This window comes from Lithobates pipiens, unplaced genomic scaffold (assembly GCF_037356315.1).
Source record: "Lithobates pipiens isolate NorthernLeopardFrog02 unplaced genomic scaffold, aLitPip1_a1.2 Scaffold_16, whole genome shotgun sequence".
Classification (NCBI taxonomy): domain Eukaryota; kingdom Metazoa; phylum Chordata; class Amphibia; order Anura; family Ranidae; genus Lithobates; species Lithobates pipiens.
Genome location: NW_027507748.1, coordinates 532409516 through 532553694, shown reverse-complemented (window position 1 = coordinate 532553694; position 144179 = coordinate 532409516).

Genomic DNA, 144179 nt, shown 5'->3' with positions numbered 1-144179 from the left:
TAAGAAGTAGATCTTGGCATCTCACTATGAAGAAAAAGTGTTTGTTATGGGCAAAGTAGCATAGAGACTGGTCTTTGGAGCAATGGAAGAACAATAGTCTCAGACGAAACCCAGTTTTATGTTCATGGATACAGGTCAAACTTTGTTCAGCGCTTGCCTGGAGAACCTCTTTGAACTGACCACATCCAGCAAGCCCCTAAACACCCACCTAAAGTCATTTTTTGGGGGCACTTTACTGCTTATGGACCAGAAACACATCACCCCATTGAAGGCATGATAGACAATAATAAGTATTTAGGTGTTCTGATGGCAAAACTGACCCCGATACTAAAGAGGTGATTTCCCGATAAAGATGGAGTGTTCCAGCAAGACCTAGCTCCCTGTCACAATTCCAAGTTAAATAAGGACTTTATTTCCCAACAAAAATTAAACTTAAACCTGATAGAAAACCTGTGGGCCATTGTGAACACTCGCATAAGAAAGATAGATTGTAGAACAATTAAAATTATAGAAAGTTTCTGTTCCAAGTATGGTTAGGGAATCCTGAAGTGAAGGATTCATGTGAAAAATGAGTGGCATCAATGCCTAAGAGGGTAAGGGAGGTAATTAAATCTAAGGGGAGGTCATATCAATTACTGACAGATAGTAAAAAAAAAAAAGTTTTGTAAACCTGAAAATGATCTCATTGTAATATCTTGTTTGTCCCAACTAATTTGCACAGTATTGTAATCATACAGATTATGGTGGGAAGAGACTAAAGCTTAGTATAGGCATACCCCACTTTTAAGTACACAATGGGGTTTATTTACTAAAGCTGGAAAATGCTAAATCAGACTCCCCTCTGCATAGAAACCAATGAGCTACTAACCCCAGCTTGTTCAATTAAGCTTTGGTAATAAAACCTGGAAACTCATTGGTTTCTATGCAGAAGTGAGCCTGAGTTTGCACTTTCCAGCTTTAGTAAATAAACCCCATTGTGTACTTAAAAGTGGGGTATGCCTGTACATACTATCAGGTTGAATGAAAAAAAACCTGACAGCACCAACGATCAGTCGTCTGCTGGTTTTCCAGCATGCTCGTCCAACAGAAGCTGGCCATCAGACTGGCTGCCATATACATTGTTCGATTGCCAGATGATTTTTTTTTTAACCCGCCGATGTCCCCTGACATTCGGACCATGTGTACTAGGCATAAAGGAAAAAGAACTCCAACCAAATCAGTTAGTAGCATGGTAGAGCATTATTAGAACAGAAGGTATTGACATCTCTCACATAACCCAAAAATAAAAAGATTATTTCTCATTTCAAGACAGTGGGCAGAGCCATGTAAATAATTCCTTTACATTCCAAGGGCCAGATGCATAACCGTAATTTTAATGGTTATGACTTGAATTTTTCAACCTTCTATGAGCACCATTATTAACCTGGTTATAGACACGTCAGTTTTCAGGCACTCTCCACTTTCGACTAGTGTTTGATTTAGAAAATTGCCATGTTTGTGGACACCATTAGGTATAAAGTGTTTAGTTGGATCGTTTTATGGGTGCCTTTAGATCAATACTGATGAAAACATTTGAGAACGTTCTGTGCATTCTCCCATCATTAGTATCATTATCATTGTCCCCCAGCTTTCTCTGTGGACTAAAGTACACCTCCCCGTGTTAGGCTACATTCACACCGGCTATTTAGGCCGGTGCAGCTAGCACCTAGCTGGCTGTGGGCGGCTAGGTGCATTCGCCAACCCCGGTCTCCATAATGACCTGTCTCCAGTGGCCCCAGGTACTCGTGTCTCCCTAGTGAAGGGGGCCAGGGGCCACACAGACACTCACAGCCACAGCAGGAATCAGAAGATTCCTATCACTACATTTCCCCGGTGTGAATGTAGCTTATGGAGGACAGAAAGGGGAGGTGTTCTGTCATCATGACATATTTCCTTTTCTGTGGTCACAACTTCCCCATAGAGACATTACAGCGAGTGAGTGTTGTCACCACAGGACAGGGAGTGTGTTACTGGCAGGATCACAAGGTAAAAAAAATAAAAATATATATCGTATGATACAGCCGCCACTTTCAAAGACAGATAAACCGCTACAGATTACTTTTTTATGCTTGGGTCTAGATACACTTTAAGATAGATGAGTTATTTTAAAGAAATCATTTTAACGAAAGAAGTGTTATTTTATTACTATCTGAAAACCCTCTATTTCCTGCTCTCCTCAATAAACAACTATTGGAACCCATGTATCCGCAGCCTGAAGCTAGTGTTATTATAGAGAGTGATAATCTGTGTGCTAATCTTTGCAAATTTACTTTTACATTGACTTTATCTGTAAAATAACATTAGTCATAGTAAAAACACAACTACTTACACAGTAGGCTAAATAAAGCATGCTATAGTCCTCTGCGACTTGAGCTCTTAGAGATATGAGCTATGAAAGAAAATAACAGCCGAATAAGAGGAAAACAATTTCCCCGTACCACTTCTTCTGGGGGGCCCCGCTGGCAAGGTACATTCCCTGGGCTGGTATGGATCAGGAGGGGGTGCACCATCTTATGGATTTTGGGGCATCCCCACACTTTTTCAGGTTTCCCTCTAAACATTCTACCAGGTCATTATCCAGGATAAGAGTCTGGTATGGATTTTGGGGGGTAAGGGGGCGCCATGTGTATGTATGTATATATGTGTGTGTGTGTGTGTGTGTGTGTGTGTGTAATATATATATAATCGTCAAGAATCATTATCACAATTTCCCCCCCCCCCCCATTGCGATCTTGACAAAAGTGTTTCCCGATTCTCCTATGCAAAGAATTCTCTCTGCTTGTCTGACTTGTCAAGGAATAGACTTTTGTAAATGAGGAAAGTTTAACCACTTAAACCTTTTTCTGACATTTGTTGGTTTCAAGTTAAAATCATTTTTTTTTTTTTGCTAGAAAGTTACTTAGAACCCCCAAACATTATATATATATATTTTTAGTAGAGACCCTAGAGAATAAAATGGTGACTGTTGTAATATTTTATGTCACACACTGTGTTTGCGTAGCAGTCTTTCAAATGCAATTTATTTTGAAAAAATTACTTAAATTAATTATTAAAATTGAGCTTTTGTCTGCAGCGCTTGAAAGAAAACCTTATTGGTTTCTACGGGCAACAGTCTGATATTTTTGAAGTTTTCCAGAGTGAGGCTGGATTCACACCTAGGCATTTTTATTGCTTTTTGCGTTTTGCAGATTTGCACTACAGTCCATTTACCATAGTTTCCTATGGAACATGTTCTGTTGTGTAAATCTGCAAAATGCAAAAAGCACTAAAAATGCATATGTGTGAATCCAGCGTTAGGCCTGATTCACACCTAATGAAGGTTGCAGTTTGCAGGTTGCATTTTCCAATACATGTTTTTTTTATCCATTGAAGTCTATAGAACCAAAAACCAGAAAAAAGTCCCTGGCCTTTTCCATAAAATGCATAGATGTGAACTACATCCATAGGAAACCATGATAAATGGACTGTAGTGTGTTTCTGCAAAACTGAAAATGCACTAAAAAATGCATAGGTGTGAACAAAGCCTAACTTTACATTTAGTTATATACTGATCCTGTGACAGCACTGTAAAGAAAGCTTGTGCTAGGAGAAATCTATAAGGTACCAATGGTGTTTATTTACTAAAGGCAACTCCACTTTGCACTACACTGCACTTGGAAGTGCCATTGCTATAGATCCGAGGGGGACATGCAAGGAAAATAAAAAACAGCATTTTTTGCTTGTACATGATTGTACCCCTCTCTGCCAATCCCTCCACTAGCTTCCACTCACCCAACGAATAAAAGTCAAACTACTAACAATAATTTACAAAGCCATCCATAACTCTGCCCGTGGTTACATCACTAACCTAGTCCCAAAATACCAACCAAGACGCTCTCTTCGCTCATCCCAAGACCTCCTGCTCTCTAGCTCCCTTGTCACCTCCTCCCATGCTCGCCTCCAGGATTTCTCCAGAGCTTCTCCCATCCTTTGGAACTCCCTACCCCAATCTGTCCGACTGTCCCCTAATCTATCCATCTTTAGGCTATCCCTGAAAACCCTTCTTTTTAAAGAAGCCTATCCTGCTTCTAACACTGCTTTACTTCCTCCATCAGCTCATCACCTACAGCTATTAACTTTTGTATCAATTGACCCCCCTTTTTAGATTGTAAGCTCTAACGAGCAGGGCCCTCTGATTCCTCTTGTACCAAATTGTAATGTAGCTGTAATGTCTGCCCTCATGTTGTAAAGTGCTGCGCAAACTGTTGGCGCTATATAAATCCTGTATAATAATAATGATAAAATCAGCAGAGCTTCCCCTCATTTCAGATCTTCCCCTCAGATCTAAAGCGACTGCCCCTCCAAGTGCACTTGTAGTGCAAAGTGGATTTGCCTTTAGTAGATCAACCCCATTGTCTTTCGTTTGCAAATGCTAGTTGCTTTTTCAAGTCATTGATCTACAATAAACATGCAACAATTGACTTTGCATTGAAGCTGAAAATTCATATTCTATGCTTTTCGTTCAGGCCAATGACTCGGAGTACTTAATGGTGGTAGTAAGGTCACGTCTGACATTTTTACCTACAGATAACCTTATTATAAAACGTACTTGTAGGTAAAAATAATATCTCCTAAACATGCACTGTTTAGGAGACGGAACAGCAACCCATGTGCTCAGAAGCAATGGCACATCGCGCTGTTCATTCAGAGGTTTGTGCTGTAAACTGACTCCTGTGCGAATGCGTGGGAGTGATGTCACTGTGGCTTGCCCAGTCAGACAACCGGAGCCCATGAACCCGGAAGGAAGACCGGGTGAAGATGGATGCCCTGTCGGTGCGCCGCTGGAGGGCTTTGTTTTAACCACTTCAATACCGGGCCTATTCTGCCACTCCTCTCCTACATGTAAAAATCATATTTTTATTGCTAGAAAATTACTCAGAACCCCCAAACATTATATATGTTTTTTTTTTTAGCAGACACCCTAGGGGATAAAATGGCGGTCATTGCAACTTTTTATCTCGCACGGTATTTGCGCAATCATTTTTAAAACGCCCTTTTTATGGAAAAAAAAAACTGTTTCATGAATTAAAAAATAACAAAACAGTAAATTTAGCACAATTTTTTTGTATAATGTGAAAGATGATGTTACGCCAAATAAATAGATACCTAACATGTCACGCTTTAAGATTGCGCATGCTCATGGAATGGCGCCAAACTTCAGTACTTAAAAATCTCCATAGGCGACACTTGAATTTTTTTTAAAGGTTACCAGTTTAGAGCTACATTGGAGGTCTAGTGCTAGAATTGTTGCATATGCTCTAACACATGTGGCGATACCTCACATGTGTGGTTTGAACGGCGTTTACATATGTGGGCGGGACTTGCGTGTGTGTTTGCTTCTGAGCGCGAGCTACCGGGGACAGGGCGTTTTTAATTTTTTTATTGTTATTTTAACATTTTTTTTTTTTTACATTGAATTTTTTTTTATCACTTTTATTCCTATTACAAGGAATGTAAACATCCATTGTAATATGAATCTATTGTGTCAGGTCCTCTTTATAGAGAGATGCGGGGTCAATAAGACACCACATCTCTCCTCAGGGCTGTAAAGCATGAGATCGGAAAAAATAATAATTCACCGATCTCATGCTGACATCCGCAGTTGCGGCTTTGTTTAGATGCAGGGTCCGGGCATGATGTCATAACGGGCCTCTGACAATCATAGAGATGACTGGTGAAATCTCTATGGTTGTCATCCGGTGGCGTCCGATTCTTTCTCCGGGCCCCCCATTGGCACAGGAGAGCTCAGGGGAAGCACCGGATGGCAGCGATGCCGCTATGATCATTCTTATCGTGCACAGAATCGCCGCCTGCAAACAATGGTATCTGAATGATGCCTGTAGCTGTAGGCATCATTCAGATATCCCTGCACAAAGTCAAGGATGTCATATGACGGCGTGCGGTATTAAAGTGGTTAAGACAAGTCTCTTATAATGTGCTAGTATTTATTTAGTGCATTTATTATTATTTTTACTACGGTAGGAGCCTGCAAAGCATTGCATTTGCCATCAGCAGATTGTCAGTGTAGCTGTCTGCTTGTACATCATATGAGCAGACAGTCACACACTGACAAGAAGAAACAATGAACTACCTAGAGCACTCAACAACAGTGCCCTGGTAGTACATTAGGAGCCGCCAGCCACAAAGGGTGTCAGTACTTGTAGTTCTCCCACTCACAGGACTGACCGCAAGATCAGGGAGATGATCTCTGTCACTAGAGGTAGTGGGTTGGGGAGAGACTGCAGAACTGGGAGCATGTTACACGTTCCACCCTAAAAACAGTTGGAACATGTAACATGTTCCCAAAGGTGAACTTATCCTTTACATCATTGGATCACCATGATAGCCAAGCAGCTGGCATTTCCAGAAAGATCAGCAGTGTCAGAACTTAAAGTAGAACTTAATTTGCTCTATCCACTTAACACCCTTGCACTGCTCTCCTATCCCCCCGATATCCTTTTTTCTTTTTTGGGTGACATCTCCCGGTGCTTCCAGGAGTCTTGCCTAGGTGAGAATGATGTCCCCGTCACCTGCAGCCTCCTGGGAAACCCATGCTACAGCTCTCAGGAATTGCTGTACTTCACATGGGCCAGCAAGGCAATGCTTAATTCGCAAGCCTTGTAAGTATTCTAAGGGCAAGTTCACACCATAGAAACGCAGTTCAGATGCTTTTCTGCATGTGTGTTTTTGATGCGTTGCGGTGCATTTTTTCCACTTTTTTTTTCCTTCACCTTAAATAAGGACATTTCTGTTCCGGTGCATTTTTCTGTGTTCCAGTATAGTTCAGTGCAGAAAAAAAATGCAGCATGTTCTACTTTTTTTTTCCCTGGAACTAACCGCACTGGTATGAACTAGAGCTGCACGATTCTGGCTGAAATGAGAATCACGATTTTTTTGCTTAGAAGATAGATCACGATTCTCACGATTCTCGCTGCATTTTCGTTTTTTTATTTTTATTCATTGAAGTGTATTTTTTCCCCAAAAATTGCGTTTGAAAGACCACAGGGCAACTGCAGTGTGACATAAAACATTGCAGCAATTGCTATTTTATTCCCTAGGGTCTCTGCTAAAATATAAATAATGTTTGAGAGTTCCAAGTAATTTTCTACCAAAAAATATTGATTTTAACTTAAGAAAAAAAAAGTGTCAGAAAAAGATTTAGACTTTTAAGTGGTTAAACTTCCTGCATTTACACGTTGTTGAAAACTTGGCAGACTGCCTGGATTTTTTCTTTACAAACAGAAGTTTATCTCTTTGATCTTAGGCCCCTTTCACACGTGCGGACCGTATGTCCATATTTCATCCATCCATTTTCAGATGAAATACGGACATACATGCATCCCTATGAGATAGCGGGTGTCTGCGGATAAACATCCGCAGACACCCGCTATGGTCCGTCTCCGCTATGGTCCGATTCTGCAGACGGAGGAAAATCCTATTTTTCTATCTGTCTGCAGAGTGGATCGGATGAACACGACAGACGGTCCATGTTCATCCGATCCCCCATAGAGGAGAGCGGAGATCTGACTGGGTGGTCCCTGCACGGTGTGCAGGGACCGCCCTGTCATCCGGCGGCTCAGCGGTGATCAATGGAGCGATCCGCGCTGAGCAAGTGGATGTTCACGGGGCAGATCATCACGGATCCATCCCGTGTGAAAGGGGCCTAAGAAGGAAGCTTAGTTACAATGTTTCATATTAAAAACTTGGCAGACTGCTCAGATATTTTCTTTTGATAGCTAAGTGAGCAGATAAGTCTCTCCACTTGTTATATGAAAGAATCGTCAAACTCTGCAATAGAGATTGTCAGAGGGGTTGAATCGAGATTGCGATTTTTTTAAAGATTAATTGTGCAGCTCTAGTGTGAACTATGTCATTGAAAACCATATAACCTACCTTCCATGTGCGTTTGATGCAGAAAAAAAACTAAATAAAAAAAATGCACTTGACTGCATGTGGTGTGAACCGACCCTGAAGCTTTACGTCCAGCCACTACATATATGCGTCGCTGTCTGTCTCTGGGGCTCACTTCATCAGTGATCTCAGAACCATGACCAAGCTTTCCCAGACAGTTCACATGTAGGACCGGCTCCCAATGATATTAGCATGGTGAAGCCAATCACAGTGCTGTAAGACTGGGACCCCATACCATCTGTCTCGGGCATCAGAGCCCAGCATGGGCTGGTGTAAAGGGATTGATATTTTGCCTCTGTATGGAAAATCCTTAAATTTAGAGATGCACCGAAATTTCAGCCGTGGAAACATTTCAGCCGAAAATGGTGTTATCAGCATTCGGCAAAAAGGTGCCGATAATGCCATTGAAAATGCACTGCAATTTTACCACGAATTTGCAGCGATTTTGCCGCGATTGCACTGCAAATTTGCGAAGATTTTATCGTGAATTTGCGATTTTGGGCCAATTTTACCATGATTTAGGGTTGGCTTGCACTGGTGCGATGTCCGACGTGGAATGTGATTTGCACTACAAATCACATGCAATCTTTGTGCAATGCGATTTCAGCTATACAGACAGTGTGGCTGAATTTGCATTGCATTCGGACCAGACTCGCACAGGACCCTTTTTTTTTTGGTCCGCAGTAGAATCGGGTCACATTGGTGTTTACACCCATGCGATACGATTCCTGTCGAAATTTGCAGTTCGCACTGCGATATGCAAACTTTCAAATGACACTCCCAGCAGTTTGCCTAGGGCAGTGTGAACTGCTGACGGGAGACATGCGATGCGGGAATCCACAGTGGATTCGCAGGGTTCCCGCATCGCTGCAGTGTGAACTGATCCGAACTGTGCCTATGGTGTGTTTTTTTTTTTTTTTTTACATAGGTCATGTGACTCAAAAACCACATCAAAAATATAACATGGGTGCGTTTAGTGATGCGTTTTCAATGCAATTGAACTGAAGTGCATTTTTTTTTTTAAATGACCAAAAATGCACCAAGCTGGATTTTTAACTCCACAATGGAAGCCCAACAGACCAGTGTGAAGACATACATAGAATTTAAAGGGATACATTTTTCTTGAGCTTTTCTTGCGCTCAAGCTGCCAATAATGGGCGACAATATATTCATTTAAATTGTTGATATTAAAAAGTCAAATATAATACAATTATATATAAAAATATAAATATAAAAAAAAAAAACTGTCATTTTTGGAACCAAAATTTCCATTTGGTGCATCTCTACTTTAAATTGATGTGTAGATGTGGGGCCTGCTTGATACATTTCCTGTTTTTGGTGACACACACACACATTAATATATATACATATGTATATATATATATATATATATATATATACATATGTATATATATATATATATATATATATATATATATACACATACATACATACATACACACACACATACATAATAAATATAAATATATATATATATATATATATATATATATATATATATATATATGTACTGTAATTGTGTTGTCCCCCCCCTTATACTTTGTAAAGCGTTGCGTAAACTGTTGGCGATATATAAATCGTGTATAATAATTATATATATATATATATATATATATATATACACACTACACTGGGATAAGGCACCACATGCTGTATACCATGCATGGTCTGATGTAGACTTGTGGCAGTACAAATGCCAGCATGCCTTGTCTTCATATACCTGGGGATTCTGATACTGTATGACAGGCACCTATACAATGAGATGATGTGTACATCCTGTGTAGTAGCTAGATCCTGGTTGCTATTGGTGACAGCAGACGCTCCTGCAGACAGGGACATGGGTGACACACTGCATACAAAGATGTTCCCTGTGATGATGGCAGACGACCCCTTCCCCCCCTCTCTCCTCACCAGGGTCTTGGCCACGTTGCCTCTCTGAGTGATGTTCTTGCTGTGCTTCTCATTAGCCATCCGGATCCTCTGCTTGGCCACCATGGTCGGGCGGAGAGGCACACGGCGGATCCCCGGTACACTAAGCAACCACCATGAAGCGCTCACACAGCCGGCTGTCAAGAGGCGTCATGACGTCACCAGCACCTGTGTCTGCTGTCCCTCCATCCCTCCTTAGTACATGCTGGAGGGGAGCACAGACAGGGGGAAGTGACGTGTAGAGGAGGGGGGACTCCTCACTGTCTGCTTCTGCAGGGGTCTCTTATTAAACAGCTCCACACCTGTCATAGGAGAACACGCATCCCCTGCATCCCTTTATTCTCTGCATTCTACACATCAGCACAACACTTAGGAGGGGTGAAGGCAGGTCCACCCAGGGTGACCACATTTCCAAACTTCAGGGACCCCCCCTTCCCAAAAAACAGATGACTTTTGATACCTTTTTTTTTTGCCATTTTTTTATTGGGGGGGGGGGGGGGGTCACATCTTCAGCGCTGGGGGGTTCATGCTGGGACCTGTAGTCCTTCACATTTGGGGGTGTCACCCCCCCCCCCCAAAAGTCTAGCACCAACAAACATGCCACATTTATTTTTTTAATACAAACGTTTTAATTGGAGAGTTGAAAAAAAATGATACAAAACGAAAAAAAAAAAAAAGAACAGATGAGGGATGCAACCCAGAATGGTAGACAGATGGTCTGCGCATTTCAAAGATTGCTGATATACTGAGATTTTCACACACAACCACCTCTAGGGTTTATAGAGAATGGTCCAAAAAAAAAGAGAAAATAGTGAGGCAGTTGTGTGGACAAAAATTCCTTGCCATTGGGGGAGATTTACTAAAACTAGTGCGCTCAGAATCGGGTGCAGCTGTGCATGGTAGCCAATCAGCTCCCAACTTCTGCTTGTTCAATTAAGCTTTGATAATAAAACCTGGGAGCTGATTGGTTTCTATGCAGAGCTGCACCAGATTTTGCACGCTCCAGTTTTAGTAAATAACCCGCATTGTGTGTCTCTCTGCTGCCATAAAGAACCTGCCTGCTCACAGTTTAGTTCTGCTTCAGACTTATACCAGGAGTTCGGCTTTATTGCTGTCAGACTCCAATAATTCAAGTCAATACAAGTGTGACCGTGACTATAAAGCCTCACTCAGACAGGCACTGACACTTGTAGCCTGTGAATGAGTGCCTTGATTATGCATCTCTCTAGGCCTCAAGACAAGGTTCAGCATGCAGGTAGACCATTCAAGTCTATAGGGACGCAGCAGCTTCACAGTCACAATCACTCATCCCAGCCAGTGAGAATTCCCAAAGCACATGGTCTGTAATCCCGCTTTAATCAAACAGTCAGCGGACAACATGGATTGCTCATTAGGGACCAGTTCTAAGTATGCTCATCTAAAGGGATGTTGGGGAAGTCCATTCTCTTGTAGCTCCATCTTTCTATGCCTTTTTGCCTTCTCTTGCAGCCCAGCAGTACACTTCTTATCCCGGGGTCTTTCGGGGGGGCTGAATGTGGTTGGACATTCGGTCACAGAGAAGCTATTTTGGGGCAATGATATCCAAACATAAGTAAATGCTTGCAAATGGAAAGCAAGCTGTTGGTTTCCATAGCAATGGTACTCACTGGGAAGCACGCCATAAATGATAGATATGTGGGGTGCTGTGATTGGATGGTGCATGTCATCAGGGATGCTGTAATAGATGGGTTGGATTTGTGCTGGTCGTCGCTTTGGAACTTAAGGGATTTTTGTTCTTTTTTTAAGTGTCTAGGTGCATGCTGCTTTCATCTGGCATTAGTAGCTGTTAACAAAACAGAACATGCTTGTAAGCTTCTAGCAATTTCAAGGCTAACAATAAGGTCAAAGGTACTAATCTGCTTGGGCTAGGTTTGAGGTGTGGGTAGGGTTGCCACCTGTTCGGGATTCACCCGGACAGTTCAGGTTTGGAATCATGCGTCCAGGTTTCAGACTGTCTGAGACCCGGACACATTATTCAGACTGGACTAAGTCTCCCCCCTTTTCTCTCCTGCCGCTAAGTGAGTACGCTAAGGTAAATCAGGGTTCTCAGAGCACTCATTACATCAGAGCTCCTCCTTACATCAGAGTCCTTTTTGTATACCAGAGCATCCCTCATGTTAGAGTACCCCTTATAGTGAAAGGGAACTCTGCGAGTTCAGATGTAAAAGGGGGAACTCTGTGGACTCTGGTGTAAAAGGGGGGACTCTGTGGACTCTGGTGTAAAAGGGGGGACTCTGTGGACTCTGGTGTAAAAGGGGGGACTCTGTGGACTCTGGTGTAAAAGGGGGGACTCTGTGGACTCTTGTGTAAAAGGGGGGACTCTGTGGACTCTGGTGTAAAAGGGGACTCTTTTGATTAACTTCATATGATTAGAAATGTTATTTAATAGCAACATCTATGCATAGTTTATCTATGCATACTATGAAAAAAAATTGCTGTGCGATGCTGAAGTGTTTGGGTTTGCCTTAAAGAAAAGGTGGCAACCCTAGGTGTGGGGTCACCACTACCATGGTTCCAGATGTGTGGTCCTGGCGAATGTATGTGCAGATTGCCCGGGACAATTTCAGCCATTATGCACTGCATTGCCTTAGCACTATGGTTAGTAGACATGGGTGCCGTCAAAACATTAGTTTTGTTCCGTACGAAAAAAAAAATTGTATTTTGTAATTTGTGTACGAAATTCAATATGAATTTTGTTAGATTCGTAAAGTTTTCGTTAAAATAATGAAAGTTCGTTATGATGAATTTATCATTGTGAGGGGTTCCCACCATCCCTGTGCTGTGCTGACTTCCTCTGATTTGTGAACAAAACACCAGTCATGTTTCTGTTAATTTGGATCCGAAATTCGTTAACTAAATTTCGTATTTTGTATGAAATTCATAAGCATAGAAATTCCCATAGGGTTCCCACCATCCTTGTGCTGAGTTCCCGGGTCTGTACACCTGCTGTGTGTCCATTATGAGGGGTTCCCACCATCCTTGTGCTGAATTCCCGGGTCTGTACACCTGCTGTGTGTCCATTATGAGGGGTTCCCACCATCCTTGTGCTGAATTCCCGGGTCTGTACACCTGCTGTGTGTCCATTATGAGGGGTTCCCACCATCCTTGTGCTGAATTCCCGGGTCTGTACACCTGCTGTGTGTCCATTATGAGGGGTTCCCACCATCCTTGTGCTGAATTCCCGGGTCTGTACACCTGCTGTGTGTCCATTATGAGGGGTTCCCACCATCCCTGTGCTGAATTCCCAGGTCTGTACACCTGCTGTGTCCATTATGATGGGTTCATTTTGTTTATTGAAAATCTTACAAACAACAACCTATATACAATAAAACCATAATAAATAAATCAAACATATTTACAAAATAATTGAATATGACTATACAAAACAAGAACATAATAAATGGTGCAAACCAAAATGCGTACAACATAATCCCTACGGGAGAGCCAGACTAAGGAACATTACCGTCACCATGCATGGAGCCTTTTATAAAAACGGAGTGGGAACTGCCATTAGGGTAGTTGAGGCAGACGCTTCTTAGCCTGACTACTCCCTCTGCCTGGAGAACCAGCGCGCTTCGTTGCACCCTGGCACTCATCATCCACGGAGGACACTGAACGAGTCACACTCATCATCATCCGACAGGACCTTAAACTTATTTTCTAAATGCAAAACATTAGGACTTAAGGTAACTGCACCTCTTTTTTTTCCCTTCCTTTTGCCCCTCTTCCTTTTATCCTCCAACCACTCCATATCATCCTTGGACAAAACAGAGCCAACAGCCTCCCCACACCTATCCTCCCCTTACCTACCACCAGGCCAGCCTCTTCACCAACCTCCCCACTCCTCTGCACTCCATGACCCGTAACAGAGACCCTGCAGCATCGGGGGAGGGGGACTGGCACCGCACTTGATGCGCCTGCCTCAGCACCTCTTGCTGCCTCTGCAATTTTAGAAGACACAGAAGGATTGGACACATTCTCGGCAACTGAAACTTTACATACAGACTGGGAAGACACGGGCACACTGGGTACACGCACAGACTGGGGAGACACAGACACATTGGGTATTGGTACAGACTGGGGAGACACAGACACATTGGGTATTGGCACAGACTGGGGAGACACAGACACATTGGGTATTGGCGCAGACCCAGATGGACTCACAGGCTCTCCAGCTGCTGAGCTCTGAGCATCCTCCATGTCCAGACGAAAGAACTCTCTCATAAGCTTCGGCTTGTTGTGCATTGCCTCAGGACACTGACTGTAAGGATGTCCCACCGCATTGCACAGATTACACCTGATGATATTACAGTCCTTTGCCAAATGTCCTATACCCTGACACAGAGAGCACTTCATCACTGGACAGGAGGATGCAAGATGCCCTTTATCTCCACACTTGTTGCAGAGCTTTGGCTGGCCTGGATAGAAGATGGTCAGCCTGTCCCTCCCCAGGAAAGCTGAGGATGGCAGATGCTGGACAACATTGTCAATGACCTTTAATTTTAGCTGCACAGACCATCCCCCTGTCCATATTCCCCGATCGTCCAAAATCTTTCTTAGGGGGCTCAGGGCGTCCCCATACCTCTTCAACCATACAGTTAAATCCCCTTGTGGTATGGATTCATTGCTCACAAGAATTGTCACCATTTTAATGAGGGGCTGGCGTGATATAAGCTTGGGGGTGAGCCCTTTCCAGGCCTCTACACACCCTGTTCATACTTTTTCCAAAATATGTCCAAAGACTGTGGACGGATAAAGGACAAATCATATTCATAGGAACCTGCCTGACTGATCAGGGCGAAGATATCTGCAGGATTTTATCCACCAGTGTCCTCCTATGTGGGGGGTTTCCATCGCCTTCCCATTTCAACTGGACAACATGCCTCCTTTTAAACAGGGAGGAAGATAGAACGTCCCCATGCTCCTTCCCTGCTTGTTCCCCCTTCCCAGAACCTGTGGCAGCAACACCAGCATAAGTTTTTCTTCCACCACCAGCATTTGCAGTCTTGTCCTTAGACACATTCAAATCTGCTGGCAGAGTCTGAATTAGCTGGGATAGCAGTCTTCTGATTAGCAGAGACAGGACCCACCCCCTCCCCCGAACACTCTGCTTCAATCCTGGGATCCATGACAGGCTTGGCTGCTGTAGACTCCTGGAGATTTGTAGTACTACTGCTCCCAGCATCTCCTCCACCATTCACAGGAACAGCCGCTATGGCTGTCTCTGTATTGTCCATGGACCTCTCTGCAGACTGAAGCTGACAGTTATTAGCAGATGTTATTGCTTGCTGTATATTGTCTATGGGTCTGGGCTGACTTTCTGTAGCACTAAAACCCTCAGCAGGCCCATTGTCATTAAAGTTCACACCATCCTGCACACACTGTATCTGCACCTGCTCTCTCCACAGGTCTTGGAACAGTGTCCATCTTCTCCTCACCATCCTGGTGCATTAGGACTGGACTCCAGTTTATTGATGAAATCCAGCATTCCAGAACCTTCAACCTCCTGCTCAGATGTTCCACATTGCTGGGGAGGGAAGGGGACAGAGGCCTCCTCCATTGAGGGCTCAGCAGATGTCTGAGGTGTTGAAGAGCTGGGCTCATCCTCTGGGCCCACTTTCTCACTCTCTGCTGACTCCGACTGTACCTGCATTGCCTCACTGGTTGGGTCACCTTCCATGCAGGAAGCGGCTCCTCTCCTCATGCGATTAAATCGCTCCTCATTCCTATACTTTTCTTTAAATATGCCACTGTTCTCCTTCAGAGAGCTCACCAGCTCCTTCTGCTTCTTAACAGCTTGCTCCAAGTCCTTCAACTCAGGCCTCAGAGCCAGCCTCTTCTTGCTGTACAATTTGGCACAAACTTGTTTTTTCTTCCGAAATTCAGTCATCAAAATCAACAATTTCTCCTCTTCTTTCTCAATCTGCTTCAGCTTTCCAACAATCCTCTGTCTAAAGGCAGGCAGGGACTCATTACTCCTTTGGCCAGGCCAAGAATCTTCCACAGGCCTAGCCAGGGTCCTCCACAGGATCCAGCATCCCTCCTGGGGCAGAGAAGCAACTCCAGCCCCTGGTCTTTGGAAGAAAAGGAACTATCAACCTCACACCTCGCTGTCAAGGAGTGGAATGGCAGTTTCCCACCATCCCTGTGCTGAGTTCTTGGGTCTATACACCTGCTGTGTGTCCATTATGAGGGGTTCCCACCATCCCGGTGCTAAATTCCCAGGTCTGTACACCTGCTGTGTGTCCATTATGAGGGGTTCCCACCATCCCTGTGCTGAATTCCTGGGTCCGTACACCTGCTGTGTGTCCATTATGAGGGGTTCCCACCATCCCTGTGCTAAATTCCCAGGTCTGTACACCTGCTGTGTGTCCATTATGAGGGGTTCCCACCATCCCTGTGCTAAATTCCCAGGTCTGTACACCTGCTGTGTGTCCATTATGAGGGGTTCCCACCATCCCTGTGCTGAATTCCTGGGTCCGTACACCTGCTGTGTGTCCATTATGAGGGGTTCCCACCATCCCTGTGCTGAATTCTGGGTCCGTACACCTGCTGTGTGTCCATTATAAGGGGTTCCCACCATCCCTGTGCTGAATTCCCGGGTCTGTACACCTGCTGTGTCCATTATGATGGGTTCCCACCATCCCTGAATTCCCGAGTCTGTACACCTGCTGTGTGTCCATTATGAGGGGTTCCCACCATCCTTGTGCTAAATTCCCAGGTCTGTACACCTGCTGTGTGTTCATTATGAGGGGTTCCCACCATCCTTGTGCTAAATTCCCAGGTCTGTACACCTGCTGTGTGTCCATTATGAGGGGTTCCCACCATCCCTGTGCTGAATTCCTGGGTCCGTACACCTGCTGTGTGTCCATTATGATGGGTTCTCACCATCCCTGTGCTGAATTCTCGGGTCTGTACACCTGCTGTGTGTCCATTATGAGGGGTTCCCACCATCCCTGTGCTGTGCTGACTTCCTCTGATTAGTGAACAAAACACCACTTATGTTTCTGTTAATTTGGAAGCCGGAATTCTGAAATTCGTTAACGAAATTTCGTATTTCGTATGAAATTCGTAAGCATAGAAATTCCCATAGGGTTCCCACCATCCCTGTGCTGACTTCCTGGGGTTTTAACTTTTAGGTTCATTAACAATTACGAATTTTCATTATGATGAATTTATCATTATGAGGGATTCCCACCATCCCTGTGCTGTGCTGACTTCCTGGGTTTTTAACTTTTATGTTTGTTAACTTTTCGTTAATTACGAATTTTCGTTATGAATTTGGATCCGAAATTCCTAAACAAAATTTCATATTTCGTACAGAATTCGTATGAATAAAAATTCGTATTTCTGATTCGTACGAATTTACGGAAATTCATACGAATTTTCCTTTTCGTACAAAACTAATCGCACATGTCTAATGGTTAGCAGGCTTAGAATGGCCCATAAGTGGGCATTTCATTAAGCCAGCCCCCTCAGTATAAAACAGGGGGCACAGGACAGTCATCAGGGCTGATTTATTAAAGACAAATAGACTGTGCACATTGTAAGTGCATTTTCTCCAAGAGCTTAGCAAATGAGGGGAAGCTCTACCGACTTTGTTCATCCAATCATGTGCAAGCAAACATGCTGATTTTTTATTTATTTTTTTACTTTCCCTGCATGTGGTTGGGTATTCTTTGCAAATTGAAGCTTCATCTCTTTTATTACAGTCTATTGCCTTTAGTAAATCCAATATATCAGTGTATTGGAATCTGTTGCAGAGAAAGATAACAAACTGCATAGGAAGAGATTATGGTCAGTTAGGAAACTGTAACTCTGATTGCTGTTTTAAGTTAAAGATACGGTTCACCTTTGGGACCATGTTTCATGTTCAACCCATATTTTGACACAAAACAATATTTTGCCCAAATAACTTTTTATTGCAATTTTCAAAAGGAAAAATACAGTTACCCAACCCCCACTTTTAAACTGCTCCCCTTCTCCACTTAGATGAGCCATGGGGTGCTTCTCTTTGCAGCGTCCTTTTTTTTAAATATAGCACAGCTGTGTGTGACTCTGCCACAGATCCGCAGGGATCTGTGAGTGGGGAAAACTACAAATCCCATCTGCCACCACTGCGACCATAGCTCCCAACTGTCCATGATTTCAAGTACCCCACCTGACCTACAGCCATACAAGTTTTCATTTCCCGAAAATTTCAGGAAAAGTCAGGAGATTTTGGCAAAAGTTTGACCTTTTCAGAAACTGCATTGGAGTCCATGGGGAGGGTAAAATAATGTTTTTTTTAATGTTTTTAATTCAATAGCTTCTGAAGATCATGGAAACTCCTTTTAAGTAGCCTAGATCTGTTCCCATGCTAAAAAATAAACCTTTGTCCACCTCATTATTCTAGGGTTTTTTTCACAGAAAAAAAAAAACAACAAACAGTGATGAAAGTAAAAATAAAACATAAAGTGACACGTCACAAATAATGAGAAAATGCAAAAAAACTGAAAAAGACAGCTAAACTAGACTAAATACAACAAAAACAAACCTCTAAATAAAGAAAAATAAAAGAGTAGAAAAAAAGTATTTTTGTTATGAAATATGTATATGTTTATGTGAAATGAGCCGAACTTTCAATTTTATGATAGGTTAAATAAAAAATAGATATGCATCAGGTCATTCTAAAACTGCCTGCCGCTGGCCAGTTTTACTCTGCTGTATCTTCTGTAGCATGTTCATTCTTTGTAGTAAAACCTCAGCCTGTGCTCTTTCAACAGGTCCTGCTGCAGGGAAATTTTACACCGCCATTGTGCCATTTACAGTATTTTAGGGCTCGTGCACACTAAAAGAAAATTGGGCGAATATTTTCGTTCAAAGAATTTTTGAGGGGGTCAATTAAAATTTTATGAAAAAGCATGTCTAAAAAAATAAATAAAAAAAAAGCTACCTTAAAACATCCTTAGTTTCACAAGGAAATTGATCAGATTGGGATGCTGCCACTATATGTAAGCCAAACTAACTATAAAAGAAACAAAATGTATGCCATAGCCAAATATGCTCTGCCAGTGTATAATGTTTCTATATTTATAAGGTATCTCCCAATATGTAATTTAAAGTGGTTCTAAAGTCAAAAAGTTTTCGTTTACCTTAATACATTCTATGTATTAGGCTTGATTTACACTAATGCGTTTTTTGATGTATTTTGCAGGGAAATTTTTTAACATGAGTTCCCATGTAACATGTTCACAACAATGCATTTTAGTGCCTCTGCATTTTTGGAAAGGGTCGGGGACTTTTTTCCTGCAAAATGCAGCATTTTGCATGTAATAGAATTCAGTGGGCCCGCATCCAAAACGCTAGTACCGTGATCTTGCCACAATTTGCGTTTTGTGTTTTTGTATTTCTTTTTTTACACTGTATATAGCTGGTTGCTAAGGAGGGGGCTGGGAAGGCGACCGTGGCGTCCTTAGCAACCTATGAGTCATCAGCTGTCAGCTGACTTCATGCTGAATGTAAAAAAAAAAATGCCGGCAAAAAAAAAAAGCGGGCCTCTTCCCGACAACCCTTGCCCGGTGGTTTCGGGGTCTGTGGGCGGGGGCTTATCGGAATCTGGAGATCCTGGCCCCCACCTATGTGAATGAGTTTGGGGTACATTGTACCCCTACCCATTCACCTGGAAAAAAAGTAGCGTAGTGTTAAAAAATACAGTAGATAGTCTTTTATTAAAAATCTTCTTCATCTTCTTTTCCGCTTCTTCCTCCATCTTCTCCCGCATCTTCATCCTCTGATGTTCTCCTTCTTCCCCTGATTCTTCTTCCGCTCTTCTTCTGTCTTCTTTGTCCGGTGCTCTTCTTCCTCTACCATCGCCGCTGCTCCGCCGGATTAAGTCATCCGGAGGTCATGCCCCTTGTGACGTCACAGGCTCATCATGCCCCGGGCTATCGCGTCATAAGGGGGCGGTGTCACCAGATGACATGACCCGGTGACCCCGCCCCATGCCTATATAGCTCATTGGGCACGGCGCACACTGCATTACAGCGGGAGACAGCAACGAGTCAAAATCGGAAGAATAGAAGAGGGGAGAAGACGACGAAGACCGGAAAGAGCTAGCAAAAGAGTGGGCAAAAGAGCAGAAGAACCCAGCAGAAGGCACCGGACAGCGGGAGAAGAACCGGAGAGTGCGGAGAAGAGAGTGGAGAAGTCGGAAGAGACCCCCAAAGCTGCATAATAAAAGACTTTTCAAAAACTGTCTACTGTATTTTTTAACATTACACAATATTTTTTCCAGGTGAATGGGTAAGGGTACAATGTAACCCATACTCATTCAAATGGGGGGCCGGGATCTGGGGGCCCCCTTGTTAAAGGGGGCTTCCAGATTCTGATAAGCCCCCAGCCCGCAACCACCAGGCAAGGGTTGTTGGGAAGAGGCTCTTGTCCCCATCAACATGGGGGCAAGGTGCTTTGGGGTGGGGGGCACAGAGCCCCCCCTGCCCCAAAGCACCCACCCCCCATGTTGAGGGCATGCGGTGTGGTATGGTTCAGGAGGGGGAGGCGCTCGCTTGTCCCCTTCCTTTCCTGACCTGCCGGGCTACATGCTCGGATAAGGGTCTGGTATGGGTTTTGGGGGGCCCCCCACGCCATTTTTTTAAAATATTTTGGCGTGGGGTCTGAAGTCATACTAGACCCAAGGGCCCGTTTTTTCTGTCGTTTTTTTTTAGCCAGCAATTCTTTTCTTTTACATTCAGCGGGAAGCCCGCTGACAACTGATAACTCATTGGTTGTTAAGGACGCAGTGACCGGCTTCCTGGCCCCCTCCTTAGCAACCAGCTATATACAGTGTAAAAAGAAAATGCAAATCGCTGTAAAAATGCGTGTCCTCAATCTACCCTTTGTCAGATGTGTGGGAGTGAGGTGGGTACGTTCTTTCACTTAATCTGGTCATGTCCTAAAATACAAGGCCTGTGGGCGCAAGTTATAACATTCCTGCACGATCACATGGGCTCTCCGGTCACATTGGACCCGAAACAATGCCTACTCGGGGTACTTCCAGATACTATAGACAAATACGCTAAGACGTTCCTGCATGAGACCTTGTTTTCGGTGCGGAAGGTCATTGCCCGGAGGTGGATGCGGCCCGCACCCCCCGGGCTGGCGGAGTGGAAGGCGGAGGTCAATAATAATTTACCATATAAAAAGGTTGTGTATATTAACAGGGGATGCCCGGCCAAATATGACAAAATATGGGATCGTTGGTTACAAGACTTGTACGTAAGGCACTTTGAATCTATGTTGCCAGTTAGATGGTTTGCTCCTAACTGTGTGTTCTGGTTTGGGTCTGGCTGACCCACATGGTCGGGACCAGCTACCACTCTCTCCCTGGTTTTTGTTCCCTCTTACAAATGTTTGTTATTCATGACACCGGTTTTGAACCGGCTGTACTCTAGTTACTGTACACCCTTCTGATACCAATGACACCTTGGCTGTATGTAATAATTTGTATGCACTTTTTCTTGTTTTAATAAACTTGGTTATGCAAAAAAAAAAATGTGTGTCCAAAAACGTGGCTAGCACCGCAAAAACACTGCAGAAACGCTCAAAAGCAACATTCATAGATGTGAACCGAGCCTTAAGGTAGAAAACGCTCCAGTTGCTGTTCCCCCCAAATACATTAATCCAGCACTGTGCCCATCTGCAGTTATTTTCTCCCCTCTCTCTGCTCTAACAAGCTAGGCTGAAGTCGGGATATTTTGGCAAAATTTTGGCACTTTCTGAAACTGCATTGCAGTCCATGGGGAGGGTGAAATAAAGTTTTTATTTACTTTTTTAAAGGGGGAGGAGTGAAATGAGTGGAACTTTTGATTTTATGTGAAGTTCTCTACTACAATAATCACAAGCAGGGGCGTTGCTATGTCTACAAAAGATCTGGGGCTAGAGCATATAGCAGTGAAGTAAAGAAAGTCATATGCTATTATATATATATTATCATTACATCAGGGTCCCCAGTAGGGATGAGCTTCGAGTCGAACTCATGTTCCACTCGAACATTGCCTGTTCGCTTGTTCGGCGAACACTGAACAATTTGGGGTGTTCGCGGCAAATTCGAAAAGCCGCGGAACACCCTGTACAAGTCTATGGGAGAAATCTAAAGTACTCATTTTAAAGGCTAATATGCAAGTTATTGTCCTAGGTTGTCCTGGGTCCTGCCCCAGGGGACATGTATCAATGCAAAAAAAAGTTTTAAGAAAGGCAGATTTTTCGGGAGCAGTGATTTTAATAATGCTTAAAGTGAAACAATAAAAGTGTAATATTCCTTTAAATGTCGTACCTGGGGGGTGTGTATAGTATGCCTGTAAAGGGGCACATGTTCCCTGTGCTTAGAACTGTCCCTGCACAAAGTGTAATTTCTGCAGGAAAAAAAGTCATTTAAAAGCACTCGTGGCTATCATGAATTGTCGGCTCCCCGTAATACAGAGAACAGTCATTGAAAGTCATTGATAAAAAAAAAAAAGCATGGGGTTCCCCCAAATTCAATTACCAGGCCCTTCAGGTCTGGTATGGATATTAAGGGAACCCCGCGTCAAATAGAAAAAAAAAATTATGTGGGGTTCCCCCCAAATGTCCATGCCAGACCTGAAGGGTCTGGTATGGATTATAAGGGGAACTCCACACCAAATTAAAAAAAAAATGGCGTGGAGTTCCCCCTAAAAATCCACACCAGACCCTTTATCCGAGCACGCAACCTGGCAGGCCGCAGGAAAAGAGGGGGGACGAGAAAACGCCCCCCCTCCTGAACCGTACCAGGTCACATGCCCTCAACATTGGGAGGATGCTTTGGGGGTCTGTGACCCCTCAAAGCACCTTGTCCCTATGTTGATTAGGACAAGGGCCTCATCCCCACAACCCTGGCCAGTGGTTGTGGGGGATCTGCGGGCAGGGGGCTTATCAGAATCTGGAAGCCCCCTTTAACAAGGGGACCCCCAGATCCCGGCCTCCCCATTTGAAATGGTAAGGGGATACAAAAGTACCCCTACCATTTCACAAAGAAAGTGTAAAAGAATGTTAAAAAAGACACACACACTGTTGCAAAAGTCCTTTATTAAAAATAAAACAAATTTAAAAAAGATTCCAGTGATGTAATCCACTCTTGCTATCCAGCGACAGATGATCATCTCTCCGGGGTCCAGCGATGGCTGATCTGATCCAGTGACGGGTGATCTCTCCCTCCAGCGCAGCACATCCATTCTCTGTCTCCACTGGCGGAGACACTGCGGGGATCCCAGCAGCCTGACATTTCTTATGTGAGGAGGGCAGGGCCACCCGTCACCTGACCTCGCCCCCTCTGACGCAAGTGGGAAAGCCTGGTTTCCCTAATGACGTGTGGGTGACCCTGCCCCCCTCTGATGTAACGCAGGTTTCCGTTATACTCGTCGCTGGATCAAATCAGCCATCGCTGGACCCCGGAGAGATGATCATCTGTCGCTGGATAGCAAGAGTGGATTACCACCGCTGGAATCTTTTATACATTTTTTTGATTTTTAATAAAGAACTTTTGCAACGGTGTCTGTGTCTTTTTTAACATCCTTTTACACTTTCTTTGTGAAATGGTAGGGGTACTTTTGTACCCCCTTATCATTTCAAACAGGGGGGGCTGGGATCTGGGAGTCCCCTTGTATTGCTGTATATTGGGTTGAATTTTGTTCCTTTCCCTGTATATAGGACAGAATTCCAAATAAAGCCAGTTGACAATTTGCATAGCATGAAGGATTTTATAATTCATTTAGATCAGGGCGCACTCTCTGCTCCCCTAGCCAACCCTTTTTTGAAGCCTATTAGACCCTCCCACCCCCCCCCATAGGAATCCATGCGTCCGGCATCCTAAAAGGGGCCAGGTGCATGGTTCGGGAGGCAGGGATAAGGGGGGCGGCGCCCGTGCGCCCACAATGCACGGGCTGCCACTGGGACAAATTGAGGTCAAATGATTTGATACAGTAATGTAATCCAATAAGATTACGATGTATTGTGTATGTGTTGTGTTTATACTTTTTGAAATTTCTGCCGGTTCCACCTCCATGCATCACAATGCTAGCAGGTAATGGAGCCGAAACACACAGGGCATCAGGCGAAAGATCTGGACGCCAGATCCAGCAGGAGTACATTGTGGGATCATAGGAACAAGGTAAGTATCCTCTTCCAGGATCCTACGTTGCAATCCCCAGTGTGGCTTTGGGGTTACTGCTAATGGTACTGAAATTTTACCCAAGCCACACTTGGGAATTCTGCCAGGGAGGTTAATGTCACAAGCTCCAAATGTACGCGATTGATCACAATTAGGGTTGCGTCAATACCGAGTATTTTAACGAGTACTCGTACTCTTGAAAATGCTCCCATACCTGAAACCTTTGTGGTGCAATTTGAGCCCATACAAAATGAATGGGCTTAAATCGCACTGTAAAGATTGCATGCGATTTAAACAGGAATGCAGCAGAATTCCTGTGCGAATTGCATGCGGTTTTCCACACCGCACCTGTGTGAACCCAGGATTGTCATTGATTTCAGCCTGGGTTCACACTGGAGCAGTGCAGAAAATCGCATGAGATTTGGACAGGAATCGCACCACATTCCTGTTCAATGATAAAATCGGTGCAACCCTAATCAAAATACTTATATAATTTACTTTGTAAGTAAGTTATATGTGGTAATATACTGCATCATCGGTAATATGGTAGTAATGCACGCACGTTAATGCTTACGATTTTGCATGGTGCCACAAAGAGCAAGTGTGAATGAATCCTAAAGAGGAGCCTGTGTAGGGTAGTGGTAATGCTGTGGAATGTAAGGCTGCATCCAGCTCTGATTGTTGTCCCGGTGTCTTGTAAAATAGTGTCCTCCATCAGATGCTGTCCCCTGCGTACTGCGCATGCGCAGTACACAGGAACACACATTCCGAAAATTTTATCTATCCCCACTATCCAAATGGACATAGAGTTAGAATAAAAAAGAGCCGAGCGGAGCGAGGCCGAGCCCGAAGCGTGGCGAGCGAAGCTCGCCCGCGAGGGGCCCTCTAAAATTCACTACCCTATGTCCGCTTGGATAGTGGGGCTACCTCCTCCACTCACGGCGCAGGCGCCGTTCAACTTCGGAGTTTTTCCGAAGCTTCGGCTGCTCCGTACTGCGCATGCGCAGTACGGAGCGGACAGCATTTGATGGGCGGACTGTATTAGGCAGAACACCGGCAATGAGGTTCCTTAACGTATAATCACAGAGCAGGGACCATGTTGAGGGAGGTTATAGTTGTTGGTGTAGTAAGCAACAAGTTAAAAGGATAGTCAAAGTATGAAAAAGAGAAAAAAAATCAAGGTGAAGACAGGGAGGCATTGATAAGGTAATAGAGTATCAGGGTAAGGAGTGGGGAGGTGGGTCGAGGGAATGAATCCTTGCCAGCAGGCAGTACCATAGGGGCCATTCATGGGGATGATCCACTTCAAAGGTCTAATATCAAAGTATTTAGGAAGGTAGTGTTTTACCCATGGGATCCAGGTCTGCTTAAACGTTGCAGGCTTTGATTTGCCGCAGTGGACAGAAAGGTAAGAAGGTGGAATTGTGAGTTTGTGCATTCTAATGGTTCCAGGTTCAACTGAGCTTCTCTGGGTGATTTTCATATACCCTTACCCTGTATGGTTTACGCTAATTGATACACGCTTGTCCTGACTTTGGGACATTTCCGCCCTGTATGCAAGAGAGTGTTTCATCCAAAGTGGGATGGGATCATACACCATCGCTTAAGCAGTTTGTAGATAGATTCTATGGCCAATGCATTTATGGAGCAGTGGGCTATGGTCTGCCATATCTGTTTCCAGTCCTCCTGGATCATACTAGTCCTTAAGTCTCTCTCCCATTTAGCTACAAAAGGGAGATGGTTGGATGCCTGACCTTCCAAGATTGAGACTAGTGATGGACGAACTTCCGACGGGACGTTTCGCGAACGCGAAACGCGAACGGGCACAAACGTTCGCGAAAACGACCGTTCGCCGCGGGCTCCATTGACTTCAATGGGAGGCGAATTTCGCAAACCTTTAGGTCGAATTTGCGGCCACGGGGTAATTATTAGGGGGTAGCACGTAGTCCCACCACCTGGACAATAGCATAATACATGTATGAGGTGAATTTGGGATCGATAACTACAAGCATTTTTTTTTTATTTGGGAAATTGTTCTGACAATTCAGGACTATGGAGCTAATGAAGGCAATGGAGGAGAGGGAAGGTCAGGGACCAGGGTAGGCAAACAAGAGGGTGCAGGAGATACAGAGCACTGACAGCAGCACCGTAATACAGAGCACTGACATCAGCACCGTGACATACAGCGCTGACAGCAGCTCCGTGACATACAGCGCTGACAGCAGCTCCGTGACATACAGCGCTGACAGCAGCTCCGTGACATACAGCGCTGACAGCAGCTCCGTGACATACAGCGCTGACAGCAGCTCCGTGACATACAGCGCTGACAGCAGCTCCGTGACATACAGCGCTGACAGCAGCTCCGTGACATACAGCGCTGACAGCAGCTCCGTGACATACAGCGCTGACAGCAGCACCGTGACATACAGCGCTGACAGCAGCTCCGTGACATACAGCGCTGACAGCAGCTCCGTGACATACAGCGCTGACAGCAGCTCCGTGACATACAGCACTGACAGCAGCTCCGTGACATACAGCGCTGACAGCAGCTCCGTGACATACAGCGCTGACAGCAGCACCGTGACATACAGCGCTGACAGCAGCTCCGTGACATACAGCGCTGACAGCAGCTCCGTGACATACAGCGCTGACAGCAGCTCCGTGACATACAGCGCTGACAGCAGCTCCGTGACATACAGCGCTGACAGCAGCTCCGTGACATACAGCGCTGACAGCAGCTCCGTGACATACAGCGCTGACAGCAGCTCCGTGACATACAGCGCTGACAGCAGCTCCGTGACATACAGCGCTGACAGCAGCTCCGTGACATACAGCGCTGACAGCAGCTCCGTGACATACAGCGCTGACAGCAGCTCCGTGACATACAGCGCTGACAGCAGCACCGTAAGCAGCCCCAGGAGGAAGTCAGCACAGCACAGGGATGGTGTGATCCCCTCATAATAAGAACCCCCAGGAGGAAGTCAGCACAGCACAGGGATGGTGTGATCCCCTCATAATAAGAACACCCAGGAGGAAGTCAGCACAGCACAGGGATGGTGGGAACCCCTCATAATAAGCAGCCCCAGTAGAAATATGACACCGCTCAACCTCTTCAAAGAGGAGGGTAGGGGCATATAGTACGGTGTGCTTTTTTGGGTCAGGGAAGTGAGCCAAATGAATTAAGAAGGTCTGTGTGCTTGATTCCAAAAATTGTTTATAGACATATACATGGTCTACTGATCACATGTGTTGAATTCCTCCGAGATCCATGCCTCATTCATTTTTAGAAATGTGAGGTAGTTAACACTGTGGTGAGCTAGGCGAGTACGCTTATCGGTCACAATCCCCCCTGCTGCGCTGAACGTCCTTTCGGACAGGACACTGGATGAGGGGCAAGCCAACAGTTCGATTGCAAATTGGGCAAGCTCTGGCCAGAGGTCAAGCCTGCCCACCCAGTAGTCTAGGGGTTCATCACTCCTCAGAGCGTCCACATCGGCCGTTAACCCAATGTAGTCGGACACCTGACGGTCTAGGCGTTCCCTGATGCTGGATCCGGATGACACCTGTCGATGGGTCGGCTGAAAGAATGACCTCATATCCGAAGTCACCAACACATCTTCAAACCGGCCTCTTCTTGCAGGCGCTGTTGGATTGGTACCCGCAAATCCTTCTCTGGGAGTGGGAATTGCTCCTCTGCCAGCGCACGCAAAAGCAGAATGCAGCATTTCTCGAAGCAAGGCCTGGAAGTGCTGCATTCTGACAGCCCTCTGCGACGGCGGTAACATTTCCGCCATTTTGTGTTTGTACCGGGGGTCTAAGTACGTTGCCACCCAGTACTGGTCCTTGACCCTCATGCTTTTTATACGGGGGTCCCTATTAAAACACTGGAGCATGAAGGCCCCCATTTGCACTAAAGTGGAAGCGGTGTGGTGGCCTGGCTCCTGCTCATCATCCAGGATAATGTCGTCCTCTTCATTCTCCTCTCCCCATCCTCGCACAACAGGGATCCCAGAAAGGTTTAAAGCATGCTCTTCTTGCTCCTGCTCATCCGCCCCGGCACCATCCTCCTCTGACTCCTCATCAGACTCCTGTTGTTGACTTGTCTCAGATAGAGTAGCCCCCCCTGGGAATTCATCCAGCATTGCGACTTCCTCATCTTCCCGCTCCTGCTCCTCCACAGCCTGATCAATGACACGACGCAATGCACGCTCCAGAAAGAAGGCATAAGGTACCATGTCACTGATGGCGCCATGGCTGCGACTGACCAGTTTGGTGATCTCCTCAAATGGCCGCAGAAGTCTGCATGTGTCGCGCATGAGCAGCCACTGGCGCGGTGAAAAAAAACCCAGCTCCCCAGAACCGTTTCTTTCGCAGAGTTCATACAGGTAGACGTTAACTGCACGTTTCTGCTGGAGCAGCCTATCAAGCATATAGAAGGTTGAGTTCCATCGCGTCGGGCAATCGCAAATAAGACGTCTGACCGGCAGATGGTGTCGCCGCTGAATGTCAGCAAGGCGAGCCATGGCCGTGTAAGATCTTCTGAAATGGGCCGAGATTTTCCTTGCCTGCCGCAAGATGTCCTGGACCCCAGGGTATTTGACAAGGAATCGCTGCACGACCAAGTTTAAGACGTGTGCCATGCACGGCACGTGCGTGATTTTGCCCTGTTTCAATGCGCTAAGCAGATTGGCACCGTTGTCACACACCACTTTACCAACTGTCAAATTGAGCGGTGTTAGCCACTCATCTGCCTGTGAACGCAAAGCTGAAAGGAGTGCCGGGCCAGTGTGGCTCTTTGCTTCCAGGCACAACAGACGCAGCACGGCATGGCAACGTCTCACCTGGCATGTGGAATAGGTTCTGGGGAGCTTGGGCGGTGCAGTGGAAGAGACGCTAGCAGCGGAAAAGGAGGAGGCAGCTGAGGAGGAGAGGGAGGAGGATGGAGTAGGAGGAGGAGAAGAAGAGTCAGGCCTGCATGCAATCCGTGGCGGTAAAACCAAATCTACACGGGTGCCACGGGTTACATGCTTGACGGCCGTCAGAAGGTTCACCCAGTGGGCAGTAAAACTGATATACCTTCCCTGCCCGTGTTTGCTAGACCACGTGTCTGTGGTCAGATGTATCTTGGCACCGACACTGTGTGCCAGAGATACATTCACTTGCCGCTGAACATGGCCATATAGCTCTGGGATGCCCTTCTCTGAGAAATACTTCCTTCCTGGGACCTTCCATTGTGGTGTTCCAATGGCCACAAATTTGCGAAAGGCCTCCGAGTCCACCAGTTTATATGGCAGTAGTTGGCGGGCTATGAGTTCTGACAAGCCAGCCGCCAACCGTTGGGCAAGAGGGTTATCCGGCGTCATCATTTTTTTACGCTCAAACATTAGGCCCACGGAAGCCTGCCTTTTTGCAGAAAAATGTGAGCTTGGCGTGATGGAAGGTGGAGTGGAGGACAATTGTGAGGAGAGAGGAGAAGGAGAAGTAGAAGACGAGGCTGGACGGTGAGAGCCTGCAGTGTGGCTTTGTGTGTTCCGTTGCTCCCACTGGGCTCGGTGATGGCTGCTCATGTGCCTTCTTAAGGCGGTCGTCCCTAGGTGAGTATTGGGCTTACCGCGACTAACGCGTTGACTGCAAAGATTGCAGATGGCAACGCTATTGTCAGCAGCGGACACGTTAAAAAAAGCCCACACTGCGGAGCCATGTGCCGGTGTCCTGGGAGCGCCAGATGTGACCGTACATGGTCGATGACTCGCTCCTGATACATTTGCAGTCTGCTTTGTCCCTGCTGTGCAATGTAAGTCATTGCTGCTTCTCCTCCCTATCTGCTGGTCCATATCTCCCTCTGAACTCCCCTCCTCTTCCTCTCTTGTGGGCACCCACGTGACATCACTAGACACGTCATCATCAACGTCACCTTCCCCACCGCTATAAGTAGAGTAGGCAGCAACACCGGGGACCAACCTCCTCCTTGGGCTGATCTGGGTACTGGCGTCAGACTGCTGAGTAGCGCTTGTTGCTACCTCCTCTTCCTGATCCAATACCAAGAGTGGCTGCGCATCAGAAATGTCCTCTTGATATGGATCGGAAAATAATTCCAGTGACTCAAGCGGAAGGTATGTGGTGGTGGTGGTGGTGGTCGTGTTGTTGGTGGTAGTGTCTTTGGGGGTGCACATAGCAGAGAGTGAAGAAGAGGGTGCAGATCGAGAGGATGAGGAGGGTGCAGAAGAGTAAGGCTGAGCGAGCCACTCAACCAAGTCTGGTGCATCCTTTAAAGTAATTGAACGCACCTTCTGCAACTTCCCACTTTGGCTCAAGCCTGTTGCTCCTGCCCTACCCCTACCACCCCTGCGGAAGGGCCTGCCTCTTCCTCTGCATGTCATTTTTTAAATGACCCTGTGACAAAACTCTTAGTCCCTATACCGCTGAAGGACTGCTGCAGTATAGGTGAGCGGTCAGCAGTGGTGCACGTCAACCCTATCTATTGTGGACCTATAGCGGTCCTTACAGAACAGCAGACTGTACCGCACTCAAGCCTATGTACCGTAGCACCCTATACCAAGTTACCAGTCCTTATAAGAACTTTTGTGGACCAAGCAGGTTGTGTGTTAGTGATTAGCAGACTGTACGTCAGTCCCTATACCAATGAAGGACTGCTGCAGTATAGGGCAGCGGTCAGCAGTAGTGCACGGCAACCCTATGTATTGTGGACCGATAGCGGTCCTTACAGAACAGCAGACTGTAACGCACTCAGGCCTATGTACCGTAGCACCCTATACCAAGTTACCAGTCCTTATAAGAACTTTTGTGGACCAAGCAGGTTGTGTGTTAGTGATTAGCAGACTGTACGTCAGTCCCTATACCAATGAAGGACTGCTGCAGTATAGGGCAGCGGTCAGCAGTAGTGCACGGCAACCCTATGTATTGTGGACCGATAGCGGTCCTTACAGAACAGCAGACTGTACTGCACTCAGGCCTATGTACCGTAGCACCCTATACCAAGTTACCAGTCCTTATAAGAACTTTTGTGGAACAAGCAGGTTGTGTGTTAGTGATTAGCAGACTGTACGTCAGTCCCTATACCGCTGAAGGACTGCTGCAGTATAGGTGAGCGGTCAGCAGTGGTGCACGTCAACCCTATCTATTGTGGACCGATAGCGGTCCTTACAGAACAGCAGACTGTAACGCACTCAGGCCTATGTACCGTAGCACCCTATACCAAGTTACCAGTCCTTATAAGAACTTTTGTGGACCAAGCAGGTTGTGTGTTAGTGATTAGCAGACTGTACGTCAGTCCCTATACCAATGAAGGACTGCTGCAGTATAGGGCAGCGGTCAGCAGTAGTGCACGGCAACCCTATGTATTGTGGACCGATAGCGGTCCTTACAGAACAGCAGACTGTACTGCACTCAGGCCTATGTACCGTAGCACCCTATACCAAGTTACCAGTCCTTATAAGAACTTTTGTGGAACAAGCAGGTTGTGTGTTAGTGATTAGCAGACTGTACGTCAGTCCCTATACCGCTGAAGGACTGCTGCAGTATAGGTGAGCGGTCAGCAGTGGTGCACGTCAACCCTATCTATTGTGGACCGATAGCGGTCCTTACAGAACAGCAGACTGTAACGCACTCAGGCCTATGTACCGTAGCACCCTATACCAAGTTACCAGTCCTTATAAGAACTTTTGTGGACCAAGCAGGTTGTGTGTTAGTGATTAGCAGACTGTACGTCAGTCCCTATACCAATGAAGGACTGCTGCAGTATAGGGCAGCGGTCAGCAGTAGTGCACGGCAACCCTATGTATTGTGGACCGATAGCGGTCCTTACAGAACAGCAGACTGTAACGCACTCAGGCCTATGTACCGTAGCACCCTATACCAAGTTACCAGTCCTTATAAGAACTTTTGTGGACCAAGCAGGTTGTGTGTTAGTGATTAGCAGACTGTACGTCAGTCCCTATACCAATGAAGGACTGCTGCAGTATAGGGCAGCGGTCAGCAGTAGTGCACGGCAACCCTATGTATTGTGGACCGATAGCGGTCCTTACAGAACAGCAGACTGTAACGCACTCAGGCCTATGTACCGTAGCACCCTATACCAAGTTACCAGTCCTTATAAGAACTTTTGTGGACCAAGCAGGTTGTGTATTAGTGTTTAGCAGACTGTACGTCAGTCCCTATACCGCTGAAGGACTGCTGCAGTATAGGGCAGCGGTCAGCAGTAGTGCACGGCAACCCTATGTATTGTGGACCGATAGCGGTCCTTACAGAACAGCAGACTGTACTGCACTCAGGCCTATGTACCGTAGCACCCTATACCAAGTTACCAGTCCTTATAAGAACTTTTGTGGAACAAGCAGGTTGTGTGTTAGTGATTAGCAGACTGTACGTCAGTCCCTATACCGCTGAAGGACTGCTGCAGTATAGGTGAGCGGTCAGCAGTGGTGCACGTCAACCCTATCTATTGTGGACCGATAGCGGTCCTTACAGAACAGCAGACTGTAACGCACTCAGGCCTATGTACCGTAGCACCCTATACCAAGTTACCAGTCCTTATAAGAACTTTTGTGGACCAAGCAGGTTGTGTGTTAGTGATTAGCAGACTGTACGTCAGTCCCTATACCAATGAAGGACTGCTGCAGTATAGGGCAGCGGTCAGCAGTAGTGCACGGCAACCCTATGTATTGTGGACCGATAGCGGTCCTTACAGAACAGCAGACTGTAACGCACTCAGGCCTATGTACCGTAGCACCCTATACCAAGTTACCAGTCCTTATAAGAACTTTTGTGGACCAAGCAGGTTGTGTGTTAGTGATTAGCAGACTGTACGTCAGTCCCTATACCAATGAAGGACTGCTGCAGTATAGGGCAGCGGTCAGCAGTAGTGCACGGCAACCCTATGTATTGTGGACCGATAGCGGTCCTTACAGAACAGCAGACTGTAACGCACTCAGGCCTATGTACCGTAGCACCCTATACCAAGTTACCAGTCCTTATAAGAACTTTTGTGGACCAAGCAGGTTGTGTGTTAGTGATTAGCAGACTGTACGTCAGTCCCTATACCAATGAAGGACTGCTGCAGTATAGGGCAGCGGTCAGCAGTAGTGCACGGCAACCCTATGTATTGTGGACCGATAGCGGTCCTTACAGAACAGCAGACTGTACTGCACTCAGGCCTATGTACCGTAGCACCCTATACCAAGTTACCAGTCCTTATAAGAACTTTTGTGGACCAAGCAGGTTGTGTGTTAGTGATTAGCAGACTGTACGTCAGTCCCTATACCAATGAAGGACTGCTGCAGTATAGGGCAGCGGTCAGCAGTAGTGCACGGCAACCCTATGTATTGTGGACCGATAGCGGTCCTTACAGAACAGCAGACTGTACTGCACTCAGGCCTATGTACCGTAGCACCCTATACCAAGTTACCAGTCCTTATAAGAACTTTTGTGGACCAAGCAGGTTGTGTGTTAGTGATTAGCAGACTGTACGTCAGTCCCTATACCAATGAAGGACTGCTGCAGTATAGGGCAGCGGTCAGCAGTAGTGCACGGCAACCCTATGTATTGTGGACCGATAGCGGTCCTTACAGAACAGCAGACTGTAACGCACTCAGGCCTATGTACCGTAGCACCCTATACCAAGTTACCAGTCCTTATAAGAACTTTTGTGGAACAAGCAGGTTGTGTGTTAGTGATTAGCAGACTGTACGTCAGTCCCTATACCGCTGAAGGACTGCTGCAGTATAGGTGAGCGGTCAGCAGTGGTGCACGTCAACCCTATCTATTGTGGACCGATAGTGGTCCTTACAGAACAGCAGACTGTACCGCACTCAAGCCTATGTACCGTAGCACCCTATACCAAGTTACCAGTCCTTATAAAAACTTTTGTGGACCAAGCAGGTTGTGTATTAGTGTTTAGCAGACTGTACGTCAGTCCCTATACCGCTGAAGGACTGCTGCAGTATAGGGCAGCGGTCAGCAGTAGTGCACGGCAACCCTATGTATTGTGGACCGATAGCGGTCCTTACAGAACAGCAGACTGTAACGCACTCAGGCCTATGTACCGTAGCACCCTATACCAAGTTACCAGTCCTTATAAGAACTTTTGTGGACCAAGCAGGTTGTGTGTTAGTGATTAGCAGACTGTACGTCAGTCCCTATACCAATGAAGGACTGCTGCAGTATAGGGCAGCGGTCAGCAGTAGTGCACGGCAACCCTATGTATTGTGGACCGATAGCGGTCCTTACAGAACAGCAGACTGTAACGCACTCAGGCCTATGTACCGTAGCACCCTATACCAAGTTACCAGTCCTTATAAGAACTTTTGTGGACCAAGCAGGTTGTGTGTTAGTGATTAGCAGACTGTACGTCAGTCCCTATACCAATGAAGGACTGCTGCAGTATAGGGCAGCGGTCAGCAGTAGTGCACGGCAACCCTATGTATTGTGGACCGATAGCGGTCCTTACAGAACAGCAGACTGTACTGCACTCAGGCCTATGTACCGTAGCACCCTATACCAAGTTACCAGTCCTTATAAGAACTTTTGTGGACCAAGCAGGTTGTGTATTAGTGTTTAGCAGACTGTGCGTCAGTCCCTATACCGCTGAAGGACTGCTGCAGTATAGGGCAGCGGTCAGCAGTAGTGCACGGCAACCCTATGTATTGTGGACCGATAGCGGTCCTTACAGAACAGCAGACTGTACCGCACCCAAGCCTATGTACCGTAGCACCCTAGACAGACCAAGTTACCAGTCCTGATAAAGAGCTTTGTGGAACAAGTGAGTTGTGAATGATTAGCAGACTGCAGCAGAAGGGCAGCAGTCAAGTATAATATTCTTTCTATATTTGGAAGAAAGAATATTATACGTGTACAAGCCTATTACCGTACCACTGATACCAGTCCTGAAAAGAACCTTTGTGGAACTAATAGTAACAGCAAGTCTTTAAAATTATCCTCACTGCCTGACACACTGCTTCCTGCCTGTCCCTATACAAATTGGCAAAAAAGAGTAGGCTGGAACGATTAGCTGGAACAGCTCTTTTGTGGACCTGATAGTAACAGCTAATGATGATGATGATGATGATGATGAAGAAAGACTAATCTGGCTGAGCTGTCCCTAAAATAGCAGCATACAGCGCTCTGTCCCTTTATCTAAACTGACAAAAGAAACTCAGGCTGCTGACCTAACACCTATACCAGTCCTGAAAAGAACTTTTGTGTACCAAATAGCTAGCGTTTTCTCTGTCCCTACTCCACACAGGATCCTTTCCCTACAGTGACAGAAGAAAGAATGTAAAATGGCCACCGGATCGGGTGTATTTATAGGTTAGGGGGAATGTCCAAGTGTCCATGAGCTGTCATGTCTCAATTGGTTGTCCTGTAACACATGATAAACGTGTCACGAAAGGTTAAAGTTCTTGTATACATTAAACACGTAAGTCCGCCGGGGCGAACGACGGAAAAAGGCGTTCGAACCCGCGGACGGCGAAAGTCGGAAATTCGCCGCGAAACGACCGCCGGGCGAACCGTTCGGCCATCACTAATTGAGACATAGATATTTCCTTAGTTCCTTGGTATGTGGGTTAATGTAAGCATATACACCTAAACTATGTCAATGCCTGGAGGGAAGAAGATTTTTCGATTGCCTGGGCGACAACATTTTTTGATCTGGAGGTACCTGAACATTTCCTGTGCTGGTGCTTTACATGGATTTTGTATGGATGGGACACTAAGAACTCATGTGAAAGAGATTTTTTACCCTTTTTAGGCAGTCTGTAAGATCTGTATTTCCCATAGGAAACAATTAAATCCTGTGTACATTCTGTCAGTGTAGGTAATAGGAGAGTGAAAATTCTGACTGGTTGCTATGGGTAACACAGTCTGCCTGAGGCAGGTCATTTTAACATGTAGAGTCTAGTATTTGCTTTTTTAACTTGCTAAAATGGGTAATGTATTTGTTGTTCAGTAAGTATTATAAATAGTGGAGATATTTATTTCCTTTTCATTCTGTAACATACTTTATATGTATATCACTCCATAAATAAATGCAAGAAAGAAATGGAATCTTGTCCTGTCTGTTCACACACTGTGAGAACAGACTTCTGTTGATGTCCTTTTTGATTTATGGAACTTGTGCCTCAAGATCTGGATCACTGTTAACGTTTGTTGTGTTACCTAAGTATCATTCTTTTCAATAGGTTACAAAACTACTTTGTGGGGAACCATTGTCTCCTCTGAAGTGGGACAGATACATTTCTCATGCCGACCTTCAGTGTGAAAGAGAACCAGAAAAGTGGGCACTATCCATTTACAGAGTTAAAGGCGCAAAACCTGACTCTTGAATCATTGATAAGGCGGGTTTCTTAGCAACCGCATTCAGCTAACAGTGATAATGGCAATATAAACTCAGCCACTTAGCCTGACTGTTCTGTGAAAACCTTGGCAGACCATAGTACTTGAATATTTTATATCTCTTGTTGTTGTCAGAACTACTTTCAGATTCTAAATATGGTGATGTTTGATCCACTTAATGAAAAACGACTTGTTGTTCATTTCTGAAATTATATACTGTATAATAAAAGTGAATATTGCTCAGAATATACATGAACAGCAAAAAAAAACAAAAAACGATATACTGTATAATAAAAGTGAATATTGCTCGGAATATACATGAACAGCAAAAAAAAAAAAAAAAAGATTTTAATTCATGTTTTGATAAATATTGTTTAATGAGGAGATTTTAGGTGGATTCCTCCCCTTGACCTCTCTTAGCTCTTGTGAAATGGGGATACCAACAAAGAAACTTTGGCATCTTGGTTCACATGTGTACTCACTCATGACAAGCATTTAAACAGAATCTCACAATCGTGTTGTGCAGTGGGCATGGCTTCAGATAGGTGCAAAAAACATGAAGGGTAAGTGTTTCACAAGAGGTATATGATAGGGCTGCTGTAGAGGGTTTATGCAAATTCACCAGCTATAACTCTTTCTCTACTGTCATAGGTTTGTAAGGCCCTCCACTATTACAGCATTAGTCTCTCATAGATGCCAAGCCCAGGTTTGCTTGGACAGTCCCACATCTTGGTCCTCTGTTCTGATTATACAGTGTTCTGGAATCACAGCAACTCCTTTATAAGAAAACTGTATTAACTGAGGTTAGCATGACTGTGAGTGAATGGCCCCCATATTTGTAGGGGCAGGAACGCCAAGAAAGTAGGCCTGATCAGTAATAGTAAAATAATACATATCAGGAACGTAGTCAAAACAGAAGCCAGGGATAGGAAGCCAAAATGAGCAATCAGATGAGCCAGAATCAGGGAGCCAAGAATCAGCGCTTTCAGAAGCCTAAGATCAAGAACCAGAGGAAACATCAGCCAGGCAAAGTCAAACAGGAACACAGCAGAAAGACACACTGGATATGTTGACCAAGGCGACGGCACCAATGGAATGAGCAAGGAAGTTTAAATAGCCAAAAGGGGCCGGCTGTAGGCTGGACTGACAGCTGAGCAGCCTGAGACCCGAGAAGAGAGCTGATAAAAGCCCAGCCCCGACAGGGCCATGGGTGGAGGTCAAACAGGATTACTTGGAAAGTGGGTGTAGTCTGGACAGGAATTTCAAGTATAGGCCCTTGGCAAGGGTGAAAGTGTCCCAGGGGCTTAGACTAATATGTTAGCAAGTAGGGTTTGTGTCCATTTTTCTTCTAGATTCTTATCATTGGCACAATACAGACACTCTTGGTCACATGTCATTACACTGTAAGCAGTAATCCAAATCACATTCTGACAATAACAGCTTGCTAGCTATCAAGAACCCAGCCACAGGTGATATATATTTGTCACAGTGGCTTTTCAGTGATGTCAGGGCACCAGAACAAACAGTAGAACAAAGTGCTTCTGAAAATGTGCATCTGCCTTTTCTTACAAATGTCTTTCCACTCAACATGCTCATTTGAGGGTGGATTCCTGCAAACCAGAGGAGTACTGCTAAACCTGCCCACCACATACAGTACATCCTAGCCTATATTTATTGTGAAAGAAGAATGCAGAAATTAAAATGGAGATTTAGTTTCCCCCGTAAGTTTCAGCCTTACATAGAGATCACATGTTCAAAGTAATAATAAAAAGTTTAGTAGTTTGGGAGTGATAATGGGTGTGCATTTGCTACATTGCAAAAGTTCTGTAGTAATGGGGTTAGTGGGTATCTCAGTGTTTGGCTTCCCTCTTCCTCTCAACCCTGTTAGGTTAGGTCCTTTGGTAATTTTCGTATGTTTAGGACACCTAGGCCTGATTACAAAAGCTACTTGCTTGAAGGTCTGTAGGGGGGATTCTTTGACTGAGTGCCAGTCCATGAAGTGTAGGCTCCTTGACCACATCACCTTCTGATCTAAGGAAAGTGCAAGGGGTATAGCTAGCATAGGTATAGGGATCAGTAAGATTAAATTACTTGAAAATATTTGATTTGTGTTGTGATAATGTTTATTTTGGTTGCACAAGGCACTCACTGCTGTGCAGTGTGGAGCCATTCATTTAGAAGGAAAGGGTGATAAGAGTCCAAAAAATTCTAAAAACTTTCTTTCAATTGGACAACCACAAATGGTCTCTACATGCAGAGGGTTTTCAGGCACTGATGCTCTAATGGATCATTGGAAATGCAGTAGGACCTGTGCATTTGTCAACCTTGGGTTTCTATGAAGACTCTGAACAGAAGTTGTGCAGGTAGTGGCAGTGATGCCTTATTGGCCAATTAGGACATGGTTCCCCTTGCTAACACAGTTCAGCTTCCGGAACCCAGTGCACCTTCTCCTCAGGCCAGACTTTCTGTCACTGGGTGCAATTCTATATCCATGTCCAGCACAGTTGCTTCTGACGGTCTGGTTCTTGAGAATGGAGGTCCTCGGCTGCTCCTCCAGAGTCATCTCCACTCTTGAATACTAGGAGTATGAACCCAAAAAAGTTTATGGGAGAATCTGGTCAAAGATTGTTCAATACATGTCTGCTGCTGACAGACCATGTAGTGATCTAGAAGTTCTAAATATTCTAGGCTTCCTCCAGTCGGATTTAAATCTGGCTCTATCGGTCAGCTCCCTCATAGTTCAAGTGTCAGCTTTTTCGGCCTTCACAGGTGTATCCCGGTCTAGGCATCTTTTCCTGTCCAACAATTCTTCAAGGGAGCAGCTAGTCTCAGACCTCAGAGTAAACAGAGGTTTTCCAAATGGAGTCTCTCGCGCGTTCTCAACTCCCCCTTGGGAATTTAAGCTGAGTGTTCTAGGGCTGTCTCTGTTAAAGGTCTCTTGGTCAAGTTTGCCTTTTTCCTGGCTATCACATCAGCATAAAAAGCCACAGAGATTGATTCAATGGCCATGGCGAACTTTCTTAACCTTCTTTCCAGTTCGAGCGGTACTGTTACCTATGCTTGACTCAATTCCCAAAACTACATTAGTCTTTCATGGGAGCCAAGAAATTGTTCAGCCAACCTTTAGAGTTTTAACTTGTGTCCTTTAGATGTGTGAGAGGGCACGCTGTTGCTTATTGGTTAAGTGCATGTCTAGTAAACAGGGAATCTTGAGTTGACTTCCAGCAGTGCCTTCCTTCAGTTCTAGGAATCCCTCAGATATTGTGATGTTATATCTGCAACGCTACAACTTTCTTCAGACTTCAGAACGCCTGCTAATTTTTTGGCCAGAAAGGACAGAGGAACGTTCCTCATCTAGGATGATTGTGGCACGGATTGCCTTGTCCATTCAACAGCCTCACAGAGCCAAGGGCTTGACTCCTTTGGAGGTAGTGTCTGCTCACTTGATCAGGAGTGGGTCTACATCTTGGGCAGCTTCACAGCATGTGGTTCCCAAAGTAGTCTGTAGTGCAGCCTTGTGGTCCTCAATCAATATGTTTATGGCTCATTATTGTGTAGTCTGCTTCCTTATGCTCTGTTTATTTTGGCTTGCAGGTCCTGTCTGCTGATGGTACAAATAAAAGTCTTTGGGATAGCATTGCCCGCCCATTGGGTGTATGGCGAGTTAGTTCCCAGATGTATGCTGCCATGGAGTCTTTCAGGAAAATGAAAAATTCCCTATCAAATATTTACCGTAATTTTCCTTTCCTGATGGACTCCATGGCAGCAGGAGTTCCCCCCAGTGTATTCGGTAGGCTAGTTACGGAATGTGGCCCCTGGCTCAGATCAAAGACTTATGGGAATGGGGTCTTATAGGGGAGGGGTGGAGGCGGGGGTTAACCCATATATATTCTGCCATGGAGTCCCTCAGGAAAGGAAAATTACGGTAAGCATTTGATAGGAAATTTTCAGTTTTATGTGAAAAAAGTATAAAAATGTAATTTGAGTAGAGTGTTGCATGACCACGCAATTTCCAGTTAAAGCAGTGCAGTGCTGAATAGCAAAAAATGCCCCAGTCATGAATGGTGTAAAATCTTCGGGAGCGCAAGTGGGTAATAAATCCATTATATGTTTGGGATCTTAGCAAATATTTTTTTGTTTCAATAAGTTTTTGTTTCAAGGTTTATAAACATAGATAAGAGCAATTGGCTTAGTTCCCATCAAAGAAAGCATGTACAGTACATAAAGACAAGTTCTAGTGGGATTACAACCCGTAGGTAGAGGCACCATATCAATGGTTCAGGTTTACATTGCTTTCCTACAACAAGATAAAAGAAAAATACTTAGGCTCGGTTCACACCAGACGCGGCACGACTTGCCGCGCCGCGACCTGACAAGTCGCCCCCGTTCTGTACTACGGAACCGTTCTAGTAGGAGCGACTCGAGTCGCTCCGACTTAGAAAAAAGGTTCCTGTACTACTTTTGCGGCGACCTCAGGCGACTTGCATTGACTTCTATACAGAAGTCATTTTGCAAGTTGCCGCTGAGGTCGCGGCAGGTCGCGGCGCGGCAAGTCGTGCCGCGTCTGGTGTGAACCGAGCCTTACAACACCTCTACATAGTATTATGATAATAATTTTAAAAAACAAAGAATCAATAAAAAATGAAAAAGAGAGAGGTCTAAGAAAGTGTGGTATATAGCAGGGCAGGGAAGACATCAATTGGAGCAAATATGTTTTAAACAGTTCAGGGTTTAATAAGTTGGACACTTTTATTGTTAGAAAAATCGTGAATCAATATAATGAAAAACACATATATAATTGCCTTATAATTGATTTTAACTTTAAGGAAATGGGACATTTCAAACATCAATTTCTGAACACTTTCTCCCCCCTTCCCCTCCCTCCACCGCTGTATACTCATACAGTTCTGGTCCACTGTATTTTGCTGCATTGTTACCAGTGACCAATGCATCTTCCATTTCCCACGTGAACAGTACGCTAACATCGGAGTAACAGGCTCGGTCTGCACATGCTGTACACACCTAGTGCCATGACTAAGTCACAATTACATGTGAGTGCAACCTTTTTATACTTGATTTTAACCATCAATAAATATACTACACTATGAAGCCCTTTTAATTATGTCTCCTGTGGAGTCAATTCACTTATCCTAGCCATACCCTGAGGATTCCCTCAGGGTATGGCTAGGATAAGTGAATTAGGGTACCGAGGGACAGTAGGAACATGAGTGCCTGTAGGTGTTGCAGCAAAGGATGTACACCCTGGCAGGCTGGCAGAACATCAGTAACAGTAGCTGTGCATGAGATCCAGCCGAAGTTAAAGGGAAACTCAACTCAGGCTGCGGGTTCCAGATGCAAGGCTTGTCAGAGATCTCAGCAGGCTTGAGACAAGAACTCACTGTGATGAGCAGAGCCGATACAGATGACAGCATCTGTAGATGATAGGTACTTGAAACAGATGTGAGAGCAGAGCTGGTAACAGCAGAGTGGTCACAGGGAAAGCCGAGGTCAGCAGCAAGCGGGCAGCAAAGTACCGAGTCATAAGACAGAGAGGTGGTCAAGAAGGTCAGGAACTGGCAACCGAGCAGAAGCAGGATCCAAATTCAGGTCAGAGGCAAGCCGGGTCAGCAACAAGGGAACAAGCGGAGTAATAACAGGACACAGGTAACAGCTGAAAGACTAGTCAGCATTGGCGCATGAGCAGAATCCCCCTTAAATAGTGCGTCTGGTGCTAACATGCATTGAGTGGGCTCCTGGGCCTGTGCACCGGTGCTCATTCCTGTGTGCATGTGCACACCTAGTCACCATTCTGCCGAGAATTCTGCGTGCATTCTGCTGCGCATTTCTGTTAACCAAACACCCGGTAGTCATTCTGACATCTTTGGAATTATTTCGATATCTCCAATTTCCCACTTATGGTTTTGAAACACATGGACTTGCGATTAACTCTCATTTCATTTGAACATACTGTAACAGTGTGAGGCCCTGCCACTGTATAATGTTGGGTAAAACAACACAGAGTTTTCAAGAATACAGTTTGAGGGGCTCCAGAATGTCAGTTCTTAGAGAAGAAAGGTGGATTTTCATCTTTCATTAGGTTTTGTAATTCTAGTTTCTAGTTAAATCAAAGTTTGGAACTCAGAGACTTTGAAATGCTTTGGGAGGGAAGAAGTCTCTAATCCTGTATCCAGGTCTTGTCAGAAATCAGCAGGTTGGGTGTGCAGGTGTTCACAGCCCATAAAATCTAGGACCTTGCAATAGTTTGGGGCTCTACTTGATAGACAGGAGGTCACTCCCAGGAGTCAGAGAAACTGCATGGGGCAGCCAGAGCGTGTATGTCTGCACAGTGCAAGTGCGGTAGGTGACAGAGCAGCAAGAAGCTGGAAAAGAGCAGAGGTACAGAGTTTGTACAAGATCACTGAGGTGCTGTGTTAGATGGTCTGGATGACGAAGGCAAAAGAACTGAGCAGCAGTTTTGCTAGAGATAGCCAGGAGACTGAACCTGATTTAGGTTCGTGTTGATGGTGGAATCCCTTGTGTGGGAAACTGATTTGCTCTGTGAAACTTTTCTGGCCAGATCCTGAGGCCTACCCCGGGGACATCTGGCTACTAGGCTGTCTGAGGGGCTATCCAGAAGCAAGAAAGCAGCGTAGGGTTGGGACTGCGGCTTGCAGTCCAACCAGAAGTGATGGTTTAGAACCTGTCATGGTCGAAGGTAGAGGGCAAGCTGTCACCACTAAGGGGCCATCCACCTTATCAGGGACCTCTGTGAGTAGCTGAAGCAAGTACCAGAGCAGTATTATTATTATTATTATTATTATTATTATTATTATTATACAGGATTTATATTGCACCAACAGTTTACACAGTTTACACAGTTTACACTTTACAACATGAGGGCAGACAGTACACTTATAATACAAATCAATATCAGAGGGCCCTGCTCGTTTTATGCCAGATGTAAGGGGACGCACACCTTCCAAAAAGTGAAATTTTTGTCTCATCAGTCCACAGAATATTTGCCTGAAAGTCTTGGGGATAGTCAAGATGTTTTTTGGTAAATGTGAGATGAGCCTTTGTGTTAATTTTGGTCAGCAGTGGCTTTGGCCTTGGAACTCTCCCATGGATGCCATTTTTGCCCAGTCTCTTTCTTATTGTTGAATCATGAACACTGATCTTACCTGAGGCAAGTGAGGCCTGCAGTTCTTTAGATGTTGTTCTGGGTTCTTTTATGACCTCCTGAATGAAAAGTTCTCATGCTCTTGGAGTCATTTTTGTAGGCCGGCCACTCCTGGGAAGGTTCACTACTGTTCTAAGTTATCTCCATTTGTGGATAATGGCTCTCCCCATGGTTCTCTTAGAAATGGCTTTGAAACCCTTCCTAGACCGACACATGTACATTCAGTGGCGGCTGGTGCTCAAAATTTTTGGGGGGCCCAAACGAACTGAAAATTACTGAAAAAAAAACATCGATTGCAGCCATTGTGCCATTCAATGTAGCCACTGTGCCCATCAAATGCAGCCACTGTGGCCATCAATTGCTTACTTTTTCACATAGGGCCATACAGGTTTGAACAGCTGTTTTCCCTTAATAAATGAAATAATGCTTTAAAAACTGCATCTTGGATTTACTCGGGTTATCTTTGTGTAATATTAAAATTTGTTTGATGATCTGAATCATTTAAGTGTGAGAAATATGCAAAAAAATAAAAAAACAGGAAGGGGGCAAATGCATTTTCACAGCACTGTATTTCGCAGTGATCCATTGTCTAAAGGCTTACCGTGCCTGATTTATAAATCTGGTTCAGGGAGAGATAAACTCAATCCCCCAGTCTGTATTTCCCAATGTGAAAAAGATTTGGGTGGGCCACCAGAGCCACAGCAATGGACCCAAATCTGGGATACAATCACTCATGGCTCACTAAATTCTTAACTTGTGGAGGTCATCTTCACAGCTGCTAAAAAAAAAACCTTAGTGAGAGCATGGAAGTCTGGAACTCCCACTGTCACGCAGGTGAAACAAAATTTGGCTGCTATCCTACACAACAAATTTTAAAAAACTTTAAAAAGATATAGAACCAGGAATAGCCAATTACTTTGGGGGTAATTTTTATGAAATTTTATGTCAATCTAACATTTTAAAGTTGGCCAATCAGTGTTTTGCCCTGCGCATAGGGACCTGTGCTGATCTCCAACATCCTACCCTGCTTTATTTTTCTGCTGCTTGCTTCTTTGCTTTCTTTAATTCACAAAAATATATATTTGCACTAATTTACCTGTTCTGAGTCTTTTATGTTTGTTGTACATATTTTATCTTTTATTGTCTTAATAATAGTTGGAAGAATGTCCCTGTCCTGGGATAGAGGCTGATCCCATCAATTTATCCAAAAACGTTGGGGGGAACAGGTTATTCTAGTAGTTGTTGGTTCTTCCTATTACCTTTATACCAATAGAGCCCCACCTATCAGGAATGTACAGCCCATATGAGGTACTTGGGTCTAGCAGCTAATTGTTTTGTTATGACTGCATAATATATTCACATCTGTAACTCCTCTTTATATCATACGTCAAGATATGTACATCTGCATGATCAAAGATATGTTGAGTATTTGTAATTGGGCAATATACTACTTATTTAAATGTATTGAAACAGAATGTGCTTTGTTATGCCTGTTAAAAATATATCTGTTGATCCTACCAGAAATCCAGTGAACTCTTATCTTTCTGTGTTCTGTGCCTCTGCTGTACTGAAATCTCAAATAGTGTTATCAGTCCTGCCCAGTTCTTTTCTGTGGATCACAGAACACTTACCAACCATTGTCATTGAGAAATGGAAAGGGGGGTGTTCTACGGTCCTAACACACTTACTGTCCTGGGGAGAAAACTCTGCTCCTCCATAGATACAGTGAAGTGGGTGAATCTTGTCACCTTTGAACAGAAAGTGTTAATTCTATACTTAAGCCTCGTACACACGATCTGATTTTCGGCAGGGAATTGTGTGATGACAGACTGTTGGCCTAAAATCCGACCGTTAGTTGTCCAACTTTCCGCCAACAAATGTTGGATGGCAAGCTAGTAAATTTTCGGCGGAAAACGGCCTGTTGTCAGATTTTCCTATTGTCTGTACACAAGTCAGTCACACAAAAGTCAAAAGTACAAACACGCATGCTCGGAAGCAAGGACGACTCGTAAGCAGTCGGTCTTGTAAACTAGCGTTCGTAATGGACATTTAACAATCGTGATGTGGCAAATTATGAATTGTCAAATTGCAGCACACAATTCTCTTCTTCTTTAATGGAATAATAATGAAGCTGCTTTGCTTGTGATACTGATGGCATTATGGAAAACATATTTGAAAATTCTTTTGTTTTCTAGTGAGATCAAGAATAATATTATTAGGCTTGATTTTTGTTTGTTTTTTGGCCAAGTTACCACAACACTATTATCCTGTAGTTTTTAATATCAAAGATATAACTATGTTGGTGTCCCTTGTTAATTTTAGATTTTATTTAAAAAATGTACTGGCCTACTCCCAAGCTGTCATTTGAAGTAAAACACATAGCCAAGTATTATTCTTTTTATATATTCTTTATTTATACTCAAGGAGGTTACAAGGTTGAATTACATACATCTTCATAGTTACATACATACATTCATTAGTTCCCGGCCCGTCTTACTCTCTGCAAAAATTCTATTTCCCTGATTTTAATAGCTGAGAACCCTTTCTTATTTATCTCTACTGTTATTAAGTATTCCACTTTTCCTCCTTTTATTTTAATATTTTCCCCCAGCCTTCCCCCCTCCCCCCAGAAAAAAAAATAAAAAAAAAAGACAAAAAAAAAAAATAATACAGTTTACGTAGCCTCCCTGGTGGTATGATTCAGTCCAGTTTTAGGTGCTGAAAGCGGTACAATTATTTTGCATGGGAATTTGGCGTTTTATTTTGTAGTCCTGTAATTCTTAGGAATAACACTCCTAAATCTGTTCAAACCAGAGTCTAGCAGACATCCCGGGTATGATAAAGTTTATAATATAATAAAGAATAATAAAAATTATTCAATAATGTAATCAAATCCAAAAACACTGAAAAGGGGACACGTTTTGGTTGCTATGGGCAATCTCCAAATTCCAGGCAGAAAAAACTGTATTTATAATATAAAAGTGCATGCAGGGCACTGCACAGACCACTAGGGACAAAGGGGGTGTGTAATTTTTAATACAGTACTGTAATCTGTAAGATTACAGTGCTGTGTGTGTTTTGTGTCTTTTTACTTTTTTGAATTTGCCGCCGTTCTCCGCTCCCGTGCGCCGTAACGTCGCAGGGAACGGAGCTCGGCGGCATTCGGCACTGTGAATCGAGCGGAGGACAGCTCGATCACACAGCGCGGGGGACATCGCTGGATCCAGGGGACAAGGTAAGTAACTCTCCCTGTGTCCTCCCCTGCATCTAGCGATGCGATCTAGAGTCTGGCTCGGGGTTACCGCTTCTATCAGTAAATTCCTAACCCGAGCCAGACTCGGGATTACCGCTAGGGGGGTTAATCCCACTACATAGTGGTTTCCTTATCTTTCCCTGTTCCCCATCAGTTTCTTTCCCCCCTCTGAAGAGAGAAAAGCATTCCAAACCGTCCATACCCTGGCATATTGCTCACTTCTGTCCTGGGCCGAGTATACTAAATCTTCCACAGCCCCCACCCTCCTAACTTTATTTATCCACATTGCTATTGTGGGTGGCTTAGGATCTTTCCAAGATCGGGCAATACATGCCTTGGCCTCATTAACCATATGACACAATACCGAACTCTTATATTTTCTTATTGGAATATGTGAGAGGTGCAACAGAAAAAAAGCCGGGTCATCCAGTATTCGATATTCGGTAAATTTTTGCACAATTCTGTGCACATCTCTCCAATACTGTTTGATCTTGGGACAGGTCCAAAACCAGCCAAGTATTATTCTACACAATTTTTTTTATTGTGCATTAAAAAAATAAAAAATAGACATGCTATCTGCCAATAGAACTTAACCAAAAAATGCATTCTATGCATCCAAAAATATAGAAAATGTAAGAAATGAAATCATTATTCAACCCAAAAATAAAATAATAATTAGTAAGCGTGGAAGGGGTGAAAATCCCCAGACCGGAGGCCTGGTTGCAGGTCTTGGGGCTGTTATTGCTATTGACCGCCATGTTGTTGTTGTGGGTGGGGTTGCTGTGGTGGGTGGGTTGGCTGCAGAGGTTGTGTATGTGGGCCCACAAAAATCACACAGGTGGGTGGTGGCATAGATCTCGCCCATCGCACCTTCTCCCCTGGTCACTGGCCATTCCCCTTAACCTATTGGCTGTCACCATGCCAAATCACTCATCTGGGTCAGTATAGATGGCAGTAGTGGCCTGGCTGAGGAAGGAAGCGGTGGCCTCGTCCAGATTCCTGCTCTTTCTGGCCCTTTTAGCGGGAGGGCATAGGGGGAGGGATCTGGGACTCTGTCTGGCTGCTGGCCATGGCTTCTCCTGACTGACACTTTCCTGTGTATGAAAATGGGACATGATTTGATTCTTTTGTTAGGGTTTGGTTATCAATCACACACAATTTTGATCTCCTCACTGTTGAAAATTGAATGTGGACAAATAGCAAAGACTATCATTCTGACTCCATCATTTTTCATTCTTGTTCAAATCATTTTTGGACAGTACTGTCTATTTATATGGAAACCACTTTGTTAAGGGAGAAATATTTGAACAATAAAGTCTAGTTATCATCATCGTATTTTTGAATACAAATATGTTCAACAATGCTATACCATGGTCAAGCTGGGCTCCTCCACACCTTCATCCTGTGCAGCAGGACCTGTGTTGACCTCTGGAGCTGTGGCCTCAGCACATGTTGAACGGAGCATAGACAGCGATGGCCTGGGTTCTGTCTGGTCGGTCAAAAACCACAGGCTGTTGTAATACCACAGCCTGGGGACATATCGGTCATTCGCTGCTGCTCCAGATCTCTCGGAGTCCATTACCTTTTTGTGCTTCCTTTTAAAAGCATTCCTCCGGGTTGGAAATTTTGTTCTTGACATAGTTGATGTCTGCCCTGGGGTACAAAGGCTTCACCAACTCAAGCAGTTTCTCCAACGCTGCCTTCCTCAAGATTTTATTGGCGTAATCTCGACTCTTGACCTTGCAGAGACAGGGCAGCTCCCTGTACAGGTCGATGAATTGTGTAAAAAATCAGGCACTGTAAATTTATCCACTACAAAATTTAAAGGATTTGAAAGGAAATTCATGCATTAGATCCATTAAGAACAAAAACATTGTGTGTGTGTGTGTGTGTAGCAGACCCACAGCACACCATAATAGCTAGCTAGCTGATGAAGAGAGATTGTCACCCCATGTAACAAATAAGGTACATTTGCACTATTGTAGCAAGTGGCCCAAATAAAGGCCATTTGAGAACATATTATACAGATAAACACAGACAGTAGTTCAACTGGAATATGAGTTTATGAAGAAAATAAAAATATTATTCAGGATCAGCTCCAGTTTGCTGGCAAGACACTGCTCCTCTACCCACAAAATAATCAAGGCATTTTTGACGTATATCATCCAGCACGGCCAGTTTCTAGAGCCGTCATTATGCCCACAGATGGTCCAGCTGCAGCCTCTTCAGCTGGGCCTGCCACTGCATGGTCCGCACCAGTTGGCTGTGAGGCAAGGTAGCTGCTAGCATTCGTCCGTAAAAATCTATATACAGTATACAGCAGCACAATACCACATGGTTGATTTTGTATAGTGCCAGGTTAATTGGTGTTAAAAACAGCCTGAACCGACTGGAGAGGATGCCAAAGGCATTTTCAACCACCCTTCTGGCAAGAGAGAGCCTGTAATTAAATATTCTCTGCTCTGGGGTGAGGTTCCTCATAGGAAATGGCTTCATAAGATGTTCCCCCAGAGGCCTTCAACATTCTCCTCAGCAGGTGGTAAGTTTAAGGTGCCATTCTGGAGCCGCTTGTAGAACTCTGTCTGCATAATGACTCCTCCATCAGAGTTGCGGCCGTTCTTCCCAACATCAAGAAACAAGAACTCATATGTGGCAGACAATACATCTAGCAGGACTATGTCTGCAAAAGCCCTTATATTTGAAACAATATATGCCAGAGTTGGGTGGTGGGACAATCCGGACATGTTTTCCATCAATAGCACAACTACAGTTGGGAAAATCGCACTGATGATAGACCTGGGCTGCAACGTCCTGCCATTGCTGTGGCTTGGAAGGAAACTGTATTGAAAAAAAGGAAAAATAAATTAATACTTCTGCACATAACATTGCAAGCAGATTTGACACAAACATGCTTGGCCAACATAAGTATAAAACCTAAATGAGTATTTACAGACACAGGTATAAGGTTAACTTATCTGATTCCTCACCCCCTCTGGCGGCCTATTCTAAAAATGTTATGGTGAGGGGGAGGTAATGGTTAGATTGTTTGGACAGGTAACTCTCTCCACCTCCATGAGAGCTGTTTGCATAAATAATGTGTGATACTTTGGCCAGCCCCTCCTTACACTATTGACAGCCCAGTGGACATGTAATAGGTATCATAATCAAAAAATATGAATACACACTGTCCAAATGGCAGCACATTTTGACATTCAGAAATAACCTATCAAGATAATAGGAGACAAAAACTTTGTATGTTACAATTTGAAGGTAATCAGGCAAGCTCTTGCACTACATGCTTTGGTGAATTCATTCAGAAATATGACCACAAAAGAGGGATAGTGTGTATGGGTTTTGCAAAGTCAGCAGATAGAGTATTATAATTGAGTGTTGACTTGACATTTTGGGGGGGGGGGGTTTACAAATTAGTTTGGGCCCCAAAAAATGGCCTCTTGCACTCTGCCTGAATTGGAGGACAACAATAACATTTGGACAAATTTTAGGGGTGTTTAGGGTAAGCACAAAAATGTAGCTAACAAAAAACATTGTTAAGTTACTAGGCTAGGTTTGCATGGGCCCAGGATAGCATGCTGGGGAGGTTAGTGAAGGAAAATATGCATGTAGGCCAAAAAAGGAGCAGAAAAGGCTTACAGCATCCACGAGGACAAAGAAGTCATTCACAGCATATTACAGTAATGTTAGTTATGGAATCAATAAATTAATAATATACATGAGCAAACATTAAGTACATAGAATGGGATGTTAAAGGAAAAAACTTACCTGAATATAGTCCTTCTGCAGGACTTCAATAATGGATGAGCAGGTTTCTGGAATAATGAGTCCCAGACCCTGGGGGGAGATCCCAGTGGTAAACTTGAGGTCCTGGAGACTTCTCCCTGTTGCCAAGTACTGCAAGGTGGCTATGAGCCTTTGCTCAGCAGTCATGGCAAGCCTCATGCATGTATCCTGCTTCTTAATATAGGGGGTCAACAATGCCAAGAGTTGATGAAAGCAGGGGTCCGTCATCCAGAGATAATTCCAAAAATCATCCCAATTATTCTCCTGGAGCTCCTGCAGCAAAGGCAAATTACATAATCGGTCAAGATTAAGCAACCAATTTTTGGTCCAAGAAATCCTCCTCCTCCTGTTTCTGGACTGGATTTGGGTCAAAGCAATAACTCCAAGGCCAATAATAGCACGTTCTCTCCTCCGATTCCCAAACATGGCTGGTTGATGAACGGCCGTTCAGAAACGAACTGAAAAGCACAAACTGAAAAGCGTGAATCAACACTCACCAAACTTCTACTAACACGGAATTAGCAGAAGGAGCCCAAAGGGTGGCCCCTGACAATTGAACTTCCTCTTTAACAGCTCGTAGTACGTCTAGTACATCATTATTTTTGTGTTTGTTGAGCGACAATTGTGTACCGTTTGTATGCAAGACAAGTTCCTGGCACACACCCTTCGGACAAAAGTCTGACTCTTTGTCTGCCGAAAATCTGATCGTGTGTACGAGGCTTTATTCTTCCTGTTGCATATTTCAATTATAAGTTAATGAAAGGACTGAATGATAAATAAAATTTGAGGGCAAAGCTGGGCTGGGAACTTTAAAGTACTCAGTCACAAGAATCTCATACTGTATATGCTTTAACGTCAAAATAATTCAGGATTTTTTGTATTTTCCAATTCCAAGGAAATACATTTATGGTAAATACAAAATCATATTTTTGTACCAATTCATTGAGAGACAAATGATTCAGAGACTATTGGGATGTCCAAAATCAGTCCAACCGAGTGGAAAATGGCAACCAAACACTAACAGGCCCACACAATAACAACAGGACTGAGGAATCAAAAAGATTCCCCTGGCCTTTGTCCACTCAAGGGGTGTTTATGAGGAGGGGGGTATTTGGGTTCCCGGAGGCATCCTGGCTGATGGCCACTTTAGGATGAGGGAGTGGCAAAGCCTGGGCATTCTCAACACAACATAATCAAAAAGATTCTCCTGGTCTTTGTCCAGTCAAGGGGTGTTGATGAGAAGGGGGGTATTGGGGTTCCCTGGAGCATCCTGACTGATGGCCAGAATGAGGGAATCGCAAAGCCTGGTCATTCTCAGCACAACAGCCTGTGTCTCCCCATTGCTGACAGGACAGTACAGCAGGGAGAGGAGAGAGATGACCTCTGATTGGCAGTACTGGCAAGGAGGAAGTACCAGGGACAGTGTAGAACACTGGAGGGGATCAGCAGGACCCATAGCAGGGAAAGAGAAAGGTACCAGTAGACTACAGACAGAGATAAAGGACAGCACACATGTATAAATCATTCTGGAGGTGGTAAGGCAGCCTTATCTGGGTCTCTTTGTTGCTTATTATCACTGCTGCTGACATCTGAAGTTTTGTTATTGCTTATACAAGCTATTGCACTATTTGGGTACAAAGGCCAATGGCATATGTTACTGTGTACACAGTGAGAAGGCTCAAGGTTAAGCCCCTCCCACTGTACAATAATGCCACACCCACAATTTTCTACAGCAGACACAGCCTAATTGTTCTTCTCTGTTTCTGCTCCGTTTGCCCAAGGTTAAACTCCCCATGGAAAAAAAAACAGATGCAATTCAGGGCCAACCAGAGAAAACAAGGTTTTAGAAAGAACCTCCATATGTGTGTCGATGGGATACTTAAACACAAGTGCATCCTCTACGTGGATCATCAGTGCTTTATTAAGGCGTGATACCAATAGATCTGACTCCTCAAATAGGTATAGGGCTGTCAAATGTTTGACATGTGTGAGCAGCCTTTCAGGATTCTCTCAGTCCCTATAAAGGACGTCTGGGACTAGTAGGTGCACAAAAAAGTTCTTGGTAGTCTGGTATAAGCTGCACACTATTCTTCTAATTTCAATGGGGAACCTGTTACAGCAGTTCTGGGATCTGACGTATTACGATACAAGACAGGGAGAATGTAACTCAGGGTACAAGACTAGGCCTTGAATACTCAAATACAGGCTGCTGGTAGCAGGAGGGGTTCAAAATAAGGAGCAGTGTCAGGAATGTATTACCACACAGTAAATGGCAGGAAGAAGAGAGCAGAGCATGCATTTTGAACACTACACTTAAGGAATTAATTCCTCAGTGTTAACCCCTTCCATGGTAAACTGACAAAAAAAATTGGGACAATAATGGTGTCCAATGGTCCTATTCCTTGGTCCACACAGACTACCCACAAAGTGAGTCTTCAGTGATTGGGTCACACCTGATTGTGTCTTGGCTCTGGCTCTCAAAAGTGCTCCACAGCTAACTAAGGCAGGTCACAGATGGTGCAAATTTCTTTCCTGCAACCACAGGAATCCCTCCTGCCGAGCAATTGTCTTCTCCTGATGGGGAGGGGGGGCTGGGGGGGTGTGGGCGGGAGAAACCATTCCCGCCGTGAGAAGACAGTTCAACTTGGTACATTCAGCCTGCCCACTAAAGCTTTGAATCTCGGTCGATTCCCGCTGAACCAGCCTAACACTATACGCTTAAGTTTTAAAAGTGCCACAATGCAGAGTCCAGTACCGAATAGCCCTACAATCATCCAGCCCAGTGGTGTCCAGGTACCGCCTCTAGAGCTAATGCTGAGAATATGCCAATCTGGATAGTAGCATATACCGTACAAACCAGCACAAACAGCAGGTAGAAGAATCTTAATTGAAGAAAAAATTGACTTGAATGCAGAAAAAACAGTAGAGAAAAGGTGCCCACCCTTCTAGGACACTAAAACACTAGTACAAAAATGAGGCATGCTGGGAGTCAGAGAGGTCCTACCAGACTGGTCACTGTTTTATCGTTTTCCAGTGCCCAAATCCTCTTTTAGGCAGCAGTAACATCCACATTTTTGACCTTGAGTAATTTGTAACAGAAGTGAACAGGAATCTTTTCCTCAGTACTTGGAACGTTCTCTGTCTCCTTGGCAGTACTGGAAAAACAAGGATTTGCTGATGTCCTTGACAACCCAGCAACCAGGCACTTTTCAGGATGCCAGCTTGTTGGCCCTCCTCCGAAGAGTTCTCCCCCAGTCGCTTACACGAGCTGCGGTGCCCCTCCAAGCCGAGAGCACACCCAGATGCCTTGAATCCTCCCTCAGTTACTGCACCTCAGACCAGCCGGCTCCGAAACTTGGGAACAGACGGATCCCCACCCCAGACCAGGCGGGTCTATTGGGGTTAGCCAACCGAAGCATGTTGCGGAGCAACACACGCTCCCCTGACCGGGACCCCTCGCCGGGCTACCCCGGTCCAGAATCAGGAACAGGCAGCTATGGCCTCACGAACTAACCCGGAACACGTGTCTTCAACATCTTAAGTACCCTTCCCCAGACTCCTCAGCGGGGCCAGGCGCACCTGCTGATTGGCTCTGGGGAAGTTGATACTTAAAGCGTCCAACCAGGCTTGGTTCTGAGCCTGTCATGTGCACCTAACTGTACACATGACCAGGCAGAACTCTAACACAGTCCAGCCAAACTGATGTCAAAGTTAAACCTCCATTTTTTGTCTGGAATTATTCATGATTTCAAATACTATTTATTATTGTATTTATATACACCACAGCTTTATGTAAAGGTAAAGGTGGGTGCATTAGGATACCTAGCTAACTTCACCTTTGTAAACGTAATGTATATGCAAAGCCACAATCTTCCCAACAGGACACAACCAGCAAAAAAGCAAGGGGTTTTAGCCATTAATTTCCCCACTCCATTCAAAGGGACTTTAAATATACTCTAAATAAGCATTAATCGACCCAGCATTGAATACAGCAGCTTGCAGCATAAAAGATTATTTTTTATATATACTCTTTTATTCATTTCATTGAACGTAGTACTTTTTTGTGGTATTTAGCATGCATAGAAGCTGGATAGAAGCTGGGGGATTGTTAGTTGTGCAATTTAAAGAGTAGCAGGATCATGTAATTTGATGTATAAACAGCTATATGCAATTCATAAGCAACTGAAAGTCATTTTTCAGAAAGTATGGAAAATCAAAAAGTTAAGCACTGTATATGCTGTTTCCTGCCGTAAGAAATGTAAGTATTCTAAAGAAAGCATTTGGTGGGAAAAATGCTGAGGCTGTTATTGCTGTGTTTGAGTTCTGCAAAGTCCTAAGTAGTGATGGACTAACATCTGATGAGACGGTTCGCTAACGCGCGCAAATGTTCGCAAACCACACGTTTGAGGTGGGTCCCATTCATTTTAATGGCAGGCGAACTTGAAAAACCTCCAGGTCATATTTGAAGCCACAAAATACTTACTAGCTGTGCACACATAGTCCCACAACATGGACACTGACATACCAGAAGTATTAAGTGAATCTGCGATCGACAAGCATTCTCTTTTTATGTGCGAAATTTCGTCAATTCAGGAACGCATGAAAGCAATGGAGGAGAGGCAAGGCCAGGCTATGAAGGGGGTGCAGGAGATGATCCTGCTATTGGAAAAGTTGCCATAAATTTTTAATTTTTTTTATAAGTTATATAAATCATTTATACAGTTATAACGTGTATTTTGTTTTTTGTAATATTGCTCGGTTTTAGTGTAATAGCTCGGCCTAAATCAGCCAGAACTGACAGCAGCCGGTAAATACATGTCAAATACATATAGGGTCTATTCACATGTCTGTAAAATGGGTCCGCATCCGTTCCATAATTTAGCGGAACATTTACAGACCCATTGATTTTCAATTCCAGTCTGAAAAAATAGGCATTCATAGCCTGGATAAAGAAGTAAGTGTCGGCCAGTACAGGCCCCAAAAATTAGCCAATGGGCGTTCACCTGACAGCAAAGAACTTTGTATTCTGTGGCTGGAGGTGCATTAGGCATTCACAGGATAAATACGTTTCGGCCATTACAGGCCCCAAAAATTAGGCATTCAACGGACATAAAAGGCCTTTTATGCCGCTGTATTTACCTAAGACAGAGACCATGAATTGTTATGGGTGGCGGTGGATATTTGTGGTCTGTCATGAGGAATTTGAATCATGCATGGTCTACTGGTCACATGTGTTGAATTCCTCCGAGAGCCATGACTCATTCATTTTTAGAAATGTGAGGTAGTCAACACTGTCGTGAGCTAGGCGAGTGCACTTATCGGTCACGATCCCCCCTGCTGCGCTGAACGTCGCTTCGGACAGGACACTGGAGGAGGGGCAAGCCAACAGTTCCATTGCAAATTGTGCAAGCTCTGGTCAAGGTCAAGCCTGCCCACCCAGTAGTCCAGGGGTTCATCACTTCTCAGAGAGTCCACATCGGCCGCTAACCCGATGTAGTCGGACACCTGTCGGTCTAGGCATTCACTGATGATGGATCCGGATGACAGCTGTTGATGGATCGGTTGAAAGAATGATGTCATATCAGAAGTGACAAACACATCTTCAAACCGCCCTCTTCTTGCAAGCGCTGTTGGATTGGTACCCACAACGGTTTCTCTGCGAGGGGAAAGCGCATGCAAAAGCAGAATGCAGCATTTCTCTAAGCAAGGCCAAGAAGTGCTCCATTCTCACAGCCCTCTGTGATGGTGGTAACATTTCTGGCATTTTTTGTTTGTACCGGGGGTCTAAGTACGTTGCCACCCAGTACTGGTCCTTTCCCTTTATGCTTTTTATATGGGGGGTCTCTCTTAAAACACTGGAGCATGAAGGCCTCCATTTGCACTAAATTGGAAGCGGTGTGGTGGCTTGGCTCCTGCTCATCATCCAGGATAATGTCATTCACATTCTGCTCCCCCCATCCACGGACAACAACAGGGATCCCAGAAAGGTTTAAAGCATGCTCTTCTTGCTCCTCCTCATCCGTCCTCTTCAGACCCCTGTTGACTTGTCTCAGATGGAATAGCCCTCCCTGGGAATTCATCCAGTATTGCGACTTCCTCATCTTCCTGCTCCTGCTCCTCAACGGCTTGATCAATGATACGATGCAATGCATGCTCCATAAAGAAGGTGTAAGGTACGATGTCACTGATGGCACCATGGCTGCGACTGACCAGTTTGGTGATCTCATCAAATGGCTGCAGAAGTCTGCATGCGTCGCACATGAGCAGCGACTGGCGCGGTGAAAAAAAAACAAGCTCCAAAGAACCTGTCCTGCTGCAGAGTTCATACAGGTAGTCGTTAACTGTGCGTTTCAGCTTAAAAGGACTTTTGTGGACCTAATAGCTAGTTATTTGTGTCACTACAGTCTGTCTCTGCTCCACACAGCAACCTCTCCCTACACTGACAAAAGACAGAATGTGAAATGGCAGTAAGATCAGGTCTATTTATAAGGTAGGGGGTATGTCTATGTGCTGAAATGTCTCAATTGGCTGTCCTGTACCACATGATGGATGTGTCATGGGTCAAAGTTCTTCACAATGTAAAAGAATATGGTGGCCGCGAATAGCGCCATATGTTCGCCAGTTCGGCAAATAGCGAACACGCAAAGTTCGCTGCAAACCGACAGCAGGGCGAACCGCAAGGCCATCTTTAGTCCTAAGCAATAAAGGTCAGGTCAAAAAAAGTCCTATAAAACTATTTGATTATAGTACAATTTTTTAATAATTTCATTCTCTCATTGAAATCAATGAGATGAAAATAATAATAAGCAGCACAAGGATCCGATTAGTTCATGTGCTGACAAGAAGCATGCTGACCATGGGCATGGAACTTTTTTCAGGGGGGCATCATTTTTTGGTCCCCCATGCTTTGCCCCTTTTTGTCAATGTCATGAAGGGGAGGGTCTTGAGTGGGCAGTGCTGGTGCTGCGCCGATTGGATATACATCTCTCTCTCTCTCTTGCCCCAGTAGGTCATTATTTTAGAATTAAAATGTTTGCCCTCATTCTGATGTGTGCAGTGATATATGTCTAGGGCAAACACCATGTTTCTACCTAGGTGACCTAACACGTGTTTTTTTGTATGTGTGTATGTGGGGTGGGGGGAGGCCTCTAAAAAAATGTATTGTTGTTTATGTGTCTATTTAAACAGTTAAAACTTTTTTAAATTAATTTTTTTCATGACTTTATTGTTATCATATAGGGAACCAATAACCCCTATGTGATAGCATATAGGTGACTAGGTGGCAGGAGGGGCCGAGGGGGTGGCCCATAACAGCGGTTGTGGAAGTGATCAGCCAACATTTGGATTTCTAAAAGTACACACACTAATGTGTGTCAAAAGAACATGTCTGCAGCATATTAAAAATCTGAAGCTCCAACAAGTGGCTGGCGATTCATATTTTAACCCCCCCCCCCCGCCCTCTCATCCTGGCACCGATTAGTCTAATCGGGTCTGCCTGTCAGTTTTTCAGATGGACCCGATTGCGTGCCAGTTTACACCCGCCTACATCCAATCCAACTCAATCTGCCAAAAACAATCTGTCCCCCTCTGTCTGGGCAGATGGGATTGGAGGGCAGTTGGGTGTAAACAGACACAGGCCTGTATACAACTGACCACACTCAGAGTGAGCTGGGTGGGCTCTGCCCAGCAGGGGATCAACACACAGATGCTAAGCTGAGCAAGTGGATAGGAAGCAGATTCTGCCCCTCTGTCCCCATGTAATCTTCTCTGTTTTGCCCCCATATCCCTTCCTGTCCCCATTTTGTTTTTTCCTTGCACTCTGTTCCTATGTTCCCATCTATTCCTCCTCTCTAGAGGGTCCCCATGGTGTATATGTCAGTGGGCTATCTTATGCAAAGCAAAGCAGCAAGATTTACCTTTCATCCCTCCACTCCATGCTGATCCAGCTCATGTGCTTGCTGACTCCTCCCCTAGTGTCACTGGACTCCTCCCCCTTATCTCTTGCCTCCAGTTCAGCAGGGATTGTTGACTCTGTGCTGGACTGGAGGCATTTTTGCTACCGCCAGGGCGGGAATTGTTCAGTGCAGGGCTGGAGCCTGTAGAGAGTGAAGCAGTTGTTCTGTCCTTTTCCTGGGACTCGGAGAGAGGAGGAGCAGTAGCAGCCTGGAGTGGAGAGCAAATGGAAGCTAGTGTGACTTGGAGGCAGTGGCTGATGTTCACAGAATCACGGCATGGTGCTTCATGTCACGGTGTGAGCTTTGTGACCTGTGCTGGGCTGGGTAAAGATGTGAGCGGGGCCGGCGTCAGCATCAGCTTTTCTTCGGGGACCCATGACTTTAGCGCTTTCCCTCTCCTGGTGCCTTAAGGTCACCTTTCCTCCCTATGCTGGCACCCATTCTGAACCTGCACAGGATCAGCCTGGGCCTGGCCCCTGAGTGACACACCTTGCTCTGGGGGGGGCATTAATTAGCCCCCCCTTGCCCTACCTGCGGACGCCTATGATGCTGAAATCATCACTGTACTGCTTATGCTGTTCAATCAAAGGCTGGGGGCTGGTACATGATATCCTGGCTTTAGAGGAAATGGGTTGAATGATGCTGGCCTTCAATCAAACTGGCAGACTGAAGACATCTAGTGCTAGAAAAGAAGTACTACTGCAGGCAGCTCCAGACAAAAGGTGAGTATTGCAGCAACACAGCTGTTTTAGTTTATCTTTTAATGGGCTTTTTTTTCTGGGATTTTTGCTTTTAAACCAAATCTGGGTGAATAATCTTACACATGTTGGCATTGCCATTAGAGTGCTGGCTCACTATAATGTAAACCACAAATGCCATGAGCACAAGCCCCTATACTTTCTGAAATTTCCCTCATGGCTAAACACATTTTTTTGCAAGTAGTTAAAGTAATGTTAGCAAAAGAACTAATTTTGTTGCGCCTAAGAATGATTATACTTCTAAAGGTATCTGTTTAAATTGATTGCCCCGAGAATAAAAAAGGCTTCCGAAGGTATGAGCATTTAATTCACATCAAAGCAAGCATGCATGCAAAGGTACACGCTTAGCATCTTAATGTTTATCTTCCTTTGCAACCTGTTCATACCAGAGAAAGTAAGCTGTCTGCACTTCCACTACATCACAAGGAAGAATTATTTTAATCCTGGATATTATGTCATGACTTTGACAGCCAATTTTAGCACTTCCATCTCTTGCCTTCCCGCAGTACGTACAGGGAAGTGAGCTCAGGATTACTGTACAAGTTAAGCCACTTAGAATACATTTACATTCAAACATTTACTAGAATTTCATTCATGTTGCTGCTAGAAAAGTTCAGCCACATTTTCTGCAATAGTTTGATTCAAAATGTTTTTCTGCTCATTTATAATGAATAGATATGGTATCTCTCGCAACTGAACCAGTGTAAATGTGGAATTTCTATATTTCTTCAGCTGCAATAGTGACCACTGGCTGCTGTGGCCAGCTTTGTTTAAGTTGGAACCTCGAGTGTCCATATGTCATTGATCGTTTCGAAGTTAATTTTCAAGGCATGCAATTCGAAATTAAAAATATTTTATACTCTATGGTATGGGTACTAAATTAAAATTCACAGGGGTCCAGTCAGTAACATTTTCTTCCAGCGGAGGTCCAAGTGTCATGTTGGTGCTATGACTCAGATCCTTCACATCACAGCCTTACCTTTAGGGCCTACAAATCCTGGCTCTTATGGTAAAATACAGGGTTCTACTGTGTGGGCACCTCTTAGTGCGAGGTCCATGAACTGGAACATTTACGTGTGCCACACTTTGTCACCCTCATTACAAATCCTCCCTAAGCAAAAACCCCCCATCACAGACCCCCCCCCCCCTCATCACAGACCCCTCAGCAGAGATCCCCCCCATCACAGACCTCTCATCACAGATCCCCCAATCACAGACCTCCCATCACAGACCCCCCCATCACAGACCCCCATATCACAGATCTCCCCATTACAGTCCCCCCAATCATAGACCCCCTCATAAAAGATCCCCCCAAGTACAGACCCCTCATCACAGATCCCCTATCACAGATCTCTCATCACAGACACCCCGCATCCCAGATTCCCCCCATCACAGACCCCCCAAACCACAAACTCTCATATTACAGATCCCCCCATCGCAGACCCCCCAATCATAGACCCCCTCATCAAAGATCCCCCAAGCACAGACCCCCCCTCATCACAGACCCCTCAGCAGAGATCCCCCCCATCACAGACCTCTCATCACAGATCCCCCAATCACAGACCCCCCATCACAGACCCCCCCATCACAGACCCCCATATCACAGACCTCCCCATTACAGACCCCCCAATCATAGACCCCCTCATCAAAGATCCCCCCAAGCACATACCCCTCATCACAGATCCCCCATCACAGATCTCTCATCACAGACACCCCGCATCCCAGATTCCCCCCATCACAGACCCCCCAAATCCCCGACTCTCATATCACAGATCCCCCCATCGCAGACCCCCCAATCATAGACCCCCTCATCAAAGATCCCCCAAGCACAGACCTCTCATCACAGATCCCCCCATAACAGATCTCTCATCACAGACCCCTCTCATCACAGACCTGCCGCGTTCCCTTGTTGTGCCCTTCCTTAAAGGTGATAGCGGCAGCAGCAGGCAAGGAAGTTGGCGGCGGAGAGAGGACACTCAGGCAACTATTTGGTGAGGCTGCAGTCCAGATAGGATTGTTACTGGCTCTGCATCTGGACCGGGGTCTGCCATTTAGTGATACCTGTCATATGGGAAGTGTATATATTCACATGCACACCAAGGATCTACAATCACCATCCAAAAGTTTTCATTGCAGAGAGATCACATCACAAAGATAAGTGCAAAGTTTCGGAGTCATGCAGGACCCCTTCCTCAGGCACATCACATGCCTGATGAAGGGGCCTTGTGCGACTCTGAAACGTTACACTTATCTTTGTGATGTTATGCAGTAAAAACCTTTGGACAGTGATTGTAGATTCTTGGTGTTCTGGTGAATATATACACTTTCTTGCTGTCTCCAGATCCAGCTGGTAATTGCATCATTGATGAGCCTTGTTTTCCAGGAACGTGTGTGCGATAGGAATAAAGACAAAACTGTTCTATGGGAAGGCCAGATCTGTAGCTCATCAGGGACACTGGCCCAGAGATGCTTACATTTGGCCCTTGGTAACCTCAAAAACATTTAAAGGGACATTAAAGACTTGAGTCATGGAAAACCCACCTCGATACAAAGAAAGAATATATTTCATATTTATTTTTTGCTGCTGTAAAATGTAGTTCTTTAACACTGAGGCTTAGCTCACACTGCAGCGATGAGGGAACCCTGCAAATCCAGTATGGGTTCCTGTATGGCATGTCTCCTGCAGGCAGTTCACACTGCCTTATGTTAACTGCTGGGAGTGCCAATACAAAGTTAATGACATCCCCCGGTTTGCAAATCTCAGTGCGAACTGTCAATTTGGATAGGAATCGGATCAAATGGGTGTGAACACCTATGTGATCCAATTCTGGTGCAGACCAAAAAAAGTGTCCCGCACGAGTTTGGTCCAAATGTGATACAATCTGTATGGCTGAATTCGCATCGCACAGACATTGCATAAGATTTGCATAGCAATGCAGTGTGAATCACATGCAATGTCTGACATTGCAGTAGTGGGGACTGTCCCTGAGCCCAGGTTCACACTGAGCTGCGAGAATGAAGCCGCATGTCAGTCCCGGGCAAGATTTTGGGCAAGATTTCAGAGACATCTGTGCAGGTTTCTGGACAGATGTCAATATAAATCGCAGCCCGAAATTACAAAAAGTAGTACAGGAAAGACTTTTTGAACTCGGTGCAGCTGGTTCAGCAGGGGCTGGCCAGAATGTGATCAGTAAGTGCCTGTCACTGTTGGACATAAGTTGCTTGAGCTGGTAAACTTTTGTTGATCAGTGTCTGCAGCCCATTGGCAAGTCCTGCTGTCAGAATACAATGTCCCAGGGAAGGGACAGCCATTCCATTTGTGTGAATGGAAGAATATGCTAGTTTTTTTGTTCAGTCCTCTAGTTGAACAAACAAACAACAAAATTTGGACTCAAACAGAACATGGAAATGCAATTATTTTAGTAAATATAAATGTTAAATATCTTTTCTCATCAGCAGTTATAGCAATCTTGTGACTTCTATCAATGTCTGGTTAAAGCTTGTAGGAGAAGTTTTTATTCTACCCTGACTGTTCTATGAGGATGCAGGACCCCTGACCCTCTGTCTGGACAGTGTTGATTGGCCCTGTTCTGATCACATGCCTCATCCCAAGAAAAAAAAAAACCTTTAGCAATACACACTAAAATGAGCACGTGCAGAGTGCCCCCATGCTCTGTACTATTAGCAGATGGATTGGGGACAGTGGAAGAAGGGGAGGATGAGAGAATACAGGATCAAAAGTCCTTTTACACAATGCAGAGGATTAACCCCCTACATTCCACAGTGAGTGTAAAAAGCTTTACTGCATTTACAGACTGATTTCACTGTTGTGGGTTTAGTAACATTTTAAGTTTGTTATCCACTTTCAATATGCTTGTAAATTTGTGGTCAGTGCAATTATTTGATAATAGTTAAATAATACTGAATGCAAAAGAGCCCTTAAATAAAGGGCCAGTTCATCCAAAAATAATATAATTATTATAGGTTGATCCTGGTATGTTGATTCAACATTTGGCTTTTTGTGTCTGTGATATTTCTATTCACCTGGAGCTTTACATGTTCCTATATGCTTTTGTGTCTTCCAGAACTTTGCATTGCATTCTCTAAACTATAAAAATAATTTTAAAGAATCCAACAGACAGAGTGGAAATTACTCTTATGCCCCGTACACACGGTCGGACTTTCCAACGTAAAATGTGCTATCGGAGCTTGTTGTCAGAAATTCCGACCGTGTGTTGGCTCCATCGGACAGTTTCCATCGGAATTTCCGTTGCACAAAATTTGAGATCTGGTTCTCAAATTTTACGACAACAAAATCAGTTTGCGTAAATTCCGATCGTGTGTGTACACAATTCCTGACGCACAAAGTATCACGCATGCGCAGAATAACTTATGAGACGAAAGCGCTCGGTCTGGTAAAACTAGCATTTGTAATGGGCATAGTACATTCGTCATACTGCAAATTTTTTCATCTTTTAATGCAGCGCATTCTCTTCTTCTTTAGAATGCTAGAAGAATGAAGTAGTCTTGCTGCTCATATTTACACAGAGTTCTCACAAACGTCTCTCTATATAATTTTTGTGATCTCATGAATAATATTTTTTTTCCGTCAGATCTCCATAATACTTTTTTTTTTTTTAATCAAGATCTGCATTTTATTTTCTAGTACTCTGCATAATATTATTTCTCGTTTTGTGTGTCAAGTTAAAACAACACCATTATTATCTTGTATTTTTTTTTACCTCAAGGAGGTTGGTTAGTGTCCCTTGTTAATTTGACCTTGTATTTTAGAAATGTACCTGCCTACTCACAAACAAACTGTCCCTTTTGAAGTAAAACTCATAGGCAAGTATTTGTGAAAAATAAATAGCCATTTATTCTGGGTCATAACAAAATAAAGAGGAAAGCAACGCTGGAGAAACTGGTGAAATTTGCAAAGCCTTTGTACCCCAGGGCACATCTATCATGCTACAGTTAAAATTGGTGGCCTGAGGAATCCCTATAATAGTGAGCACAATCCGGTCCAGTACTACAAGAGATCAGGAACAGCAGCAGATGACATATCTGTCCCCAAACTGTGGTCATACAACAGCCTGTGTCTTCTGTCAGACCAGACTGAACCCAGGCCATCACTCTCTGGTCTTCCTTACATGCTTCCTTCCAGGCTGTGGATCTGGTGTTGGAGGTGTGGTAGGAGGAGGACCTGGAGGAGGAAGAGGAGGAGGAGAACCATGGTTCAACTCACAAATGTGGCTTTGGCTTGTGAGTTGGCCCCTCGACCCCTTATTTAGGGTTTGCAAGATCACTTCCTCACATAAGAGGCGTTGGCCCTCCTCCATTTCCAGCATTTTGCAGGCTGTCATGTAGGCATAGTCCTCTCAAACACGGGGGGGGGGGGATTTCTGAGGGTCACAGTAGCCTTCAGAACTAGGCCAGTTGCAGGGGAGTGACCTGGGATTCAGGCAGGCTACTGGGCCTGGCCACCTCCTGGCTGCCACTTACCTCACCACCTCCTGGGTGCCACTTTCCACGGCCTCCTCCTGGCTGAGGCTTTCCTGTGTATGAAAAAGGGACATAATTTTAGTTTTTTTTCATCAATCACACACAATTTTCAGCTCATGACTGTTGCAAATTGAATTTAATAAATAGAAAAGACTATCATTTTGACCCCAGCATTTTTCATTCTTGTCACAATCATTTGTGGCCACTACTGTCTAGTGATATGTAAAACACTTTGGGAAATCAGAAATTAGTTATCAAAACTAAAACATATATTTAATATCATTCATTTGACAACTAGAAATATTTTGAAGAATGCTATACCTGACTCTAGCTGGACTCCTGCACATGTGGCTGCCTGGAAGGCTCAGGTTGGTCGTCAAAAGCCTCAGCTGGGGGGGAAGGAAGCCTTGAAGGAAGACTGGAGAGTGCTGGCTTGGGTTCAGTCTGGCCTGCCAGAAACTGCAGCCTGTCATAGTACCACAGCCTGGGTACATAAATGTCATCTGCTGCAGCTCCTAATCTCAGGGAATTCTGGACCTTCTTGAGCTCCCTAATATAAGTGCTCCTCATGCCACCAATTAGGGCCTTCAAATAGGGGATCACCGGCTTCACAAATTCCAGCAATTGATCCAGCACTACCTTCCTCTTTAGTTTATTGTTATAAAACGGGTGGTTTACCTGCCACAGACAGGGCAGCTCCCTGCAAATATCAATGAATATGGGGATAAAGTCCTCATCTCTGTAAGACACAACACAAGACAAACCCTAATGTCAGGCAAAACTCTTCTAATCTTGACCCAATACAGTATAGGCCTCAATCAATAAGCAGTATAGGCACTGATGCACTGACCTAAAATTGTACCTTTGTTATAACAATCGTCGTTTCCGTTACTTCGTCCCCCGATCACAGATCGTACCTACAATGCATGCGTGTTCCACTTTATATACACTGTGCATGCGTGAAACTCTGCCTGCCCCTGACGTTCTTTCTAGTCTATTCCCTGCCCCTTCTCTTTCAGCGCAGTGGAAGAGCACATCTGCATGCAGAGGAGAGCAGCAAAGACAAATGGCCAGAGCCCCGAACCTCCCACTCCCTGAGGAGATTGAAGACCTCAATTATGGCCTTTATAGAGATGGTGAAGACGGTGGACATTTACAAGAGGGCCGACTATGATGGGAAGTATGGACCTTACCCAAACCCAAATGTGAGAAAGGCCAAGATCATGCCTAAAGTTGTAAAGCGTTTGCACAGCAATTTTGAGGTACGGCGATCCAAGGATCAACTGAGGAACCGATGGTCAGACCTCAAATTGAGGGAGCAGGATCAGTGCAGAAGACTCAAAAGAGTGCTGCAAAAAAGTATTTTGTCGTGTGTTCCTATTCTTCTTCATCTTAACATTTGTGCTGCTCCATGTGCTTTTCTTTACTGTTGTACATTTTAAAATGGCATCTTTCATGTTCATGGGCACAGTAATTGGTCATAGGAAACATCGTTCTTTCGCCCACTTATAAGATGCTTTTGGCAGATACAGGTTAACTACAGTTATTTTTGCCTATTTGTATTAAAATAAGTTTGTTGGCTAGATGGGTTTGTAACTAGAATGAAATGCAAACTTGACTCAGTGTAAGGAGAGGACACTCATCAGCTGTTTACACATCTGGACCCAGGAGCACTAGTGTGGGCCCCCCTAATCAAACGTTTTGGGGTGTCTCAAACAGGTGCCCCAGTGGATACTATAGGGGCATCTACATGTGTGATAAGTATTCCAGCTTTAGAAAGGAAATAACATGTTCTTCATCTTGGAACTATGCCAAAACAGACAATTGTGCGACACTTCCAAACAATGTTACATATTTCTATTTCTGCCCTCCAATATCTGTGTGCTAAGTATACCCTTTTTTTTATTCACATAGGGGAGAAAAGACTCAGGACGTCTGAGGACACCAGGGACCCCCCCACCTCCGAAAGAAGGGGAAGTCACCAAAACATAATCAGAGGATGAGGAGGGAGAGGATTTGGAAGTGTGTGAAATTTTCTTTACTTCTTTATTTATTTATTTATTTTTTTTTCCACATTGTACAAAATATCATAACAAACAGCTTATATACACATCAATTAAGCTTATCCACTATATGTATTCACACTTCCTTTGGTGTCAATTTATCCCACATTCTATTACCCCCCCCCCCCTCTTTTCCTCCCGTCCCGCCTTCCCTACCCCATCCTCCCCCTCACCCTCCCTCTCCCAGTGTCCCTCTTATCTAGATCTATCTTGTTATCTCTGTACTTATTTTTAAGCCTGTATTTCGTGGTTTTCAAGCTACTTTGTACCTCATTTACCCTTATCCTTCTTCTTTTCCTTCCTTCCTTTTCTTCCTTCCTTCTTTTCTTTCTACCACTATTGTTGGTTAGGTGGGTACCCTATTTCATTCAGCCACGGCCTCCAGATTTTCTCAAACCCTATGAGGTTTCCTCTACGTATATATACAGTTTTCTCCTTCCAGATTAAATCATTGATAACTCGGGACCACTCACTCACAAGAGGTGCGCTCTCAGACTGCCATTTCTGTGCTATCAGTTTCCGTGCTTGATATAAGCAGCGTATAACTGCGAGCGTAGTGCTTTTCTGTTCGCCCGGTGCTTTCCTATGTCCTAGTATACAGGTTTTAGGATCGAGATCCAGATTAATCCCGAATGTTTTATTTATAGTTTCTGCTATTCCTTCCCAGTATCGAAACAGCTTTGGGCACTTCCACATCATATGTAGAAGGTCCCCGCAGCCTCGGCATCTAGGACAATTGGCGTCCGTCCTCCTTCCGAACAGAAACAATCTCTTGGGAGTATAGTAGGCCCTGTATAGCAGCATCAAGTGTGACACTTTCTGTGAAGGAGAAACTGACAATAGAGGCCCCAGTTCTAATATTCTCTTCCACTGTTCCTCCGTGATCTCTCCTATGTCCTCTTCCCACTTCTTTCTTTGCTTGGCTAAGCCAGGTTCTATTTTTAGTCCCCTACCTAATAGCCCATAGAGGGTGGATATAACTCCCCTAGATTTATCTATCTTAATTATCTCCTGGGATAGGGATATCTTATCCCACTCAGGGATCTGTGGTCCAAACTGCGCTTTCAGAGCATGCCGGAGCTGTAGATATTGAAAGAATGTTTGTTGCGGTAAATCGTATTCCTTTTTTAAATCCGTAAATGTTTTCAGTATTGTACCCTCATAAATTTGACCCAACTTGACTATTCCTTTCTTCTCCCATATATTAATTCTCCCCATTAACAATATTTCCTGCAAGTTCTTATTATCCCACAGGGGCGTATGTTCTGACCAGCCTGTACATCCCAGCATCTTTTTTACTGTTCTCCATACTTTGTTTAGCATATTTATTATGGGGTCCTTACGCTGAATGGAACTTGCTTCCAGTGCATCTACCAATTTTTCATGTGGAGCTCCAATCAGCATTGCTCTGCCATTTGGGTTACATCCCACCAGATGTTGCAATTGCGCTGCTAAGTAATAATTCCTAGGGTTGGGCACGGCTAGTCCCCCCTTATCCGTTGGCTGCTGTAACGCCTGGAGTCGAATTCTCGCTTGTCCCTTTTTCCAAATTAGCTCCCGAAAGAGAGTTTCAAATTTTTTAAACCACTTTTTTCCTATCCACACCGGGGCGTTGTGCAGAACATACAACAATTGTGGCAGCCATATCATTTTTATCAAGCTGCAACGACCCGCCACCGACAAGGGAAGTCGACTCCAGACGTCACAGCTTCGCTTGAATTTTCCCAATAGCGGAAGCATATTTTTATCAACGTATTGCTCTAAGTTTACTGTTAAATATATACCTAGGTATTTCATTGAGTCTACCATTTTCAATTGCGGTATCCCAGTCGCAATCACTGCGGCTGGGGTATCCACTTGGAGCAGTTCTGACTTCCCCCAATTTATTGTCAAACCTGTGAAGCCTCCAAAGTCCTCAACAAGTTTAATTGCCTTTACCAGAGAATGACCAGTGTCTCCTAGAAAGAGAAGAACATCATCTGCATAAAGTGCAATCCTCTCCTCTCTATCCTCTTCCCTTTGAAAACCAGATATCTCAGGGTCTGACCTAATAGCAATCGCCAACGGCTCCATTGCAATAGCGAAGAGCAGAGGGGAGAGAGGGCACCCCTGCCTTGTCCCCCTGCTCATCTCTATTCTTTCAGATTGTTCTTTATTTATTCTTACTTTTGCACTGGGGTCACTGTACATCATTTTAATCCATCCGATGAACGCGGGGCCGACCCCACACCCCTCCAGGACACGCCACAGGTATCCCCATTCTAGACTGTCAAAAGCCTTTGTCATGTCCAGAGATAGGATGGCCCTCGAGCCCGCGTTCATCGGGGGGGTCTGAATATTTAAAAATGCCCTTCTTATATTCATACTGGTTGATCGTCCGGCAATAAAACCTGTCTGATCTATGTGTATCAGTCTATTAATGACTTTATTTAGCCTATTTGACAATACCTTCGCCAAAATTTTAGCATCAGAGCATAAAAGTGATATCGGCCTATATGAGGCTACCTCTTGAGGGTCTTTCCCTTCTTTAGGTATTACAATAATGGTCGCCTCCAACATGGATACTGGCAGCTTCCCCTCTACCTTTGCCCCTTTCAAAGTCCTAAGTAGTTCTGGAAGTAAAATTTCACTGTATTTCTTGTATAGTTCCACCGGTAGGCCATCTGGCCCAGGGGACTTTTGGTTAGCCATACCAGTCACTGCCTGCTGTATCTCGCTAAGGGTTATAGGGGCTTCCAGATCATCCCTCTCCTCTTGAGTGAGGGTTGGAAATTTCACTTTTTCCAAAAATGCGCCCATGCCTTCTTCATTCCTCTGGCCTCGAGTTCTGTATAGTTCCTCATAGAAGACCCTGAAGGCCTCTACTATCTCCTTTTCACTTGTAAGAACTGTCCCGTTCATGGATTTAATCGCTGGGATTGTAGCTGAGGGGGAATTAGTTTTTACTAGCTGGGCTAATGTTCTCCCGACGCTCTCTCCCTCCCCAAAATAGCGTTGCTTCTGAAATAATCGCTTATTTTCTTCCCTTTTTATAATTACCGACCTATACCCATGCTGTTTGTTTAACCAAATTCTTTGTTTTTCATAGGTGGGATCCTGGACATAGTTCTCCTCTGCCTCTATTACTTCCTTCCTAATTTTTTCCTCCCAGCTCCTAGATTTTTGTTTAATTTTAGTCACCTGGTGAATCAGAATACCTCTAGTGTATGCTTTTAATGTATCCCATATTGTGTTAGTTGGGGCAGTGTCTATATTGAATACTATAAACTCTTTTAATCTTTTTGGAATTTCTTCTACATCTTTCATTAATTCAAGCCAGAACGGGCTTATTCTCCAATCCCCCGGTGTTTTTCTTTTTTCCCCTGTTCTCAGTACTATTTTCAAAAATGAGTGGTCAGATATTCCCCTAGGTAGATACTCTATATTTCTTACATCTTGCAACGCTTCCTCATTACCCAGGGCTAGGTCTATTCTGGATAGTGTTGAGTGAGAACTTGAAAAGCAGGAGTATTGCCTTACATTCATATTCCTCACCCTCCACATATCCAGTAGTCCTACTTCCTTCAGGAAGTGACTTAATCTTGTTAACCCCGTTTCTCCTGATTGAAGTTTACTGGGGAGCCTGTCAGCCCCTCTATCAAGCACTTCATTGAAGTCCCCCAGAACTATTACCGGTACCTCCTCTTTATCTGCCAAAAAGTCCATTAGTCTATACACCACCTCCATCTTAAACGGGGGTGGCACATAGACACACGCCAGAACACATGGCCTGTCCTCCAAAACACAATATAAGAAAATATAACGGCCCAGTTCATCTAAACTGGCCTGTCTGCAGATGAATCTAACCCCTGTTCCTATCATCACACACACTCCCCTCGAGTAGGATGTGTGGGTGGAGTGGTATTGATTTTGATACCTCCTATTTTTAAATTGGGGAATAGTTAATTTTGTTAAATGTGTCTCCTGCAGACAGGCCAGGCCGATCGCATGTCTATCCAGCATCGAAAACACTGCTGCTCGTTTAATCGGGCTCCCCAAGCCTCTTACATTCCAAGAGGCAACATTAAGTACCTTATCCAACATTATTCAACATATACCGAAACAAAATTAAAATAAATAAGCAAAAAGGGGGTGGAGCTTCAAACTTTGTGAAAAATATCCTATAGTATCTCATTCTACCCATATTCCCCCCATATCCACCTAATTTACAAAATCCATACCGGTGTATCATCTTTATAATGGTAGCTTCCAATTGAGCCACTATTTGTGTACAAAATATACAATATATAGCTTTCAACCTTCTGTGATCTTCTGTGTTCAAAATTTTTTTTTTTTGATCCCTTCTACCCTTTCTCCTTTTGCAGTCCCTCCCAGCTCCCCCCCCTCCCATCCCATCCCTCCAACCCGCCCCCTCCCTCCCCTTCCCCCCAACCCACCACCACCTATCTAGGTACTCCCTTAAGGGGGTATACATGGCCCTTACACACTCCTCCCTTCCATCCTTCCCTCCCTTTGCATCCCCACACTTATTACACTCTACTTCCACCCTAGGGGAGACAGACACCACAAAAGTAAAACAGATATAAAGAAAAAAAAGAAATAAAACCTTAATCCCTATCTCCCCTATTATCATTGTTTCATACCTCATTTAAGTCTCCCGCCACTCTCTCCCTGTACTCCTAAAAAAGAATTGTTCAAAAAGAAGAAACCCCCATTCCCCTCCCCCACCCCCCTAATGCGTCTGTAATGACTCCTTGTTAGCCTCGAGCCATAAGGTTACATCTCCCGGGGCGTCAAACACCCGTATTCCCCCCAGTGTCGCTATTCGCAAGCGTGCTGGGTATAAGAGGGCATATGTAATCTTATGGGTTCTTAAGGTACGTTTAACCTCTAAGAAATCGGCCCTTCGCCTCTGCAGTTCTGGTGAATAATCTGAATAAAAAGAAATCTTTACACCATCATACATAACACTCCCCATGTCTCTAGCCTTACGCATCAATGTCACTTTGTCATTGTAATTAAAAAATTTCAAAATCATTGGTCTGGGACGGCCTCCAGGAGGCGGGGCTTTAAAAGGGACCCGATGGGCCCTTTCTATTGAAAAGAAAGGTGAAAATTTTTCTCTGCCAAATAGTTCTATGAACCATGTCTCTAAAAATTTTATAGGGTCAGAGCCTTCACATCTCTCAGGCAATCCTAGCACCCTAATATTGTCTCTTCGAAGTCTATTTTCTACTTCATCCATTCTGGCAGTTTGGCTGGTTAATTGTTTTCTCAAACTGTTAACCTCCTGATGTAATGGGTGTAGAACATCTTCCATTTGGCTTATCCTTATTTCTAGTGCTGCCGTTCTTTCCGCTGCGTTATGTATGTCCTGTCTAATCAATAGTAGCTCTTCCTTCATATTTTTAAATTGGCCGCATAGATCTCCCAGCGAGTTTTTGCATGCATTAACAGCTTGAAGGACCTCTCTTAATGTTGGTTCCTCTTCAATAGGGGGGTTACTTTTGGTACCTAATTCGGTCTCATTATGGGTTATCCCTTGATGTTTGCTTGCATTCTTTGAGCTGGGTGCTGCTACAATTTTTGAGCCTGAAGGACCTTGGCTTTTTCTATCCACTGATCCCCCCTGTTGAATTTTTACTTGAATAGGCTGGGCTTGTTGTTCCGTTTGCTCCCCCTTCATTGGAGACTGACCCGATGTACGGGTATATCGCTCTAGTTTTGCTGCAGCTGATCGTGCAACCTGGGCGTTTTTTTCCTTTGAGGAGCGGAGGTGTTGTGCCCCTTCGTTCTCCTCCAGTGCCTGATCCTCTCCTCTTCTCCTTGACATCTTTAATATTCAGGTATGGTGCAAAGAATCTAGGCCTAACCCCAGAAAAAAGGCAAAAAAAATAAAAATAGAAAATGGGGGGGTAATAATAGTAGTAGAGCAATAGCTCAAAGCAGCTCAAAACAGCTAAAAAATATAACAAGAGGGGGGGGGGGGGGGAGGGGTGAGTCCCTGTACTGAGTCAGCCAAATGTATATAGACCAGTCAGTTTTTCTTCAGCGAGAGCGTGCGTCAAGTATCTTGTTTATAGGACCGCACCTGCGGAGGGCTTATAACATTTGACCTTTAAGCAGCTGTCCTTTCAGAATTCTTTTTGCCCAGGTATCAAAGCGCTGATATTCACACAGTCATTATACCTCCCAGTCAGAATTACAAAGATATTAACCAGCCTGGGATATCCTTTAAGAGTCTCCTCAAATAGGCAGCTTATTTCCACAAATAAAAGCAAAAGTTTTCCTACCAGGAGGGAGAGTGAGTGCTTACTCCAGTCCTGGTCCCAGCTGCTCAGCGCTTCTGCGTTCTGTCAGGCCTCCCCCACCTCCACTTCACATACCTCGGGAGCCTTCTAGTTTCCTCCAGGCTCAGCTGCTGGGGCGTCTCTCAGAACGATATTCGTCTGTGCCGCTTCTCGCTGTGTTCTCGCGGTCTTTGCGCTGCTCTCCGACAGTCCTCGGCTTCTCTCGGCGACCTTCGGCGTGCCTCGGCGATCTCCGGCTGTTTTCCGGATGCATGCAGGTGCCTTCGGAAATCTCCGACCTCAGTAAATTCTCCGGAGCTCCTCAAGCGTTCGTATATACGGCCGCCTCACCGCTCTGCCTTCCCAGCCAGGGTGCACTAGACGTCGGAGCACAGAGAGAGAACCCGTCGGCACGCCATTCACCTCACATCACCTCGCCGTCTCCACACCTCCCACACCTTCCACATCCGGCCACTCCCCCTCCTCGTCACGTGACCTTTTTAGCCCGAAGTGTGTGAAATTTTCACCATAACAGGTGAGTGTCTGAGACCACAGATTCAGGTTAGATATCTGTTCTTGCATATTTATAAAACATCGGGGGGTTTTTTTTTTCTTGTTTTTTTTTTAGGTGATGTGGATGTTGTAGAAGAAGGATCTCATTTCACCATTGAAAGTGTTCAGATCATCATCAGGGAGAGAATGGGGTGCAATTGCGATTTAGGAAAGCTAAAGCAAAACATCAATTATATTCAACAAAAAATTAAGAACATCATTGATGTTTTAGGGAGAATCTAAAACACACAAAAATGTAACCCTTTTTTTGTGTATTTTTGGTTTTAAATATTTTTTCAAGTATTTTAAAAGCCAAATTTTGAAGATGCACACAGTGTGTCAACATGTGCTATCTGCCATCTGCCATCAGGTGTAGCTGAAAGGAAGGGTTGCACCCCCAAAACACGTCCATTGATTCCCCATGATGGGAGCTAGCACATTAGGCATGGGATCAGGAGGAAAATCCCCATTTTGAATCCCGATTTATGTGAATCTTCAAAATTTGGCTTTTACAGGGGTGACATCAACCCATCTGATGAAGGCAATATCAACACAGTTTGGACATACTCATGTCTGGTATTGCCTTCACTTTGTCAAAGTTGAACTTTGTAAGTTATTGAGTTCTGTATGTTATGTTTTGAAACATGCCTGTTTAACCCAAAAAAAAGGCTGTTTCTAATTAATGTGACACAAAATAATGTTATACACCAAAGATGATGGTTTGTTCAAAAACACTTTTCTAAACGCACATGTGCTTTGAGTAAAAAGTTTTCTATTCAACAATGTGTGGCTTCTTGTTTCAATGATCAAAAGCAGTTTTTGGAGTAAAAGTTGGTTTTTACAGTGACAATGGGGGTTATTTACTAAAGGCAAATCTACTTTGCACTACAAGTGCAGTTTAATGTGCACTTTTGAGTGCACTTGGAGTGAAAAGTGAATTTTCCTTTAGGAAATAACACCCACAGTGCTTTCTAATTTGCCTCAATCATGCCATTTTCATGACTCCACAAAATTCATTCATGGTGCTGAAAATGATGAATATTTTTGTGAGTAACGCATTACATACATTAACAGCAAAAACAAGGTATGTGTAACAGACCCACAACATAATAATAGTTTGCTGAAGAAGAGATCGTCGCCTCATGTATAAAATAAATTACATTTGCAGTATTGAAGAAAATGTCCAAAAAGAAAAGCCCATTGGAGAACCTAGGAGACAGCTAAAAGATACCCAGGCACTAAATCAAAGGAAATCTTTCAGTTTAAGTTAAACATTTTAGGATAAAATGTTTCTTAATCAGTTTCTGGCATATCAATGGCCCCCCTACCCGCAAAGTACTCTACATACTTCTGTTTTACTTCGAGGGCACTTTGGAGGGGGGGGGGGGGCAAGCCAGGACAGCCAGCTTTAAGTGCCGTCAGGGTTTCTTGTTAAAGTACGGCCTCAGGCCCAAGTTCATTGAATTTCTCCTTAAATAGTTGTGTAGAATGCAGCATGCAAGGATTATATGGTTAGGTTTATATTCTGCCATGTTAATTGGCATAAGGAACAGGCGAAACTGGCTGGCCATTATCCCAAAAGCATTCTCCACTACTTTTCTGGCTCTGGCCAGACCATAGTTATAAACCCTCTGGTCCGGGGTGAGGGTCCCCATGGCTTAAAACCGGCCAGCTGGTCAGAACAAACTAACAGAAAGCACTGAAAAACAGAAAGTCCGGAGCTGAAAATCAGATATGAGTGGAGGAGAACGCACTAAAAATCAAATACGTAATAGACATATGAACCCACAATCACAAACTGAAGAGTAGTAACAATCGTAAAAGCAGGAGGCTGAAAAGCGCAAATCGTCTGTCACCAAACTTCTACTAACACGAGAAGGAGCTAACTACTACTAACTACCTACTAACGCGGAAGGAGCCCAAAGGGTGGCGCACTTGGTATTGAACTTTCTCTTTCTAGTGCCGTTGTATGTGTTGTACGTCACCGCGTTCTTGAAATTTCCGAAATTTTGACAACTTTGTGTGACCGTGTGTATGCAAGACAAGTTTGAGCCAACATTCGATGGAAAAAAATCCATGGATTTTGTTGTCGGAATTTCTGATCAATGTCCGATCGTGTGTATGGGGCATTAATGAACACAGCAGATGTGCAGACTTGACACTCAAGAGCAGGTTTTTGACCCATACATTGTCAAGTCAATGTCAGGTGGTTTAACTCTACAGCATCTACCAAAAGCCAATCAGTTGCCAGTTAAATGATCCTTTAAAAACTTAGCAGCAGTAAAATTTTTGTTGCTTCAGGCGATCTTCCTAAACATTATTTTGCATACAATATTTAAAGAATTCAAGAATTCAAACTGTAGCAAAGCTGCCACTTTATTAACACCACAGGGCGTTTTGCTAAAAATAACAGTTAATCTTCATTTGCATGGTGATTAACATGGTGATTTAGATTGCCGTCTACTTGTTGAATCTCATTGTAATAATCCTACATGAGTTGACAGTTTAACAGATGAAACAGGAGTAGAGGATTCAGGAAGGATCAACCACTTTAAACAGAATTAAACTAAAGAGGATTTTATTATACTTCGGAGAAGAGGTTTAAATAGTTATCTATTTCTAATTTTATCTCATTTATTGTCTTTGCATTGCCAATGACGATAGACATAATCTAAAATATACTTATCCTGGTCAAACACATGTGAAGTATTACAGTATGCAGAGTTTAATATAAATGGACGTAAGACAAGGCTTAAAGGACGTCACTGATATCAACAATGCCTACAATGCTAGGATTTCCACTACTGTGTTTATCTATTTCTTTTAAAGTTTGAATGTAGATTGTATAATGGATTACCACTTCTATAACAAAGGCCACCAAAGACATGGTTGTACATGTAAACATAATCAAACTGCCTTAAAGTGTCTATACCGGCTACTGGGTCACTAAAAATAGTCACATCTCTTGTTTAGGCTAAAGGGACCTCCAGAGCTAGCTTATCATGTGTAAAAGAAAATATGTTCTTAGGCTGGGGAAACCCAGGAGACACCTACAGAACTCTAAAGCTGGCCATACACTGAGTAAAGATCATCTAGTTCCTAATGAACCAGCCAAAATTTGATAATAGGATGGCCCTGTCAGCACCACCCCACCCGACATGCTTTGATTGAAAAATTTAAGGAGATGGGCAGAAAACTGTTAGCCAAACAGTGTTTCACGGTCTGGAGTCAGGCTCGGAGGCCATTAGCTATAGCAGTGGAGCGGCACCCACCAACAAGTGAGACAGATATGCATGCAGGTCACCCTGGCTGATGACACGTGTCCACCTGAGGTGCGGGTCTAAGTACTAACTAGTATTCACCAGAGATCCTGATAGTAAAGATGGGCTTTGCTGCATGTCAGTACCAGTTTGAAGTCCTCAGGAACGCCCAACCAGGAGGTGAGCAAACCGGGGTCCAGTAGCAGATATAGCAGGTAAGGATCAAGCAGAAGTGTAGTCAGTAACATCGGTAATGAATAGTTGCAGGTTGGGATTAAGCAGAATCGTAGTCAAGGAACAAGCCAAAGGTCGGTAACGAATGGGAGTTACGGACGGCAGCAGGAGAAACAAAAGTGAGATATTGGCTGGAGGGCCCAAAAATGATGTGTCAAACAGGAAGTGCAGAGACATAGCTTAAATCGAGAAGTTCATGGGAGGAGCAAAGAGCTCAAGGGTCAAGGCAAACAAGAATAAAGGCAGGATAATTCAAGGAATTATCCAGGGAACTGTCCAGCATTTCAGGTGGCTCAGCAAGTACAGTCATTGCAAGTACAGCAGAGGTACCAGGTGTTCAAGTCCAGACTTTGACACAGTGCCCGCATCTGGTGAGATGCAAGCACGGTTCAGGTATTCTGACTGCTGGCAGTCAAACAGCAATAACCAGAGCAGGGGATTTGTCCATCTATGCTATTTAAATGTAAAAGTGAAAAGTACTGCGCTAGAAAGAAACATCTAAAAAGCTGCAACACAAATCCATCAAATATCCTAATGGTGTAAACATATATCAATAATAGATAATGTTGCGCTGTGAATAAAACTAAATTATATGTGAGTATATAAATTCAAATTCAAATGAGTCCATATACTGTACAATAAAAATTTAATGTGAAAAGACTAAGTAAATGTCCCATCCAGTTAACACACTGAAGTCAGCATCAATCAGCTTCCGCAATGAATAAACAGGAGGGTCAATGAGTGAGGGTCCTTACTTGAACAGATGGACTCCCCCACAGGCAGAGTCAGCAATGCTAAAAAAATACAGCCTTCAGCTGGGACCAATTAATCGCTCCTATCCCGAACTCTGCCGACAACAGCGGCAAGGGGCGGTGTAAACGTAGATCAATGGCCAAGCTCACCAACCCTGTGAGGGAAGCCCTGCCTCTTCGAGAGTGAACGGTGAATACTACAATCTGGACAGTGAGTAAGACCTCCCACCAGGTGTAACAATCTGCAAGAGACGCACTCGGACTGGCTGGCCACGAGTGCATAAAAAAACAAAAAGGACAAACTCCAATCATAAAGTAACATTGGGAAAACCGGTATTTAATTAATTTTTAAAAAGACACACGTGGCCAAACTACAATTTGTGCACAATACTACATAAAAAATTAGCTAATTAAAAACGAATATACACTCATGCATAGGGGTCACATATAGCGCAATGGTATCAGCATATAAAGCCTGACATGTTTCGTAATACCTCCTGGGGCCCCAGTAGATGACAGGTTCAGCAATGGCATGCAATGCCACGCTGCTGCTAACAAAGCAAACAGAATATTTGCATCTATTAAAAAGGGGATAAACTCCAGAGATAAAACAATAATTCTCCCACTCTACAAGACTCTGGTCTGGCCGGACCTAGAATATGCTGTCCAGTTCTGGGCACCAGTCCTCAGGAAGGCTGTACTGGAAATGGAGCAAGTACAAAAAAGGGCAACAAAGCTAATAAAGGGTCTGGAGAATAGGCATGAGCTTTGTGTTCGTCCGTTCGGCGAAGCCAGAACTTTGTGGGCCGTTCGCGCCATATTCGTGAGTCGCTCATGGCCCACAATGAACTGTGGCATTGCAGTGCATTGCTGGCTGATGATTGGCCAAGCATGCACTGTGACCCGCATGCTTGGCCAATCACAGCTCTGGCAGCGAGGAGAGCCATAATTGGCCACAGGCAGGATGCCTGTGGCCAATTATAGCTCAGGGGGTTTAGTACACGCCCATCACTATATAAGGCTGCCTGCGGAGCGGCCTTGTGTAGTGTGTTGCGGCATTCATAGAGAGACAGATAGGCAGGGACAGTGTCTTCATTTCTTTTGAACCTAGTGCAATTACAGTCGGTGTATTGTGCCCCCTGCACAGTGTACACCTGTAGCTACCCCAATTGCTGGTGTTGTTCTAGTCCTATACCACAGGCAGCTGCAGCAGTTACAGTCAGTGTATTGTGCCCCCTGCACGGTGTTTGCCTGAAGCTACCTCAATTACTGGTGTTGTTCTGGTGCTATACCACAGGCAGCTGCAGCAGTTACAGATGGTGTATTGTGCCCCCTGCACAGTGTTTACCTGAAGCTGCCCCAATTACTGGTGTTGTTCTGGTGCTATACCACAGGCAGCTGCAGCAGTTACAGTCGGTGTATTGTGCCACCTGCACAGTGTACACCTGAAGCTACCCCCAATTGCTTGTGTTCTTCAGATCCTATACCACGGTCAGGCAGCTGCAGTAATTACAGTCGGTGTACTGTGTCATCTGCTCAGTGTGCACCTAAAGCTACCCCAATTGCTTGTGTTCTCATCTCCCTGCAGGCCATTAGTATGTCTGAAAGGCCAACAAGGAGAGGTAGACAATCACGAGCCAATAAAAGAGGGCAAGCAGGCTCTGTATCTAGAGGCAACAGTACTGGTTGTGGACGCAGTGCATTGTCATCAGCAGGTGGCCATGGGACACGCTTGTCCTTATTTTTGGCAGCTGGACGTGTTGAGCCGCAACCTGGCGAAGACTTGGTAGAGTGGATGACCAAGCCCTCCTCATCCTCCTCATCCTCTCTCACCCAGGCTCAGGGAACTGGAAAAGCAGCTGCCAACGCGGCCTCTTCCCTCATCTCAACGGCATCAGTCACTCCTTCGCTAGACCCACCATGTCCTCCTGAGGAGTCCCCCGAACTGTTTGATCCCAGTGTTGGGTACATTCTCCAGGAGGATGCTCGGCGTTTTGAAGGCTCTGATGATGATACCCAGGTAGAGGAAGGCAGTAGCATGAGCCCAGCGAGAGGGGATGCTCAAGAAGGACAGCAATCTGGCAGTCATGTTCCACCAGCTGCAGCATACTGCCAGATTTGCTCCAGTGATGAAGAGGGAGGGGATGATGAGGTCACTGACTACACGTGGGTGCCTGATAGGAGAGAGGAGGAGGCACATCTCCAATGAGGCAGGATGCCCTCCAGGGGCCAGCTTAAGGACAGCACACTGACTGAATCACAACCGCAGAGCTCTGCCTGTGCAAGGCGCTGCCTCTGCGCGTTATTCCAAAAGTTCTTTGGTGTAGGCCTTTTTTGAGACAAGTGCATCAGATCACACCGTTGCTATTTGCAACATATGTCTCAAGCGTATCTCACATGGCCAAAACATCAGCCGCTTGGGCACCACATGCTTGACCAGACATACGTTGACCTGCCATGCAGTTCGTTGGCAAGCGTACTTTAAAGACCCACACCAAAGAACAAAGCGGACCTCTCCTTGCTCCTCATCAATTACTCCAAACCCACTATACCTTCATTGCTCTCTGAAACCTGCACTGAGAGGAATGAAGGTGTAGAATTAGGTGTGTCACAGCCAAGTACTGCTAGCTGTACACCGATGTCCGATTGTAGCAGACAAATTTCCCTGCCCCAGCTGCTGGACCGTCGAAAGAAGTTCACTCCCAGCCATCCACAGGCCCAGTGGCAGGTTCCCAAATGCCACTTTTTCTCCCGGAAGGCGATTACGGCTCTCTACCGGCATGTGGAAGGCAATGTCCATGCCTCGCTTGACAGAGCAGTCAGCGGTAAGGTGCATATTACTGCGCACTCATGGTCCAGTAGGCATGGGCAGGGACGTTACCTATCTTTCATGGCGCATTGGGTCACTCTTCTGGCAGCTGGGAAGGATGCAGGACAAGGTGCAGTAGTGTTGGAGGTTGTTCCGCCACCACGCCTCCAAAATGCTACTACTGGTTGTGACACACCTCTCTCCTCCACCCCTCCTCTTCTTCTTCCTCCATGGCCCCTTCCTGTGGTGCTCCATAGACGTTCAAGGGGCTACGCAAGTATGCAGGCAAAAAGATGCCATGCCGTGCGTACACTGGTGTGCTTGGGGGACAGGAGCCACACTGGGGCAGATATTCTGTCAGCTCTGCATGGGAAGGCTGAGAAGTGGTTGACACCACGCCAGCTTAAGCCAGGAATGGTGGTTTGCGACAATGGCACCAACCTCCTCTCCGCCCTCCGACAGGGACAACTGAACCATGTGCCCTGTATGGCTCACATGCTTAACTGGGGTGGTGCAGCGGTTCTTGGGCAGGTACCCGGGCTTACAGGATGTCCTGAGGCAGGCCAAGAAATTCTGTGTTCATTTCTGCCGGTCATATAATACAAAAAAATGTTCCCGTGCCAGTGGGCCATGATCAGGGATGCATGCACTGTCCTGTCACCATTTGAGGAGGCCACAAGGATGGTGAGCAGTGACAGTGCATGCATCAGTGACACTGTACCTCTTTTCCACCTGTTGGAGCACACACTGCGTGGAATATTGGACAGGGCACTTGAGGCAGAACAGAGGCAGGAAGAGGAGGACTTCCTTGCCTCTTAAGGCACCCTTTATCCAGACAGTGTTCCTGCTGTCCTGCCGATCACACAGGAAAAGGAGGAGTAGGAGGAGGATTGTGTCAGCATAGAGGTGGAGCCTGGCACTCAGCAGCAGCAGTCTTTTAGGGGTGATTTACAGTCCTAAGAAACCCGTGGACTTGTACGTGGCTGGGAGGAGGTGGCTACGGATCATGTCATCCTTAGTGACCCAGAGGACTCCTGACTGAATGCCTCAGCTAACTTATGCTGCAGGGCCTCCCTGATCCTGCAAAGCCTGCGAAAGGATCCTAGTATTCAGCGGATCAAGGAGAGGGATCATCACTGGCTGGCAACTCTCCTTGATCCACGGTACAAGGGTAAGGTTGCGGACCTTATCTTGCCATCGCAGAGGGAGCAGAGGATGAGAAATCTCCGGGAGGCCTTGCAGAAAGGTCTGTGCAACGCGTTCTCAGAGACTGGGAGGTGACATATTCCTGGTCCTGGACAACGTGTTGCTGTTACTGGAGAATATTAGTTATGAGGAAAGGTTGGGAGCACTGAACTTATTCTCTCTGGAGAAGAGACGCTTGAGAGGGCATATGATTTCATTTTACAAATACCATACTGGTGACCCCACAATAGGAATAAAACTTTTTCGCGGAAGGGAGCTTAACAAGACACGTGGCCACTCATTAAAATTAGAAGAAAAGAGGTTTAACCTTAAACTATGTAAAGGGTTCCTTACTATAAGAGCAGCAAGGATGTAGAATTCCCTTCCACAGGTGGTGGTTTCAGTGGGGAGCATAAATAGTTTGAAAAAACTATTAGACAAGCACCTGAACGACCACAACATACAGGGTTATACAATGTAATACTGACATATAATCACACACATAGGTTGGACTTTATGGACTTTTTTCAACCTCACCTACTCTGTAACTATGTAGGAGAGAAAATGTGTCATCCTCCTGTGCTGTGTGACAGAGCTGTAAAATTGAGTATAAAGTGGGCAGAAATCGTAATCCCTTGGCAGGTAATCAGTTCCCCTATATACACTTCATTTATTTTTCTTTTAGTGTTTTTTTTTTTTATTGACACACTAAGACAACATTTTTAATGCTAATATGTAAAATATAGCAGTGACTTTAAAGTGGTTCTTTGTCCTGTTTGGAAAAAAATAAAAGTCAGCAGCTACATATACCCCAAAGTGCCAAAAACAGAAGAGGAGGAGAACATAAATCAGAACTTCCCCTTAAGCGTGAAGTTCCACTTTAATAAAGCCAAACTCAAGTGTTGTATTGTGCATGGTTCAGCCTGGGTGGCAACCATGGCTCCCTCCATACTTACAGTGGAATGAATGTGGCTGAGCACACCCACCCAGAGACTGGAAAAGTGTTACTCATAAGATAACCAGACAGAAATCTGAAAAGAGAAAGTTAGTGCAACTGCTACTACTACTAGGACTGGTAAGCTGCAATGCATTAAATTTGGATCAAGTTTAGAAAATAAATTGTCTAGTCATTCAGGAAAATTCCTTTGAGCATGCCTATGATATCACTGCCTGCCTTACTGCCTATACGAATTGTGAGAAAAAAAAAGGGTTGCTTTGGTTTAGATTGGATAAAGCACTGCTTTATGATCTTCTGATCCTCCTCAAAAACAATTTGGTCGAATTTTGGTGTTGGAAAAAAAAAAAGATTTTAATTTGTTTTCTAGGTATTTAGAATTAATTTTAAGATTTGTGTTGCAGAAGGCACTATTCAAAAATTCTGACACATGTTATATATTTTCCAGTCATATTTGGACATTTTAGACATTTTGTTTTCTAAACTTGATCTAAATTGAATATACTGCAGATTACCATTCCTTAAATGTAGGAAGGATATGTGTCAGCCGCAACTGATGTGTTGCTGTGGTCAACTCATATACCAGGATTCTACACAAAGAAGGTGCATAAGCAAACGTGAGACGGAAAGTATACTGTATTTGAGCTGAGAAAATATTTTGAGTTATTTACATTTTTTTTTCTGTTACGATGTTCAACATGGAATTGTGTTATTGTATTACATATAGATATTTGTAGATTAGTAAGTAGACCACTACATGGAATTATATATATATATATATATATATATATATATATATATATATATATATATATATGATTTAGCCTTGTTTAACCTATCTGTTGAACAACTGTTGAAATACTTCATCAGCCACACAGAGGTTGTTTTGTTCTCAGTTAGTTAGCTATTTCATCTACTTTCATTCATAGGAAGAACAATAAAGTATAAACCATAGGTAACATTGCAAAGCAAGGAGTATGCAAACATTGTTTATATCTAGCCAATCTCTTAATTTTATATCTAAAAAATAATTGAAAAGACCACACATTCCCTTTAAAATTGAATATTAGGTTTTATTCAGTTAATACATTATGACAGTTATAGACAATGCATTTCTTTTTGATTGCATTGTTATATGATAAGGTCTTCAGGACTGTGATGGGGGCCTCACTGACCCCAACTTCCTCTACGTTTTATTTAATCTAATGAGAGGAGTGAGGAGACATACTGTAAATAACTCCTACATTAGTAAGTAAAGTGTGCATGTGAATATGATTTATTAAATGATGCCCTATTAACTAGGGCTGGTTATAAGAGGCGACATTTTAGAATTTATAGAATTTTTTTTTATTTACTTCACTATAAGGGTAGTGTGCAGTTTACTTCCCATTTTGGGAATAAATACGTTTTAGATGTTAAAATTTACAAACACCTCTAGAGTTGTGAAATCATCACTATGCTTAAAATTTTTATTGTAGAGGCAGCTGATGGAAATTCTTATTGATGTAGGCATGCAGAACTACATCTACCAAGAGCCCTTTCCCTGAACACAATGTGTGGGAACGGCTCTTGGGTGTCAAGGCATTACCATTATATGCTGGGAAAATGCATGTGGAAAAAGACAGAAGAGGGTGGAGGACAGAGTTCTGTAGTTTACCACGCAGAGTTGGAAGTACTGGTTAGGATTTCAGTGCGGAAAAGCATTAGGTTGTCATCCCAAAAAAGGAGTTAGGAATACACTATATTTGTCAGCTCAACTGGCATGTGTTTGTATGTGCATTGTTCTTTTTGAAGGTTAATACACACAAATATGAGTACGAGAAATGTGCTGAAAATGTTTTTTTTCACCCTGATATTCACTAATTTAAAGGATGTTATTGTGATAGCTAAATGCTCTAGAAAAACAGCTGAATATACTTTATAAAGGATCAGTAGATTACAAATTTTTAAGAGCTATAATAAAGATGTGTTTTTATTAGGAGATGGTGCTGGGATTTCCACTACCCAGAGGAAGATGCAAAGGTCATTAATGGCTAGGGGTACTTTTTATCATCCTTTCTGATGGAATTATATTTTTCATTGAAGGAGGTCTTGATTTATTTTACAGAGTATAAATAAATATATGCACTTATCTTTGATCTGTGAACCTTGCATTTTTAATCTAAAAAAAAAAAGTGATATTATTTTTTATGGTCAGAGAGTTAAAGCGTTTTTACCCCAAAACTTCATATTCCTGATATATGCCTACTGTACCATGTATGATAAAGTACCCTGTTCTCCTTGTATTACTTTCTTTACGTGAAATACCTGGTGTTCCGGCCAGTTCTCTGATTTCCTATTAAAGACGGACCACAATTGAAGTCATCAGGAAGCTGCCTGCATGTATGTATGCATGCAAAATACGTAGAGGCTTCTGGGTAATCGGTGACGTCACTTCTTGTCCCAAACCCTCACCAGATCAAGGCTTGGAACGCATGCCAATCCCAGGAAATGAAGCGGTGGAGCTGAACCCTAAAACAAATTGCTGGAAAGACTCAGTGCCAGTCTAAAGGCACTTCAATTGTGAGTGCACATTTTACACACTCTGGATATTTTCTCGTTGGTTAAAATAAAATTATATAAGTAATAATGGATGTTTACTTCTTATGAGATATCAAGACTGACATGGAGATATGAGGAGTAACTCGTGGCAACCTAGCTGGAGGAATGCCAGGAAAGTGGAGTGGTTATCCCAATATAAACCAAAGGGAAAACTTTTTCTATGATCTGGTGAGAGCCCATTTCAGAAGGTGGTGGTGGCACACGACGTGGTGAAAAGTTATTTTTATAGAGCACGGATGTGAATTGGAGCACAATATGCACATTGAATTCATATGATAAACGGAAGTGGGGATTATTGTAAAATACCTCTGGTTTGGGGTTTTGATAATTTGCACTTGATAATTTGCACTCTATATTGACCTATTGACACGTTGCACTTTACAGTTTCTAGTTTTTTTATTGTTAAGGTTTGTATACAAGGTAAAGACACCATTTTAGTGGTCATATTGCACTAGCACTTTTGGATCCGTGCAGTTACATTTTCAAATATATACTAGTGATAGAATTACTGCTCTTGCTCTAACGATTATGGCGCATGTAACCTGTGTATATCTGGCTCTGATACTAGCCAGTGCCTCACCAGCCACTTACCTCACCGCACATCCATGTGCCTACTGCACAGCCATTCATTGGTAAGCTCAGAATGCTGCTGCTTCTGCCCCCCCCCCCCCCAGCTCTTATGCAGCTGAGAAGTAAGGGTATGTGATCAATTATAAAAAAAGGGAAAAAAGGTATTTATAATGTTTTATATATCTATACACAAATGTTTTGCTTTTAGTTTCTTATTTAAACTGAATAGGTTATTTTACAAGGTGATTGCTTACACTCACTTTAAGTTTCATGCAAGGCCGACACTCCTTTATATGGTGAATCACTCACTCATTAGTTTAGGAGTTATTTCCAATCTGAAAGTGCTTACAGATAATTTGGAATTTTTGTGTCAGATTTTGTTGCTGGGATGTTATAACCTATGCTTCCCAAAGCTTGATTATGTGACATTGGTTCAGAATATTAATCCATGTATGCGTGACTTCAGTCGATGCTTCCTTTGGTCCCAGAACCACTGTCCTTTGTGGTAAATCGCTGTGTTTTTACATTTCCAGGCTATCATTTTTAATATTTTTCTCCTTGTTTGTTTTATATATTGTATTTCATCTAAATGGATGCTGTGTAAAAAAATTCTGATGTAAAACATATTTAGCTTATTGTTGATTTTGTCACCCTCATTGTCAAGGTGTCAGACACACTGGGTGTGTTCGGAGAAAAAAAGGTTTTGTGTAGTGTAACTTAAAGGTGTGCTTCTAGACAGTTCTTAAGACTGGTGTCATAAAGCATTATCTGTGCAACATGAGCTGTAGGAATTGTGACTGAATGCCTGACTTGCACACAAATTTAATTAGAATGCGTCTACACAAAGGGGATTGGGTGTCAATAGAAAGGGTGCAGATCTTACCAAGGTGCTATTTAATATATCAAACAATAGAAGTCACGCCAATAGTGTTTTCATTAAACATCTGTCCTGAATATGAGAATGTGAGAATGTAATGTACCACTTGTTACTGTCATGAAATGTTTAATACAACCAAGGGTGAACATAGACTGGCATATGTCTCCCCAAGGAGGACAGCCAATAATTCACTGCAGCATTTGGACTTGCCATGATGATAATAAATGTGTGTGCAAACTACATAATTACTTTCTCTGATCCATAGCGGGCTGCCTAATATTTTGTTATAATGATGACATAACCTAGCTATTCCAAACCCTAGAAACTCCTGTAATAAGCTGATAATCACAAGAGTTGCTTGTAATTATTGAGCTGTCAGTGTCTATGTCACCCCTAATTTGTACAGTTTCTGTAATGAAGAGAAATACCATGCAACTTGCAGAAAATCGCAACATTTTTAAAAAATTTCAAAAATTGCGGAAAAGAAAGATGATAGGTTGATATGGATTATTGTACATCGTTGTTAGCTTTATTGAATAAGGCCAAAACTATACACATTGGAATTTCAGTATGTTCTTATTAGATTACTCTGGAAAAACTTTGTTCCTGCCAAAACTCCTCTACTTAGAAGATGACAAGGAAATCATGGCTTCTATTAGGAAAAATACATCATATTTATCAGTTGTATCTTTCAATAACTTTATTTCTTCCTTTTTTTACATTGTTGACTGATAATTTTGAGTCATATATATCTCATAAGAATGGTTAAAGGGTTTCTATCATTAACCATTATAATAAATACGAGTCACTTCTTGAGATGTTTACAGTAAACATCAGATACCTGCTCTAGAATTGTTATGCAGTTTATGGTATATAAAATATTTGTTGAAGGTTCAAAGAAATCCCTTTTGGATTTTAATAAATGGTAGGATTACTGTGTATGCTTATTTGTAAATACTGTTAGGATGGAAGACTTGAGCACACTTAACCCTCCAAAAAAGGATTAGGGGGATCACTAACTCTCCTGCCCCAAAATTGTAGTAACATGGAGATGGAGGTTTAACCAAAACCACATTAAAAGTAGAAAAATATTATGATTATATGATTATTATTATTATAATAGTTATGGCCCTGTACTGAGTTACTGTAACTATTTCTTAGCCTCCGATAGAATAGAAAATTGTTAGAACCGTTGTGTTTTTTTTTTTAAACAGGAAGTAAGAAGAAATCTCCCCCCAAAATTAGGAAAATCCATCTTAGCAGTTTGGGAAATTAACAGGCTTAAAGTGGTAGTTATGGCGTTTTTTCAGTTACACCTCCAGGTAAGCCTGTAATAAAGCTTACCTGTAGTTACAGTAAAAATATTTAACAGTACTTAGCACTTTAGTAGAGCTGGGGATGTGACCGGTGCATGCGCACTGCACTTTCAAAGGACAGCATGCCGTTCATGTATAGAGCCATACCAACGTCGTGAAGTGACATCATTGCGGCTCGGCCTGTCAAACGCCCCGCAGCCTGTGAACCCGGAAGGAAGACCGGTGTAGATGGAAGCCCTGTCAGCAATGACAGCGCGCAGCTGGAGTGCTTAGTTTTGAGGTAAGTCTTTCATATTGTGCTAGTATGCGATGCATTCATTTGCAGGGAGAAGATTTTTTTGTGTTTTTTTTTACTGCTTTAAAGTTTTGAATTTCCCCTAATTTCTTGCCCCAGTAACAAAAGTCACCATAACAAACAGAGAGGGTAAATTTTTCCAGTGGGGGCACTGGGGGTTATTTACGAAAGGAAAATCCACTTTGCACTGAAAGTGCACTTGGAAGTAAAGTCGCTGTAGATCAAAGGGGGACATGCAAGGAAAATAAAAAAACAGCATTTTAGCTTGCACGTGATTGTATGATGGGGTGGCACAGTGGTGTAGTGGTTAGCACTCTCACCTAGCAGTAAGAAGGGTCACTGGTTCAAATCCCAACCACAACTCTACTTGCCTGGAGTTTGCATGTTCTCCCTGTGCCTGCGTGGGTTTCCGCCGGGCACTCCAGCTTCCTCCCACAAACCAAAGACATACAGGTAGGTTAATTGGCTTCTGTCCAAAATTGGCCCTAGTATATGAATGGGGACCTTGGATTGTGGACTCCTTGAGGGTAGGGACCAATGTGAGTGTGCAATGTACAGGAATAGGGACAATTGTAGACACTCAGGTTGAACTGGATGGACTGGTGTCTTTATTCAACCTTACTAACTATGAAACTATGATAACATCAGCAGAGCTTCCCCTCATTTCAGATATACCCCTTAGATTTAGAGTGACTGCACTTCCAAGTGCACTTTCAGTGCAAAGTGGATTTGCCTTTTGTAAATAACCCCCACTGACAGCAATAAAGACCTAACAGGTGCTCTAAAACGTTCCTACTATTACCAAAGCTAATAAAATACAATGTAAGCGTTGGCTATACTTAAAGGATAAGTTCACCTTTCTAAAAAAATAAATGCACATTTTTTTTGCAGGTAAAAAAAAAACATGTGCAATCATTTTTAATTATTATTAGGAGACTGTAAAGCATTTCACCCATGATCAGCAGACAGTCTCTGGCTCCTGCAGACAGTCTGTGTAGCTATCTGTCTGTACCTTGCAGACTCAATAAACTACTAGAGCGCTCACCAGAGAACTACAAGCCATCAGCCGCAAAGACTGTCAGTACTCATAGCTCCTTCATTCACAGAACTCTGGGAGCCCCGCGCAGCTGCGTTCTTTTAAAATTGTGACAGCGGGTGAGGGAGAAGATCCCCGGCCCACTGTCACAATTAGAAGGGGGGGGTCAGGGAGAGGCTGCAGGAGCAGAAACATGTTACATGGTCCACTACAGAAATGGAACATGTAACATGTTCCTATACACTAGGTGAACTTATGCTTTAAATGTTCAGAACTCAGAATAATTGTATTGATATAGCCATTTAAAAGAGCTAAGAAACTTTTCATTACAGAAATGTTCTAGTAGGTATAAAAATATGTTTTATTTAGCATTTATAGACCATTCGTTTTAGCTTAGTAAAGTATAACAGCTTCCCTTCAATCAATATGCTATTGTGCATAGGAAATTGAAAAAGTCTGCAGATAACCATTAAAAGTGGACAGTTTCAGCATAGTGCTCAGTAGTGATGGCCGAACGGTTCGCCCGGCGGTCGTTTCGCGGCGAATTTCCGACTTTCGCCGTCCGCGGGTTCGAACGCCTTTTTCCGTCGTTCGCCCCGGCGGACTTACGTGTTTAATGTATACAAGAACTTTAACCTTTCGTGACACGTTTATCATGTGTTACAGGACAACCAATTGAGACATGACAGCTCATGGACACTTGGACATTCCCCCTAACCTATAAATACACCCGATCCGGTGGCCATTTTACATTCTTTCTTCTGTCACTGTAGGGAAAGGATCCTGTGTGGAGTAGGGACAGAGAAAACGCTAGCTATTTGGTACACAAAAGTTCTTTTCAGGACTGGTATAGGTGTTAGGTCAGCAGCCTGAGTTTCTTTTGTCAGTTTAGATAAAGGGACAGAGCGCTGTATGCTGCTATTTTAGGGACAGCTCAGCCAGATTAGTCTTTCTTCATCATCATCATCATCATCATCATTAGCTGTTACTATCAGGTCCACAAAAGAGCTGTTCCAGCTAATCGTTCCAGCCTACTCTTTTTTGCCAATTTGTATAGGGACAGGCAGGAAGCAGTGTGTCAGGCAGTGAGGATAATTTTAAAGACTTGCTGTTACTATTAGTTCCACAAAGTTTCTTTTCAGGACTGGTATCAGTGGTACGGTAATAGGCTTGTACACGTATAATATTCTTTCTTCCAAATATAGAAAGAATATTATACTTGACTGCTGCCCTTCTGCTGCAGTCTGCTAATCATTCACAACTCACTTGTTCCACAAAAGTTCTTATAAGGACTGGTAACTTGGTCTGTCTAGGGTGCTACGGTACATAGGCTTGGGTGCGGTACAGTCTGCTGTTCTGTAAGGACCGCTATCGGTCCACAATAGATAGGGTTGCCGTGCACTACTGCTGACCGCTGCCCTATACTGCAGCAGTCCTTCAGCGGTATAGGGACTGACGCACAGTCTGCTAAACACTAATACACAACCTGCTTGGTCCACAAAAGTTCTTATAAGGACTGGTAACTTGGTATAGGGTGCTACGGTACATAGGCCTGAGTGCGTTACAGTCTGCTGTTCTGTAAGGACCGCTATCGGTCCACAATACATAGGGTTGACGTGCACTACTGCTGACCGCTGCCCTATACTGCAGCAGTCCTTCAGCGGTATAGGGACTGACGCACAGTCTGCTAAACACTAACACACAACCTGCTTGGTCCACAAAAGTTCTTATAAGGACTGGTAACTTGGTATAGGGTGCTACGGTACATAGGCCTGAGTGCAGTACAGTCTGCTGTTCTGTAAGGACTGCTATCGGTCCACAATACATAGGGTTGCCGTGCACTACTGCTGACCGCTGCCCTATACTGCAGCAGTCCTTCAGCGGTATAGGGACTGACGCACAGTCTGCTAAACACTAATACACAACCTGCTTGGTCCACAAAAGTTCTTATAAGGACTGGTAACTTGGTATAGGGTGCTACGGTACATAGGCCTGAGTGCGTTACAGTCTGCTGTTCTGTAAGGACCGCTATCGGTCCACAATACATAGGGTTGCCGTGCACTACTGCTGACCGCTGCCCTATACTGCAGCAGTCCTTCATTGGTATAGGGACTGACGTACAGTCTGCTAATCACTAACACACAACCTGCTTGGTCCACAAAAGTTCTTATAAGGACTGGTAACTTGGTATAGGGTGCTACGGTACATAGGCCTGAGTGCGTTACAGTCTGCTGTTCTGTAAGGACCGCTATCGGTCCACAATACATAGGGTTGCCGTGCACTACTGCTGACCGCTGCCCTATACTGCAGCAGTCCTTCATTGGTATAGGGACTGACGTACAGTCTGCTAATCACTAACACACAACCTGCTTGGTCCACAAAAGTTCTTATAAGGACTGGTAACTTGGTATAGGGTGCTACGGTACATAGGCCTGAGTGCGTTACAGTCTGCTGTTCTGTAAGGACCGCTATCGGTCCACAATACATAGGGTTGCCGTGCACTACTGCTGACCGCTGCCCTATACTGCAGCAGTCCTTCATTGGTATAGGGACTGACGTACAGTCTGCTAATCACTAACACACAACCTGCTTGGTCCACAAAAGTTCTTATAAGGACTGGTAACTTGGTATAGGGTGCTACGGTACATAGGCCTGAGTGCGTTACAGTCTGCTGTTCTGTAAGGACCGCTATCGGTCCACAATACATAGGGTTGCCGTGCACTACTGCTGACCGCTGCCCTATACTGCAGCAGTCCTTCATTGGTATAGGGACTGACGTACAGTCTGCTAATCACTAACACACAACCTGCTTGGTCCACAAAAGTTCTTATAAGGACTGGTAACTTGGTATAGGGTGCTACGGTACATAGGCCTGAGTGCGTTACAGTCTGCTGTTCTGTAAGGACCGCTATCGGTCCACAATACATAGGGTTGCCGTGCACTACTGCTGACCGCTGCCCTATACTGCAGCAGTCCTTCATTGGTATAGGGACTGACGTACAGTCTGCTAATCACTAACACACAACCTGCTTGGTCCACAAAAGTTCTTATAAGGACTGGTAACTTGGTATAGGGTGCTACGGTACATAGGCCTGAGTGCGTTACAGTCTGCTGTTCTGTAAGGACCGCTATCGGTCCACAATACATAGGGTTGCCGTGCACTACTGCTGACCGCTGCCCTATACTGCAGCAGTCCTTCAGCGGTATAGGGACTGACGCACAGTCTGCTAAACACTAACACACAACCTGCTTGGTCCACAAAAGTTCTTATAAGGACTGGTAACTTGGTATAGGGTGCTACGGTACATAGGCCTGAGTGCAGTACAGTCTGCTGTTCTGTAAGGACCGCTATCGGTCCACAATACATAGGGTTGCCGTGCACTACTGCTGACCGCTGCCCTATACTGCAGCAGTCCTTCATTGGTATAGGGACTGACGTACAGTCTGCTAATCACTAACACACAACCTGCTTGGTCCACAAAAGTTCTTATAAGGACTGGTAACTTGGTATAGGGTGCTACGGTACATAGGCCTGAGTGCGTTACAGTCTGCTGTTCTGTAAGGACCGCTATCGGTCCACAATACATAGGGTTGCCGTGCACTACTGCTGACCGCTGCCCTATACTGCAGCAGTCCTTCATTGGTATAGGGACTGACGTACAGTCTGCTAATCACTAACACACAACCTGCTTGGTCCACAAAAGTTCTTATAAGGACTGGTAACTTGGTATAGGGTGCTACGGTACATAGGCCTGAGTGCGTTACAGTCTGCTGTTCTGTAAGGACCGCTATCGGTCCACAATACATAGGGTTGCCGTGCACTACTGCTGACCGCTGCCCTATACTGCAGCAGTCCTTCAGCGGTATAGGGACTGACGCACAGTCTGCTAAACACTAACACACAACCTGCTTGGTCCACAAAAGTTCTTATAAGGACTGGTAACTTGGTATAGGGTGCTACGGTACATAGGCCTGAGTGCAGTACAGTCTGCTGTTCTGTAAGGACCGCTATCGGTCCACAATACATAGGGTTGCCGTGCACTACTGCTGACCGCTGCCCTATACTGCAGCAGTCCTTCATTGGTATAGGGACTGACGTACAGTCTGCTAATCACTAACACACAACCTGCTTGGTCCACAAAAGTTCTTATAAGGACTGGTAACTTGGTATAGGGTGCTACGGTACATAGGCCTGAGTGCGTTACAGTCTGCTGTTCTGTAAGGACCGCTATCGGTCCACAATACATAGGGTTGCCGTGCACTACTGCTGACCGCTGCCCTATACTGCAGCAGTCCTTCATTGGTATAGGGACTGACGTACAGTCTGCTAATCACTAACACACAACCTGCTTGGTCCACAAAAGTTCTTATAAGGACTGGTAACTTGGTATAGGGTGCTACGGTACATAGGCCTGAGTGCGTTACAGTCTGCTGTTCTGTAAGGACCGCTATCGGTCCACAATACATAGGGTTGCCGTGCACTACTGCTGACCGCTGCCCTATACTGCAGCAGTCCTTCAGCGGTATAGGGACTGACGCACAGTCTGCTAAACACTAACACACAACCTGCTTGGTCCACAAAAGTTCTTATAAGGACTGGTAACTTGGTATAGGGTGCTACGGTACATAGGCCTGAGTGCAGTACAGTCTGCTGTTCTGTAAGGACCGCTATCGGTCCACAATACATAGGGTTGCCGTGCACTACTGCTGACCGCTGCCCTATACTGCAGCAGTCCTTCATTGGTATAGGGACTGACGTACAGTCTGCTAATCACTAACACACAACCTGCTTGGTCCACAAAAGTTCTTATAAGGACTGGTAACTTGGTATAGGGTGCTACGGTACATAGGCCTGAGTGCGTTACAGTCTGCTGTTCTGTAAGGACCGCTATCGGTCCACAATACATAGGGTTGACGTGCACTACTGCTGACCGCTGCCCTATACTGCAGCAGTCCTTCATTGGTATAGGGACTGACGTACAGTCTGCTAATCACTAACACACAACCTGCTTGGTCCACAAAAGTTCTTATAAGGACTGGTAACTTGGTATAGGGTGCTACGGTACATAGGCCTGAGTGCAGTACAGTCTGCTGTTCTGTAAGGACCGCTATCGGTCCACAATACATAGGGTTGACGTGCACTACTGCTGACCGCTGCCCTATACTGCAGCAGTCCTTCAGCGGTATAGGGACTAAGAGTTTTGTCACAGGGTGATTTAAAAAATGACAGGCAGAGGAAGAGGCAGGCCCTTCCGCAGGGGTGGTAGGGGTAGGGCAGGAGCAACAGCCTTGAGCCAAAGTGGGAAGTTGCAGAAGGTGCGTTCAATTACTTTAAAGGACGCACCAGACTTGGTTGAGTGGCTCACTCAGCCTTATTCTTCTGCACCCTCCTCATCCTCTCGATCTGCACCCTCTTCTTCACTCTCTGCTATGTGCACCCCCAAAGACACTACCACCAACAACACCACCACCACCACATACCTTCCGCTTGAGTGCAAATGGGGGCCTTCATGCTCCAGTGTTTTAATAGGGACCCCCGTATAAAAAGCATGAGGGTCAAGGACCAGTACTGGGTGGCAACGTACTTAGATCCCCGGTACAAACACAAAATGGCGGAAATGTTACCGCCGTCGCAGAGGGCTGTCAGAATGCAGCACTTCCAGGCCTTGCTTCGAGAAATGCTGCATTCTGCTTTTGCGTGCGCTGGCAGAGGAGCAATTCCCACTCCCAGAGAAGGATTTGCGGGTACCAATCCAACAGCGCCTGCAAGAAGAGGCCGGTTTGAAGATGTGTTGGTGACTTCGGATATGAGGTCATTCTTTCAGCCGACCCATCGACAGGTGTCATCCGGATCCAGCATCAGGGAACGCCTAGACCGTCAGGTGTCCGACTACATTGGGTTAACGGCCGATGTGGACGCTCTGAGGAGTGATGAACCCCTAGACTACTGGGTGGGCAGGCTTGACCTCTGGCCAGAGCTTGCCCAATTTGCAATCGAACTGTTGGCTTGCCCCTCATCCAGTGTCCTGTCCGAAAGGACGTTCAGCGCAGCAGGGGGGATTGTGACCGATAAGCGTACTCGCCTAGCTCACGACAGTGTTAACTACCTCACATTTCTAAAAATGAATGAGGCATGGATCTCGGAGGAATTCAACACATGTGATCAGTAGACCATGTATATGTCTATAAACAATTTTTGGAATCAAGCACACAGACCTTCTTAATTCATTTGGCTCACTTCCCTGACCCAAAAAAGCACACCGTACTATATGCCCCTACCCTCCTCTTTGAAGAGGTTGAGCGGTGTCATATTTCTACTGGGGCTGCTTATTATGAGGGGTTCCCACCATCCCTGTGCTGTGCTGACTTCCTCCTGGGTGTTCTTATTATGAGGGGCTCCCACCATCCCTGTGCTGTGCTGACTTCCTCCTGGGGGTTCTTATTATGAGGGGCTCCCACCATCCCTGTGCTGTGCTGACTTCCTCCTGGGGGTTCTTATTATGAGGGGATCACACCATCCCTGTGCTGTGCTGACTTCCTCCTGGGGCTGCTTACGGTGCTGCTGTCAGCGCTGTATGTCACGGAGCTGCTGTCAGCGCTGTATGTCACGGAGCTGCTGTCAGCGCTGTATGTCACGGAGCTGCTGTCAGCGCTGTATGTCACGGAGCTGCTGTCAGCGCTGTATGTCACGGAGCTGCTGTCAGCGCTGTATGTCACGGAGCTGCTGTCAGCGCTGTATGTCACGAAGCTGCTGTCAGCGCTGTATGTCACGGAGCTGCTGTCAGCGCTGTATGTCACGGAGCTGCTGTCAGCGCTGTATGTCACGGAGCTGCTGTCAGCGCTGTATGTCACGGTGCTGCTGTCAGCGCTGTATGTCACGGAGCTGCTGTCAGCGCTGTATGTCACGGAGCTGCTGTCAGTGCTGTATGTCACGGAGCTGCTGTCAGCGCTGTATGTCACGGAGCTGCTGTCAGCGCTGTATGTCACGGAGCTGCTGTCAGCGCTGTATGTCACGGTGCTGCTGTCAGCGCTGTATGTCACGGAGCTGCTGTCAGCGCTGTATGTCACGGAGCTGCTGTCAGTGCTGTATGTCACGGAGCTGCTGTCAGCGCTGTATGTCACGGAGCTGCTGTCAGCGCTGTATGTCACGGAGCTGCTGTCAGCGCTGTATGTCACGGTGCTGCTGTCAGCGCTGTATGTCACGGAGCTGCTGTCAGCGCTGTATGTCACGGAGCTGCTGTCAGCGCTGTATGTCACGGAGCTGCTGTCAGCGCTGTATGTCACGGAGCTGCTGTCAGCGCTGTATGTCACGGAGCTGCTGTCAGCGCTGTATGTCACGGTGCTGATGTCAGTGCTCTGTATTACGGTGCTGCTGTCAGTGCTCTGTATCTCCTGCACCCTCTTGTTTGCCTACCCTGGTCCCTGACCTTCCCTCTCCTCCATTGCCTTCATTAGCTCCATAGTCCTGAATTGTCAGAACAATTTCCCAAATAAAAAAAAAATGCTTGTAGTTATCGATCCCAAATTCACCTCATACATGTATTATGCTATTGTCCAGGTGGTGGGACTACGTGCTACCCCCTAATAATTACCCCGTGGCCGCAAATTCGACCTAAAGGTTTGCGAAATTCGCCTCCCATTGAAGTCAATGGAGCCCGCGGCGAACGGTCGTTTTCGCGAACGTTTGTGCCCGTTCGCGTTTCGCGTTCGCGAAACGTCCCGTCGGAAGTTCGTCCATCACTAGTGCTCAGCCTCTGAGACCTTAATCAGTATTTCTGTGGAAGAATTGATAACAATAATGAGAGTTTCCACCAGTGTATATCAGAAAGTAATAGGGTTTAAAAAAGGTGAAAGCAATTGCTTCTTTGACCTTTGATTCAGCCTAACACTTAGCATTGTGCCATTTCAAGTTTAATTACTAGCGCAAAAGATTTTTGGAATTTTATAAACTTACAGTCAGCAATAGCACACCTGGAAATCACGTATAATCTATTTTATACAATGTGTTTTAATGACTGAATATGACACATTTTATTTCTTTCTAAAAAATGGTTGAACAAGAAATAAAGTAGACATAGTTGTCAAAGGGATCCTGTTTTCAACAAAAATCTTGACTTTAGAATATATAACATATTATATTGACATTATTAAAACTATCTTGATGGACATTCAAAAGCTCTGAGATGCTGTTGGGTGCCAGTATCTTGAAAGTGATGTAAACAGCTCCTGCACTTGCTGGGGATGGAGTTCCCTGCCTCCCTGGTGGGGCGTGCCCCTTTGAGAGCTCCATAAAATTAATTGGACAGCTTTAGAGCCACTCGATTACTTTTGTCTGAAAGCTTTTTACCGGCTCTTGTGTTAACCACTCCTCCAACCCACTGTTTAAAAATGGATCTTGGTAGACAAGTGGTTATTCACTCTGTTTTCTTATAGCAAGAATTAAGCCCTATTCACACTGGCTTTTTGCGGCACATTTTTGCCTACAATTGATAATATGGCCAGCGTTAAACGCTGTTCACATTTGAAAGGCATGCTACTTCAGCAGCCTTCAGCTCCAGTTTGTAAGGTCCCTTTCATAAAGAATTAAAAATAGGTGGTAGGGTCATGTTTTTAGCATTTCCTGACACCTATTAATGTCACTCAAAATTATTGGAGGTGTTCACATTGCGTTAGCGTTGCCTCACCTAGTGGCGAGGTAACAATAACGCTGCCTGCAGTGTTTGGCAGGAGTTGACACTTTGCAACTCCCTCCATTCACTCTAATTGAAACACATCAGTGTGTTTAAGGTGCAGTTGAAAAGCGTCAAAAGTGATAATTTCCCATTTTACCCTTGTACAATATAAAAAACACAAATCACAGGGCATTTGAGGATTGTTGCCTGATACATTATGAATGCCTGTACAACACATCCAAAACGCTCATTAGGGCTATAGATGCATTAATAGGCTTTCTATGCATTGAGGTAAAAAAAAAAACTTCTGTGCCTGGTATCAAACTCTATTGCCATGTACACAAGATTGGAATTTTCGGAATCGGAAAAAGTTCTGATAGTTTTCCCGACGGAACAACACATACGATGGGACTAGGAAAAGGTAGCCAATAGCTTCCATCTCCTAGTTGAATCTCAGCATACGTAAGTTTTTGCGCGTCGGAATTGCATACACATGATCGTAATTTCTGATAGAAAGTTTTTCCATTGGAAAAATTGAGAATATGCCAGCTAAATTCCGACGGAGCATACACACGGCATTTTCCGATAAAAAGCTCTCATCTGTCTTTTGCTGCCCAAAATTCTGATCGTGTGTACGTGGCATAAGACGAGGGAGTATGGGGCAGGAGTGAGCCTGCACGAGTGTCCCTATAGGAAGTAGCTTTCTATAGGGGCACTGGATGATGAGGAGGAGCGAGGAGCGCTGGACCCGAGAAGTGAAAGAAACACACAAAAAAGCAAAAATGTATAAAAAAAAATTATTAAAATCACCTGAATATTTGCCACTCGTGTGATTGTAGTCTAACTGGTTACTAAGATGTAGAGCACTTTTTATGCGAGTATGTGGTTTCTGCTTTATAAAGTGGGTGGTGTAGTATATGCAATAACATGAGCATTCCATCATGTAGGGACTTTGTTTAGTACAATGGTGACATTTTATGAAGAAAGTATTGCTTAAGTGAAAGAAAGACTCAAATTACTTTCTGGTTTGTGTGCTCAGCAAGCATTAGAATAATGCACACTTTGGTGATAGCCTAAATATTGATCTGAGCACAGCTAGCATTTTATTCTTTAGCCCTGGTTCACATTGGTGCAATTTGGCATGTGATTGGAAATGTCAAATTGCATGCCAAATCGCATGCCAAATCGGCGGCAATTGCTGGCAACGGCACTGTCCATTTGCGGTACCACACCGATTTCCAAAAGTAGTTTCTGTACTACTTTTGCCGATTTCAGGGTGCAATTTCCATTGACATCTGTGCAGAATCCTGCACAGAAGTCTCTGAAATTGTCCCCGAAATTGGGACTGACATGCGGGAATGAAATTGTGCAAGTTCAGCTCTGTTCACTCAGTGTGAACCTAGGCTTAGACTGATGTATTATTTTCACCAAGATATGATCAAATATTTTAATAGATTAACTAATATAGCCATTTGTCCAAATATCTACAATATTTCTGTTCTGTGAGGGTCACCTAATAAAGGCATAAGTGCTTTTGGCAATAGGCCTGCATGGGCAAAGCTCCAGGGTAACTAAAACACTTTCACGACACTTTATTAGGAAAGGCTATAGGTTCATACGTCACTAATGTTTTTATTAAAGAGCTTCCCTATATGATGCCTTGCACTACCCGTTATCTCTGAATATTTCAAAAATGCTGCAAGGCAGGAGAACAATGCTTTCTGGCCTGAGGCCTCCTATTTTATAATACTGGTCTGTGTTATACTTAACTAAAGTTACAGTTTAAAAATATCTGCAGATGATCATAAATTAACAGATCCTAGCATTATAAATAATCAAATAAATATATTTTAATAAATAAATAAATAAATATATTCATTTTCGTTGTCATATAAAACCATGGCAGACTTAGTGGATGCAAAGGAGGCAGAGTGGGAATCCTCCTACCCCCACAGAGCACGTTCCAGGCCCATCACTCTCCTCCCTTTCTGTCTCTCTCATCATTTGAAGCTCATTGTATTCGTCTATTTTCTTAAATTTTCTTAAGAATTGCTGTGGTCTACCAGCCCCCTGGACCAGTATCAACTTTCCTTTATGTCTTCTCTGCCTGGCTACCCTACTTTCTCTCTGCTAAAATTCCCACAATTATCCTCAGCGACATTAACATCCCTGTTAATACTAACACTCCTAGTACTTCTAAATTTCTTAGTCTAACCTCCTCATTTGACCTGAAGCAATGGGTACATGCTTCTACTCATTCTGGCTACACCCTTGACCTTGTATTCCCTTACCTTTGCCATCCTTGCAACCTCTCCCAACAATCCTTTTCCTCTCTCTGATAACCACATTATTAGTTTTTCTTTCTTCCTGTCTTCTGCCACCTATCCCTCCAACCACCTAACAATTACCCATAGAAATGTTCGTCACTTCAACCCTTCTCTTCTCTATTCTGCTACTGACAATCTAGCCATTTCTGTTGTAGCCACACTCTTGAGAGTGTGTGGTGTAAGATCAAGTGTCACAAATTTTATAGCTAAGTGGAAGAAAGGGGGGGAGAGGGGATATGGCGGGGGATTTTTCCACGGTGCAATAGAACACTAGCAAGATATATTAAAAATTCATATAATTTTATTCAAATATGTTAAAATAAATAAGTACATTTTAATTTATAATTCAATAATGTACAAAAGACAATGAGTACATAGCTATTCGATTTTGGGGGTCCCAATAGTAAATGTTGATGAAATGATCGTACTTCTTCCCAACATGTTTCGCAATGAGCTTCTTCAGGGGAATGTGCAACTAACAATAAAGAGAATATTTTATAATATTTGAAAAACAACATACTATAAAATGACAAGTCATAATATAAAAAAAAACACAAAAAACTTTATTTTATGCAAAAACACAAATTGTCCCAGTGTGCGTGGTCCAACATGGCGGCGCTTACCCTGATCAACAACTACACCGCCACCCCGGAACCGGCAAAAGATGACAAGAAATTGTTTGGGCACAGCAAGCCAAACCAGAGGCCCCCCGGCCCAATGGAGGACACAGATGGGGGTAAGTCAGCGCTAAAAAAATAAAATAAATTAAGGAAAATGAGTAAAATAGCACTAGAGCATTTTTATATGTGTAGAAAAGTAAATGAAATTTGATACATGATAATAATTATTATATTACCCTCAAATATATGAGGGAATAGGGGCATAAGCCTCCATATTATACTAGTTAAAAACTAAATGAAGACAAAATTAAGCGATATGAAAATCTGCATTGAACTGATATTTACAAACAGTATCTAAATTGAATAGTAGCTATGGATTAAAACTGAGGGATGAAAGCTTGAATTGAATAAATAAAACTATTTACCTGCAAATGAATGAAGACTAGAGTGTTTTTAAATGTATCGATATAGGTGCATGATATGAAAGGTCACAGCAAGTTTAACCAAATGGATACACCGCTCTTACAAGCTAGTGAGTGCGGGACTATTGCTGCCTCTGAGTGGCTGTATTACCTAAGAACAATTGAAATAAATATAAGTCAGAATGTGCCAGCGAAAAACAATAAAGTATAACCAAAGAAGAAATAACCTATGAGTTACCGGAGAGTGGAGGATCCGACGGTACAGCAGTGTACATGTCATGCCTCTGGCTGATTGATCCCTGAACAGCGCTGCTTTTAACACCCCCATCCATCGAGCCGGCGTCTTACGTCACCGGCTGGATGCGGACACAGTGAGGAGGGCAATGCGCATGTGCGGAGCCCATAGCGCCGACGCACGAACTACATTTCCCATAATTCCGCTGTGCTGACTGATATTCTAATCAGCTTGATGGTTGCCAGCTATAGCTGGCGACAGAGGCAGGACAGTGTCGAATCTCCACCCCGAAGGGGGAGCCGACACAGGTGCAGACAAATCGGCGTGACACATGGGCTCCCAACCCAAAGGGGAACACAGACATAAACCCACCCAAATATGGGCGCCCCGAGGGTAATCTACCCACGGGGCACCCTGGGTGTCCGTATGTCCCCACATACTAGTGCCAGGGGGAAAAAGATCCGCTCGGGCGCTACAAACTAGTCGGATCCTAAAGTGCAGTGCAGGAGAGCAACGAAACGCCTTCGTGTGGACGGAAGTCATAGAGAGCAACAGAGACCCCTGTGTATGCTAGCCACGAGATCCGTCATTACACCACGCACAGTGGGACTGCAAAAAGACCATACATAATATATAATAATAGACTTTTTACAACAATGTATAAACATGACATTTAATAATGAAATAAAGAAAACAAAAACAAAAAATAAATAAAAAAGGGAGAGGGGAGGAAGGGGGGGGGGGGGGGAGGGGAAAAAAGGGGAGGAAAGGAAAAAATGTTATCTCACTCTTTGATCAGAAAAACCACAGGAGCCCCGAGCGGGAGCGGGGGGGATCCACAGAGCAGGTCCCAGGATCGAGCTATAAGAAGGACCTGTAACGAATGTTTTCGTTAAAGCCCGGGTACTGCGTGGCTTTTAAGGTAAAAATCCATCTGGCTTCGGTTTGTAGAAGAAACTTGTCCACTGAGCCACCTCGTGAATTTAGAGGTATGTGAGCCAAAGCTGTAAAGCGAATCCAATTTGGATCGAAAGAATGATAGATACCAATGTGTCTGCTGATGGCCGTAACTATTTTTTTGTTTAGAATGGGTTTAATATGATCTAATTGAAAACATTCTTTTCGTCTTACCGACATAAAAGCCTCCACAACGACATTGAGCCAAATACACAATGCCAGGAGTGGAGCATGTGACACAAAACTTTGGAACCAACCAACTGCCATTGGGTAATTTGATTTTGCAAGAATTATTGATATATGGACGTATTTCACAGTGACCACATGAATATGTACCTAGTTGTTTGAATCTAGTCATTAATGAGGTGTCATAGAAATGACTTTTAACTAAACAATCTTTAAGAGACTGTGGTCTCTTAAAGGTAATTGATGGCGAATCATTTATATACCGATTAACAATGGGGTCAGCTTGTAGCAGAGGCCAGAATCGCTGAATTATAGCTCGGAAGGATTTGTGTTGATTTGAATATTTAGTAACAATGCGTACAGTATCAGCTATATTTTTGGTTTTCTTAGAAAACAACAGAGTGGTTCTGTCTTTCTCTTTTACTCTATTGTAGGATCTTTTTAAGGATGCATGGCTATAGCCACGTATTCGAAGCCATTTATATAGATCCTTTGCTGCAATTTGAAAATCTAAGTTATTACTACAGTTACGTTTGATTCTCAGATACTGACTGTAGGGAATGCTTTTAAGAAGAGGTTCCGGGTGGAAGCTTGTCGCATGCAATATCGTATTGCCTGCGGTAGGCTTTCTATATAAAATAGAATGAAGATTACCTTTAGTATCAACTTTAATTGTCAAATCTAGGAATTCTATGAATTCCTGACTGTAATTCAATGTAAATTTTAAATTGAAAGAATTTATTGAAAGCAAATCAAAAAAGTGTATCAACTCTGATTCCGACCCTGACCAAAAAAACAGGACATCATCGATGTACCTATAGCCAGGCTAGAACATTGTTCAAAAATGGAGCAAGATCTTCACGTGAAAAAATATCCTTTTCCCACCCCCCCAGGTACAGGTTGGCATACGATGGGGCACACTTAGTCCCCATCGCAACCCCCTGCACCTGGAGGTAGTGGGATTGATTAAACTGAAACACGTTGTGTTTCAAAATAAAATCCAGTAATTCAATGACAAATTCATTGTAAGCAAAAAATGTTGAACCTCTTTCCTCCAAATGCGAACGTATTATTTGTATGCCTCTATGATGTGGAATAGCGTTGTATAAACACTCCACATCAATAGAGACTAGCCACGATTGTGCAGGTAAAGAGATGCCTTCAAGTGTCTTTAGAAGATCGATGGTATCCTTCACATAGGAGGAAAGAGAGATAACATGAGGAGTGAGATAGTTATCAACCAGGCTACTGGCGTTCTCTGTTAAACTTTCGCAACTAGAAATTATAGGGCGCCCAGGAGGGTCAGTTATTGATTTATGCACCTTGGGAAGGGCATAAAAAGTGGCCAGTTTGGGATCCTTAATGTTAAGGTAATCCCAAGTGCCTTTATCTATGATACGCGATTGGTATGCTTTGAATATAATTTTACGATATTGTACTTCAAAGTGGGAGATTAAAGAAACAGATATAGGCCGATACCAATCTGAATTATTGAAAATCTTCAGGCACATGGTAAGATATTGTGAGACGTTCATAACCACAATGTTTCCGCCCTTGTCTGTGGGTTTGATGACAATGTTTGAATTAGCTTGGAGTTGTTTCAATGCCTTAAATTGATCCTGGGTTAGATTATGTCTATTATTAAGTGGAAAATTGGTTTGTTCAATTGCTTTACAGACTTTTTATTTATTTTTTGTTTTTGTTTTCTTTATTTCATTATTAAATGTCATGTTTATACATTGTTGTAAAAAGTCTATTATTATATATTATATATAGTATATTATGTAAGAATTTTAGTTATGTATGGTCTTTTTGCAGTCCCACTGTGCGTGGTGTAATGGCGGATCTCGTGGCTAGCATACACAGGGGTCTCTGTTGCTCTCTATGACTTCCGTCCACACGAAGGCGTTTCGTTGCTCTCCTGCACTGCACTTTAGGATCCGACTAGTTTGTAGCGCCCGAGCGGATCTTTTTCCCCCTGGCACTAGTATGTGGGGACATACGGACACCCAGGGTGCCCCGTGGGTAGATTACCCTCGGGGCGCCCATATTTGGGTGGGTTTATGTCTGTGTTCCCCTTTGGGTTGGGAGCCCATGTGTCACGCCGATTTGTCTGCACCTGTGTCGGCTCCCCCTTCGGGGTGGAGTTTCGACACTGTCCTGCCTCCGTCGCCAGCTATAGCTGGCAACCATCAAGCTGATTAGAATATCAGTCAGCACAGCGGAATTATGGGAAATGTAGTTCGTGCGTCGGCGCTATGGGCTCCGCACATGCGCATTGCCCTCCTCACTGTGTCCGCATCCAGCCGGTGACGTAAGACGCCGGCTCGATGGATGGGGGTGTTAAAAGCAGCGCTGTTCAGGGATCAATCAGCCAGAGGCATGACATGTACACTGCTGTACCGTCGGATCCTCCACTCTCCGGTAACTCATAGGTTATTTCTTCTTCGGTTATACTTTATTGTTTTTCGCTGACACATTCTGACTTATATTTATTTCAATTGTTCTTAGGTAATACAGCCACTCAGAGGCAGCAATAGTCCCGCACTCACTAGCTTGTAAGAGCGGTGTATCCATTTGGTTAAACTTGCTGTGACCTTTCATATCATGCACCTATATCGATACATTTAAAAACACTCTAGTCTTCATTCATTTGCAGGTAAATAGTTTTATTTATTCAATTCAAGCTTTCATCCCTCAGTTTTAATCCATAGCTACTATTCAATTTAGATACTGTTTGTAAATATCAGTTCAATGCAGATTTTCATATCGCTTAATTTTGTCTTCATTTAGTTTTTTAACTAGTATAATATGGAGGCTTATGCCCCTATTCCCTCATATATTTGAGGGTAATATAATAATTATTATCATGTATCAAATTTCATTTACTTTTCTACACATATAAAAATGCTCTAGTGCTATTTTACTCATTTTCCTTAATTTATTTTATTTTTTTAGCGCTGACTTACCCCCATCTGTGTCCTCCATTGGGCCGGGGGGCCTCTGGTTTGGCTTGCTGTGCCCAAACAATTTCTTGTCATCTTTTGCCGGTTCCGGGAATGGCGGTGTAGTTGTTGATCAGGGTAAGCGCCGCCGTGTTGGACCACGCACACTGGGACAATTTGTGTTTTTGCATAAAATAAAGTTTTTTGTGTTTTTTTTTATATTATGACTTGTCATTTTATAGTATGTTGTTTTTCAAATATTATAAATTATTCTCTTTATTGTTAGTTGCACATTCCCCTGAAGAAGCTCATTGCGAAACATGTTGGGAAGAAGTGCGATCATTTCATCAACATTTACTATTGGGACCCCCAAAATCGAATAGCTATGTACTCATTGTCTTTTGTACATTATTGAATTATATATTAAAATGTACTTATTTATTTTAACATATTTGAATAAAATTATATGAATTTTTAATATATCTTGCTAGTGTTCTATTGCACCGTGGAAAAATCCCCTGCCATATCCCCTCTCCCCCCCTTTCTTCCCTTTAGCTATAAAATTTCAGACATATAAGGGGATGAGGTGCCTACTGCATTAGGGTGTCACTGGGAAGTTCGGACCAATTAGTTTCTAAATCAAGTGTCACAGATTTCAACCAATACAAATCTGCCCTCCAAAAATACAATTCTTGCCTCCACCTTGCCAAGCAGATCTATTTTATCACTCTCATTAACACATCCTCATCCAGTCCCCGTAAACTCTTCCCTACCTTTAACTCTCTACTTCGTCCTCCACTTCCTCCACCCACTAGATCTCTCATTGTCCAGGAGATCACCAATCACTTCAAAAATAAGATTTATTGTATTTATGATGAAATCTCTGCTCTACAGATAACCCCCCCCCCCCACACTTAACACCCTGTGTCCACAGGTACAATCAACACTTCCCTTATCCAACCCTGCTACTATAGACTAGGTTGCTAAACTTATTTCTATCACCCATCTAGACACATGTCCCCTGGGCCCTGTTCCCTATCAAATACTGCACTGCACTGACTCTATCCTACAATATCTAACCAAAATCTTCAATCTCTCCCTCCCTGGCAGCTTCCCCAACTCTCTAAAACATTCAGTAGTCACCCCCATATTTAACCACTTGCTTACTGGGCACTTAAACCCCCTCCGGCCCAGACCAATTTTCTGCTTTCAGCGCTGATGCACTTTGAATGACAATTGCACGGCTCTTTTTTTTTCTCCTCGCGCTGTCAACGTGAGGAGGAAAAATAGCCGTACCAGCTCTGTTGTGATCACATGATCAGCTGTCATTGGCTGACAGCTGATCATGTGGTAAGGGGTCGGGATCGATCCCTTGCTCTGATCTGTGATCAGGCGAGTCTCATAGACTCGCTGATCACAGAGCGTGCCGTGCGTGCCCCTCAAGGGGCGCGCAGGCCGCTCGTGCACGGGACGACGTCAATAGATGTAGTCCCGGCAAAGCAGGTCCATGCTGTAGCCACCATTCGGCTATAACGCGGATCTCAAGCGGTTAAAAAGCCCTTCTTGGACCCTACCAATCTTATCAATCTATGCCCCATCTCCTTGCTCCCCTTTTCCTCCCAACTCCTTAAACGCCTGGTCTACAGACAACTGAGTGACAGAAACTGGGCTCCTAAAAATCACAAACAATTTATTAACAGCAAAAACCAATGGACACTATTCTGTACTCTTACTTCTGAACCTTTCGGCTGCCTTTGATATAGTTGACACCCCCTCCTCCTCAAAAAACTTTACACCTTTGGTCTTTGTGACTGCGCTTGACTCTCACCCTACCTATCCCACCACACCTTCAGTTTATTTTACAATTCTACTTCCTCCTCTTCTCTTTCTTTCACTATTGGGGTCCACCAAAGTTCTGTACTTGGACTCTTTCTTTTCTCAATCTACACCTCCTCCCTGGGTCAGCTGATGTATTAATAAAACAGTTTTGTGTATAATCACTTTGATGTATAATTTTGACTCTTTTGCTGCACAAAAGCCCATGTGAGAACCTATTGGAACTTAGCTGATAGCCTCCCATGACTTTCAATATAATTTCTATGCTGATGACACCCACATTTATCTCTCTACCCCTCAGCTCACAGCATCGGTCTCCTCATGCATCACTAATTTATTGACCGACATAATAGTCTGCATGTCACACCACTTCCTCAAACTTAATCTGTCCAAAACGGAGCTCATAATATTTCCTCCCACATGTGCCCCTTCCCCTAACTTCTCTTTTAAGATCAATGGCACAACCATCAACCCATCTCCGCATGCCAGTGTGCTGAGTGCAGTCCTGTTTTCGGACCACATCCTATCACTTTCCAAAGCTTGCCACCTCAACATCTCCAAAATAGGCCCCTTCCTAACCAATAACACCACAAAGCTTTAAATACACTCCCTGGTTATATCTTGTCGACTACTGTAACTCCCTCCTCATTGTCTTAACTTTAAATAGGCTATCCCCTATTCATTCCATCATGAATGCTTCTGCCAGACTCATCCATCTTGACAACTCATCCACCTGACAAATCACTCAGCGTCTGTTATCCCTCTCTGCCAATCCCTCCATTGGCTGCCACTCACCCAACAAGTTAAATTCAAAATACTACTAATAACTTTCAAAGCCATCCACAGCTTGGCCCACAGCTACCTCACTAACCTTGTCTCAAAATACCAACCACATTGTTCTCTTTGTTCCTCCCAAGACCTCCTGCTCTCTAGTTCCCTTGCTCCCATGCTCACCTCCAGGACTTCTCTGGAGCTGTTCCCACCCTTTGGAATTTCTTATTCCAATCTGTCTCCAACTCTATCCACTTTTAGGCTATCCCTAAAATTATTCTTTTCAGAGAAGCCTATCCTGCCTCCACCTAACTACTGTACTTTTCTCCATTAGCTCATCTCCCACAGTTATTACATTTGTATCACTTGACCCTCCCTTTTAGAACATAAGCTTTAATGAGCAGGGACCTCTTATTCCTCCTGTATTGAATTGTATTGTAATGGTACTGTCTGCCATCACGTTGTAAAGCACTGTGCAAACTGTTGATTTCTATATAAATCCTTTATAATAATAACAATGGTAGAGTCCATGTAACATAGTTTCATCATCCGATGATCCTGCCAGTAGATCTATTATTTTTCCATTTTATTGCTTGTTTAGACTTAAGATGCAAAGGCAGAGAATGGGGGTGTTCACTTCGTGCTACAATAGTTATCCCTGTTGTGTTTCTCAGTCAGTAGTGCCGCTAAACATGACCCCTTCAAGTGAATGGAGGCATGCTGCAAACCCCCAACGTGAGGTTGCAGCATGGTGGTGTTGCATTTATAGGGTTAAAAGAGGCGACGAAGATATTACTTAACTGCCTCCTCATCACCTGTCAATCGACAATGGATCACTTTCATGAGGCATGGCAATCTTGCTGTGCTTCTAAGCTTAGCCTTGCAGGCAAAGCTGTCCAGCAAAAGTGACAGTTACAGGGTTGTGCTAAACCATATAAAATCTTTAGGTTAACCCCCAGACTTAACCTGCAAATGAGCAAGCGATATGTTTGCCCCATACGCAACACTCAACAACCCGCCCCCCCCCCCCTTCAACATGGCTCATTCATTTGGGGCACTGATAGCCCCTAGGCAGGCAAACGGTTGTACCTGTTGCATCTATCCAACTGTTTGTTGCAACACACTGACTGTATAACAATATGCTTGACATATTTTTGTACAGTATGTTGCAAAATTATTTTCTCAATAAATCTTGTTTGGAAAAAAAAACTTCAGGGTGCCTACATTTGTCAGATTTTTTTGTATGGTTAGATTTTTTTTTCCAAATTGCCATTACTGAGAAATTAAGGATGTACTTTCACTATGAGGGGTAAGTGTTATGAAGGTAAATATTAATTTTTAGTGTTAGACTATCTGCACATTGTTAACTGTGAATACAGCTAAAGTAGATTTTAAGAAAGGTTGGGAAACCTCTGGATACTATTCTACTCACTATGTTCCCAGGGTTCCTTATTTTCTTAGGACTGGGATATTTTACCTAATATACTGTTCTGGGCATGTTGGGGGTCGTTGGAAGATGAGAATCCTTTCACGTTACTACTATCAAAGAAAACTATCAAGTATGATATTCCAGAAGCCATCACTCTTTGTGTACATGGATTGTAACAATTATTAATTTGTGTATGCAATGTTTCATTGTTTGAAGCTAGGACCGTGTGTGTTTGATAATCAATTTCTATAGCACCGTAGAGATTTCTCATTATTTGTAGTGCAGAATATATTGTTTTTAACAATTAAGACACCCATTAAAAATCTCAGTCAACAGACGTTGCACCTCTGAGCTATTTCACACCTAAATAGTTAAAATGTATTTATTGTCTTCATTTCCCCTCAGCTCTTCGTACCGTCTAATTAACTTTCTTCCCTAGCAGTACTTCAGACATTCCATTACTGTACATGGGATTACCTGCCGATGCTTCTAATTACTAGCATATGTTAATGATGCAGCTTCTGTGGCTAATTAATACAAAATAACAACTGCCTACAGTCAACCACAGGACGTGCCTAATTTAAATTGTCATGTACTAGACGGATAAGAAGGTAACCCTGGTTGACCCTGCTGTCTTAAACACAGAATTCTGTTTGACTCTTCATCTGCTAACTATTCTTTACTCATTTTAACACTGAATCGTGGGCCCTATTTCCTATGAACCATCTCTTAATATTAAGTTTAACAAAACTGACCATTTTAATATTCCTGTGGATTGGCTGTTTTGTCTTACCTTGAATTCTCAACAGGTTCCTATCTTCTTTTTATGTAGTACTTACCCCTGTAGGGGCCACTGAGAATATACAGGTTCTCCCACAATAGAACATAAGCTACCAGTCAGTCACAAGCACAGTTCCATGCACACTGACAATACAGACTCAGTCTAGGAGATGTATTTTTAGAATTGTTTGCTGGATAACTTGAAACAGAAGAGGTGTTCAGGATATTCCAAAATGATAAATAGGAGGACCAACTTCTAGCACAAATCCTTGTAGCTGCAGACACACATGAAAGCCTCACAGTACGTCTAACTCACAATGTCTCAGGAGCTGACTGCCACACAGTTTCCATAGGTAGTTCCTCAGTGAGGGCAATACAAAGATTTTTCTCCAGGCCAGGACCTCAGGACAGTGCCCTCCAGCAAAATCCTTTACCAATCTTCTCAAGGCCCTCAGCCATGTTCAAGCAGCAATTCTGGTCATACTCTAGCTGCAGCAGCCCCAGGAGAACTGGAACCCTCCCTGAAGAGAAAATACCCCCCCTGGAGAGGCGTCCCCAAACATTTATCACCTCCCCAGCCACCTTTTTGGTGCCCCCTTCCAGGGATTAGTTGAGGCATGATGAATATTGAATGCTGAATATTCTGGAAGCCCAACTAGACAGAAATAGATCACTGCTCCGCTGACTACAGTGAGGTCAAAAAACAAATTTAGCCTAACAACCTAACTAGCGAAGGGTGCTACAAATAATACTTATTTTTATATAAGGCCAATGTTTGGAAACCCTGTTGAATGTTTTTTCTGCTTGTAATACATCAAATGACACCACACTGACCTCATGTAACCCTGCTGCCCGTTACAGTAGCTTTATCAAAGGATGCAGTTCAAGTGGTTTCTAAGGTAGCGCTACTTTTACAAAGTAGTGCTATTACTGTATCAGATTCAAAAATAATTACCTCAAGTTCATAACAAAACTGGAAGTAACTAAGACCATTTGTAAGCTGGCATACAGAGATATGCAGAGTGCCTGTCTCTGTATAATGTGTAGCAGATACCATGTTTGCCTTTGCTACCCCCTCCTCACTTGTCACTAGTTGTTAGGATGATGTCAGCTTCATAACTAGTGATGCTAACAGTTATTGGAGGCACAATGGAATTCTAAAGAATGTCATAGACAGTCTTTATGAATTGCCCTGAATTATTATTTTTTCTGATATGGTACTTCAAACAGTCATTCTGGAACATTGTTGGAGTGCTGGCTTTTCTTTACATTTACCTATTTTTTTGCTGTCTGCATGCTATTGTAGAGATTTCTCTTCACATCCAGTTGAAAAAAAACAAAAAGTGAGTGAAAATCTCAAAGTAACAAGAATTCCCCCTTTTTACCAGAATAGCTGTACCCATGGGATGGTTTCCCCTCCATTCTTGTGCTGATGAGAACTATAACATTTTGGATTCCAATAAATTTGGTCACCAGGACCGATAAAAAGCTGGAAAAACAAGACAGAGGGTCTAAGCCCTTGTACACACGGTTGGAGATTCCAACAACCAAATCCGTCGGATTCTGTCCGTCGGCTTTTGTCCGACGGATCTTGTCCGAAACTGTTGCATACACACGGTCGGACGAAGTTGTCGGAAAATCCGATCGCTCAGAACGTGATGACGTTATTTAGTTACAACGAGACTATGTTCAGGCTAGTAGCCAATAGCTTTGATGTAGGAATTTGATTTGAGCATGCGTGGCACTTTGTCCGATCGGAATTCTCTACACATGATCAGAGTATGTCCGATCGGAGCATTTTGTCAGAAAATATTTCCGGCAAGTTGGAAAATTTGGTCCGACGGATATTCCGACGGAAACTGTCTGATGCAGATCACACACAGTCGGAATATCCGACAAAACGCTCCGATCGGACACATTCCGTTGGAATCTCCGATCGTGTGTACAAGGGCTAAGACTTATTTATCCAACATTGATTGAAGATGCACTCTAATGTAGAACTATTGGCAAAACCTTTTTTTTTTCATTTTGGATAGAGTCAGGGAGGGTTATAAACCCTGTTGGATTTTTTTCACCATCTGTGTCTCATTGCATAGATTTCCCTTCACTTCTTGTCCCATAGCCAAACACGAAGTGAGAGCAAATCCCTGCAAATTAGGGAATTCCTTGGGGACCTCCAGGTCACCAGAACTAGTGTCCCCATTGGAAGAGTTCTCCTCTAGTAGAGTGGAAATTCCAAAATATGGGATTTTCTTTTACTTTCACTTTCAAAGATAATGGTGAACCGGACAAATAGAGAGGGTGGGGGGGCAGACAACAATACAAATGGACATGCATTCTAATCTCTCTCCACTCTATCCAAAGTTTAAAAAAAGTTTTACCTTTAGTTATACTTTAAGTACTGTCCTTGGTGTCAGAACAGGTTGCTGCCAATTAGGAAAGGAAGCTACATCACAAACCTGTGACAGCTCCAGACCAGATTGCACAGCAGATATCAAGTGAAAAAAGAGTAAGAATCAAATACGCAACTTTACAGGAATGTCAAGGCACAAAACCAATTTAAATCTTCAGCCAAGGGTTGACTATACTTTTATGAAGTGCAATATTTTTGTGACCTTTCTCTCTTTCTTTAATTGAGTCTTAAGTGGCAGCCACATAAGGGCATTACAGGAAAGTGCTAATAATGAAGATGTGCAGCAAAATAAAAATCCCTGTAGTACTTCTCCAGCTGAAAAGTTTAAATTATTATTCACAGCACTCCCACATACTGACAGTGCAAATCTTTTATCAATTTAAAATAGCTGCATTTGTCACATTACCCTTAAGTTATAGAGTGATACAACCTGCTGTAAGTCACTTTTCCAAATGACATACAGACAGTATATATTTATAGAGCGAGGGACAGAATATCACTTATTATTGCTAATAGCTTGTCAAAATGTGAGTTAAAACACAGTAGAGGGGGAAACCCATTTACAGCTAGATTATTATGCATATAGATTATTCCTATGTTCATCTTCTCCTATCACAATCTAGACATACTATACATATGCTATAGGCTGCAATTTTATGATGATTTATATTTTTGACGTTAAATATCTTAATTGGAAAGCAATAACATCACTAAATCAGCTAATACAATGTACATTTGGTGAATCCATGGACAGTAAATAGCATAGACAGTGCTTTGCTAAACTAAAATCTAGACAGCAGATGTTCTTTTTATTTGGGTCATATAGTTTCCTTTACCTTATATTTATGCTGTTGATGGAAAACTATCACAAAGGGAAAGACGAAAAGGGCAAAATGTATCATAATTTATGGTCTGCCTGTTTTTTTGGCTAATTGAGGAAATGATTCAGCAAACCCTTATAAACATTTAAAATCCTGACGCTATAGTCAAGCCAAAGTCTTGACCATAATTTAGGTTTATTATTAGAACAAGTTTAACCACTTACAGACCGGAAGATTTGCCTGCTTAATGACCAGACCATTTTTTGCGATACGGCACTGTGTCTTTTTTACTGACAATTGCACAGTCACACGACGTTGTACCCAAACAAAACTGACGTCCTTTTTCTCGCACAAATAGACCTTTCTTTTGGTGGTATTTGATCACCTCTGCGGTTTTTATTTTTTGTGCTATGAACAAAAAAACAGCAACAATTTTGAAAAGATAACAATATTTTTTACTTTTTGCTGGAATTAATGTCCCCTAAAATGTTTTTAAAAATCAAAATGTCCTCATCAGTTTTGGCCAATTTATATTCTTCTACATATTTTTGTTAAAACAAATTCACAATAAGTGTATATTGATTGTTTTGCGCAAAAGTTATAGTGTTTACAAAGTATGGGATAGATTTATGGCATTTTTATTATTATTTTTTACTAGTAATGGCACTGATCAGTGATTTTTAGCAGTACTGCGACATTGCACCAGACAAAACTGACACTTTTGACACATTTTTGGGACCACTGACATGTATACAGTGATCAGTGCTAAAAAAATGCACGGATTACTGTATAAATGTCACTGGCAGGGAAGGGGTTAATACTAGGGGGTGATCAAGGGGTTAAATGTGTTCCCTTGTTTGTGTTTCTAAATAAGGAGGATGGAACTGACTAGAGGAGGAGACATATCGTTGTTCCTAGCTATTAGGAACACACGATCTGTCTCTCCTCTCCTCACAGAACAGGTCCCTGTTGTAGCTCTCATGCGCATGATCGCACGTGGCTTGTGGTCATCGCGACTGCCAAGCACACGCATTCGGTTCCCCCACCGCGCAGGGAGTGCGTGCGTGCCTGCTATAGCCTTCTAAGGCCGATGTACAGCTATGACGGTTTGTGGGATTGTGCCTACTTGCCGCAGTATAATGAGGGCAGCTGGTCGGCAAGCGGTTAATAAAGAAACATTTAAAGAGGAACTGCGGTCTGCTCACATAATTTTTAATAAAAACACCTTTGCCATTCTGAATCTTCCCTCCGACTACTTTGCATATTATTTTATATACACTGTGATTCTGTACTTGCCAAATATGCTGCAGAAATCTCCCTCCACTGAGCCTGGCTGCATCCATTTTAACTGTGGGCAGCTGAAGCTGCTGCCTGTTCACTTCCTGGATTTACACATACGCACAGAGGCACATCTCCAGCTCTGCAGCCTTGCAACTCTCATTGGCCCTCTTATGAGTCACCCCCCCCCCCCCTCTCCCCTGGCAAACTCTCATGAGAGTGAGAGACAGCTGTGCATGATGTCATAAGCCTAGGCTTTTTATCAGACAAGAAACAGGAAGTGGGCTGTATAAGGTATTTACTGGCAGAAAAAAATGTTTTACTATACAAAGTTAAAACAACAGAAGAAGATTTAATAGATGGAAGGTTGAAAAAATTACCACTTTAATTATAATATTTATTTTCATAATGACAGTATCAAACTTTTCTTGCTATCAGGATCCTTTACATGTCATTCCAGTAGCACCCATTTACAACAAGGAGTACCAAAAGACTCATTAGGTGCAGAACAGTGTGAGACACTCCAGTTATCCTTCTATAAAAAGATGGATGCTATGATGGTTTTATGCCTTGTACACACGATCTGAAAATCGTACGAATAATACAATTTTCAAAGCGATTGTATGATAACCTGATCGTTAGCACACAGCTTTTGATAACCGATCATGACAGTTCATCCAATATTTTCGATCAAATAAGCATGAAAAATTTTCTCATACAATATCAGACAGTATGATTTTCGTTTTTAATCACTATAGTCTTCCGGGAATACAGAACAAATACACTACAATACATTACATCACTTCTGAATTTTTATTGTGTTGTAAGAGAATTTTTGTAACTTTAGTAACCTGTTCAATTTCTACTTGCGTATAAGTCAGACCATCGTTCGACCGAATTTTCGGATCGTGTGTCAACTCAACCACCAGGGACCAGCATGTAATACCTGCACCTGTGGTGGCTTTGTGATTATACTATGGGTTGCTATGACTTCCATGCTTGAAGAATAGAACTATAGTAAAGTTCACATGATAAAATAAAGTTCCATAAATTAAACCACTAATTAATCTACAAAGTAGTCCATTAACTAGTTGCTGACCGCCGACCGTCCAATGACGACCAGGCGGCACACCTATTGTGGCGGGAGGCCGTCATATGACGGCCTCACGTTTAAACAGGGAATTCGCGCGATCGTGCGCGCGCACCCCTGTTTCTTCGGTGGCGGCGTGTCACGGAGACACCGCTCGCCACCGAAGGGGGTGAACAGCCATTGGTTATGGCTGTTTACCACGTGATCAGCCGTGATGAAGTCACGGCCGATCACAGATGGTCACACCCCGACTGTGCACGGTGCATGCACGCGATCGTGAGCGCGCTGCGCGTGCACGTCGGTGGCGGCGTGTTCCCCGGGAACACTGCTCGTCACCGATGCTGGTAAACAGCTATTGGCCGGCTGTTTACCCACGTGATCGGCTGTGATCCTTTCACAGCCGATCACTAAAATGTAAACAAACCGAGGTAACGAGATGTTACCGGGTTCTCCTCCTCACACACCGATCGTGTGTGAGGAGGAGATTGCGGTAACATCTCGTTACCGCCCACAGTACACATCAAGCACACTGATTGCCCCCCAATAAAGAGGACCTGTCACCACCCCTCATAGTACCTGTCAATCACAGTCCATCAGAGTACCTGTCACAGTCCATCAGAGTATTTGAGTACCTGTCACAGTCCATCAGAGTATTTAAGTACCTGACACAGCCCATCAGAGTACCCGAGTACCTGTCCCAGTCCATCTGAGTACCCGAGTACCTGTCCCAGCCCATCAGAGTACCCGAGTACCTGTCACGGCCCATCAGAGTACCCGAGTACCTGTCCCAGCCCATCAGAGTACCCGAGTACCTGTCACGGTTCATCTGAGTACCCGAGTACCTGTCATAGCCCATCTGAGTACCCGAGTACCTGTCACAGCCCATCTGAGTACCCGAGTACCTTTCCCAGTCCATCTGAGTACCCGAGTACCTGTGCCAGTCCATCTGAGTACCCGAGTACCTGTCACAGTTCATCTGAGTACCCGAGTACCTGACACAGTTCATCTGAGTACCTGTCACCAGGCCATCAGAGTACCCGAGTACCTGTCACCAGGCCATCAGAGTACCCGAGTACCTGTCACCAGGCCATCAGAGTACCCGAGTACCTGTCACCAGGCCATCAAAGTACCAGAGTACCTGTCACCAGGCCATCAGAGTAACCGAGTACCTGTCACCAGGCCATCAGAGTACCAGAGTACCTATATCCAGCCCATCAGAGTACCCGAGTACCTATTTGCAGCCCATGTCTCATAGAATATACGTTGGGGTGTTTGCTTTCCAAAATGGGGTCATTTTGTGGGTAATTTCACTGTCCTGGTGGTCCAGGACCTTCAAAAGTGTAATAGGTAGGAATGAAATGAGATGTGTCATTTATGCTCCTAGAACGCCTGAACGTACTACTTCAATGTTCGGCCTCTCTATGTGACCACGCTGTGTAAAAGTCCTACAAATGTGGTATCGCCATACTCGGGAAGAGTAGCAGAATGTATTTTGGGGTGTCATTTTTGCTATATACATGCAATGTGTTAGAAATATCTTATAAATTGACAATTTTGTGTAAAAAAAAAATGCGTTTTAATTTTTTTCCACATATTCCAAAAACGTCTGGAAAAAAAATTAACCATTCAAAAGACTCATTATGCCTCAGATTATACGCTGGGGTGTTTGTTTCCAAAATGGGGTCATTTTATGGGAAATTCCATTGTCCTGGTACTCCAGGGCTTTCAAAAGTGTTATAGGTAGTTGAGAAATGAGATGCGTCATTTTTGCTTGTAGAACGTCTGAAGGTACTACATCAATGTTGGTGCTGTGTCTGTGGCCAGGCTGTGTAAAAGTCTCACACGTGTGGTATCGCCATACTCGGGAAGAGTAGCAGAATGAATTTTGGGGTGTAATTTGTTGTATGCATATGCTGTGTGTGAGAAATAACCTGATAATATGACAATTTTGTAAAAAAAAAATAATAATAAAAAAAATCTTCATTTTGCAAAGAATTGTGGGAAAAAATGACAACTTAAAAAACTCACCATGCTACTTACTTAATACCTTGGAATGTCTACTTTGTAAAAAGGGGTCATTTTGGGGGTATTTGTACTTTCCTGACTTGTTAGTGTCTCAAGAAATGAGGTACACCTGATGTACTGAAGGCCTGATCAGATGTGATCGATTTTCAGCGATTGGCACCATAGATTGTAGACTCTATAACTTTCACAAGGACCAAATAATATATACTAATGTGGGTTATTTTTTACCAAAGATAGGTAGCAGTATAAATTTTGGCCAAAATTTATAAAGAAAAATTAATAATTAGCAAAAATTTATGACAGAAACAAAGAAAAAGGCATTTTTTTCACAAAATTTACGTTTTATTTTATTTATAGCACAAAAAATAAAAAAAACCCTAGTGATTAAATACCACTAAAAGAAAGCTCTATTTGTGAGGAAAAAAGGACGCAAGTTTCATATGGGTACAGTGTTGGATGACTGAGTAATTGTCATCCAAACTGTGAGAGCGCTGAAAGCTGAAAATTGGTCTGGTCAGGAAGGGGGTGTAACTGCACTGTAATGATGTGGTTAATATATTACTGTAATTGATGACTTCCCTTCATTTTTAAAGCTGATGGAAGAATTCGTGAGTTAAACTGTTTTTTTTTGTGGTGTGTGAAACACACCCAAAAACTCCACCCGGTGCCAAAAAAAATGCACACACATAAAGAGTGACACAAAACGTGCAACGGTGTACTATGGTCCTCCCAAGGAAAGACCTTACCCTAATCCCCTAGGGCGTTAGGCTCCAAACAGGGACTGAGGTACTCACTATGGCCCGTCTGGCCAAAACCAGACAGACCCCATTCTCTGGAGGGTCTGCTGAAACAGACCCACCTAAGTACTTGGTGGGGCACCCCCGAAGGGAGACCCCATGAGAGAGAGCGAACCAAGTCAGAAGGTCATGTCCACCCCCTGCTGAGACTTTCAGACTAGGCCCGAGGATCCACACCCTACCAGTCACATAGTAAAAAAACAGTGTACACAATCAACAAAAAAATAAAAGAAAGTGAGAGAAGGAAGTGAGAAGAGGAAGTGAAAGTGGCCATTGTGCAATACAATGGTGGGCCCTTTGGCCACGAATCAAAAATTCCTCTGGTCCCAGCCGAAAGGAGGCAGTTGCAAAAAAAGTGTGTGTGGTGCAGTGACCAAGGTGCCTATAAAACTCATAGTGCCCCTCAACACAGTGAGAATTATGGCACCCCTGGACTGTCACTCTAGAGGTACATACATCACAGGCTTTTTTCCAACCCTGACCCACAGCCAGGAAGGCCTGGAGCTCTGAGAGCTTAGGGAGAGCCATGGATGCAAGGGCTCTACCACCACTCTCATTTCTCCTACCTAATTACATTTTGGAAATACTAACTGCCCCCTCGGTGGGAAAGGGGGGGCAGTGTTCTTTCCCGAAAAACTAACTGGAGCAAGAACTGCACCAATCTAGGCCAGAAGGCCAGGGACCCAACCTTTCGGCCAGACCCAGTGGTTCTCCATCCCCATCACGAGGCTTCCCTTCTGGCTTTTTCTGAAGGAGGCCTATTAACAACACTCAGTTACGTTGAGCAGTAAACTTTTGGCTCTCCCTATACTAACCGTCCAGGTTACCATTACGCCAAGAGGATTTTCATAGCAACCACCACCCCTAACCCACCGCCGTTGATCAGGGATGGTTAGCACAGCGCCACCACTTGGCAACTGATAAGAACAGATTTTTTTTCTTTCCATCAGACTGAATCACTACCTCAGCATGAATTCCTTCTCTGAGCAGTGTTCCTTGCATCATCTGGACACATTTTCCATAAAAGGTAAGTAAAAACAGACTCTACCCCCCACTAAACTCTTTCCTCCCTTTATCATACTTCCAGTACAGGTTTGCATCTTCCACCCGCCATCCACCGTCTATCATACAACAATACGATGTACAGTTTGGCGAAACATAAATTCATACAGTCTTTCTCTGAAATATTTGAATTTTTCTTCCAACTCCAACATCTAGCATCCCACAGGACATCCTTAAGGATAGAAAAGTAAACACAGGCCTTCCGTCACTGTTGCAACCCTCCTCCCACCAAACCAACAAACCACCCCACAAAGCTCAAACTTTCCACCTCCACCACACCACCAACAAACCTCTCCACCCTCCTGCACACTCTTTTTGCAAAATCACATTCCCAAAAAGCATGGGCTGCAGTTTCCACCTCCCCACATCCTTCCCTTGGGCATCTATCATTTCTGGCCAAATCCCTTGCTTTCAAAAAGGATTTTGTAAGCAAACAGCCCTGAAAAGCCATCCAAGAATTCTCCCTTTGTCTGTTGGCTACTCCTTTTGTCGAAAAGCTCCCCCCCAACATTTCTCAGCCGAAGCAGATCTCAACCCCAAAATATTACTTACCACATCATCTGTCCTCATCCACTTTATAAGATTTGCTTTAGATGTTGCTCCGACTCCCAACTCACTCAATTTATTTTGTGAAAAGAACTGTTGCAATCGAAGGTACACAGACGAAGGTACCAGAGCCATAGGTCTCCTGAGATCTCTCTCACACCACCACCATTTAAGCATAGGCTATCCAGGAAGATATCTCATGAGTTTAGCAGCATTCCCATTGGCAGAAAAGATCTTAAAGTGACTTATCCACAACTGGATTCAAATATATTTTTGAATGTTTAGGGAGTTGTACTCCTCAAGTTTCACTTCTTTCATCACTAGGATACAGGACACCCTCTTCATCTTTGCTCCCCAAAAGAAGACAAAAAGAAGCATAGTAATCTTTTGAATGGAACTCATACTTGATGGGAATATCAGGCTGGTGTATAAGAGAAGAGGCGGTATCACCGCCTTCACTACTGACACTTTCCCAGAAAGAGTCAAGCGCCTCAACTTCCAAAATTCTAACTTCCGGGATATTTTCCCTACCCCCTTTTGGACATTGCACTGACTCATTATGTCCCTTTGAAACTGAACCCCCAGAATCTCAATTGTTTCTGTCGTTTTTTAAACGAGCTTGCACTGTACGACAAGACCCACTGAGCACGCACACTTGGCTTTCCACTCCAATTGACTTGTAAACCAGACATGCTCCCAAACAGTTTCAATTGCAGCCCAGCTCTACTCAAATCCACTGAAGAAGAACAAAGGAATGTAACGTCATCCATGTAACACATGGTCCTCACTCTTACGTCATACCCCTCGAAAACTTTTATCTCTTTGCACGTGTTGCAAAAGGGGCTGCATCACACAGATACAAATAACAGGTGACAGGGGACACCCCTGTCCTATTCCAGAACTCACTCCAAATGGATCAGACACTTTACCATTTACCAGCACCTGAATAGTCATACCAGCATATAACCCTTTGAGAGCCACCGGGAACTTGTTTGGGAAGCCCATCTGCTCCAAGACCCCAAACAGAAAAGGATGAGCCACCTTGTCGTAAGCCTTATTAATTGCGGCTACAGACAGTGGGAGATTTTTAGACTGGACATAAAAAAATCAAGTCCCTCAATAATGTCAAATTGTCCATAATCCTTCTCCCACTGACTGCACATGTCTGCTACTCTCCCACCAGGCTTCCAACAACCTGACTAAGTCGGCTCGCCAGCAACTTTTACATCACTTTATAATCCAGGTTCAGCAGAGTTATTGGTCGCCAGTTCTTCAAGTCATGATCCTCCCCCTTTTTGTACAGTAAAGTAACCACGTGCTCCTTCATTGATGGAGATAAATTCCCAGTCTCCGCACAATACTTTTCCACCTCCACCAAATGATCCTTTAGTATTGACCAAAATGTAAAATTCTACAGGGAGTCTGTCTTTCCCTGGGGTTTTATTCCTTGGCATCCTTCTCAAGTTTAAAAAAAAAGTAGCCCGCTGCCAACCAGACCTCACACTTCTCACATTTATAGAACTGACGGTTAAGGCCGAAAGGATAAGGAAGAAAATTCTTTCAGCCAGTAAATCTTTAGCAAAGTCATTCCATACTCTTATCCCCTTTTCCTTGCTTATCCCGGCTTTCCCTTGGCCATCACTTAGGAACAAGAGTAATGCCGGCCTCTAGCTCAGAGTCCCCAGATAGGGCTATATGGAGTGACCCGTCCCCAGTCTCAGAGTCCACTCCTTCAATCCTAGCTTTCTTACCAGAAAACTCCTCCCCCCTCCACTGTCAAAGGCACAAAGTGCAGTCCACACTCCAAATCTTCCTCTTCTTCCCCGTATGCTTCATCCATCTCTTCCTCACTATCCAACAGATCCCCATTCAGCCAGGACACATTCCGCCCTGACCCAGAGACCAAGGTTTCTGCTCCACTTGTCCCTCCAACTTCTTCTGGCACGTCATCCTGCTGCATAAACTCCTCCTCTCCTTCTCCAGAAGCTCCAGGTGCCACCCTTTCTTTTACGCCCAGTGAAGGATCCCCAGTTTCAGAGCCGGCCACTCCAACAGTAGAAGCCGAAGCACTACCCAGTCCATCAACCGGAACCCCCTCACTTCCAGGCTCAGCCTCCTCAGCCATGGCTGGATGGGGCACACCAGATGGAGCCGCATCATTATTTACTTCCACGGGTCCCCCCTGGCCCTCTCCCCACACCACCATCATGCCTCAGCCAAGACTTAGCGTTAAGCACCCGTCAAATCTTCTCACGCAACACAATGTCCTCAAAAGTTTCTTTTACTTTGTGGTATTCACTGCACTGTTTCGCAAAATGGCCTGCTCTTCTACAGATGTCACAAACTTTGGATTCAGTACAGTCACTTGCAGCATGTCCTGCCTGATTACAAAAGCGGCACACTACTCCCTCATCACAGTCAGTGCTCATATGCCCATATTTAAGACACCTTTGACAGTACTTTGGCTGTACAGGATAGAAGAGAATGCCCCTCTCCCCTCCAATAATAAAGACAGCCTGGGGTCTCCTCATTCCACCAATACATCCCTCATCCTTCTTAAAATGCCCAAACATCTGTACTTTCCTGACCAAATACCATGCTTATTTAACACTTTTTCTCCTCCTCTTAGGTCTTCACAGTATGTCTTCAGGAAAGCCCACACTAAAGCCGGATCCTCGAAGGGATTATAAAGAGGGACCATAATCACCTTTTCCTCCTGCATGAACAAGGGTTGAACCTCAAACAGCTACAAGATCTCACTTTTCTTTACCTTTGCCTCTTCAAAAATCCTCCAGCACACCTCGGAAGACCCAAAAGTTATATCGTAAGTCCCCTGCTGGGGGAAATCCTGCAGACACATTATGTATCTCTTACCTTGACATCAAAGACATCCATCAGAAGCTCCACAACGACTGTCCCTAACGTCACCATCGATTTCACATCTGGGTTGACCAGAAATCGCAGCAAAACGTGAAGACCTTGACCCGCCATAGGGAAGCAAAGCACCATAATCACCCTCTAGTGACCTCTAGCAGCGTCCCACCCAATAGCAGCATGGGGTGTACCAATAAATGAAACACCCAAAGGCAGAGTGGGATTGGTGCCGTCAGTCAAAACCTTCCAACCACGTCACAAAGATCGCAGCCAAAAGTCTGAGAAGCGATTAGCAGTTAAACTGTTAACAACCCTAACTCTATCTTTGGTCTTTTAGGTATACCATTGAAACTGCTATGTTGAAGAGGAGAGGAAGCGTTCTGTAGTCCTTTCACAGGGTGATAATGTTGCTCCTCCATAAATACAGTATGGTAAGTGGGCAGTGACACCCTACAACATGAAGAGTGTTATTTGTAGAACCAGCAGGTGAAAAAAAAGCAAAATGGCCTAAAGAAAAAATGCAGCCACCACATCTAAGCACTTGTAAGATGCAATATATCACATTTTTGTTCTTGGGTTTGATAAATGTGACCACTTTTTGTCACAAAATCTGGGATGACTAAATTATGCTCTGGAAGCAGCATAGCCTATTATAGATGTACTGTCCTGACCTCCCCATAACCTTACTTTTATAAGTTTAGATGGTACATTTAATCATTTTTATTTCCACTAATTTCAGGGAAAGGATCAAGCTACAGGTCAACTATGTAAACTCTTAAAACATCATGAGAAGAAATGTTATATCAGCCCGCTCCCATCCCCTGGGGAGGTACTATTGCCTTATGTAACAGACATTACTCCTACATAGGTATTCTCAGCAGACAGTGGGCCAGAGATTAACTCCATATTCATTTTATCACACATTGTTTTCTTATACAAATCTGCTTTTCAATCTCCACCACTTCCTACGTGCCTGCTCAGCATTTCTCTAGAATGCCAGTAATGCGCTGCCCTTTCATAGCTGTTTGGATGAGGAATGCTTTGTTGTTCTTTCTAAGTAATCTATTTATAATAAATTAAGATATATTGATACTGCAAAGTACAGTCAAAAGTCATGTGCAGATTCACTTGATACTTGGACTTTAATTTGTTCTTAAAAGGCTTAGGAAATAATCCAAGAAGACAGGCAAGGCTGAAAACAATCAAAAGATGTTTTACCAAGTTTATTGTTCTATGTAATGTTTTATCTTGATGTTAAATGTTTGTCTATTTTATAGCATGTCCTTATCATTCATTTTCTGTAATGACATTGCAAAAATCAGCCAAGTTGTTTGAGTAATTTGCATTAATAATTATGTACTAAAACGTTAAGAAAAAAAGTGTGTGTTTTGCCCATAACAGCCAGCATTACTTTTTCTATCATCTGTTTTTGCAGGTTATAAAATGAACAGCTTAAAATAACTGTATAATTATAAAATTGATGTAGCAATTGATAATGGCATTTGCTGGCTAGCTGGGCTGAGTTCTGGGAATTCTGTTTTATACCCTTGCAGTAACAAGTCTGCCACCTGTATACTTAGTTACATTTTCACAAACTACATTTAGCAATTGCTGTCAATATTATAGTGGTTCAAGTGCGTTAGGAACACACTTGCAAGCTGCTCCTTGATTATGATGTGTGGCCTCCACATACATATATATTGGTGGATGTACTCAACCAACACCTCTTGTCCCCTTTGTTGACTATCAGGCCGGAGTGCTGAGAAATTTTGGCATCTCCAGGTGCAAGTTGAATAACTGGTTCTATATTCCAGGCTGTATCTCTGTTATAAGTCAACAGTTCTGACAGCACTGTTGGCCACAGGCGGTTAAATACAAAATCTGCATAGCTTTTTTCCACTGTCCTTAAAGTGTTACTAAAGTCAAATATGTTATACTTACCTGCTCTGTGCAGTTGTATTACACAGAGTGGCCCCAATCCCCCTCTTCTCGGGGGACCCCCGGTGGCGATCTTGGTTCCTCTTCTTCTTTTAAAGTGGAGTTCCACCCAAAAATTGAACTTCCGCTTTAAATTCTTGTGACCCCCTGACATGCCACATTTGGCATCTCGTGTTTTTTGGTGGGGGGGGGGGGGGGGCGGGTACCTAGTGTATACAGGTACCCAGCTCCCACTTCGTCTCCTGGCACTGCAGCGCCTGAAGGAAGTTCACCTCTCCCTCCTCCCTCCCTGCAATCTTCTGGAACATGTCACAGGCCCCAGAAGATTGCCCGGCCATTCATAACGCGCAGCGTGGCTTGCGCATGCGCAGTGAGGCTCGCGCATGCGCAGTGAGCACCTGGCTTTGAAGCCACAGGGGGAAAGAAGCTAGGCTTTGGGTGGCTGCTTCGATGGACCATTGGACAGGTGAGTGTCTGTTTATTGAAAGTCAGCAGCTACAAATTTTGTAGCTACAGGAATACCCCACCCAATGGGATTTATTTACTAGAGCTGGAAAGGGCAAAATCAGGCTCACTTTTGAATTTAAACCAATGAGCTTCTAACCCCAGCTTGTTCAAATAAGCTTTGGTAATAAATCCTGGAAACTTATTGGTTTCTATGCAGAAGTGAGCATGATTTTGCACTTTCCAGCTTTAGTAAATAAACCCCATTGTGTACTTAAAAGTGGAGTATTCCTGTACTGACTTTTAAATGGGTGGAACTCTACTTTAAAGTGGAGGGCCGGTTATAAAAAAAAAAAAAAAGTCAGCAGCTGCAAACACTGCAGCTGCTGACTTAATAAACACACTCACCTGTCCAGGGCGCCCGCGATGTCGGCCGCCCGAGGCCGACCCGTCCCTCGGCTCTCGGGTCCCGGCGCCGCCATCCCTTGTAAGGGAAACAGGCAGCGGAGCCTTATGGCTTCACTGCCTGTTTCCTACTGCGCATGCGAGAGTCCCGCAGCTACTGCGCATGCGCGAGTCCCGCAGCGCTTTCTGAATGGGACGCGCTGTGTTCTGGAACACACAGTTCCCAGAACACAGCGCGACTTATTACCCAGAAGACGCCGCGACGAAGACAGAATACAGAAGATCTCCGCGGAGGAGGAAGAGGAAGATTAGGAGAAAGTGCCTAGCAACAGGCATTTCTGGTAAGTAAAAAAAAAAATTTTTTTTGATTTTTTTTTTTTTGATTTTTTTTAATTTTTAACATTTTTTTGTTTTTCAGGGTGGCCCTCCCCTTTAAGGACTACCATAGCCAGACGCTGGCTATGGAGAGAGTGTGGTCTGCATGATCTCGACCTGTGTGTCTATGCAGCTGCAGCATAAGATGCAAACCCTGGCAGGCTGGCAGAACATAAGTTCAGGAACAGTAGCTGTGTATGAGTTCCAGCCGAAGTTGAAGGGGCACTCCACACAGGCTGTGGGTTCCAGATGCGAGGCTTGTCAGAGCTCCCAGTAGACTTGAGACAGGAAGTCACTGTGATGAGCAGAGTTGATACAGATGACAGCCCAATAGGCACTTGAACCAGATGTGAGAGCAGAGCTGGGAACAGCAGCATGGTCACAGGGATAACTGAGGTCAGCAGCAGGTGGACAGCGAGGTACCGAGTCATAATAAAGACATGTGGTTAAGAAAGGAGCCGAGGTCAGGAACTGGCGACAAAGTAGAAGCAGGATTAAAGGTCAGGTCAGAGGCAAGCCGGGTCAGCAACAATGGAACAAGCAGTGTAATTGCAGGACACAGGGAACAGCTGGAAGACCAGTCAGCACTGGAGCATGAGCAGGAGCTCCCTTAACTAGTCCGTCTGGCACCAACATGCATTGAGTGCGCGCCCGTGGGTGCAGATCCGTGCGCATTCCTGTGCCTATGGACACACATAGTTACCATTGTGCCAAGGATTCTGTGTGCATGCACATTTCTGTTGGCCAAACGTCTAGTAGTCATTCTCTGACAAATACAATGATAATTTGTTGTCTCCATGCTAATGCTTTTTTTTTTTTTTTTTACACATCATATAAGTGTTATCTTTAGGCTTATTCAATGTCAGGTTATGTACATTTACAGTTCTTTTTGAATGTGACATGCAGTACCGCCTGAGAGTCAGAGACAAATTCATAGCAGCTTAGCTGCTTCTTACACAGGTTTCTTACACTCAGCCACTGTTCTACTGAGCATTTTCCACCCGCCTCCTTTGAAAGGATGTCAGGTGGTAAGGGTCTGATAGGACCACATACAAAGTGAATTTTGGGCAGTCCATCGGGAGCTTGACTGAAATTCTCACATCGTAAGGCCGGTTTTAATCAAGGCACTTTTTGGAAAGAGGGGTTCAGTAGAATGTTGTAGCACCAAAGCTCACACCTTTGCTTCTGCATTTTTATGCATATTTTGTGTACTGCCATTAAAGTCTATGGGGCCAAAAATGCATGTTGATACACGGCAGCACAGCGTATGGGTGTGAATGTCCCCCCCCCTCCAAAAGAATGGAAATCCTTTTATCATGCAGGATTGCATATCGAGCAATGCACATTAAATTACACAATGCAATTTTGGACTAAGGTCTAAAACATAATGGAATAGTGCTCTATGTTATGAAGGGTTAACTCAGGCCCAAAATAAAGGCACAGATCAAAAAAACACTATATACATTGTAAGACTATATCTGAAATTTGTGGTCTGTGATTTGCAAGAAGCTATTTCACAAAGGTGTATGTGGGAAAATTCCACATTTCTGTGGAGAATGTTTAAAATTCCATTCATGGACTAGATCAATAAACCTATAAAGTTTGCAATCTATTCTTTCATTCATCCTGTAAAATGTAATTGAATTGTGCTGAACATTTGTGCCGTTCAGTACCAATCCAATAACCTGGCTTAATCTAAATGAATGGGTATTGTATAAAGTCATTAACATTAACATTTATATTGTTTTATAGAGAGAACTTAGAGCGATGTAAAATGTAGGCAAACAATGAATTTTTATTGGCATTAGTACATTTTAAGTGTATGCAAACCCTAACAATAATCATTTTATTTGCTCCTTTTTGGTCTGTTAACTATAATAAATGCATTTTGATATATCTCTACAACAAAAAAACAAAACCTGTTGATCCAGTGAGCTCATAAGTTTCTGTGCACTCTGCCTCTTCTGAACTGAAATCTCAAACAATTTTATCTGTCTTTCCAGTTTTCTTCTATGAGCTACCCTGTTACCCCCCGAAAACAAGACCTAGCATGATTGTTGGTGATGGCTGCAATATAAGCCTTACCCCCAAATAAGCCCTAGTTAAAGTCCTCGTAGGTCTTAATTTCAGGGTAGGGCTTATTTTTGGGGAAACGGGGTAGGGCTTATTTGGGGGTAGTGCTTATATTGCAGCCATCACTGACAATCACGCTAGGTCTTATTTTCGGGGGAAACAGGGTACTTAAGACTTTCCATCTATGTAATAAAAATGAGGAGAGAGGGGGGGGATTTGTACAGGGGTGACTTCAGACAATGTTTTGGGGGTGCTGTGTTGGTGCTAGGAGTATAAGTAGTGAAGCAAATGCAGAGCACACAGCATGCCACCTGCCATGCTCTTGTATGCATGGCCAAAAGTAGGTGTGGCCAAAATTAGGTATTTCTATATGATCTATGGCCTATAGTGTGTCACCTTTTACCCTTTGTATAGACAAAACATGTCCTTGGCGCACACACAAGAAGAGATTGTTGGGACTACTCCTGGGTTACTGATCACACAATGCACTGCCATCTTGAGTCCAGAAAAAAATATATGCACTGGCCTGTGTCAAGGCATAATCTCTACTTATTTTGTTATGCTCTCCCCTCTCCTATTTTTCACTAAACAGGTTATGTATGTATATGTGTTCTCCTGGCATCAATATGGTTATCACATATCTGATTTGTATGTAGTTTTTTACTGACATGTTTCTAAAAAAGAAGAGATTGTTGGAGTAAAATAAGCCAAAATGGGACCAGCGATGATAAAACCCAGCAAGTGTCAGGGCCAGCCAAAGTCTTGGCATAACTATGGCATAATAATTAACCCCCAACATAGAAAAAAAATAAACACCCAGAACGACAGAATAATTAACTCCCAGCATGGCACAATATTTAACCTCCAGCTTGGCACAATAATTAGTCCCAATAACAGCACGACAGTTAACCATCAGCATGCCACAATAATAAACCCCAAGCACCGCACAATAATTAATCTCCAATGTTGCACAATAATTAACCCCTTAGTGTACCACAAGAATTAATCCTAGCATGGAGTTAAATAAACAAAATAAACCCCCAGCATAGCACAATGACTCCCAGCCTGGCACAGAAATAAACCCCAGGTTTGCACATTATTAGCCCCCAGAACTATACAATAAGTAACCCCCAACATTGTATAATATCTAACCACCTGAAATATAGCAGTCAGTGTGTCCCTTTCATTGTGAAACATACAACAGAGTGAAGAGGTCAGCACTATGTGGTGCATAGTGTGTGGGAGTCAGGACTGTGTACAACATTCTCAGTGACTGGAACAGAGCAAGCACTGTGTAGTACTAAAGAAGTGTAGCAACTCCCAGCTGTTTTGCTAGAGTGTTATGATTTTTGTTTGTTAGTGTAGGTACATTATAGGTTTGGCTGGCAGCCAAGCCTGTGTGTTTGTCTGGGTCAGGGTTTTGAGTGACTCAGGAAGGCTGGATGACTCATCAGCAGCTTCTCTGGAGAACTCCTCCCTGCTAGCTGGAAACTTGGAGAAGGACTTATGTGCGCTGCCTGTTTGTGACTGTTGTAAAACCCAAGTGCTGTTGCCCATAGCAACCAGCAGGAGCTGCCTGCTAAGATATTGCTGCCCTGCTTACCCAGTTGCCCCAAGCGTGGCTGGGACTGATACTTGTGCTCAAACCTGCTGTTCAGTGAACTTTTACCATGTGATTTCACCCGAGTCTGAGCCTGGTGACTCCCCTGCGAAGACCAGCGACATGGGGGAAGAGAGAGATCTGCCATGGCCTGCAGCCTGGCCAGAGACCTGGTAACTGTAAGTACTGCCAAGCAGAAGCCAGATAATGTCCCTGAAATGCCAGCTGCTTTTATATGGAAGTGCAGGAGGGAGATGTGCCCTCAGGTGAGCCAAAAGGGAAAAACGAAGACAGGGTCATAGATTGGGGTTCCCGCAGACTGCTAACTGAATTCAGGCCGTTGAAGGATGAGATAGCAGATTCGTCATCACGCTGTAGCTCGGATGAAGAGTGGGAGATGGCAGTCTCCCCGGTCCAGGAGGAGATCCAGTCGGAGTTGTTCGATTTACCAGATCCTGCTGAGGGAATCGGAGAAGCTGCAGGAACCTTGATCAGTATGCAAAAGATTTTCTTTGACTGACCCTCCACCACCCAGACCAGAGTGGCTGAATTCAAGCAGTGGTTTTCCAGGTTCCAGCGGGAAGTTTAGCACAGAGTTGCTCTGGAGTGGGGTCTGGACTACCCCTATATACCTCCCGACATTATGGACATCATTGAGGACTCCTGGAGAGAGTGGGTGGATGAACTGGTGTGGGAGTACATGCAAATCCCCAAGTCTCAGCAGGGGAGGGACCTGGTTTCAGGACATTTGGAAGGAATGAAGGCTGGGCATAGCAATCCACAAAGATAGAGTGGTAATCGTGAAAGCAGGACTGCCAATCTATCGCCATCAGGAAAGCCACTGGTAGTATGAAGAGACTGCCTGATCCTCATTTCTATGCCTTAAGGACTGTTGAAATGTACAGTCCAGGAGTGGGGATTGCCACACGGACAGCCGGAAGATTGTTGTCTGTGTTTTTTCTGATTACTTTCAAGACTAGGCCGGCCTACCATTCTGATCTGTGACAGCTGAATGAACACTTCCAACTGTTGAACTTTGGGGGAGGCCCAGGTCCTGTCTTTGATTCCTTCAAGAAGCCTGATAGTCCCAAATGGGGCCCCTCACACCATGAACTCCAAAGAGAACTGTTCATTCCACACCTTTTGTTTTTCTGTAAGCAAGATCAAAATCCCCTACTAACAGAAAATATGTACAGTTAGTTGTTAGTGCTAGTATGGTTTTCTTTTATGTCTCTCTGTTGCAGGTCTTTAGCATTGATGGCTGCTCATCGTGCTCCAGGTGGATTCAAGAATTCCAGCTGGCCAAGGGCTTCCCTTGAGGAGGAGGTGCTCTGGCTTTCCTTAGACATTTTCACTTAGGGGTGTACTCACTTTTGTTGCCAGCGGTTTAGACACTAATGGCTGTGTGTTGAGTTATTTTGAGGGGACAGCAAATTTACACTGTTATACAAGCTGTATACTCACTACTCTACATTGTAGAAAAGTGTCATTTCTTCAGTGTTGTCACATGAAAAGATATAATAAAATACTTACAAAAATGTGAGGGGTGTACTCACTTTTGTGAGATACTGTATGTGTATGTGTGTGTATTTGTATATATGTGGGTGTGTGTCTGTGTGCCTCTGTGTCTGTAAATCCAGTAAGTGAACAGGCAGGAGCTTCAGCTCCCCACAATTAAAATGGCTGCAGCCAAACTCAGTGGAGGGAGATTTCTGCAGCATATTTGGCAAGTACAGAATCACAGTATATATAAAATAATATGCAAAGTGGTTGGAGGGAAGCTTCAGAATGGCAAAGATGTGTTACTACAAATTATGTGAGCAAACTGCAGTTCCTCAATAAGTTCCTAAAGGCGCTCTTGATTTATACCCCAGACCTTTCACTATTTTTGTTACCTGTCTCTCAAATTGTTCTATTTTATCAATATCTTTTTGTAAGAAAGGTCTCCAGAACTGGACACAGTATTCCAAATGAGGTCTCACTAAAGATCTATATAAGGGAATCAGAACCTCCTTCCTTCTGCTGGTGACCGCTCTAGTGATGCATCCTAGAATTCTATTTGCTTTTGCACTGCCTGGTCACACTGTTTCTCATTTTGCTTCTGTACCCCCAATGTTGGCCAACAGTGTACCCCCAATGTTGTACTCTCTCAAGATATTCTTTTTGTCTAGGTGCATTATTTTACATTTACAAACATTGATCTGCAGTTTCCACTGTTTTGACCAATCTTCCAGCCATGCTAAATCATGTTCCATGTTACTGATACCTCTAGGCAATGGTGTAGAGTGAGGGGTGCAGAGGGGGCCGTGGCCCGAGTGCAACATTTAGGGGGACAACATCCCGCACTAGGCAGTGTGTGTCACTGCCGGCTTTGTGTCCCCCTAATGTTTACCTCCTGTGACCCTGAGCTCAACTGCGGCTGGCACCCTGTGATTTGGTGAATGGGCTCATGTGCAGCGGCCGCAGCAGGGCTGGCCTATCCATGATTTTGGCAGGGCTGGCCTAACAGTGATCAAGGCGGGGCTGGTCTATCTGTGATCACGGCGGGGCTGGCCTATCCATGATTGCAGCGGGGCTGGCCTATCCATGATCGCAGCAGTGCTGGCCTATTCATGATCGTGGTGGGGCTGGCTTAGCCGTGATCACAGTTGCTCCTGGAGTCCCGTCTCTGCCTCCACCTCATTATGAACACTGCTGCTGTCTTCACCTCCTTCAGGCTACCCCTCTCCTCTGGACTAATGGAAGCTACAATGTCAAAAGATGTGCTAAAAACAATAATTCTCACCAGCCCCTATAGCACACTGCTCTGCGCTCCTGGGTGTTTAACTACAATATTAACTCAATATGTGATCTTTCAAACAGCTGCTGCTTTAAAAACCAAGAACATATCATAAATACATAAAACATGAAACATAAACTAAAAAGTCCACTTTTTATGTATAGCAGCGCATGCACATTTTTTTCAGAATATGCGTAAAAGTTCAGTTCAGTGTCCAGAAGATAGGGTGCTTTGTTCTATCAACTTGCTTTTGTGATTAAAACACAGCTTCCACCATACAGATCACCACTTGTGGTACCAAGGCCGACCCCCTATGGGAATGCACTCACCAAACATATGAAACCAATAAGCCTTCAAAATGCCACTTGCAGTTTTCTCCTTTTACCACCAGTTATCTCCTTTGTTGGAAAACGGCTTTCACATATAGGAAACAAAAATGCCCAGACATAGCATAATACTGTATAACAATATTTATTATGTAAAAGCAGAATTCATATATGCGTACCAAGTAAAAAACTGTTTAAGCGTTTAAAAATACTGTGCCTTATTCCGCTGAGTTGAATCCGTCCGAGGAAAACCGACCGTTTACAACGTGCACATAAAAGTGTGTGCTTCCGTATTTCCTCGGATCGTTGGAACGCAGGGATTGAGGCGCACTTGTCACTTCCGGGATAGTTACGCCCTGACGCGTTTCGTCATTTCCGACTTCATCTGAGGGCGTGACTATAGATACCGGAAGTGTTCTTTTATTACCGTCACTAACCAATCAAAACTCAATACAACATGATCTGCCGGGTGCCCCACCAATCGCCAGCCATCCACAGGACTTAATTATACCTCGGGTAGCTACGAACGGCACAGACCCACCGCAGAGTGCAGTAATCTGTAGACTCATCTGCTCCATGTTTAAAACAATATGCATCAAATACAATGTTACAATCATAAATATACACTACATAAAACACCATTCTATAAATTGATCGTGTTCAAGGACAATTGAGGACAGTTACTAAAGGTACAATAAGTCTCCATATACGGTCGTCCGTGTACCATTATACAATTATCCACATACAGATACAATCCGAACGGCTAATATAATAGTTTATCTTATGCGGGAATCAAAGCCTATTCCCCAATCATTGTTAGAATTATAAAGCTCTATATCTACATATTCACGACTGATTGTTACGCAAATATATTCCTATATGTAAAACTTTGGGACAAACATGAATCAAATTAGGTGGACCGATATTTTCGCGGTACCATACACCTCCGATCCGCACGAACGGATCCGAATTTTACAATAATCTTATTTCTTTATTTAAAACCCTATTTAAAAAGGGGAAATGATTGTACTTCCTATTGATCATTAATCATCTAGGAACTTAAGGATCCAACGAACGGTGCAAAAATCTATGCACACAAAAATCTATGTGTTTAAAAATTATATATATATATTTAAAAGATATATACTTTAAAGAAATATACTTTAAAGAAATATATCCATACAAAAAACTATGTCAGAGATCTATATATATTTAGGCTTGACCAAAAAGATTATATATATCTAAAAATTATAAAAGATGTGTGTATTTAAAAAAAAAAAAAATATATATATATAAAAAAAAAAAAATTCCTTATATATATATAGTATAAACAACAGACATTTCTTGGGGGAACATCACTAAAAATTAGCACCGACTGTGCATGGAGTTATTAATAATCATGGTCTTTATAACTTATTTAAAAATAATTTATACTAAAATGAAATGAGATAAAATGCGACTTCAATGTAGGGTTTTAAGTATCACTTATAAAACAATTAATGTCAAGTTCTATGTTTAGGCCTTTTGGACTAAGAACATCTGCGGAATATATCCAATGAGTCTCATGTTTGGATAATTCACGTACTAAATTCATACCCCTCGAGTGTGGTTTAACTTGTTCTAGTCCCCAAAATAGAAGGCCGGTAGCATCCCTATTGTGTTTCAGCTTAAAATGCAATGAAACATTGTGATCCTTATATCCAATTTTTATATTGTATATGTGCTCTGCTATTCTTACTCTTAGTTTCCTTTTGGTTCTGCCGATATATAATAAACCACATGGGCACATTAATGCATATACGACATGTGTACTATTACAAGTAATAAACTGCTTAATCGGGAAACTGCGATTATTGGACGGTGAGCTAAAATTGTCCAGGGATCTAATTGGTTTTGCTACCTCACGACACGCCTTACATTTACGGCAAGCGAAAAAAACGTTTCTGTCCCAAAAAGTGGGAGGAGGTTTTGGGGGGTCAATGACTTTTTTTACGATCTTATCGCCAAAATTTGGAGCCTTTCTATATAAAAACTGGGGTTGAACGGGTAATACGGAATGCATTTTTTTATCCAATAACAGAACATGCCAATGTCGTTTGAAGATAGTTTCTACTTCTTTGTACTGTGAGTGAAAGTTGGAAATGAAACCCCATTCTTTGTCAAATTTCACCTTTACAATACTATCACCATCTGCACACAATTCTTCTTTTCTTTTATCAACCAAACAAAGTGCTCTGGGCATATTACCGACCTCCTGAATCACTTTCTGTAATTCCTGATGGTCATACCCCTTTGAGGAAAACCTTTCAGCTAAGACATTGGCCTGCCTAATATAATTCTCAAATTCCGAGCAATTCCTCCGTACGCGAGTTATTTGTCCTTTTGGTATGTTCCGTAGCCACTGGGGGTGGTGGCCACTAGAAATAGGTAGATAACTATTACGATCTGTATTTTTAAAAAATACTTTAGTTTCTAGTTTATCACCTTTTCTATAGATTGTTACATCCAAAAAATGTATCTCATTCCTATTCCATTCTGAGGACAAACTAATGTTACGGTTATTGTTATTCAACTTGTTAATAAATAAATCTAATTGCTCAGCGTTCCCCTCCCAAATTAAAAACAAATCATTGATGAATCTTTTGTAAAAAATTAGTTCTGACGGAGGATCATTCAAAATTACTTTGTCCTCCCATTCCGCCATGAATAGATTGGCAATACTGGGTGCAAATTTTGCTCCCATTGCAACCCCTCTTTTCTGCAAATAAAACACTCCATCGTACCAAAAATAATTGTGTAAAAGGAGAAAACTGCAAGTGGCATTTTGAAGGCTTATTGGTTTCATATGTTTGGTGAGTGCATTCCCATAGGGGGTCGGCCTTGGTACCACAAGTGGTGATCTGTATGGTGGAAGCTATGTTTTAATCACAAAAGCAAGTTGATAGAACAAAGCACCCTATCTTCTGGACACTGAACTGAACTTTTACGCATATTCTGAAAAAAATGTGCATGCGCTGCTATACATAAAAAGTGGACTTTTTAGTTTTTGTTTCATGTTTTATGTATTTATGATAATGGAAGCTACAAGCTGCAGGTGAGGGGGTGGATACGGTCTGCGGAGAGGGAACAGTGTTATGGTCAGTGTAGTGGTCAATGTAGTGGTCAGTGTAGTGTAGTATAGTGGTCAGTGTAGTGTAGTGGTCAGTGTAGTGGTCAGTGAAGTGTAGTGGACAGTGTAGTGGTCACTGTAGTGGTCAGTGTAGTGTAGTGTAGAGGTCAGTGTAGTGTAGTGGTCAGTGTAGTGTAGTGGACAGTGTAGTGTAGTGGACAGGTAGGTCAGTGTAGTGTAGAAGACAGTGTCGGAATTAGGTAGTCTGGTGGTAAGTGTAGTTGGCAGGATAGTGGACAGGTAGGCCAGTGTAGTGGCCAGTATAGGAAGCAGGTAGGTTAGTGTAGTGGTCAAGTAGGTCAGAGTGGGAATCAGGTAAGTCAGTGTAGGAATCAGGTAGGTCAGTGTAGGAATTGAGTAGGTTAGCGCAGTGGCCAAGTAGGTCATGGTAGGAATCAGGTAGGTTAGTGTAGGAATCAGACAGGTTAGTCTAGTGGTCAGTGTAGGAATCAGGCTGGTCAGTACTATTGTAGGAAGGGAAGGGACTCAGGGAGTGCAAGTCCGCAGGTTAGGGGGTGCACATTACGTGCCTTGCCCCGGGTGCTGATAATCCACGCTACACCACTGCCTCCATGGATATCAACCCTATTACACACCTTTGTCTCATCAGCAAAAAGACATACCTTCCCCAACAAACCTTTAGTTATATTACTTACAGTTGTGCTCATAAGTTTACATACCCTGGCAGAATTTATAATTTCTTGCCCATTTTTCAGAGAATATGAATGGTAACACAAAAAACATTTTTCACTCATGGTTAGTGTTTGGCTGAAGCCATTTATTATCCATCAACTGTGTTTACTCTTTTTAAATCATAATCACAACAGAAACTACCCAAATGACCCTGATCAAAAGTTTATATACCCTGGTAATTTTGGCCTGATAACATGCACGCAAGTTGACACAAAGGGGTTTGAATGGCTATTAAAGGTAGCCATCCTCACCTGTGATCTGTTTGCTTGTAATTAGTGTGTGTGTATAAAAGGTCAATGAGTTTCTGGACTCCTGACAGACCCTTGCACCTTTCAACCAGTACTGCACTGACATTTCTGGTTTCTGAGTCCTGGGGAACCAAAAGAATTGTCAAAGGAGCTGCAGGAAAAGGTAGTTGAACTGTATAACACAGGAGAGGGATATAAAAAGATATCAAAGGAATTAAGAATGCTAATCAACAGTGTTCAAACTCTAATCAAGAAGTGGAGAATGAGGGGTTCTGTTGAAACCAAACCACGGTCAAGTAGACCAACTAAGTTTTCAACCACAACTGCCAGGAAAATTGTTCGGAATGCAAGGAAAAACTCACAAATAACTTCAGGTGAAATACAGGACTCTCTGAAAAAATGTGGTGTGGCTGTTTCAATATGCACAATAAGGAGGCTCTTGAAGAAAGATGGGCTGCATGGTCGAGTAGCCATAAGAAAGCTATTACAACACAAATGCCAAAAAGTATCCTGCTTACAATATGCCAAACAGCACAGAGACAAGCCTCAAACCTTCTGGCACAAAGTCATTTGGAGTGATGAGACCAAAATTAAGCTTATTGGCCACCACCATAAACAATACATTTGGAGAGGAGTCAACAAGGCCTATGATGAAAGGTACAACATCCCTACTGTGAAACACAGAGTTGGATCGCTGATGTTTTGGGAATGTGTGAGCTACAAAGGCACAGGAAATCTGGTCAAAATTCATGGCAAGATGAATGCAGTATGTTTTCAAAAAATACTGGAGGAACATTTGCATTCATCAGCCAGGAAGCTGTACATGGGACGTACTTGGACATTCCAGCATGACAATGATCCAAAACACAAGGCTAAGTTGACCTACAGCAGAATAAAGTGAAGGTTCTGGAGTGGCCATCTCAGTCTCCTGACCTCAATATTATTAATCAATTCTGGGGATATCTCAAACGTGCAGTTCATGCAAGACAGACCAAGAATTTACAGGAAATGGAGGCTTTTTGCCAAAATGATTGGGCAGCTTTACCATCTGAGAAGATAAAGAGCCTCATCCACGAGTACCACAAAAGACTTCAAGCTGTCATTGATGTTAAAGGGGGCAATACACGGTATTAAGAACTGGGGTATGTAAACTTTTGATCAGGGTCATTTGTGTAGTTTCTGTTGCAATTATGATTTAAAAAGAGTAAACACAGTTGATTGATAGTAAATGGTTTCAGCCAAACACTAACCATGAGTGAAAGAAAAGTTTTTGTGTTATCATTCATATTCTCTGAAAAATGGCCAAGAAATCATAAATTCTGCCAGGGTATGTAAACTTATGGGCACAATTGTACATATAGATTAAATAGAACAGGACCTTGTACATTGTGGTACACTACTAGTGACTGGTCTCTGTTCCGAGTTAACCCCATTTACAATCACACTCTGGTATCTATCCTTTAGCCAACTACATATCCACTGACCCACCCAAGATTTAAGTCCTTGTTTGTACAACTTTTATATTAAATCACTATGTGGAACTGTATCAAACATTTCCTTTACAGAGAAATTAAAATTCCTAGTGTGTTTCATTATTCCCAATGTGGCTTACAGTGCATGCTGGATGGGACTTCTAGTCCCTTTAGAGCTGAATTCCCCCAATTTCCTGTGCTAGGGGGTATCAAAGTGCTAGAGCATTTTGTACAGCAAGCTCAATACAATAGAAAACAACCCTGAGGATTGAGATACATGGGATCTTTTTCTCTAAAAACCAATGGAGCAAAGAAAAGGCTATGTACTGGTTAAAGAATTACACACACATGATTTTTTGTTATAAGACTACTACTCCTTCTCCAGTTTTATATTTATTTTGTGCAATCAGGTACACATCAATCTGCTCTACTGAATCAGTTACCCACTTCTTCTCCCTTCAGTGTGCAGTAAGGCTACATGTAGAAGTGAAATCCCAAGGTTTGGAGTCTCAATAAACTGATTGAAGCTTAACATTCTAGTGCTGCAGCCCTGGGAATTTTAGCTGAAACTACAATACTGAACTAATTAATACCATAAGCAACTTGAAAGCTTCAAAGAAGCTCTGACATCATTAAAAAAATAATTCCTGCAGGGATAAAAACCTTTGAATGATTAATTTGGCCCCAATCCCTAGAAATGTATTTCTATGGAAGGCTGGCATATCAACTTTTTAAAACCAAGTCACGAAGAACATTCACAATAAAAAAAGACACACATATTCTGTGATTCATGCAATCTCTTGACATATATATATATATATATATATATATATATATATATATATATATATATATATATATATATATATATATATATATATATATAATATAAATAAAATGATATATTGAATATTCATTTGTTATATAGTTTTTGCTGATTTATGGTTGTAATTTCTGGAAATAAATAACATTTATATATGTTCTCACTTTAAAACTTCTCATTGTTACCAAATTGAACAAAATTCTTTCAATGAACCTGACTTCCACCCCCTAAATCACTGAAGAGAAACTCAAGGTGAGATGAAGACCTTTTAAAGCACTGATCAATATTAACGGGTAATATCTCAGATGTCTAGATCCCCACCCTAACATCATTAGCCTTATGACTGGTTGTGGTGTAGCCACTTCCTCAAACCCCCCCAACCCATCCCAGAGAGATCTTGCTACTTCTTACCTGTTTGACCTCTTGTCCTTATTTCTTCTCTCTCTTATGGCCCTTTTGCCATTCTCTATAGCCCCCCCCCCCCCCACACTGTTTATTTTACCTCTCAAATTCTGTTCCTTAAACAGTCTGTCCTGTTATGCTATGAGACATTCTCCAAAATCACAGGACACACACTACCTCTATTTTTCTCATAGAATAATGATATGCAGTTAATGTCTACCAGTTCTATCTGAGGTGTTAGGAATAGGACCATGGAACGGGGCTAATGCTTGCACAAACTTCTTTAAACAATTGGACACTTAACTTGATAAATGTGTATTTTATCCTGTATGCTAACTAATTCTTACCACTATGCCTATAACTAGTGTATTCAATGTACAATGAGATGAATGTAATGTTTTCTCTGTATACTCTACAACTGTATTGATAATCTGTGCAGAGACTTTATCTAAATAAACAATTATATTAAAAAAACTTCTCATCATGCATGTTCTTATCTTAGCTTTATTATCTTTGCTTTGCTAAGTTAAAAACTTAAAATAAAATTATCTTGAAAGGCATGCTCAGAAAACCTGGTCTATATCTAATGAGTCTTCCTGGACTAACCAAATGGTGTACTAAAATATTTTCCAGTGTCCATGAAATATGACCATTACCATAGAAAATGCAGAGTGACCATTACCATAGAAAGTATTGGCAGGGTATTGCAGAGTATTGGCAGGGTATGGCAGAGTATTGGCAGGATATGGCAGAGTATTGTCAGGGTATTGCAGAGTATTGGCAGGGTATTTCAGAGTATTGACAGAGTATTGGCAGGGTATTGCAGAGTATTGGCAGGGTATTTCAGAGTATTGACAGAGTATTGGCAGGGTATTGCAGAGTATTGGCAGGGTATTGCAGAGTATTGGCAGGGTATGGAGGGATGGCTGTGACTGCACTTGTCACAGAGCAGCGCTGTGGGCACTACAGATGCAGCCCACAGTGCTGCTGCCATCCGATCTCTCCCCTCCACTGTATACATCATGATGCCGGTTTGGTTACAAGTGATAACTCCGTCATTTGACGGAACGATCACATTGCAAACGGCGGGTGCACCAAGATGGCCACCTCTCCTAAGGCCAAGGCTGCGGAGCTCTCCGGGGGGCGGTGCCAATCGTATATTCGCACCATAAGACGCAGGCACATTTTCCCCATATTTCTGGGGGAAAAAAGTGCATCTTATGGTCTGAAAAATCCAGGATATATGCCCCAAAAATGTATACAAACCAGGGGGTCTATCAAGCTCGTCTTTTAGTTACACAAAGCCACAGGTTTTCATTGTGCACCATTACAGCCCTCTAGCCGCTGGCTCCCTAACAACCAATTATGTCATTGGTGCCTGCACAGCATCAATGCGTGACCCTCCCCTGCCCCTCTTCATCAGCACTGGGATCACATTAGCTGAGTGAGAGACAGAAGCTGAGGGAGAAGAGAAACATTGGAACTAATCATTATCTATGTGCAAATGTGTGTGTTGTCTTAGAATAATAATGCACCTCTAATGCTGGATGTTCTACGTGTGTGGATATTGCTGCATTATGTAAAACTTTTAGTTTAGTTTTTTACATTTTAGAATGGGTGCCTTGAGATTGTGCATCATTTTAAAAAGTGTCTTAACTGAAAAAGGTTGAGAAACACTGCTGTAGGCCACTGGCTGGGGGACTTGGCCACAGTGTGCAATAAATTAAATCTACCTTGGCTTAAAGTTCAAAATGCTGGCACACAAATATATATTGTCTATTCATATTAAAAGTGCACTCCACTCTCTTGTGACCAGCAAAATGAAAAAAAAAGGCCAGCAAAATGGCAGTGCTAAGAATTTTTCTACAGCTACAAACCAGGTTCAAACCTGCCTTGGGGGTTGTGATTTGAAATGCAAGAAACAGATAGAAAGTGTGTTACACAGCACAGTTCTTTCTCATTGATTCTGTTAGATGGTCTGTGAAAATCTTTCTGCAGTGAATTATACAGAGTTCATATTAAAATAAACTTAGTAAATCTATTGATTTCCATACAGTGCACTGCTTACTTGATAGCATTTATAGTTTATTAATTGATTTTACTTGTTACCTTTAATTATTTAGGCTTTAATATTATTATTTAAAAAATGTCATTAGAATAGGTCAGATATACCACTACACTACTTGCCTGGAGTTTGCATGTTCTCCCTGTGCCTGCGTGGGTTTCCTCCCACACTCCAAAGACATACTGGTAGGTTAACTGGCTCTTGTGTAAAATAACAACAACAGGATGATTGGGATTATAGCTGTGCCCATAATTATAAGGAATACATTTTGTACAAAAAAAGTTTTTATTAAAATAAAACAAAAACAATATTGGGTTCAGTATAAATCAGAGTATAGTATGTATCACATTAGTGATTACTGGTGTCCATATATAGGAGATGATCAATATTAGATGTTATATCCCAACATGTTTCGCCAACATTGGCTTCTTCAGGGGATTTCAAAGGACCACCAATGTTCATAGAGCTCTAATAAAGATAAGATCATATGTCAAATCAATAATTATTCATACAAATACGAAAAAAAATTATATTCCCATTTCATGGCTTATTTTGTACATTCCCTTAACAAACTCACCCAGGGAGACATAAAGGAAAATCGCCAATTGGGGCCACAGAAATATGGAGGGGAGACACATGGGGACCACAATAAGCAAAATGACTTCCAACGTCAAATCAGGTATTGGACATAAACAATATATGTCCAATTTGTGGGCTAACATAGCCCCCATTATACTTCCAAAACTGATATACACATGGATTAGTGCAGGGGCACCAGCAAACAGCTGCGATCACAGATACATGGTGCTACACATGTACATACACTGATCACTGCCAAGGAAGGGGAGATAAATGGTCTTACATGCTGCATTATTATACTGACAAAATAGATACTCGAAAAACAAAAACAACTGCACCTGAATAGAGAAACTTTCAAAAATCCCACATCGTGTCAGCCAAAACTGGACCCACTTGGTGGTTTTCCTTTATGTCTCCCTGGGTGAGTTTGTTGGGGAATGGACAGAATACGCCATGATATGTGAATATAAAGTTTTTTGTATTTGTAATAATAATTATTTATTTGGCATATGATCTGATCTTTATTGGAGCTCTATGAAAATTGGTTGTCCTTAGAAATCCATTGAAGAAGTCAATGTTGGCGAAACATGTTGGGATATAACATTAAATATTGATCATCTCCTATATATGGACACCAGTAACCACTAATGTGATACATACTATACTTATTTTTACTGAACCCAATATTGTTGTAATTTTATATGAGTAAAAACTGTTTTTATATAAAATGTATTCCTTCTAATTATGGGCACCGCTATAATCCAAATTATCCTGTTGCTGCTATTTTCATTCAATTAAATAGGTATGAGGTTCTGGATATCATATTGTCATCCAATTTGCTATACAATCTGGCTCCTGTCTAAATTGGTCCTTGTATTGTATTGTATTTGGACAGAGATCCAGCCAGGTACCTACTTCTTCTTTCTGACCTCCCGAAACATAGATTTAAATGATCCATGCAGGTCCAG